The sequence below is a fragment of the Taudactylus pleione genome, unplaced genomic scaffold, assembly GCF_031769625.1.
Source record: "Taudactylus pleione unplaced genomic scaffold, aTauple2 ptg000555l, whole genome shotgun sequence".
Classification (NCBI taxonomy): Eukaryota; Metazoa; Chordata; class Amphibia; order Anura; family Myobatrachidae; genus Taudactylus; species Taudactylus pleione.
This window is the reverse complement of record NW_028284957.1, coordinates 132,969-277,147: the sequence shown is the minus strand read 5'-3', so window position 1 is coordinate 277,147 and position 144,179 is coordinate 132,969. Positions and strand designations below refer to the sequence as shown.

General features: G+C 48.4%; 2 protein-coding genes across 2 annotated transcripts; both read left to right on the top strand.

Moving 5' to 3' along the window:
• The first annotated feature begins 63,838 nt into the window (after window positions 1-63,838).
• On the top strand, window positions 63,839-74,565 carry LMO2 (LIM domain only 2). The gene is made up of 3 exons (XM_088452620.1): window positions 63,839-64,280; window positions 70,238-70,453; window positions 73,481-74,565. The coding sequence occupies exons 1-3, from the start codon at window positions 64,240-64,242 to the stop codon at window positions 73,698-73,700; spliced, it is 477 nt and encodes a 158-aa protein (XP_088308746.1). The 5' UTR covers window positions 63,839-64,239; the 3' UTR covers window positions 73,701-74,565.
• Window positions 74,566-86,314: 11,749 nt separating this feature from the next.
• FBXO3 (F-box protein 3) lies at window positions 86,315-122,123 on the top strand. The gene is made up of 11 exons (XM_088452615.1): window positions 86,315-86,455; window positions 93,346-93,435; window positions 95,448-95,611; window positions 99,027-99,141; window positions 99,277-99,481; window positions 100,898-100,943; window positions 101,090-101,174; window positions 106,448-106,570; window positions 107,649-107,764; window positions 109,850-110,040; window positions 120,419-122,123. The coding sequence occupies exons 1-11, from the start codon at window positions 86,364-86,366 to the stop codon at window positions 120,539-120,541; spliced, it is 1,350 nt and encodes a 449-aa protein (XP_088308741.1). The 5' UTR covers window positions 86,315-86,363; the 3' UTR covers window positions 120,542-122,123.
• The last annotated feature ends 22,056 nt before the right edge of the window (window positions 122,124-144,179 follow it).

Below are 144,179 nucleotides of genomic sequence, written 5' to 3'. Positions count from 1 at the left end.
GGCTAACGCTATCTTCAGATGGCGTTAGCTGCTGGTGCCAATATTGGGAATGCTTCGCATTCCCGATATTGATACATGTGGCAGCATCGCATCCCCCATAGAAACCTATGGGGGAGGCGGCTGCCAGCGGCAATGGAGGGATCGCAGCTGGTATCGGAGATACCTGCTGCGGTCCCTCCTTCATACATCCGGGGGATACTTAATATCTGAGGTAAACCCCCGAAAACAGGCGTTTTCGGGAGATTTATCTCAAATTCCCTTTGATAAATGGGCCCCATAGAGGGAAGGCAGGGAGCCAGAGCCGGCCCTAGGCATTATAAGCCTAAAGGGCATTCCAGGGCTCGGCAGCTGCGATTGGAGCACAGCTGCGACCGTGCAGCGAGCCTGGTCAGAATGAGCCTCTGCACCATAGCTCTATCACTGGATTTTTTGACGATATCAACGATTTTATGAAGCTTTGGAACATCTAAATTGGTCTCTATCAAGTACACTCAAGAAAATATTTGGTACGCACATAAGAGTTACTTGTCATATGTTGTTCACAATATTCACTTAATATACTACACTATCAGGGGCCTTTTCCTCTCTCCCACTATAAATAAATTATATATATATATATATATATATATATATATACACACACATACATACTATGCGGACCTGTGCGCTCCATACAGAGAAAGTAGGTTTATAGAATAGATACGAGAGAGCGTGTGTGTGTGTGTGTGTATGTATATATATATTTCGTACTTTATAACTTATTTTTTATTGTTAAAGAAATGTGCTAAACAAGTGCGGTATCTTTGGCATCCGCGTATAAACACTAATGCTGGGTACACACTAAACGATATGTTGTCCGATCTGGCGGTGCGGGGTGACATATTGGGCACATCGTGTAGTGTGTACCCGCTATGTCGCTGACAACGTGTGCTCCTGCGCACCGTCAGCATTATCATGAAGGTCCGACGGGGGATACGTTAGTGAGGGCCATGGTGCCGAATACAGTATGGCCATCGCTCTGTCGCTGCCGGTATCTGCATGTGTGTATTGCATTTGCCAATGCCGGCTCCCCCACCAGGTCCAGTCGCTGATGAGGTTGGGCACACTAGACATAGTCTGGTGTGTACCGGCCTTAAGATTGGTGGTGGGATTATCTGTTAGGGGGCACCTCTCAAAATTTTGCCTAGGGCACCAAATTGGCTAGAGCCGGCTCTGCAGGGAGCTGTCCAGCAGTCAGAATAGCACAGTAACAGCAGCAGCTCAGAGACGGAATCCTAACATCACTCCCCTCCTTCCAGAACTGTGCAGTTAATCTAGAGCAGTGGTTCTCAAACTCGGTCCTCAGGACCCCACACAGTTCACTTTTTGCAGGTCACCCAGCAGGTGCACAGGTGTATTCATTACTCACTGACACAGTTTAAAAGATCTACAGGTGCAGCTAATTATATAATTAGTAATTATGTGAGGAGACCTGCAAAACATGCACTGTTTGGGGTCCTGAGGACAGAGTTTGAGAACCTGTGATCTAGAGCAGTGGTGTCAAACTCCAGCCATCCAGCTGAAGTGGAACTACACATCCCAGCATGCACTGCCACAGTTTTGCTATTAGGGCATGCTAAACCCCTATTTTAATTTTGGACTGCGTTGCAGCCCCACCCCTGGAGGCAATAATTTTAAAGTCAAAACCAGCATGAGAGCAGGGGTGGATAAAGCAATTACAGAACTGAAAAGTGCTGATTTTCAGACATATGTATGTTGCAAATTATTAAGATTGAGGAGATAATGACTTTGGAAGCACCCGGATCAGGTAACTTCAGTCATCACATCACATGCAGAGAAGCTGATCTTGATGGCCTCTCAGTGAATGGTATACTCAGGAAATTGCTTTTATATATATATATATATATATATATATATATATATATATATATATATATATATATATATATAACCCCTTCTACAATGAGGGGAGCCTAAATTACTACACACTAGAAATCAGAAAAGGACCCTACAGAATGTGGATCCTTTAGTTCCATTTCACTGATTAACATGGATAGACATGATAGATTAAATATTAGCGGTCTGGTTAAACAGTAATTCTTACCCTAACTCATGGTGTATTAGCTATTGGTCGAAAATGCTAATATATCCTGGCTTCCGGCAAATCACTATGTAAACTAACAAGGAGTTATTTGTCACAATCTAGCATTTGTTCTCTCTTTTTCTGCAGTCTTTATGGTTGCATTCTGCATCCCCACCACCAGTGGCCGCCATGGAGACAATTTACCAACATTAGTAGCCGATTTGTTTCCCAGCTGTAGCTCAGGGATAATCATTACCTTTAAAATCTATTTTTTTTGCTTAGTTATACCCTTTTACACTAGAATCCTGGCTCTGAACCAGGATTTGGAACACAGTTCCATCCCAGGACAGAACCCATTCACATTGCGTCTCTGACCTGGGTTATTCCCGGATCGGACTGTTTACACTGAGCACGCGTGGAGACGATATTCTCCATCTTTCTCGGGTTCCAGGTACCTGCCAAGTTTAATGGGCTTTTGTTATAAATGCATTATTCCCTTCTAGCTATGTCATTGCATACCAGTCTGCTTTATGTATTCTTGTGTACAGCTGTGCTCCAAAATGACTGTCTTCAGAGACCTATTATCATTGCACATCAGTCTGCCTCCACCAAATATTCCTGCATACTTGCCTGTTTGACTTGTTGCATGTGTTACTTTTGCATGATATTCTGTGTTCTGCTTTTTGGACTTGTTACATGACCATGGCCTGTTTAAAAGGACTTCACTGGATTTGCAACCTGCACCTGTTCCTTGCTTATTACTAGCATTTGCTAATTTGAACCACAGACCAGTCTTCAGTAAAGCTGGCCACACATCTAAAGATTATCTGTCCAACCAGCCAACTAGTTGATTGGTTGGAATGAAAATCTGGTAACGTATGGGGGTAACTGATGATCAGCAATTTGCTCCTAAATGCCAAAAAACAGATGAAAATGGTCGTCAGACAAGTTTGTTAAATGTTTGATCTAAACAATTTGTTCAAAACAGTTTTTGTAAATTTTTTTGGCGTTTGGGAGCAAATTGCAGATTCATTTGCTTACCAGATTTTCATTCCAACCAATCAACTAGTTGGCTGGTTGGACAGATAATCTTGAGATGTGTGGCCAGTTTTAAGCCCAGACCCTAACTGGTATCCGAAAGCCTTTATGTTCTGCCACTTCCACGAGTCCTGTCCACCTAGTATTCTCATTCGTGTAAGCTTCTCATTTGTGTACTACTTTATAGAGATTGTGCCATATACCAAGACTAAAGCTAGGTAAACACTATAAGACACAGGTTCTCAGGACCCCAAACAGTGCATGTTTTCCAGGTCTCCTCACAGAATCACAAGTGAAATAATTAGCTCCACCTGTGGATCTTTTAAAATGTGTCAGTGAGTAATGAGTACACCTGTGCACCTGCCGGGTGACCTGGAAAACGTGTGTGGGATCCTGAGGACCGAGTTTGAGAACCACTGCTGTAAGATTATCTGTCCATTCTGGCTAGTTGGAACAAAAATCTGGTAATGTATGGGAGCATATGGAAATCGACCATTTGTTCCTAAACCGCTCTGCTATGCAGAATATCGGTGCCAGAGTGTCCTTCGACCTCCTGACCGCCCGTGGGACACTGCAGCCCGTGGGTGAGATATTGGTTCAGCCTCCATAAAGCAGGACTGTTTCCCTCTGAAATCGGGACTGTTGGCAGATATGGATAATTTTATAATGTGCACCAAGCTCTACTACAACGCTTGCCTACTCACCCAGAACGTGTGGGAGGTTCCCGAAAATCAGATGGCACCCCCTCTGCTGGTGTCCGCTCCCCCCCCCTGCTGGCATCCACTCCTCCATTGTATAAGTGGGCGGTTCGGGGAGCCAATGATGCGACTAACAATCTGGCCCCGCCCCCTGCAGCATAATACGGATAATCTCAGCATTGTGTAACCGGGAGGCAGCCAGATTGTCGGCAAGTCTGTTTACTACTCAAGTGCAAGCCGCTTACCTGTTTACAGCTTCATAGCATCAGAGACTTAGGGGGTCTGTGTACTGAGCCTTGGAGAGAGAAAATACCAACCAATCAGCTCCTGTCATTTTTCAAACACAGGGCCTGATTCAGCCGCTCGTTCGTTCCGAGCGATGTTCGCACATCTGTGCATGCGTATGGGTTTTAGTACGCATGCGCGAACCAGTCAGTGCGGTCAGAAATCGTGTGCTCGCAATATAGCGAATGCCTGCTAATTTGAGTGACAGGATGAGGCGTTTGTGGGTGGTAACAGGGGAAGGTGCTTGAAAACGGGGAGTGGAGATCAGAACGCAGGCGTGCCAAACGGTCAAAACGGGCGTTTTAAGGGTGTGCATAATTAACAAAGCAGCGTCATTGACCACGTCACATGGTTGTCTTTTAGCCTGAACTGCTCGCATTATTGCGGTAGGAAAATGCTACCACAAGAATAGCGAGCAGTTCAGACGCCGTTCGATGTACTCGATTAATCTAATAGCGGACATGACGTATGATGCGAGTGGCCAGGGGGCCTTTTTTTTCAAATAGCAACCGCAAGTTTTGTTCGCTCGTTCAGACATAGAGGCGTCAACAGACCGCAATGAGCGAGCGCTTAATTTAAATATCCGACCCCTTTTTCAGAACGACCGTCCGCAAATAGCGTTCGGCTCTGAATCAGGCCCACAGCCTGTAAAGTGATCTGATTGGTTGGTACTTTATCTCTCTCCACAGCTTAAGCTGGGTACACGCTAGGACAACGGGTCGGCCATCCTGCCGATTCGCTGTTCTGCCGACTGCGTCATGCCTGCTGTCACAACTTGGCTGGCATTTATTTGTGCCCGCCCAACTGTGATGTAAGTCACCGGCGGCCTATGCAGCAAGTGTACGCCCATACACACAGCACGATGTGTCGATATATATGCAGATATTTCGGCCATCAGCTGGGCTGCACAGCCGATGCGATATGTCTGTGAGTGATGTCATACACAGACATATCGCTGATACGCACTGGCCGGCACACACATGGAACGGCCGATATATCGGCCAGTGTGTACCCCGTATCAGTACATCTCCCCCTTACTATGTTATTGCGTTGCCTCTATATTCTGCATCTGAATGTCTCTCTTTGTTACCTTGTATGGTCTCCAGCAATCGAGTCCATACTTTGTTGCATATACCACAATAATTGTTAAATATGTAATGTTCACTCTGGCACCCTGCACCTGTCCCGTGCAGTTCCGCTTTCCTGCCAGTGGTGTCGCTCTCTGCCCTGGTGCTCCTAGCACACTCTGGTCTGTAGCTCAGCAGTTTGTTGCATTAGCTGAGTGTGCTAGAAGCACCAGAGTAGAGAGCGACACCCCAGGCTGGAAATATGAACTGCACAGGGTTGTGACAGGTGCAGGGTGCTAGAATGAACACTAATATTTACTCTTGATCTACGATATTTGCAATAAAACCACTTGCCTCACCTCATCTGTTGCCAATTGCTTAAATTATTGTGGTTACGCCAGAGGACCTGATACAGCATGGATCCCAACGGCAACAGCTTATGCAGATCGGTCGATGGTGCATACTGCATATGCATCGCAGCGCGCGAGGTGAGATAGCACGATCGCACAGAAAGAAAGCCATCGCAGATTGAGTGACGGGACGTCAGCTTTTGGGGGTGGTGACGGGGGAGTGGTCGGAGAAACGCAGGTGTGCTTGTCCGTTTGAACGCCGTTACCTGGGCGTGCATAAATGACCCACTGCAACGGCATTCGCAGCTTGTGTACTCACTGCGTGAGACGAGACAATTTCTGAGACAGGTCATAGCTGCTGTAATTCTGTGTGAGGGGCCGATGTTACTGATGTATACGCAGGACTGCGACGTCTTACAGATGTGCAAAAGCGGTAGTGGGCATCTCTACGCTGGCTTTGTGACTGCAAGCATTAGCATATTTTCACAGAAGAACTACGTGCGTAATCGCAGCTGCGATCGCAATAGTTATCCGTAATTAATCAGGCACAGAGTTAACGTTACATTGTATTTGGATGTAAGCTTTAGATTCCTGTTTGTCACTTAGAGATGTCTGCTGCCTAAGACAGACAATCAACCAGGGGTTAAAGTGGGCCAGAACGGGGCGGAACTGCATGCCGTCACTGACTGTACCAGTTCCGCCTCCTCCGAGCCACACCGCAGGGAGGCTCCATTTGCTGGGCGCCCGTTGAGATTTTGTTAACAGTGGGCTCCCAGCTCCCTCCCCACAGCGTTAGTGGCAGCTGGATGCTGGAGCTCACTCTTGAGCTCCGGCTTCCGGCTCCACTCCAACCATGGGCACTATGGGAGAGACGTCATGACGTCTCTCCTATAGTAACTTCAGAGGACTCGGAGCAGCCAGGCGGACCGGAGCCACGCAAAAGGGGGGCTTAAGGTAAGTATTGATTTTTTTTTTTTTGTAAGCGGAAGGGGCACTACTACTGGGGGCACTACTGCTACTGGGGGCACTACATAAGGGGCACTACCACTACTGTGGGCTCTGCATAAAGAGAACCACTACTGGAGGCACTGAATAAGGGGCCCTGCATAAGGGGCACCACTACTAGGGGCACTGCATAAGGTGTGCTAATACTGAGGGCACTGCATATGGGGCACTACCGCTCCTGGGGGCACTGCATAAGGGGCACTACCCCTACTGGGGGCACTACCACTACTGGGGGCACTGCAAAAGGGGCACTACCACTACTGGGGGCACTGCATAAGGGGCACTACCACTACTGGGGGCACTGCATAAGGGGTGCCACTACTGTGGGCACTGCATACTGGGCACTACTACTGGGGGCACGACTACAATGGGCATTGCATTTGTATAAGGGGCACTACTGCTGTGGGCATTGTATAAGGGGCACTACTACTGTGGGCATTGTGTATAAGGGGCACAAATGTGGGCATTGTGTAAAAGGGGCACTGCTGTGTGTCATACATGAATAAGGGATACTACTATGTGGTGTAATGTGAATCGGGTGAATCTAGATCAGTGTTGGCTAACCTTGACACTCCAGCTGTTGTGGAACTATATATCCCAGCATGCCACAGTTTTAACATGCCCTAATAGCAAAACTGTAGCAGTGCATGCTGGGTTATGTAGTTCCATAACAGCTGGAGTGTCAAGGTTAGCCAACACTGATCTAGATTGTGCTCCTGTGTGGTGTAAGTTGAATTGGGAATACTATTGTGTGACCATGCCCCTTTATTTTGAGACCATGCCCCTTTTTGCCACGCCCCTACGGCACGCACTGTCATTTATTAGATGGGGGATGGTGAGTTCCCCCACTTCTCTAGGACCACTTTAAGCACTGCCATCAACAATATTTTAATTGCCCAGATTCTGGAGTATTAGAAATGGGAAAATAGTTTTTGTGTAGAAAGAACCATATTTGCAGATAGAGAGACAAGCTACACCCAGAGATGAATGCTGCCACTGCCTCAGGGAGCTCAGGGAATGCTGCCTCTGCCTCAGGGAGCTTCTCTTTACTGACACATTTCCTTAATGCGATCATTTTTTGATCGTGATCGGCATATCTGTGGAATCCAACATGTCGGATTTCAGCGATCCTGCGAAGCCGGGTTGCAGGATCTCAGCATCATGGTGATCCATCGCTGATGTTTGGGGGCCTTTACACAGAGACTGTGGAATGTGTGGCGCACCTGTCGTCTGTATTTTAATTTGTAAAGGTGAATTCTTTTGTTTGTCCCCGGGTTAGACACGAGAACGATTCATGGATGTCGCAGATTTTACAAATGGAAACGAATCCAGCTGTGAATAGAACATTTTGTTTTTGCCTGATTTTTGCATTTTATAGATTGTCCCATAGGTAACATCGGGACTGATTCAGCCACGTCCGCAATTGCGATCGCAGCTGCGATTTTACACGGAAGGCACCTGCGAAAATATGCTAATGTTTGCCAAAGCTCAGCCAGGATAATGACGCCCACTGCTGCCTTCTCATATCCGTCCAATGTCGCTCTTCTGCATAAACATCGGTACCATCGACGCACATCACACATGTACGCAACATTTACAGCAAGCCTGACCAGCCGCAGACACCGCACGTCTCCCCGCACGCAGAGAGCTCTCAAACTGCGTATGCAATCACAGTGGCTAATTTATGCACGCCCATGAAACGGCGTTCAAACGGATATACAGGCCTGCATATGCCCCCCCCCCGTCACAAGTGTATAGTGGCCTATACACATGCGCGATGGTAAGCGATCACTCGATCTGCATATGTAATCACACTTACGTATGCTGCTGAATCATACTTGCCTACTCTCCCGAAAATGGCTGGGAGCGCTTCCCGTAAATCGTGCGTCGCTCCCGACCACTTGGAAGACTAGGCAAGTCTCCCGGAACTAGCTGCCGCTGGCCCGCACCCCCCGTGGCCGCCCACTTACTGAGCAAAAGTGGGCAGTCCAGGGAGGGTGATGACGCGATTTGCGCTGAATCGCGTCACCGTTGCCCTGCCTCCCGCTTTACAGTGCCTGTAATATCGGTTCTGTACAGCGAGGGCCGGGGCCACCACGACGCGATTGAGCCGCACCGCCCACCTGCTGTGATGAGAGAGCCGACCTGGCTCAGTAAGTATGTGCTGAATTTGGCCCATTGTCCAACTTGTTTCCTATTTCAGTACAACAGCAGGTGATGTGTGAGGAAGGGTTTTTTTTTTTTCCACTAGGTGGCGCTTTGCATCTTTCTTACGCTACTCATAGCTGCCAAGCAGTGACACATGCGATGGCGTTTGTGTAATAATAACATAAGCTAATTTTGGTGACAGCTTTTATATATGTTTCCAGGAACAATAAAGATCCCATCAACTAAGTTATTGTCTGGGGAGAACGTCCTTATCTTACCTCTCATCATTTACATAGGAGAAGTGAGACACTGAAACTGCCCTATGATGAGTTCAGACGTTATCAGACTATTCAGATATACGCATATTACTCCTATACAAGCAGCTATTAAAAGAAAAAGCAATAAAAAATAAAATTTCATGGTCGACTGTATTCTACTATCTGCAGTGGCGGAACTCCCGGAGACAATGGAGTCAATTGCCGCTGGGTTCCAGCCCTTAAGGGGGCACCTGGCTCCATTGTCCTCCGGGCCGTTCCGGTCACTGCCATGGAGATGGAGCGCCGCTGATCGGCGCTCCACCACCAGCGGCGTCAATTCGGGGGGTGCAGTGGCCCCCCTATTTGCCGGGCGCCCGCTGAGTGCGTTACCAGCGGGCGCCCGGCTCCTTCGTTCCCCCCTGCGGTGTGAGCTCCGCTTCCGGGTCCCGCAATGCACTATGGGAGTGACGTCATGACGTCACTCCCATAGTTCCGAGGAGCGGGCACCGGGGACTGAAGGCAGCAGGACTGGAGCGGGGTTTCAGGTAAGTATTGTTTTTATTTTTTGTATGCGTGTGCGCTCGCGGGGGGGGCTCACTACAGGGGGCATTATTGGTGGCTCACTACAGGGGGCATTACTGGGGGCTCACTACAGGGGGCATTACTGGGGGCTTACTACAGGGGGCATTACTGGCGACTCACTACAGGGGGCATTACTGGCGGCTCACTACAGGGGGCATTACTGGTGGCTCACTACAGGGGGCATTACTGGGGGCTCACTACAGGGGGCATTACTGGCGGCTCACTACAGGGGGCATTACTGGCGACTCACTACAGGGGGCATTACTGGCGGCTCACTACAGGGGGCATTACTGGTGGCTCACTACAGGGGGCATTATTGGGGGCTCACTACAGGGGGCATTATTGGGGGCTCACTACAGGGGGCATTATTGGGGGCTCACTACAGGGGGCATTATTGGTGGCTCACTACAGGCGGCATTATTGGTGGCTCACTACAGGGGGCATTACTGGGGGCTCTCTACAGGGGGTTTTCTACAGGGGGCTTTCTACACGGGGCATTACAGGGGCTTACTACAGGGGGCATTACTGGGGGCTTACTACTGGGGGCACTACAGGGAGTTTACTACTGGGGGTTTACTACAGGGGGCTTACTACTGGGAGCACTACAGGGGCCCTTAGTACTGGGGCACTGCAAAGGGGGACCACTACTGGAGGTACTGCATAGGGGGACCATTACTGGGGGGCACTACATAGGCGGCACTGCATAGGAGGACCTCTACAGAGGGCACTGCACAGGGGGACCACTACTGTGGGAACTGCATAGGGGGGCGGCAGCTGGGGCTGGCAATGGTGCTGGGGGGGGTGGTACATTTTAAGTTGGGGGGGCACCAACATTTATCTTGCCTCCGGGCACCTGGGATGAAGTTACGCCACTGACTATCCGCTATTCTAGTGGGTGCAGTTACAGTACCTCACAGCCTGGGCTGGGAACTATCCAGTAACAGATGGTATAACTATAAAATCAATCACAGGTGTCAGGTGATGTCATGTAAAATGCATGTGTAGGCGTGGTGATGGGCAGTATATGGGGCACGTGGGGTAATGTGAGGACACTTGTATGGCTGACACCTATGCACTATTCTGAGGAAGCCCCTTCATTATATCATAGTAGTCCGAATAATTAGAGCAGTGTTTCCCAACCTCGGTCCTCAAGGCACACTAACAGTCCAGGTTTTAATGATATCCATGCTTGAGCACAGATGGTTAAATCAAAATAACTGAGGTACTAATTAGGACACGTGCTCAAGTATGGCTATCCTTAAAACCTGGACTGTTTGTGTGCCTTGAGGAATGTGGTTGGGAACCCCTGAATTAGAATATGCAAACACCAGTTTCAGCCCTCCCCTTGCGTACTAGCATGCGCCGAAATGTGCAAACCCTGAGACGCCCGCTTTCAACGCTTGAGCACACTGCAACACCGCCGGTGGTACTGGACAATCCGTCATCAGGCCACCATCGACACTTGCGCAAGCCCTACGGCAAATGCAGTATCTCCATCTTACCATGGACTCTGTGGCTGTGCGTATGAGAATGCAGCAGCTTTCACTGACACCTTCCCCCCGACACTCCCATTACAGGCGTGCTGGGGGTTAGGAATAAGGGAGTAATACCAGAGACGCCACTGGTCGGGCGTCTGCACCGGAATTGCTGGGACCTGTAAGAAGACGCTGGAGCCGCTGCAGCCGGCGGGACCAGGTATGTGACCATGCTGCGTCGACATATTATCACGTCATCCGTAAAGTTGTTGGGAGCCAGGATGTTGGGCTGGGCTACACCCGAAATGAGAACTCCCGGAAGTTTGAGAGTGTCACATTTTCCTTGGCACCCCGTAGATGAAGACGGAATCGGTATTTAATAACGACAGCGGAACACTGATGGACCTAATTCCCGACTGGGCCTGGTAAGTACCCTAACCCTCACTTAGAGGTGCCTAACCCTAACCTCCCCCCTTAGTGCCTAACCCTAACCTCCCCTCGGTAGTGCCTAAACCTAACCCCCCCTCCCCGCAACCCTAACCCTAACACTCCCTAATGGTGCCTAACCCTAACACCCCCTATCCCTACCCTAACCCAAACCATCCCGTGGGGGTGCCTAACCCTAAGTCCCCCGGGGGTTCCTAAACCTCACCCCCCCCCCCCCGCGCAGATAGATGCTAGGGGCTCTATTTATTATCATTATTTTTACTACAATAAAGTGAAAAAGGGTGTTTTCACATTATTTTAGTATCACCTAAAGTTACTAAAGGGCAATTGGTGTAGAATTCGTAAAATTCTACTCCAAGCCCTAATTATCATTTGTTTTTAGTAATCAGATCACGTTTCCCATCATTGTAATGGGAAATGCGATCTGCCTGGTAGTTACTAAAAATAACCTGGAGGTGGCGTTATTCAGGGTCTCCCCTGGTTACCGGACTCCTGCTCTGCTCTAACAGGCAGAGGGCCTGATTCAGACCTGCTCGCGAGCGCTGAGCGCTCGCAAGCGGGTCGATGTTGGGCAAGTGCGCATTCGCACGACGGGGGCTGCTCCGTCCTGCGCATGCGCGAGACCCGGATAGCAACGGCCAAGCCGTCGCTCCGGGTCTCGCACCAGAGGGGGCGTGCTGTCGATGGTGAGTGACAGCACGCCCCCTTTGGTGGGCGTGCCGGGGGCGTGGCTGCCCAGACGGAGGCGTTCCCATGGGAACGCCTACCGTCTGGGGCCGGCCCCACTGACATCACTAGTGAAGTCAGTGGGAGTGCTTTTGGCTCTGATAGAGCCAAAGCACTCCAGGGCTTGCGGCAGACGAGACCCTACCGCAAGGGTCTCGTCGCAAGCCCGATGGTTGTGATGGTCTTGACCATCGCGACCATCATCATGGACGCTCGCATAAGCTGTGGGTGGTAAAAAAAAAAAAAACGCCCTGATTCAGAGTGGGCACTCGTTCAGAGCGTCCGGCTCTGAATCAGGGCCAGAGCCCGGAGCCGGCCCCAGTGATCAGCTGTGTGGTCTAAACAGACCACACACTGATCTCTGCTAAAAAAAAATAATAATTTACCTGAGTCCAGGGACTGGAGATCGGTGCTCCGGTGATGTCCTCCCTCCGGTCAGCTGGTCTTCCATCCTGCACTGGGACCCGGTCATCAGGAGTCCCAGTGCAGGATGGGATGTCAGCTGACCGGAGCCATGGGGGACATCACTGGAGCCCCGATCACTGCAGGTAAGTGCGATTAAGTGAGGGGGGGGGGTTGCCGGGGGGGGGGCTTAGCGACAGGTGCTGGACTTGGCGGTCGGCCGGCGCATGCTCGGGCACTTGTTACGATATTTTTTGTGAAAATACTGTGATAAGTGTGCGGAGGGGATTCGCAGGGACAGAGCTTTCTCGCAAGCTCTGTCCCTGCAAGGGATTTTTAGTAAATCCCTGTGATATTGGCTGAATTCGCAATGCGAATTCAGTTGGTAATATCACACTACAATCTGCATTCAAAATTGCAGATTGTAGTAAATAGAGCCCTAAGACACCCGGCTTATTACCTTCGTTCGGTATGCCGGGTGTCAGGATTTTGTAGTGGGGCTAATGATAGGCGTCGGGATTTCGACACCTATGTTTAGTCCCATGTTGGGATGTCAGTGTCGGGATATCGCAGGCAGGATAGCAGCCGAGCATTGCATTCGCACCATTGCTCGCCAGCACGTGGCTCTGCATGGAATCAGCCCCTTAAATTATTAAGTCCCAAGAAGTGGACTTCAAGTCACCAGCTGGAAAATCTCCAATATAGATTTGAGGAAAAGGTGATTAATGGGTGACTTCAATAACATGTAACATGAGGCCCTATAAACCTGCTCCCTGCCTGTGCCCCATCTGCTGTTGGAGGTATGAGCCATTATCGGTGCTCGTCCTCCCCTATCGCAGCATCCAAGTCCAGGCACAGTTTTGTTTGGCAAATACAGGAAGCAGTTTACATGACTACGTCGGGCTCTGGTTCCGCTGTCTCTCTGAAATGGTATTATTGTATAGGGATAATACTGATTGCAGCGCGTCCCAGAGGATGCACGAGCCTTTCATGACTGACTCATTTCCTGAGCCTGCACAACCTCACTCTGATACGGCCCTTGAGAGCCGACACACCCTGGCCATCCTTAGGGGAATCTGCGGTGAGAAAGAGAACCCAGGACTTCACCATAACATGGAAACATTGAGCAATCGTAGATTCTACAGGAGGGTGGACCAGGCAGGGAGATAATACACAACACACAGTGACCAACCCCCACCAAGAGTCACAATCCCCCCCCCCCCCCCATTACATAGAATATAGGCATAATATTCCAATTAAACTCACTAAATTAATGTATTCTTTCTGAAATTGATGCATGTCCCCAAAAAGGTACAACTTGTTTACTTTCTATAACTCCTCTCTACATAGCTCCCAACTGTCCTGCATTCAGCAGTCAGTCCCATTTTTCTGGAACTGTCCCAACGTGTGAGGGGGGGGGAGTACGCAACGCTGCCCGGCATACAGTAACAGAGCAGCAGGTAAGCAATGAGAGAATTGCATGGCATTTATTCACAATTTAGAGAGAGCCTGGGGGCATCTGAGAGAGTGGTGGGCACGCTGACGGGGTGCAATGAGGGTCCGCCCCCTTTCCCTAAGGCTCCGCTCAATGACCCGCATCCCCCAATGGTACAGTTGGGAGGTATTTCTCAGAGGAGTTGCAGCTGGCCCCCGAGGGGTGTGGGGGTGGGAAATGGGGAGGGGCTGGGTGCTTTTTATAATTTGGCCCCACTCCCATCACGAAGAAGAGGAAGCAGGGCCACTATTAGGTGATTGGCATCATTTTGTCCCTGCCCTCTCTATACGGATCCCTGACTCCCGATATTACGATCCCCATCCTGCCCGCTCATTAGTAAGTGGGCGGAATGTGGGCGATCCACCCACTCTTCCTGGGTCTCCAGACCTTCCGGGAGAGTAGGTAAGCATGAGCTAATAAACCTCCACAAACGTGTATCACAATTTCTGCAATTTAATTTAGAGCCCTCACAATAAAAATAAACTCTTTTCAAAGTTTTTGGTACAGCAGCCACTTTCCTATGTGTAGAGACCAGCTTGGCCAGCGACCTAACCGGCTATTCACACTGCCTAGCTAGTCATTCCACTGGGGGTGAGTCTTGGTGATCGCAGTATTTATTTATTAATTTACTTATATCGCACTAAAATACTCCCTTGTTATTTACCACTGGGAACAAAACCATAATAAAACAACACTAGGTAATAACAGATAGACAAAGAGGTAAGAGGGCCCTGCTCACACGCTTATACTCTTTATATAAGTAATGACAAAGAGGTAAGAATTCACCTGGCCTCAGTATGTGACATATTCAGTGGTGTAACCAGGGCAGGTCGTCCGGGGCTCGTGCCCTGGGCGCCGTCGGACCAGCGGCACGAGGAGGGGGTGCTGCCGGCCGCGGTCCATGTCCGGTAAAGTCAGTGTAGTGCGGACCACAGTGAGTGCGGTCAGCACTACACAGTAATACACAAACCGCCGCCGGCGCTGGATAATACACTCGTACTACCCGGCGGCAGTGTGTGTGTTTCAGCAGCCAATGAGAGTCAGACGGACTCTCATTGGCTGCTGCACCCACTGACGGAGCCGGGCCGGAGCTCACTCATGAGTGGGTGATGGGAAAGACGTCATGACGTCTCTCCCATAGTACCGAGCGGGAGGACGGAGGAGCAGACAGTGTCAGGAGCGGGGATTCAGGTAAGTGGTTTGTGTGTGTATGTTTGTTGTGTGTTATATATGTAAGGGGCACTACTGGCCAGGAGCACTGTATAGCAGAACTGTCACTACTGGGAGCACTGCATAGGGGGGACCACTACTTTGGACACTTTATAAGGGGCACTGCATAGGGGGGACCACTACTGGGGGTACTGTATCAGGGGCACTACTGGGGGCACTGTATAAGGGGGACTGCATAGGGGGGACCACTACTGGGGGTACTGTATCAGGGGCACTACTGGGGGCACTGCATAGGGGGGGCCACTACTGGGGGCACTGTATAAGGGGCACTGCATAGGTGGACCACTACTGGGAGCACTGCATAGCACTGTATAAGGGGCACTACTGGGGGCACTGTATAAGGGGCACCATTGGGGGCATTGCATAAGAGTGACCACTACTGGGGGCACTGTATAAGGGGCACTACTGGAAGCACTGTGTAAAGGGCAGCACTACTGGGGCACAACTACATGGGGTACTACTACTAGGAACATTGCATAAGGGGCACTACTACAGTGGGCATTGCAAGAGGGGCACTAATACTGGGGGCATTAAGGTGCATATGGAATGGAAATGTTCCCAGAGTAACGAGAAACGGCGGGGTGTCATGTTGACACGCCCCCATTTTTCAGTGCACGTGCAGATGGGAGGGGCTCCATTTTTTATCTTGCCCTGGGCTCCAAATACCCTAGTTATGCCACGGGACATACTGATAAACCTCGGGACATGCAGATGTAGAACATCAGAGATCTACAGTCTAGATAAAAAGTTCTAATTTTTTAAGCCCGCATACATTTTATGCAATCAAAAAAAGAGCAACTGACAGATTTGAGGATGTGACCTTAATTTAAAAATAAATAAAATAGATGCAGCTGGGCACAGGGGCGGTGTACCCAGCATGTGCCCAGCTGCATGTGTCAATTATGTCATTTCCCAGCAAAGTTGCACACTCTCCAGCATGACCTCATGCACCAGGTGAGGGCCGTAACTAGGTGTGTGCCAATGTGCAGATCGCAGGGCTCTGTGGGTGGCACTTTTGTTTCCCCATGGTCCTTGCTTCTGGCTAGCATGGTGCCTGGAACGGCGCCCTGCAGCCAGTAACGTTGCGGCAGTGCCACCTGTAGTGTCTTTTGAACGCTACAGGCAGTCACCCTGCCATGTATACAGCTGCACAGAGCATCTTCTAGATGTTCCATGTACTGCTGTGCTACCGGGTGCTGTCTGGCCCCAACCCCTGTGTGCGTCATGCTGTCATGCGCAAAGGGGGCAAGGCCGGCACGGGGCACATTAAAGCCCTGTTACTGAACTGTACCATGTACAATATGCTCTGCACCTTATTATCGCAGCCACTGGTGATGAACTGGTGTATTGATGAGAAGGGTCTTTATAACACAGGTGACTGCGATCATAATTGATGTATCAAGCAGTGAAAAGAGAGTAGAAGTTGCCCATAGCAGCCAATCAGCATTGAGGAAGCATTTATAAAATGATAGGCAGAAGCTGCTTGATACATACATCAACCCATAAGGGGCATATTTATGAATTAGCGGGTTCTAGATCCGATAATTATAATTTTTTTTTGCAGCTTTTCACGACAATAAATTATCTATCAATATGGGCGGACCGGTTTTACTCGGATTTACTCGGATATGTTCGGTTCTCATAAACGGCATCATATTGTCTACCCGGCTCTCGCGTGTTTTAGATAGCCAATAAGATACAGTAAATCCGAACTAATCCGAACTTACGATAAGAACCGAATAAAACCGAACCCGCACATCTCTAATTAATATACACCATCCCTGCGTTGTGTAAGAAGTGATGGGATCACCAATGCTATTCCTTCAACCGCCTTCTGGAACCGTGCGCACTACTGCGCATGCGTGGTCTGCTGATCGATACGGGATTGGCCTCTCTGTCTAATACAGAGAAAAATTATTAAAATACCAGCGATGTTCTCCAGGGTCGATATTGGTTTTGCGCATGAGCAGTTGGAGAGTTATGGAAAAGGCCCACTCTCCCGAGACTGCCAGGAACCTCCCGAAAATAGGGTGCCGCTCCCGGCACCCCACAAGACTAGGCAAGTCCCGCATTATAAAGCAGGGGTCGGGGACGCGATGACGCGATCGCACCGACACACCCCCGCTCCACCCACTGAAGCCGCCCGCACACTCCCTTCTGCACCGACCTGGCAGCCCCCTCCTGGAAGAGGCTGCCAGAATGTCGGTAAGTATGAGGAAAGGTCGTACCTGCGCAATAGACAAAAAAGTCACGAATCACAGTGGAGCAAGGGAATCCGGTGTCCGGCGGTTGGAATCCTGACAGCGGCTGCCCGACATGGGTGAAAATCCCGATTGTCCCTAGGGTAAGTATTCACTAACCTAATTGCCTCCCCTAACCCTAACCTTCCCCCCAGTGCCTAACCCTAATCCCTCCTCTAAGTGCCTAAACCTAACCCCCCCTTCCCCGCCGCCTAAACCTAAGTCCCCCGGGGGGTGGTGCCTAACCCTACGTCCCCCCCGGGGGTGCCTAACCCTCCCTCCCCCTAGCCTAACCCTAACCTCCCGGGGGATGCCTAACCCTAAAGTCCCCCCCGCGGGAGCCCTAAACCTAACTCTCCCCCCCCGCGACTGTCCGCGCTTGGCGCCCGGCATCACTTTGATCGGGATGCAGGGCACCAGTCTCCCGGCATCGATAAAATGACAGGCGTCTAGATTTAGACGCCTGTCATTTAACCCTCGCCGGGATAAAGCAGTCGGGAAGCCGGCTGTCGGGATTAGGTCCGCCGGCTTCCCGACTGCATACCGGAGCAAGAGAAGTGGAAGAACAGACATCGTGATTCTTGGATCAATCCTACTGATAGATCATGACTTCAGTATCTGATAATCACAATGTACCCGATAGGAAGATGGATCTGCATACAAGAGTACAAAAGCAGGGAAGAAACTCTTACTAGCGCTTAGTGCTGCAGGGAGAAAAACTATTTAGCAAGGATGGATTGCTGCAGACCCCCCCAAATACCTTTGTTTCTTAACAAACTTAGACCCTCATTCAGAGCCGCTCGTTAGCGGCAGTACGCTCTGAATGAGGGCCGGGCTCCATGAAAATGGAGCGTCCTCCTGGACGCTCGTATAGCTGTGGGTCACCACCCACAGGCTATACGAGCGTGCATTGTGATGGCCGCGATGGTCGTGACCATCGCGACCATCGAAATTGCGAGCCGGAGCCTGCGGTTGAGGTTTTCAACCGCAAGCTCCGGAGTGATTTTGGCTCTATCAGAGCCAAAATCACTCCCACTGACATCACTAGTGATGTCAGTGGGCCGGCTTTTGATGGGAGGCGTTCCCTTGGGAACGCCCCCGTCAGGGAGGCACGCCCCCGGCACGCCCACCAAAGGGGGCGTGCTGTCAATCAACATTGACAGCACGCCCACCAAAGGGGGCGTGCTGTCAATCAACATTGACAGCACGCCCCCTTTGATCGGACACAACGAGCGAAGGACTTTCCTTCGCTCGTCGCGTCTGGCGCATGCGCACGACGGAGCTCCCTCCGTCGTGCGCATGCTCAGTCCATAACATCGACCCACTTGCGAGCGGACAGCCGCTCGCGAGTGGGTCTGAATCAGGCCCTTAATTTTCTATTTAGGATGGATTGGATAGAAATGCTTTTGCTCAGGGATATGAGAGCGGAAAGATTATTTATAACTTGGGAGTCTTATGTACCATTAACAGTAAGACTACATATTCACCATAGTCTTAAAAATTAAATGCAGTATTTATCTAGACTTGCAGCGCAGGACCAGTCGATCTTATTGGATTAATTAATGGGGTAATGATGGGTCTATCACCTGGGGCTCCATGTCGATAATTTATCTTGGTTTATGGAATCACGACCATAATTACAATCATTTTATTGTCACTTATATTATGGTTGTATGTATTTATTTCACAATTCGCTGATAATGGTTTTAATGTATAGTTTACTGTAAGACTATACAATGTATTGTATTCAGGATCTATTGATATGTCTTGACAATGTTTCTTTGTAATGTACTGAAGATATTTCAGTGATTGTGAACTTTTGTTGAGAAATGTTTCACTGTACTTCAATAAAAATTGATTAAAAAAGCAAAAACAAAAGGTCAATCTGCAACTTCCCACCACGGCCCTAACTGTGCAGAGTTTGTATATTCTCCCTGTGCTTGCGTGGGTTTCCTCCGGGTGCTCCGGTTTCCTCCCTCACTCCAAAAATACAGTATACTGGTAGCCTAATTGGCTCTCAACACAAAATTAACCCTAGTGTGTATGAGTGTGATCATGTGATAGGGAATATAGATTGTAAGCTCTACTGGGGCAGGGACTGATGTGAATGGCCAAATATTCTCTGTAAAGCGCTGCGGAATATGTGTGCGCTATATAAATAACTGGTAATAATAAATAAATAAACATCAACGGCCATCCCTACAAAGGGGACTATCTGCCACAAGCCCATTTTGCCTCTCGACCTTGTGACCCTTATCCTGGGGGGAACAGTCTCCGCACTTGGACCAAGCAGGAAGCTGTAGAGATATTGAAGCTTGAAAAGAAACCAGAGACAGTTATCAAACAAACAAAAAAAATTAGGGACTGTCCGTGCAGGAAGAGGATGCTGGGTAATCTTTAGGGCTCTGCAAATTGTCCGTTTACGGGATTAGAATGTGGGAGAATTGGAGCCACTGAGCCAAGAAGTTAGGAGGGTGGTCAGCCCTCAGATGCAGCTTCCGGGATGCCCCTCTCTCTTTATTCTGAACACCGGATGGGATATTTTTCACTTCTTCTTTTTGTTACTGCAGTAAGGAGGGTCTCTCCAGTAACTATATAATTAACCCATTCACCTGCACAATCTGTAGAGGAGACCTTGACCAGGTTGGGTTGTAGCTATTGGGACAATCACGTATGCCGAGGGGTCTGTACAGTACAGCCGGCCTCTGCTGCCGGGTCTCAAGAAAAAAAAAAAAAATGTATCTTAAAAAACTAGTTGGCAACTTTACTCTGACTACTGGATGAACAAGGGATATTGGGGTCCTGCTGCAAAGTTTTGCAAGGCATCACATGGACAGGAATTTTGGCCATATTCCACTGACACTGCGCCTGATTCAGACCCGCTCGCGAGCGCTAGGCGCTCGCAAGCGGGTTGGTGGTGGCCCAGTGCACATGCGCACGACGGAGCCGGCTCCGTCGTGCGCATGCGCGAGACCCGGATAGCGACGGGCAAACCGTCGCTCCAGGTCTCGCTACAAAGGGGGCGTGCTGTCGATGTTGAGCGACAGCACGCCCCCTTTGGTGGGCGGGCCGGGGGAGTGGCTGCCCAAACGGAGGCGTTCCCATGTGAACGCCTCCGTTTGGGGGCGGCCCCACTGACATCACGAGTGATATCAGTGGGAGAGATTTCGGAGATTTGGGAGAGATTTCGGCACCCACAGCTATGCGAGCGGCCAGGAGGCTGCTCTAAAAAACAAGAAGGCCAGCCCTGATTCAGGGCCACTGTCTAATTATCATGACTTCCCCTACTTCTGAAAATACGTGGCAAATAAAAAATCACTTGTCAATGCAATTTAGCAAGAAAATATCACCCAGGTTTCTTAGCGACATTTAGCTGCCCTGGCGATATTGGCCCAGAATAAGCCTAGCCGAGTTGGTGCCTGTAACCGTTCAGTATACTGGGCAAAGCGATATAGAAGAACAATATTGCTGTGAAAAACACCCCAGTTCTCCAGCAATAGAGCTTTTAATTCTTTGAGGATATGTATATATGTTTAATGGGTGTATTTCACAAAAATTATGACGCAGCACAGGTGCGGCCATCAGGCCCATATGCGCAGAATAAAACTGCAGTAACTGTGTAGGGAAGAGAATGAAAACTGCCTTGGAGGGATCAGAAGATGCTTATCCCATAGGGTTAGGACAGACAATGCTATCTGAAGGTGACATTAGCTAAGCCAACCTGGTTTTACCTACCGGCTAAGGGGTCTATTTGCTAAGCTGTGTTAGGAGATAAAGTGAATGGTGATCAGGTACCAGCCAGTCAGCTCCTAACTGTCATCTCCCAGGCTGTGTTTGAAAAATGGCAGTTAGGAACTGATTGGCTGTTACTTTATCACAGTTCACTTTATCTCCTAACACAGCTTAGTAAATAGACCCCTATATATCACTAAAAACTCGCAGGTGACTGCAACCGTCCTGACTGATCCCAGCCTGCTGTACTGTGCTGCTTAAGGGCATGATTCTAAAGCTGGGTACACACTGGAGCGATGTCGGGCCGATATGCCGTTTCGTAAGGACATATCGCCTACATTGCACAATGTGTACACATGGTTGCGTGCTCCCGGGGCTGCTAGCGATGGTCGCCAGGTTTGATCTGCTGCACGTTAAACCTAGCGGTATCGCTAGTAGCCGGTGCATTGTTAATGAATGACGTAACCATGATCGTTACACCGTTCATTAAAGTTGTCGTGTGTGGACGATCACTGTTGACGGGCAATTGTCCAATGTCAGAATGAATGCCCATCACTCCAGTGTGTACCTAGTGTAAGGCCATACCTGCCAACTCTCCCTCATTGTCAGGGAGACTCCCTGAAATAGTAGCAATCTCCCCGACTCCCTGAAGAGTCTAACTATCTCCCTGATTGCACCCTACCCCCATTATGTAGTTGTTAAAAAAACAGAGATATAAACATTCAAATGGGATAATTAGTATAATTTTCCTGCATTGGTTATAATTATAACTAAGGCACAATGATCCCTATGGCTACATGCCTTTTCTGAAAAGTATAAGGGGTAAATTTACTAAAGTGAGAGTTTTTAGAAGTGAGTTTTAAAAGTGATGTTGCCCATAGCAACCAATCAGATTCTAGCTATTATCTTCTATAAGGTGCTAATTAAATGTTAAGTAGACTCTGATTGGTTGCTATGGGCAACATCACTTTTAAAACTCACTTCTAAAAACTCTCACTTTAGTAAATTTACAGCTTAGTGTGTTCTCATTAACAAATAAATCTTATTAACTGCTTTTGAGCTCGTTTACATTTGGATATAAGTAAATTTTATGACACTCAGATGTAGCAGTACACGCCCACGGTAACGCGCGCCCGTACGTGCTGCTTTCACAATCTCCATGAAATGCTTTTTCAAAAATAGGCAAGCACGCTTAGGGCATACATGTGTGGTACCCCAGAAACTGGAAGTACCACTTATGCTAGTATGCCCTAGTGTCTAAATATAATGTAATGTATATGCATGCGGCTCTGCACTGTTTGGCATTGGTGACAGTGGACATTGAGGACGGCTGCAGAGGCGGTCGTGCGGGCAGAACGGACACTTGACTGACAATGACAGTTGGCTGCTCGAGCTCACGGTCCCGGCAGAAATCATCCAGGACACGGATAGAGACTCACCGGCCATTGAACAGTGCTGAGGCGGCGTTTGGCTGCGCTGGGTAACTTAGTGGAACAACGATGGTCGGCTCTGAGTTGCCGGTAGCAGAGCTGGGAGAGGGTGCCCAGTGAGACCTGCTGCCTTCTGGACAACATTGATTGAAGTGTGGCAGTTTTAAGGACCTGTACGCGGGGCTACTGCGCAGTTCCGGAGGCGAGCTTGACAGGGAGAGAGGCTCGTCACCCTGCTGTTACCTGAAAGAAGGTTCAGAAAGCCGTGGCCAGTCGGGAGCTGGTAGAAAGCTGACAAACACCGAACTAAACCACAGAAAAAAGAAGATTCCTTCCAGCACACTGCAGCAATATTAGCAAAAATACTTGAATCCTACATGATAATAGAAATTCAGAGGTGTTGGTTGCATACATTTGCAAATATATGATTAAGCGCCGGGCCAGCGTCAAGGCTCCGCTATACCAGCGTCCCTAACATTAAGGGGTTCACGTCCGAGGCGCAGAGCAGCCCAAAAGAACCCAGCCAAGGACCATTCCCAGGGCATCACACGAAAAATGGAAGAAAGGTGATAGTGAAGTGTAAAGTATAGATGTGTCAAGATAATCAATAAGTGTTAATATAATAAGAAAGAATTAAAATTACATAAATAATAAACAAACAAATGGAAAGGTGATTAAAAAATATCTATGTGAATTAAGTGGTGATGCCCTGAAAAAGGCCCAGTCAGAGCCACTCCGGGGGCCCCACGCCCAAACGCTCACCCCAAAATAATTATTGCTACAAAATAGTAGCACCCACTCTAGGTCATATAATTACAATTAATGTACTGCATGATAACAGCACATGTATAAGCTGAGAGCTGACTCACCTAGGAGGTACCCCAAAAACCTCCACATGGCACTACACGGACCAGCACATCCTCCCAATGCTGGCTCCTTTCATGCCTCTCAGAACTACAAATAGAAAGTATGGTGGTCGCTCACATCAGCTTAATGATATTGCTCAGGTGCTTGTAAAGAACTAAGCCACAGTAAAAGTCACCGGCAGTGGAAATCAGACTTAAACTTATCGGACGTTACTAGTTAGTGAACAAATACTGAAAGGAGTAAGAGTAAGTGATCACCAACGTATACCAACCCTACCTTTCAGGTAACTAATTGTGCACCAACAATAAAGCGCTAGACTTTTATTGGGGGAACTTTACTTACCTGATTGTTATTATTGCAGTGTAATACTAAGTTAGAGTACAACGTTAATGGTTAAGGGCTCTATTTACTACAATCCGCATATTGAATGCAGATTGTAGTGTGATATTAACGACTGAATTCACATTGAGAATTCAGGCAATATCACAGGGATTTACTACAAATCCCTTGCAGGGACAGAGCTTGCGATAAAGCTCTGTCCCTGCGAATCCCCTTCGGAGCTTTATCACGGTATTTTCGCAAAAAATACCGTGACTAAGTGCCCGCGCATGCGCCGACCGGTCGCCGCTGCTAAACCCCCCCGGCACTAAGCCCCACCCCCCACGATCGCAGCCCCCCCCTCCCCTCCGTAAATTACACTTACCTGCATGATCCGGGCCTCCGGTGATGTTCTCCATGCCTCCGGTCAGGTGATCTCCCATACTGCACTGGGACCCGATCACCTGCAGTGCACTATGGGAGACCAGCTGACCGGAGGGGAGTCATCACCGGAGGCCCGACCACCGGTCCCTGGAGTCCGGTAAGTGAATTTTTTTTTTTACCATTTTTTTTTTCTTTTTTTTACAGTAATCAGCTTGAGGTCTGTTTAGACCACACAGCTGATTACTGGGACCAACTCCCGGCTCTGCTCTCCCCGTTAGAGCAGGGCAGGAGTCCGGTAACCAGGGGAGACCCTGGATAACACCACCTCCAGGTGGCGTTATTATCATAGGGCTTTCCCCGATATTTTTTCACATTTTAATTTTAGTAACTTTGGTCAGATCACATTTCTCATTACAGTTATGGAAAATGCGATCTGATTACTAAAAATAAGTGATACTTAGGGGTTGGAGCAGAATTTTACGAATTCTACTCCAATTGCCCTGTAATTACTATAGGTGATACTAAAATAATGTGAAAAGGGTGTGAAGACATCCTTTTTCACTTTATTTTAGTCAAAATAATGTTAATAAATAGAGCCCAAGGTCAGAACATATAGAATAACAATATTACATTGAGTAAATGTTATGTTTTTGTGATTGGAGGAATTGCCAAATATACCAACCTTTGGGATTCCTCAGGGATCCAGGTGCATTCAGTGATTCCACGAGCTGCTGAGTTCCTGTAAAATAAAAATACAAATGTTATTGTAATGTGATTTGATGTTATGTGTATTGTAAAATAAAAGTAAATGCAGATTTACAGTAAATGATCTTTGCAATGACCTTAAATAAACCAATCAACACAGCTTACCAAAGTGCAATGTGCTCACCTCCTCTCTGTAAAGAAGGAAGAATTAGAGATTACTACACCGATCATTAGCTTTACCCCATAAATTTGGGGTGTTACACTTGCCTACTTTTTCATTCTCCTCCCCGGGAGAAACCCGGGGAGGAGAAGCAGGTGGGCAGGTGGGTTGGGGCGAGGCCCAACGGTTGGCTCCATTAAGCCCCGCCCCTTCATGGGAAATTGTTGCCAATTTAAATAAGGGTGGGGCTAAATGACGGGATTCTTGAATTGCGTCATTATGCCCCGCCACCTACACGAGGACCCGCAATCGCCACGGAAATCCTTTCCATTCTGACCACTTCACTAGGAAATGAACAGAATGCGGGAGAAATGCCTACGCTACCCGAGGTGCGGGGGTTACCTGAAAAATCGGGAGCCTCCCGTCACTTCCGGGATAGTAGGTATGTATGGCTTAAGGCAGACGCTGCATCGCCCTTGTGTATGTTTTTTGCCCCTCACTGGTGTATCGCCATGCGTCTGAATGTGTGATGACTGCGATGATGCCTTTGGTCGCTGAAATAACACTTGGGGGCCCATTTATCATTGTATATTTGAGGTATAATCCTCGATAACACCCGTTTTCGGGCATTAACCCATACTTGCCTACCCTCCCGAGACCTGCGGGAGGCTCACGGTTTTTCGGGTAACACCCCAAACCCCCAGGAAAGTAAGCACTTCCTAGTGAAGTGGGCAGAATGGGTAGAATTTTCTCGCGGATTGGCGGGTTTTGTGAGTAGGGGGTGTGGCCTAATGATGTGATTCTATGAGAATCCCGTCATTTGGCCCCGCCCCTAGTCAAATATGGCAGATTTACAGCATTTAACCGCTAGGGGGCGGGCTTAATGACGCAGATCCTCTGGCTCGGCCACCTACCAGCATCTCCTCTCCTGGCAACTCCCAGAGGGGAAAATGTGAAGGTTGGCAAGTATGGGTTAACCACAAATACTTAGTATCCCCCGGATGTATGAAGGAGGGACCACAGCTCCGATACCTGCTGTGCTGGCAGCCGCTATGGGGGATGGGATGCTACCAAATTTACCAACATCTGAAGATGGCGTTAGCTGCTGTAGCCTATGAGTTACACCACTCATAATTAGCAGGTGTAGGTTTCTGCAGAACCCTCCTCGGCAATGGCTGCTCTCCGGGCACATCGCAGGAATGGCTCCTTTCGGAGCCCCTGTCTCTGCATGCCCAGATGATTCATTTTTGGCGCTATGTTCGCATATTGCATTGTGATCATGGGTGCTAATGTCCTGTCCCCAGATAGCATTTAAATAGGGGGCAGGGCTAAATGACATGATTCCCATAGGCAAGTATGGGCTGTACCTATGTACTTGGCCAACTCCTCTACCCCTCCCCTCAGCTTATAGAAACTTTGGGTCCCCCGCAATTGCCGCCATCTGTTTTGACAAACCCAGGGCTTTGGCCACACTTGCCGTCTCTCCCGGAATGGCCAGTAGGCTCCCTATAATTAAGTGAAAGTGAGTGGTCCGGGGGGCCTGGTGACATGATACGCCCTGAACTGCGTCATCGCAGCCCCGCCCACAACTTTACAATGCCGGTAATATTGCGGGGGTGGGGACTGAAATGACGCGATTGCGCCGCCAAGCCCCACACCGCCCACCATTGCCACCAACACGCCCCATACAGCGCCTGCCTAGATGCCCTCTCCCATGTGCAGCCAGACAGTCGTCAAGTATCGTGATTGCATTCTCTCACGGATCGTAGCTGCTAAGATAAACTAAAGCCTTCCAAAGCACAGCCGCGCACAGGGGCGCCCACTGCTGACTCCTCATATCCGTCTGACGACACGCAACAGCGTAAACATCGGTAACATCGATGCAGATTAGGCAGCCACCCGGTATATGCAGCTGAGGAGCTCGCAATTACTAATTTATGCACGCCAATGGAACGTTGATTAAACGGTCAGACACGCCTGCGTTTGCCTAACCACCCCCCCATTACCTCCCCCAAATGATAACCACATGACATTCCCTTTGTAATGAATCTCTGCGCGTGCGCAGTGCGACTTGCATGCATGCGCAATTTCAAACAATTGCTCAATCGGCGTACAAGTCGGCTTTGCATACATCTCTGAATCAGGCCCTCAGTGTGTACGCACAAAGGCGTGGCTGCGATGGAGATGCGCGGTATTAGAGAGGTCTAGGAAATTTCCTGGGCAGTGACTAAACAGATGCGCGCAGATCGTCCGCCTTATGGGCGTGTCATGGGTGTGTTGCTGAAGACTTTGCATCGTACTCTGAAGGAAAATCTGCACCTGCCCCAGGCCTTCGACCATCGATGGTTAACTACCAATGGCTGATGGTTCTGCCATCGATGGCAAAGTTACAATGATTCTCTGCCATCGACGGCAGACTAATACCCAATGGTTTTGTTTTTATTTTTCCCGTCGGCACAGAGCTTATCCCCAGTGGCCTGCTAAGTCCCACCTAAATTCTGATTGGCCCGCGGCCTGCCATGCCCCCCAGCAGTGGTGGCCATTGAAGGGTGCAGACCATCAATGGTTCTTCATAGATAGTTTAGTGCCAACGACAGTTATGACCGTAATCATTGATGGTGGCCATTGATGGACAGACCACCAATGGTCATCCCTAGTAATCTGTCATTTGCACATAGATGATTTATCATGAGGGAGAATTCTTACCTAAGCGTTTTCTTACATTCCTGTGCAGATGGGGGAGTACATTTGCAGAGCATTCTGGGGCTTAAACGCCTTATGGTGCCTATGGGCATACAGCAGGGTGCTTAGGGGTCTGCGCATGTGCAGAATGGGTCCTGCGAACTCACTCACAGTCCACCCTAGTCGCAGTAGGATTGACATGCTGTGGCATTTGGGGGCGGAGCGAGGGCGCGGGATGGCTACCATTCCTGGAAATAGAGCAGTGTCACTCTAATTTTTATGGGAGGGACGAAGCCAGGGTCTGTGACGGTGGACGCAGATTTCCTGGCTTCGCAAGCATACTTACCAGGCTGGCTAATGGAGCAACCAGCGCGACCAGTAGTCGCAATGGTGGTCCGAGTCAGCGTCTACGGATGCTGCACTGGAATTGCAGATGCAGCATACATACAGCCACCTCCTGCTGCATTTGCATTTTGTTGGATGGTATTGCAGAGCCGCTTGTGTGAGGCTGTACAATACCATCCATCTCTGAATCAGCCCTCAGTAGGGATCAGAGCCGTAACTAGACTTTTTGGTGCCCTGTGCCAGAAAGAGCATTGGCGCCCCCCTCATTTTTCAAAGGGACATAATGCACCCAAAAAAGGGCCATGGCTTCATGGGGAAGGGCCAGGGAAGAGATAGGAGAGGCCAGGAGATGCTGGGGATGAAATAAGAGGAAGCTACAAGCAAGAATGATAATAAACAGAAATCTGACAGGCCCAAACAGCGCCCCCTGACCTGTGGTGCCCTGTGCGATGGCACCGGCCGCACTACCCTAGCTATGGCCCTGGTAGGGATGGCCATCGTCCATCGATGATTCATAATCATTGATTGCTTATGGCTGATGTTGAATGCTTTTACCATTGATGAGGGACAACCAGATGGTCTCCCTCCATCGATGGCTAAGCATAACCAAATTTTGTACAAGGTGCCGACACAGAACATAGCTCCACCCCCGGCACCTGTGAAGTTCTGCCCCCAGGTTCTGATTGGCTCACGGGCCAGGCAGTCAAAGAACAGGGATGACCTTCGGTTGGTGAAACCATCGATGGTCATCCACTGCATAGTTGATAACCATCTATGGCGACCTGCTATGTCGCCATCAATGGAAACCACACCGATGGCCATCCCTAGCCCTAAAGCTGGGTACACACTAAACGATGTGTACCCAGCATGATATCGTTCGCGATCGGTCCCAGCATCGGCAAGTGCATACACACTTGCCAATGTCAGGAGCGACAGAATGACGGTGGGTGCCATGCTGCTTTCAGCAACATGGGCCCCGCTGACTATATCGCCTATTCGGACCTACATGCAAGTCTGACAGGCGATGTCACTGACGACGCACATGAGCGCGCATAGTCAGCGACACAGCCAGTTCACACTGGCCAATGTGGACGATATGTCGTCCGATCCGCTGGATCGGACAACATATCATCTAGTGTGTACCTGTTTTTAGTCTCTTCTAACCACTGCCATCCAGTCTCAGCACCACTCACTGCCCCTGCGATGTTTATTGTTAAATAGCAGCCATAGGACACTCTCTATCACTGCCATAAGCTGCAACAGAAGTATGTCCTATCGCTGCGTAATGATAAATACGCTCCGTAACTAATGACAATGTGAACTTTGTAATTTTCATTAGCGAGAGTCAGCTTATCCTGGGCACAATGTATTTTGCAGTTACATTGCCCATGAATCATACATTGGTATAGATAGTTCTACAAGGGCTTCTGTCTGGCCGCTGATTGTGCTATCTGTGCCCTAATCCCTTTCCCTGAACGTGTGAGTTGTGTGAGACTGCCAGGACTTTCTAATAGGATGTTGTAGCCCACAAAGAATTTTCAGTAAAAACAGGAAACTCGGCATCTAGTACTGTGGTGTCAACTCTTCACCAAGACCACATTTCAACATCGTATTTCTAATTTCCTGCCTGTCACTGTAAGGGGCACTTAGCTCTCCATTGCTATAACTGCCTAATGGGGGATATGTATACATGGTGGGACGTTATGTAACCTTTCTCTTCCTGAGGCAGCTTGGAGACAAACAAGGGGACGTGCCCCCAAATTACAGGAAAAGAACAGAAAACTGTTGTGTCTGCTCCCTGCCATTGCCGAGTGCCTCCTAGGCAGGTGGTGCTGGGAGGGATGTATTTTTTATTATTATTATGGAATACCTTTTACCCTGACAAGCAGAGCAGCGGGTATCTCACCCATTCATACCACCAAACTGTCCTGCGTTTAGGCAGCACAGTCCTGATTTCATGGTTCATGATCTTTGTCCTTTGAAAGGTATTTCTTGTTCACCCATCGGGTGCCAAGAACACCACCTTTGGTGTACACAGCAATGAATGGGTGTTTAGAAGGGTAGTGGAGTGGCTTTAGGGGCAGTGTAGCACTTCAGACAAATGACCCCCACCGTGACCAGGGCCGTAGAGAGCTGTGCCGGGCCTGGGTACTTTTGTGGCATGACCTAATGTAAGGAGGCGCAGTCACACCTCATGACAAAATAGGAAAAATAGTATTTGCTGCAGCACAATGCGACACCGAGCGCTCATAGTGGGGCGCCGTGTGCCCCTCAGCCAGGGCAAATCCCACCGCCCCTTCCGCACAGTCAGAGGAGGCTGCTGCTGATCAGTGGCAGCAGTCTCTCTGGACCCACCGCAGCCCAGCACACAGTAGCGTGTGCTGGGCTGGGGAGACCCAGGCTGCCGCCGCTGACAGGCATGGGGAGGTGGACCTGGGCCCCTCCATCAAGCCCAGGCCCGGGTATTTAGTATGCAGTCCTCACTCTCGGCGTCCCTGACCATGACATGTCTACGCTCCCTTCCACCATCCTTCCCGACTACCACCAGCACAATTAGGTAGTGTGCATTTAATGCTCTCTCCCTTGCTTAGCTACACCATGGGCAGTACTCCAGGGTAATTCAGTATTTTTGTTTTATAACCCGTCAGTCTGTGTAATTGTGCCACTTTGTACAAGTGCTGCTGTCACCATGACATACAGCAGGGTTTTTCCATACTCGGTCCTCAAGGTACCATAACAGTCCAGGGGGCAGATTTATTAAAGCTTCTAGAAATTAAAAGTTTCAGGCCGGGATGTACTAAAGGAAAAATGCGGTAAAACCCCTGTTTTCGGGGTTTTTACAGCATTTTCATATGTACTAAGCCCAGGCCACCGGATTTTCGTTGTAGATGGTAAAACCAGGTTTTTCTGGCGTTACCCTATAGAAGCCTATGGGCTTCTTACCGTATCCAGCTCCGTGCCGCCCCGCACTTCTCACTGCCGACCCCCCCTCACCTCAGCCTCCTGCATGTCGGCCCGTGCTCCTCCTGAGTGCCCCGCCTCCTTCTCCTCTTGTTCCGTGTGCAGGGAGGAGGAGCCCAGGACTTCCTGCAGAGGTCCCCAGCAGGAAGCTCCAGGGGCTAGGAGGGGGAGGAGACTCACGGAGACCACCTCACCCGGCGCCGGCAGCTTCGCAAAAGGCAGCTCTTACCGCAAGAGCTGTGCTTTGCGATACTAATCGCATATGTTAGTACATATGCGATTAGTATCGGTGTGATGACTGTGTGGATGTACACATAGTACATCCCGGCTTTGGTGTTGCAAATGGCAACCAATCAGATTCTGTCTGTTTTAGAAGCTTTAGTAAATCTACTCCCAGGTTTTAAGGCTAGCCATGCTTGGGCACAGATGGTATAATCAAACTTAGTGAGGTACTAATTAAGTCACCTTCACTTATCTCTGCAGGCGGGTGCATGTGTGAGCCAATTTTACGCTGTGGCTAATGGTTTCACGCCATTGTGACTCTGTTCCTGGATGTTCTAATGTACCTCTTACCTTCCAGCCTCGGCCTACTGTGCTGTAGATATAAATTTCCCGGGAGTGGAGGGGGTTGTACAGTGTGTTATAGAGACTCGTTCTGTCTTGGATGAGGCAATGTGACATTACTTCCACTGCCATGGATTAGGGAAGCCTGGGAATCTCTCTGTGGATCTACACTAATTGTCCTTGCTCAGATGACGACATCAGCTCATTAAAATGTAAACAAGAACGACTCGGCGGCAATGATAATTACAGCAGGCCTCTGTGTCTGCCTCTATTATTAGCCTGGAGGACCACTAATTGCTATAGAAGTAAGAATAGCAACACCCTCTGCATTCAGCTCTTCTGTGCTAGATTTACCTGAAAGAGAATCTTTAATAAGTCCTTTCAGTCTTAGGGGCCCATTTATCAAAGATCATTTGAGGTAAATTCCCCGGGGGTTTACCTCAAATACTTAGTATCCCCCGAATGTATGAAGGAGGGACCGCAGCAGGTATCGGAGATACCTGCTGCGATCCCTCCATTGCCGCCAGCAGCCGCCTCCCCCATAGGTTTCTATGGGGGATGCGATGCTGCCAAATGTATCAATATCGGGAATGCTTCGCATTCCCGATATTGACCCCAGCAGCTAACGCCATCTGCAGATAGCGTTAGCCGCTGTGTCCTATGGGCACTTACCGCATTTCAGCCGCGGAGGGATCTCCCAGATCCCTCCGCCGGCAATGGGCGCCGCTCATGTGCAGTCCTCGGGACTACGCATGCGCAGTAGCCCGGAATGCGCTCCGGCCACATCGCAGGGACGGGCTCTTTTCGGAGCCCGTCTCCCTGCATGTGCCGGGTCATACATTCGACCGGTATGATCGCATTGCAAAATGCGATCCTTAATAAATGGGCCCCTTATTCTTCAGTCGCTGAACCACGAAACGGGGGCATCTCTCGAGTCAACCCCCACCCACACCCCGGTCACCGCCCGCAATCAGTCCCCGATTGTCAATCACTTTGCAAATAAATCTTCTCTGCAACCTCCATCGCAAGACCATGGCGGCACAGGCAGAGCGTGACTCTGACGCATGCGCAATAGGAAGAACATCGGCCATTTGTGAATACATTGGTTTTGCATCCATCGCTGAATGAGACCCTACGTACGTTTTTTACTTGCATTTTAACATGCATTACGTGCACAGACCCCCCCAAGGCAGGGACTTACATGCCATCCAAAATACGTGAGATGCGTTTTTTTAGATCCGAGATCCAAACTTGGCGAGGAGACTCCGTTCTACTCTGAGCCCCAAAGTGATCAGAGCCGGGACACAGGGCCTCATTCAGACCCGCTCGCTAGGCTGCGTTCACATGTAGCTTGCCGATGTTTGCAATCTGCACATGCATATAAGACGCAGTGTGCGTACGCAAACTAGTCCATGCAATCGGGAAGCGTTCGAACCCTGCACATAGACACCTCGCTAGAATGAGTGACAGGACGAGCCGTTTGTGGGTGGTGACAGGGGTTGGTCGATGGAAACGGGGGAGTGGTGGTGCGAACGCAGGCGTGTCTGTGCGTCTTAACGTTGTTTCAGAGGTGTGCATAATTAAGACGCAGCGTCATAGTACACATCACCTGGCTGATTTACACACTGAAGCACTCGCAGTGCTTGCTCTTGGGTATGGTCAGCCACAAGTGCTGCGTATGGGTCCGATGTTACTCGATGTTATCGATTGTTGCATACACTTCCTGGAGATGACGTGTATCACGAAGGGAAAGTGGGCGTCTTAAGACAGGCTGGTGGGTGTCTAAATAGACACCGCAATCGCACGCCAAGACATAATGGACATGCTAATGCCTTGCCGTGTGATTGCAAATTTGCATACTGCAAACGCATCTAGCGAGCGGGTCTGAATCAGGCCTACAGTTCGAATCGGATGCCCAAAATTCGGGTGTGTTTCAGCAAAACCGAGCAGCTCACATCTGCAAATGGCACTATGGATGTAGCCTTATCAACAAGATTTGATAACGGCCACAGGGGCAATTGCATCATTTGCTCCTTTATAATAAACATAATAAAAGTGTTTTTATGAAAAATTAAAACTATGGGCCTGATTCAGACCCACTCGCAAGCGGCTGTCCGCTCGCAAGTGGGTCGATGTTGTGCACTGCGCATGCGCACGATGGCGTGAGCTCTGTCGTGCGCATGCGCCAGACGCGACGAGCGAAGGACTTTCCTTCGCTCGTTGTGTCTGATCAAAGGGGGCGTGCTGTCGATGTTGATTGACAGCACGCCCCCTTTGGTGGGCGTGCCGGGGGCGTGCCTCCCTGACGGGGGCGTTCCCAAGGGAACGCCTACCGTCAGAAGCCGGCCCACTGACATCACTAGTGATGTCAGTGGGAGTGATTTTGGCTCTGATAGAGCCAAAATCACTCCGGCCCTTGCGGTTGAAAAACTCAACCGCAGGCTCCGGCTCGCAGTGACGATGGTCGCGATGGTCAAGACCATCGCGGCCATCAAACTGCACGCTCGTATAGGCTGTGGGTGGTGACCCACAGCTATACGAGCGTCCAGGAGGACGCTCCATAATTATGGAGGGCGGCCCTCATTCAGGGCGCGCGCTCTGCTCAGAGCGTACGGCTCTGAATGAGGGCCTATATTATATCTCAAATCTAGTAAATGAACCCCCCCAAAAAAGCATCAAATTCATTAAAATAAAATGTTTTTGAAAGAATAAAATTCTATTTATTTATTTTATAGACATGTGGATAAAATATAAAAACATAAATTGAAAAAAACAAAAAAAAAGGTTTTAAAATACACTTTGTAGAGTAAAACTGCAGCTAAAAAAATAGAATGAAATAAAATAATTATCCTTCACTCATTAAATGCAACGCGTTTCACACACACCTCTGTCTGCTCCCTCAGGTAAGGTTAACCTACTTTCCACTGTTTAACACTGTACCCAGGGGCCTCTATGTGGACGGCTAAATTATTATGCAGCGAGCGCCAAAGCTTTACTTACCGCGCTACATACCTTTTTAATATGGGATACGAGAGGCTTTGCTTAATCCCTCACTGGGTCACAACACTATGCACATGTACCAATGTTAGTTGTGCATACACATATCCTAAAAAAGGAGTCGGGGAATCGCTTTCTCCTTTCTACTGGTACCATTAGACTGCTGGCATAAGGAAATTGTCACCATTTGGAAAGGGATTTTTTTTCGCTCACAGAGAAGCATGGCACACTTGCCAACATGTACTGGGAGGCCTCCTGAAGATCCGTTGTGGAGACAGGTCTTCAGGAGGGAGGGGGGGAGGTTGGTAAGGGGGCAGGAGCATGATGCTACGATTTGTATCGTCATGGCGCTGCCCCCAGTGATATAATGCCACGATTTGTGGCAATATGTCTTGGGGGCGTGGCCTCAATGATGCAATTAATAGAAAATCAAGCCATCATGTCCCTTGTCCCTCCCACATTTTGGAAGGAGTGGGAGGCATGTAGGATAGTTACCTTACCTGCTATGCTGAGAGCTGGGAGAACTCCCCCAAATTTGGGAGCCACTCAGAAATGGCGAGAGAATGGGCAACAATGCGCCATGATAAATAGCGGCAGTAATACATTATGTATATATAATGATGGTTACTGCCAGCAGCTGGCTAACAATGATAAATAGAGCCTTAAACACCTATTGTTTGCAAGATCATGAAATAAGCCTGAGAACTTGGCAACTGTACCTGCTACTCCAAGAATAAAAAAGTGCAACATTTTGGCTTTTTGAGCCTGATTCAGAGCCGCTCGTTCGCTCCGAGCGATGTTTGCCCAACTGCGCATGCGTACGGATCGTAATACGCATGCGCGAACCAGTCAGTGCGGCCGAAAATCGTTTGTTCGCTAAATAGCGAATGCCTGCTATTTTGAGTGACAGAATGAGGCGTATGTGGGTGGTAACAGAGGAAGGTGCTTGAAAACGGGGAGTGGAGATCTGAACGCAGGCGTGCTTAAAGGTCAAAACGGGCGTTTTATGGGTGTGCATAATTAATACAGCAGCGTCATTGACCACGTCACTGGGTTATTTTATAGCCAGAACTGCTCGCAAGATTGTGGTAGCAAAAACCAACCACAAGAATAGCGAGCAGTTCATACGCTGGTCGATGTACTCGATTAATCTAATAAATAGCGGACATGACGTAGGATGCGAGCGGCCAGGAGGCGTATTTTTTCAAAAAACGACCGCAAGTTTTGTTCGCTCGTTCAGACATAGAGGCGTGAACAGACCGAAAAGAGCGAACGGTTCATTTGAATAGCCACCCCTATTTTCTGGACGAACGACCGCAAATAGCGTCCGGCTCTGAATCAGGCCCTTTGTGCCTAAATAAACTTCCATTTAACTTAGCATCATAGTGGTTGACCTGACCTGCTGCAGGAATTTGTCCGCTTCCTGTGTACAGCTTACGGTATGGTTGCTTATGTCGCCGCACTGCCTTAATTATGCACGCCCCTATAACGGTGTTATAACACCTGCGTTCACCTGACCACATAAACAACGGCCAAGTGCGTGCGGTCTCTCCTGTGCGTTCCTTGCGGAATCTAGCCCCAAGTGCGAATAGACTGTGGAGCTACAGATAGGACTAAAAAATATTTGGAGCCTATGAAGGTTGGCATTTCTGACAGACTTCTAGGATAATATGTGTTCTCAGCGTGGTAATGGGAGATATCACAGGAAGCCATCTGCTGTGCGCTGTCCTAGCAAAGTGCGGTGCACAGCTGTGGATGACAGGAAGTTGGCCATTCAGGAGCTGGAAGTCTACACAGCATGGCAGAAATGAAAGGATGAGGAGGGAAAGACGTTACAGGCGCATAGTACCAAGGCATCCCACATTCTAACCCCCCTGCATCACTGCCACGTGTCCCCGATTTCCAGGACAGTTTCTAAAGCTGCCTCCCTTCAGTTCTTTGTCCCAGGAAATGGCCCTGTTTTTCTGTACTGACCAAACCTCTACATTCTCTGCATGTTCGGTCATTCTTACCATCAATTCTTATCCTCTATGGTTCATCAATCAACATTTGTGTAAGAAGAGTATTTGAAAGGACAAAAAATAATAATAATAATGTTTCACATACAGGCCTGTATTCAATTTGAGGACTGGACTTTTCGCCTCCTTCCCCTGTTTTCCAGGTGGAAAAGTATCGTGTGCGTGCCCGATTATCCCCGTATTCAATTCCTATGGATTGGAAAACGGGACCCGGCGAAACTTGAAGCGGCGAAAAAACCTGTCAATTTTCGGGAAATCATCCTTGGCCCCCCTAAAGATGTCCAGACATGAGTGATCACTATGGGTACCCCCGTTATTATCTGCTGAAGGGAAGTCAGGTTTTTAAATAGCTGCGGCAGGTGCATAAATGCACCTGTGAGGAACTGATACAGAATAGCATTTAGGATTTTTTTGTTTTGGGGGGGGGGGGGGGACTGTCAGCAATCCCGGACGGCAGTGTCTGCTTATGTCATTTTGTTTGCACTGTTGCCTATGCTGGCTGCCTCATGCCTGTGGCCATGAGTCTTCCTCTGCCTAGAGGAGGAGCTGGAGGGTCCGGAGGCACATTCCCCGGGCTGGGTGGATGATGTGGGGGGACAGAATTGGTATCCGCTGCCTGATTGAGACTCACTCCCAGCACACGCCCCACTTTCTCAAGCCACGCAGTGTCCCCGCCCTGAGGTTATTGATGCAGAAGGCTTAGCATGTCTCTCTGTATCTGTACAAACCAATCAGCATGAGGGAGCTTCTATAATGAGTCACTACTTATAAGTTATATTATAGTGATATCTGACATTTACTATCAGTGTCCCAATCACTAGTGACAAGAATAGATCCAAATAAAAATGACTAATCGCATATGTACTAACATATGCAATTAGTATCGCAAAGGACAGCTCTTGCGATAAGAGCTGCCCTCTGCGAAGCAGCAGACGCCGGGCAAGGGGGTCTCCGTGGGTCTCCGCCCCCTCTGAGCCCCTGGCGACTGAGAAGCGTCGGGAGCATGATGCAGTAAGAAGCCCATAGGCTTCTTTAGGGTAATGCCAGGTTTTTCTGGCGTTACCCTCCGCACCGAAAATAAGGCGGCCACGGCTTAGTACATATGAAAATGCAGTAAAAACCCCCAAAACTGGGTTTTTACAGCATTTTTCCTTTAGTACATCCCGCCCATACTATGCAATACATCCCGCACCCTATCATATGCATACCAATGGTTAATAACGCCAGTATGCATGAATACTTACCTCCTTTCAATGTAGGGGATGTAGTCAGAATCCTGAAGTTCACAATACTGGAGTTGGTATCAGAATGCTGACAACTTCTAACAGTAAGTATGAGGGTTAGGTTTAGGATGTGGCCGGGAGTGGAGGGTTAGCCTCTGGGAGGTCAGGGATAGGGTTAGGCTGCAAGGGTGGATGGTTAGGTATAGGCTGCGGGAGGGGTGGGTTATGATAAGGATTGGGGTAAGGCATGCTTGCCGACTTATAAATTCTCCTCCCCAGGAGAAGCCTGGGGAGCATAAGCAGGTGGGCGGAGTTGGGGGCGGGCAGGTCTCATCATTAAGCCCCGCCTCCTTGCGGGAATTCACCTTGCCTGTCGGATATTTAAAAAGGGGGTGGGGCTAAAGGACTTAATTCTCTTAGAATCGCGTCATTAGGCCCAGCCCCAATGCACGAACACGCCAATCCCCGGTAATAATCTCCCCATTCTGCCCACTTCACTAGGAAGTGGGCAGAATGCAGGAGAAGTGCCTACCCTTCCGGGGGTGCGGGGGGGCTACCCGAAAAATCGTGAGCCTCCCGCAACTTCCGGGAGGGTAGGCAAGTATGGGGTAAGGGTTGGTGTGAAAATACTTACTGAAATTCGCCAGCATTTTCACCGTGGGAATCCCACTGCCGTCATTCTGACTGTCGGGGTGCCGTACCCAATGTAGAGCTGTCCCAGTGAAGTTCTAACCTCTGGGTTTATGACCCGAGAGTCCTATTGCGCATGCGCAATTTTCTGGGGGCCGGAGAGGAATCCTTTGGATCCCTCTCCAGCAGTGGCGTAACTTCACCCAGGTGCCCAGAGGTAAGATAAATGTTAGTGCCCCCCCAAATTAAAATGTACCACCCCCCCAGCACCTATGCCAGCCCCAGCTGCCGCCCTCTATGCAGTTCCCCCAGTAGTGGTCCCCCTGTGCAGTGCCCTCTGTAGAGGTCCCCCTATGCAGTGCCGCCTATGTAGTGCCCCCCAGTAATGGTCCCCCTATGCAGTACCTCCAGTAGCGGTCCCCCTTTGCAGTGCCCCAGTACTAAGGGCCCCTGTAGTGCTCCCAGTAGTAAGCCCCCTGTAGAAAGCCCCCTGTCGAAAGCCCCCAGTAATGCCCCTGCAGTAAACCCCCAGTAATGCCCCCTGTATCAAGCCCCCTGTAATGCCCCCTGTAGAAAGCCCCCAGTAATGCCCCCTGTAGTAAGCCCCCGTAATGCCTCCTGTAGTAAGCCCCCTGTAATGCCCCGTGCAGTACGCCCCCGTAATGCCCCCTGTAGTAAGCCCACAGTAATGCCCCCTGTAGTGAGCCCCCAGTAATGCCCCCTGTAGTGAGCCCCCAGTAATGCCCCCTGTAGTGAGCCCCCCGTAATGCCCCCTGTAGTACGCCCCCGTAATGCCCCCTGTAGTAAGCCCCCAGTAATGCCCCCTGTAGTGAGCCCCCGTAATGCCCCCTGTAGTGAGCCCCCAGTAATGCCCCCTGTAGTGAGCCCCCCCCCCGCGAGTGCACACACATACAAAAAATAAAAAATAAAAAAAATACTTACCTGAAACCTCACTCCAGTCCTGCTGCCTTCCGTCCCCGGCGCCCGCTCCTCGGAACTATGGGAGTGACGTCATGACGTCACTCCCATAGTGCATTGCGGGACCCGGAAGCGGAGCTCACATTGAGCTCCGTTCCTCCGGCTACCGCAGGGGGGAATGAAGGAGCCGGGCGCCCGCTGGTAATACACTCAGCGGGCGCCCAGCAAATAGGGGGTGCGACTGCACCCCCTGTATTGACGCCGCTGGAGGTGGAACGCCGATCAGTGGCGCTCCATCTCCATGGCAGTGACCGGAACGGCCCGGGGGACAATGGAGCCAGGTGCCCCCTTAAGGGCTGGAGCCCGGCGGCAAATGACTCCATTGTCTCCGGGAGTTCCGCCACTGCTCTCCATGGCACTGCCATCTTCAAATGGGCAATGCCATCATGCAGAAGCTTCGGCAAGTTTAGCTTTCCAAAGCTTGATGCATACCGGCACATCACAACTCCATCCAATTCTATGGGGACTACAGCCTCCGATATCCGCTGTGGACCATTTTAAAACATATGGGGAACCATGTGTATTGCGGTAAGCCTCCGAAAACGGGCATTTTCTATGGTTTTACAACATTGTTTTGATTGATACATCCCTCCCATAATAGGCTTTTGTACATTAAATACTTAGGGGTATATTTATTAAAGCTTCTAAAACAGACCAGTGGTGATGTTGCCCATAGCAACCAATTAGATTTTGTCTATTATTTTGTAGAATGCAATAGAGAAATAATAGCTAGAATCTGATTGGTTGCTATGGGCAACATCACCACTTGTCTGTTTTAGAAGCTTTAGTAAATCTACCTACACTCAATAAAAATTAAGTTAAGAAAACACCATTAAATGCATAGTAAAGCTGCATACACACACAACGATTTAGTAAATGAACGATTTTAGTAAACGATTTTCGTTAATTTTTTCAAGGGAAAAATGAACGGAAATCGTTTACTAAAATCGTTCATTTACTAAATGTAATGAACGATTTTTTTGAGCTACAAACGATTTTTGCATATTCCCTTTACTGAAAATTGTTGAGTTGGTCAGTCTGACTGAACTACAAACTACGAACGTGAACGCGCATGAACGATAATCGTTCATCGTTTTAACTCAGAAAGTGAAGGATTTTTTTCAACGATGGAACGATAAGCTATATCGTTATCGATAATCGTTAAAAAAATCGTTGTGATAACATTGGTTCCTAGTGAGCGGATACGCTGCATTATCATAAATTTAACACATAAACTGCAGTTGACAGGAAGTTTTAATGCACAAACTAAACTTATGCGACAGCCAGGTGAGGAACGCACAGTCATCCATCTACTGCTCGCTGGTGGAACGGAATTAAGAGGAAACAGTAAGGAGAGAGCACGTTACTCATTACGCTGAAAGATGAGTCTCACTGGGGATGACATGTAAATGGTGCACACTGTAATGTCAGGGGTTATAGGGAGCTGAGGATCCAATTTAATGCAGTGTCACAGGTGACTAACCGGCAGGAAGCTCTCAGAAGGAAGCAGAGCCCACTTCCTGCCTTGTCTCCCTCCATCACTGTTCTCCCATGTAATGAAAGCCTGGACAATCACTTTCCCGTACAATGGCTTTCACTCGGAAAACAACTGAAATGCCGCTTACAGGGAGGCAAACATCTCAGCATTTCTCCACGTGGCACAGATTGTAAATGGTAACAAGAATTCATCGCGCGCACTTTGGGGTAAACGGCCTGATCTATGATTTTTAATGATCTGCGCATGTGCGGCAGCCGCACAGCGCATGTACAGATCAGGTCCTGAGACGTCGGTCGCAGTGCCCCAAAAGCCGCAGCATGGTTGACCTACTACTGGCGTTAGAGGCGTACTTGCCTACTTTTGAAAAAACATTTCAAAGAGTTTGTGAAAGCAACACGTATGAGCGCGGCGGTAAAGTGGGCGTGTACTGCTACATCTGAGAGGCGTGTCATAACCTGACTTACATCCGAATGTAAATGAGTCCCGAAGCGATTAAGTCGGGATGTACTAAGGTTGCGGTGACCATTCCGCCAGTCACCGCAACCGTACTAATTGCATATGTACTACTTGTGATAAGTGCTGGCCTTTGCGAAGCAGGCGACGCCGGGTGAGGGGGTCTCTGTGGGACCCCGCCCCCTCCGAGCCCTGGGAGCTTTCTGCTGGTCACCTGTACAGGAAGCCCCAGGCTCCTCCTCCTCCTCCCTGCACCTGGAAGAAGATTAGGAGGAGGCGGAGGACCCAGCAGGAGCACGAGACAGCAACCATGGAGAGCAGGTGAGTGGGGGCCAGCGCTGGGCGACTGCGGGGCGTCGAAGCATCGGGTGCGGGGTGCCGTAAGAAGCCCATAGGCTTCTATGGGGTAACGCCAGATTTTTCTGGCGTTACCGTCCACACCGAAAAAAGGGAGGGCGGGGCAAAGGAAAATATGGAAGTGCTGTAAAAACCCTGAAAACTGGGTTTTTACCGCATTTTTCCTTTAGTACATCCCGGCCTTAGTAACATCTACGTGTTGATGAAAACACACTGATGCTTTCAGAAAATGCCTATAGTCATAGGGATCATTGTTTATTATAAATGATACTAATGATATCATTTGAATAGATACTGTATATGATTGTTTCTGTTTTTTTTTTTTTTTTTAATATAACAGCTGAATTATACCCCTTTCAGACATACAGCAAAAACCCAGGTTTTTGGGTCGTGAATGTGCATCAACCCGATTTTTGCTATGTGTGAACAGAAATGATCCAGATTCGAAGTCCTGGGTCCATGACCCTGTTCTGTACCAGGGTTTTACCCAGGTGAAACCCGGGTATTCTCTAGTGTGAATGCATCCAACCCGGGTTTTTAGATCCGGGTTTTAATAAAACGTTCTCATTGGATGTTCTGTGCACCTACAGATGACATCAACTGCAGGCACCCGGACCACAGGGCTGGGGAGCAAACGAATGTAAGTGTGTATTATTTTATGTTTAACTTTTTTTATGTGAAAATGTTGTCTTTGTTGTATAGACAAAAACTTTATAAAGGCTATATCCATAATTTTCTTATATTGTTATGTAAAAATTTATTGGTTTTCAATAAAGAAAAAAACATTGGAAACAAACAAACTTTGTGACCTTTACTCTAAAAATGATAATTTTTATATTATGTCATTACTGTGAACAAAAAAGTATCCCTTTTAAATCCACACCAAATTCCAGGGCAGACCCGGATTCAGGAGCTCATTCAGGACCCGCTTGCAAGATGTGTATGCTCGCACTGCTTCGCATAAGGACGCCCTCTATGTCTTAGGGGCCCATTTATTAAGGATCGCATTTTGCAATGCGATCAGGGCATGCAGTATCGCCCATGATCGCATTGCAAAATGCGATCATACCGGCCGAAGGTATGACCCGGCACATGCAGGGAGACGGCTCAGAAAAGAGCCCCTCCCTGCGATGTGGCCGGAGCGCATTCCGGGCTACTGCGCATGCGCAGTCCTGAGGACTGCACATGAGTGGCGCCCATTGCCGGCGGAGGGATCTGGAAGATCCCTCCGCCGGCTAAAATGCGGTAAGTGCCCATAGGACACAGCGGCTAACGCTATCTTCAGATAGCGTTAGCTGCTGGGGCCAATATCGGGAATGCTTCGCATTCCCGTTATTGATACATTTGGCAGCATCGCATCCCCCATAGAAACCTATGGGGGAGGCGGTTGCCGGCGGCAATGGAGGGATCGCAGCAGGTATCGGAGATACCTGCTGCTGTCCCTCCTTCATACATTCGGGGGATACTTAGTATTTGAGGTAAACCCCCGAAAACAGGTGTTTTCGGGGAATTTACCTCAAATGCACGTTGATAAATGGGCCCCTTAGCGAGCTACGGCAATGAGCGCTCGCTAGTGTTTAAAGACGCCCCTTTCCCCTCGCAATACGCGTCATCTCCGGGAATTGTACGATTAATTGGTAACATCGAGAGCCATCGGAGCTGCTCCGGGCCCTTGAGGTTGTCTTTTCCGGCCGCAAGAACTGCGATCAATTGCTGGCTGAAATACATGCAGGTGACGTGTACAATGACGCTACTTTGCTAATTGTGCACGCCCTTTAAATGGCATTTTGACGGTCTCACACACCCAGAGCCGGCCCTAGCCAATTCAGTGCCCTAGGCAAAATTTTGGCTGATGCCCCCTAGCATGTATATATGTATATATATATATATGTAATAAAAGGCCGGCACCCCACCTTGCAGTTCCACCAGCCCCATTCTCCCAGACCTAGTGAGTGTCTCAGCCCCATTCCCTTAGACCCAGTGTATCTCTCAACCTCATTCTCTCCCCAGCCCCAGGGTGTGTCAGCACTATTCTCCCTTCCAGCATGTTTCCCAGCCCCAGTATGTCAGCCTCTTTCCCCCCACCCCCAGCATGTCAGCCTCTTTCTCCCCCCAAGCCCCAGAGTGTGTCTCAGCCTTGCCTTCTCCCTCCAGCCCCAGTGTGTCTCAGCCTTCCCCCCCAGCCCCAGTGCATGTCTCAACATCCCCCCAGCCCCAGTGTGTCTCAGCTTCCCCCCCCAGCCCCAGTGTGTCTCAGCCTTCTCCCCCCAGCCCCAGTGCGTGTCTCAGCCTCCCCCACCAGCCCCAGTGCTTGTCTCAGCCTTCCCAGCCCCAGTGTGTGTCTCAACCTTCCCCCCCACAGCCCCAGTGTGTGTCTCAACCTCCCCACCCCAGCCCCAGTGCGTGTCTCAACCTTCCCCCCCACAGCCCCAGTGTGTGTCTCAACCTCCCCACCCCAGCCCCAGTGCGTCGCAGCCTCCCCGCCCCAGAGCCGCCACTTACCTTGGCTGCTCCTCTCGATCCTCTCCTTCCAGCAGCCCCACCCCTTGTTATGACACAGCGCGCATGACGTCACGCGCGCCGTGTCATAACAAGGAGCCGGGCCGCGGCGGGGGGTGGCTGTTATGTTGGTGGAGCCGGAGCGGACGAAGTGGGTCCGCTCCGACTCCAACCATTTAAATAATGGGGACCGGGTCGGAATGAGCTTCTGTGCAGAAGCTCATTCTGACCGGTTAAAGTCATTTGACCGGCTGACAGGTGCGCTGCCAGGTCGGAGCAGAGCTCTGATCGCAGCAGCGGCAGAGCCTTGAATGCCCCAAGGCATTCAAGTCGCCCCTAGGCATAAGCTTATTATGCCTATGCCTAGGGCCGGCTCTAGACACGCCTGCGTTCACACATCCACTGCCCAGTTCACAAGCACCTTCCCCTGGTTCCACCCACAAACGGCACTATCTGTCACTCAAAGCAGCGACCTGATAGTGGCTTACGAGCAAAAAAAATCAGATTGCATAGACTGGCTTGTGCACGCGCACTGCGAATTATACACATGCGCAGATTGGTGAAAATCGCTCAGAGCGAGCGCAACTTAGCGACCGGGTCTGAATTAGGTCCTCAGTGTGAACGTATCCAACCCTGGAATTTCCCAGGTGGTGGTGGTGTAGTGTGAATTGGGGTCTCAGACTAAGGCTTGGGAATTTCCAGGGTTGTATGTCTGAAAGGGGTTTGGGGATAAGGTGCAATCAGAGAGATTACTAGACTCTTCAGGGAGTCAGGGAGATTGCTACTATTACAGGGAGTCTCACTGACTATCAGGGACAGTAGGCAAGTATGCGTTAGGGGCCAGCGTAGAAAGACGCAGTAGCTATGCTGTTCTGTAAACGTCGGGCCCAATGAGCATAAAGAAGATAACGATAGCGATTTGTACCCACCTACGGTAATGAGATGAGGCTAATAGAAAAGAATGTTGTCATCTAAACATGGAGCTCCGAATACTACAAAGACAGATAAAGTCATACTGATAAATAAATAAAATACATAAAATAGACAGCGATGGCATTCGCCTTCAGGTGATTTAAATCCCACATTCATTTGAGCAACTTTATACAAATGCCACTACTTCCGGGTGTATATCCAAGCGTGCCAAAGTGCAAAGGCTGCGACGCTCCCTGTTAGTGTCCGTAGACGCTGTATTACCGCTTAATGCATGTGCACCATCGACACCTCTATCAGTCCTATGGCATGTGCAGATTATTCGTCTGAGGATGGCCGCCTGGGGGAGCGGTTGAGCAACACGCCCGCGACACTTCCATAAGACGCAACATCTCTGTGCTTCTGTTTAGCCTCTCCCCCTCCCATTACCTCATAGTCGCTGCGCAGGTCCGCCCAATATATTTCAAAGACCGTGCTACCAAATCTGTACTGTGTCTCTGTATGAACACCATCGGGACGCAGGCGCAGTGCGACTCAGATGAATGCGCATACGAAAAACATTGCTTCACTGCATCCAACATCTATTTATGTATTATATACACTTTCATTATTGAAGCTGTTTCCTTTTCTTCCCGGTCCAGTATGGAGGAAATAGTTAATTTAAGAAGACATCCATCTGCCAAAAGCTACCAAGAAAGGAATCAACCTTTCTCCGAAGACATTTCAAAGGAACATATAACCGAGTAATACCGAACGGATCATCTTTAGTCTAAAGCATAAATTGAACATTTACTCATTCCAAGTGGCAATTGGAAATCAACTCTTTTGCACTGTGGGATACATGTTTGAAAATTAGGGAAAATTGTTCACCGTAATAGACAGTAATGTGCGTAGCCGGACATTGTGGTGTTGTCCGATTGCACGTTGCCCCGAAATGAATTTCCCCCACAAAGGTGTGCAGGAAAATTAGCGAAGAACCTCCTGCTTGGAAAATGAAACACATGGGATGACCTACCACTCTCTATGTTCACCATGTATTGGTAATTAAAGCTTTGGACATTAGTTTAGGTCACAGGTTCTCAAACTCGGTGCATGTTTTCCATGTCTCCACACTGAATCAAGTGAAATAATTAGCTCCACTTGTGGACCTTTTAAAATGTGTCAGTGAGTAATGATTACACATGTGCACCTGCTGGGTGACCTGCAAAACGTGAACTGTGTGGGGTCCTGAGGACTGAGTTTGAGAACCACTGGTTTAGGTGACCAAATCTAAAATTAAAATTTTTGGAGGGAATTGTGATATACACCAAAAAGGCAATTGCATGCTCTCACCTACAAGAAATAGCAATGGCGGCCAATCATCGGTGGCTAACCAATATCGATGGTTTGCAGTCAATGGTTTTGCCTTCGATGGTGGAGATCCAATGGTTTTCCACCATCAATCACTCATAGGAGGTGATGGTTTAAGTTCCTCGGCGTAGGGGGAACAAAATGCCACTGGCGTACAGCCATGCATCTGAATGTGAAAGGACTGAGACGCCCACATTGAGTGTCTTTAGATGTTCAAATAACGCTTGGTGCATCTTTAGATTGATACTTGCACCAGCCCCATGCTAGGTGTAGATTCTCCAACTGACTATGGCTTCCTATGTGAGCAAAGCAGAGTATTTATTTGTATGCAACCACTTTCAGCAAGACGCCCATGACACTTCCATAACAATCCCATAAAACGCAGAATCTCCGTGCGTCTGATTAGGCACCTCCCTGTCATCGCCCAGGAACGCCCCAGTACATTTTCCAAACATTTCTGAAAAGGTGCTTCTCAATCCCGACTCTGGACGCAGACGCAGTGCGACTTAGAGGCACGCGCCGTATATACAAAAAATGCTCAGCTGTGCCCAACATCAGCAATGCGTTTGACTCGTCTGTATATCAGGGAAGAGCTTTGTAGTGGCATTAGGCGCACACACGGCCGCCGCTGCCTCCACCCCAGCCCCATAGAGCGTTAACTTTTTTACTGGCTGATTGCAGCATGCTGGGGGAAGTTTTCATCATGTTTTTCAACACTCACATACAGTGCCAGCTAGTACACCAACTATTTCCATTTATTAATTAGAAATATCTGAAATGATAAAACTTTAGTTACTCTGGGTTTGATGATTTGTGGCTTTAAAATGACAGCAGAGCGCACAATAGAATAGGTAGACGGCTGAGACAGTCAGCGCCATTGGCTGCTGCTGCAGTGACATCACGGATCGGCGCACGTAAGCAGCTGCGTAGGCCCATGATGGCACCTCGGCCGAGGTTCCCTGCCTGGAAGCAGCCTCTGCGAGATCCACCAGGCCCATGGGTAACTTTTTTTAATACAATGAGAGCGGATAAGAGCACCGTCAGGGATGTTGTGATAAATAGTACACAGCCACATGTGCGTCTCCAGGTAAATGGACTGCGAGCTGTCCGCTGAGTGCTCTTTCCTCCGCCCCCTGCGCCTCTGACATCCAAACCTATGTGATAGCATGTTAGCACACACTGTTGTAGCATAAGTAAAAGTATGTGAATAAATAAATTGATATTCTTCAAATATAGGAATCTGCAAAATACTAAACAATGAGCAAAACAAAACAAAAACAATAAAAAAAATTGAGGCACCGTAAACCAGAGGTTCCCAAGTTCTGCCATTACAATCCATGTAGTAAGGCTATCCATGCTTGAGCACACGTGACTTAATTACCTCAGTCAAATTGATTTAACCATCTGGACTAAAGCATGGATATCCTTAAAACCTGGTCTGTAATGGCAGAGTTTGGTAACCCATACTGTAAACTATAGCAAACATTGCTGAGCGTGTGAATGGTATTGGTGAGCATGGTAAATAGTGTACGCTTTATAACCTTCGTCTTTGGTGCCAACATGACATGATCATCCATTAGAATCAAGGGTAATGCCGGGTACACACTAGATGATATGTCGCTGCAGCACGGCCCCCGGAATCGCTGCCGTCATTGGCAAGTGTGTATGCACTTGCCGATGCCGGGTCCTGTCGCTAACGAGGTCGGTACACATTAGACATCGTCTAGTATGTACCGGCCTAATAGTGTAGACCAGAGGTTCCAAAACCGCCATTACAGCCCACATGTTAAGGATATCCTAGTTTTAGCACAGGTGACTTAGGGCCTGATTCAGACCCGCTCGCGAGCGCGCATAACGCTCACAAGCAGGTCGATGGTGGGCCATTGCACTCGCTCTTGGACTTGCTACAAGGCGGGGCAGCTGTCGATGTTGATCGACAGCTCGCCCCGTTTTGTAGGCGGGGAGGGGGGATGGCTGCACAAACGGAGGCGTTCCCTAAGGAACGCCTGCCGTTTGTGGGCGGCCCTACTGACATCACTAGTGATGTCAGTAGTGGACTTCCTGCTCTATTAGAGCAGGAAGTCCACTCAGGCTTGCGAGACCTGAGACCCTACCACAGGGTCTCCTCGCAAGCCTGATGGTCACGGTAATCACAACCATCGCCAGGCCGCACGCACACAGCTATGTGAGCGGCCTGGAGGCCGGTCAAAAAAAAAAAGGGACGCCCTGATTCAGAGTGAGCGCATGCAAATAGTGTGCGCCTCTGAATCAGGGCCTTAATTAGCATCTCAGTCAATTTGGTTTTACCATCTGGGCTCAAGGATGGATAAAACCTGGACCATAATGGTGGAGTTTTGGAACTTCTGGTTCCAACCCAACTTGACTACCCAGCCTAACGTCACATTATGTAAACTTAGGGCAGCTCCCCTAATGTGATCTGTTGATTATCAGCATCAAAAACTTGTGCCCCCTCCCGATTAAAGACCATTTATGAGGTCCCTGGACAATATTATGTTACCCGTCATTGGCATTGTGAGACTGCATTGGTGCGAGGGGGAGGGCTGTCCGGTGTCCTCAGACACTCGCACCTGGTACAAATCTACTGTACAGGCAACTTTATTACTGCAGAGTGATATTTCCATATTGTATTGATTTGAGTTACTGCTCCCAATAATAGTGTTCTGCATATCAATGAGACTCACAAATCTGAGCACTTATAAAAATGTCTGCATAGCAGAACATCTAGAACATTCACTTGGTAAAGTTTGTGTTCTCCAGGTAACTGCTGAGATAGGAAATCTGTATTGATCCTGTGAGAGAACCTCTTGAAGCCTCTTATGCAAATATAATAGTCGCACTGGAGCTAATTACAAGGGAAAGATGTAATTAAACTTTGTGGGTTTCAGCGGAATATCACGGCACCATTAATGAGCCACTGAGATATCAGATATAGGTCTCCCAAATAACATGGAACATTCACAAGGAGATTTGTAGGGTTCCCAAACCCTGACTGAGGTCAAAATTTTTCACCATTTGAATTAAACCCTTTCTGATAAATTAAAATAATGATGTGATTTGCAAATTGTTATTAATTATTGTGTTAAAAAAGTGCATATTATATAAAACATGTTGTTTGTTTTATTCATTCTCATCCCCCAAATGCTATTGTGATATAAAAATGTGTTAATTAGTGTTTACTCTTTTCTGTTGCAAAACATTTATACGTATCGGCTTTCCTGCAGCACAAATGCAGAGTACAGCAACATTGTATCAACAAAGTGACAGCAGTAGTCGGGTTTGGTTGGGTTGCTGGGATGTCTTCTACACCCCCAGTAGTCACATTCTATTGCAGTGAAAGGAGAGTGGACCTCATTCAGAGGCGGTCGTTAGTTGCAAGCGGTCGCCCTGAATCAGGTGGGTGAAGTGGGTGTGGCCATGATGGCGAAATTCTCTGTGTAGAGGCACATAAAGCAGCAGCGGTCGGGGGCCCATGATATGCACTTGCCTTTTGGACCTCCCCTTGAAACGATGAGGATACTTTGTGAAAGCTCTTTTGTGATGTCACCACCCCACTTTGCACATTTGCACCCGGTTTTATGGGAAAGTGCATTGACCTGAGGGCCGCAATGGCGTATTCGGCGGGAGTGCAAAGAATCGTATCTGTTGGTGGGAAGAATTTGTGTCTGAGAATGGATTAAGGAGATGAGCGTGATTGCATTTTGTGAAATTTATTAAATGTGATAAAGGGATAGAGATGTCATATTCAGGTGCCCTAGCTGGGGCAGGTACAAAGTACCAACGGCCCGGCCTGTCTGAGGTCCCAGACGTGCCGGGTAGATATCGCCTTGCCCTAATATTTGCGCCATCTGTTCCCCTGTTTAAAGTGGCCAAAACTATTCAACTGCAGATCCAAATGTAACCGGCTGTGTTTATCACTAGAGCGATAAATGAGGAAGACCATCTTATTATCAATTCTGGTTTTTAGTTAAACTATATGGGGTATATTTACTAAGGTGCAGGTTTTTAGAATTGGAGATGTTGCCCATAGCAACCAATCAGATTCTACTTAACATTAATCTAGCACCTTCTAGAAGATAATAGCTAGAATCTGATTGGTTGCTATGGGCAACATCTCCAGTTCTAAAAACCCACACTTTAGTAAATATACACCTATGCACTTATATCTCATCTACACCCTTGTATCTCAAAGATCAGAGACCCCTCACAGCTGGCCACAATATGTCTTTGCACTTTTAGAGCCTTACTAAAAAAGTATAGTTGCAACGTGCTATGTTACAGTTTACAAATGCTACGGAAAATATAACTGTCACATTGTCTCAGTAATAACACAGGCTTGTGTCCACCCCTGTGACCTTGATACGTTTGCCCTTTGAGGTTTCAGTAGGACGTCAGACAGATAATGTTGGGCAGACGGGGCTCAGTCACTCTAGCTGATAACTCAGCACATCAGGGGTCTCTCTGTCTGGGACAGGGGCTCTGGTGTCTGGCAGCTATCTACAAGGCGTAAGATAGGGGCAGAACAGGTATTAGTGGGATTATCTACCTCTCATAAAAAAGGTGGTCAGCAGAACACAAAGACCTAGACAGATAGGAATAGTATTAACTTGCACTAATCTATATATGACTGAACTGTGGGCCTGATTCAGACCCGGTCGCTATCAGCGTACGCTCACTCGATGCGTATGCAAATATTTGAAATTGACGCCGCGGGGAGCGATCGCTCGCCAAGGCATAAGCACGCCCATCTTACCTGTACGAGCGTTCGCTTTGTGTATGCAGACTCCCCTTAGCGAATGCAGAGACGCCCACTGCCCCACGTCATCTCCTGGAAGTTTGTAAAAACATTGGTACATCGACCACTATCGGATGTGACCGCAGTGCTTGTGGTAGCTTTTTTCTACCGCAAGCATTGCGAGGAAAACAGAGTAAAAAAATGACTGGTGATGTGTACTGACGCTGCCTGTTAATTATGCACGCCTCTGAAATGGCGTTGAAACACTCGGGCACGCCTGCGTTCGCCCCTCCACTCCCCCGTTTTTACTGGACTGCCTCTGTCACCCCCCACAAATGGCCTCTCCTGTCACTCACTCTGCTGGGCTGGCTTTGCTGTGCGAGCGAGGGATCTGCGAACGCACTGTGTAGTATGCGCACGCGTACTGCGATGCATTCGCATGTGCAGATTAGCAACCATCGGCAACAGCGAGCGCACGGTGGATAGCGTCCGGGTCTCAATTAGGCCCTGTGTACATTGTAGTATTAAAGAAATGCAAATAATAATATTAATAATAACTATCTTCATTTAATATTGGCAAAATACTGTGAAATGCATTCTCATTAACATTAGCACAGACTAGAGCAATTTCCCCATCTACACTTGCGAAGTTTACACCCTGATCGCTGTTACGATGCAGAATTGCGCAGTTTAATGCAGAAAGAGATTATGGTTGTAAAGAGTAGTTTTATAGCTTCAGATTAGGCGTTTAGTTATCGATACAAATACATTATATTATTATAATATTCTTGTCATGTTATGTTATGTTTGGCTGCATTTCCAAGTTGAATATTAATGCATTTTATGGCGTTGTAATATTATTACACATCACATACTCTTTTTTTTTTTTTTCTTTTTCTTTTTTAACCGGGCTGCCTTCGTTTCACTTTAATTTTCCAGGGGTTTGCTATATGGGGGCAAGAGGCCCTGACTGGGACCCCTGTAGGTCACAAGCATAGATTTATTAGGTCTTATCTGAGAAAATCGTGCTGAACCATGAGTGTGGCAGTTGTCAGCACTCCACCCAGACCAGGTTATCAGTGAGTGTCAGACGCTGGATAAGCTGCCTCTCCCTGCATCAAAATGTTCCAGGGAAAACCGATAAGCACAGAGTATATCGTTATATGTTACTATCAATGTGCATGGCTCTGAGTGGGTCCTGTATGCAGAGAGAGGCAATTTCGATGGGTGTTTCTTGCAGGTACCTGGGGGGGGAGGCATGCCAGACACAGATGTGTCACAGTCAGCATCTGCATCTTGCACTAGCACAGACGGCCATGTTCAGGTGGACAATCTGCGTCTCCATGGGGTTGGTGCAATGTTTAGTAGTGCGACCATTGTGTCTGAGTGCATCTTACTACACACAGTGGCAGATTAGAGCAACAGCCAATAGGCATCTCTGTATGAATACAAAAGGTGTCAGGATTAACATTAAGACACAACCACGCTGCAGCAAAACACGCAGTTGCGGCTGCAATAGTGTGTGCATCTGAATCAACCTCAGTGTTTCCAATAGGCCATGGCTGCCAGGCTCTCTGTCTGACCCCTCACTCTTGTCCCTTACAGGGGCTGACTATATTGCTATTTCTGGGCCAGTTACTATACCTAACGTAATATCTCATGGAGCACATTTTATCATTCTGTGGAAGGCTGTCATTCTTTGAAAGGAAAAGATTTATGGACAGTTTAAGAAAATGTTATTGACAAGCAGCATTTTGATTGGCAAATTAATTATGTAAAAAATGAAAGTGGGAGCATGTATTATGTGCACTACAAGTAGTGCACCGAGGGCCTGATTCAGAGCCGCTCGCAAAAAGCGAGCACTCGCTCTGAATCAGGGTGGCCGCTTTGTTTTTAAAAACCCGGCCTCCTGGCCGCTCACTAAGCTGTGGGTGACACTCACCGCTTTAGCGAACGGCCAGGTGATGGTAGCGATCATCGCAACCATCGGGCTTGCGAGGAGACCCTTGTGGTAGGGTCTCATCTGCCGCAAGCCCCAGTGAGCTTCTGGCTCTAATGATGTCAGTAGGGCAGCCCACAAACGGCTGGCGTTCCTTCAGGAACGCCTCTGTTTGTCTAGCCACCCCCCCACCCCGCCTACAAAACGGGGCGAGCTGGTGATCAACATCGACAGCCGCCCCGTTTCTAGCGAGCCCTGGAGCAACAGAATTTCTATCTCACTCCGGGGCTTGTACACGCCGCGCGTGCGCAATGCCCCACCATCAACCCGCTTGCGAGCGGGTCTGAATCAGGCCCCTAGTCTGTAGCGCCTTTGGTATACATGTTATATGGCTACTGGTCACTCTATGTATTGGTTTTCACTTGCAGGTAGAAAAAAGTACTATTTATTTTTTTGCAGTCAGTATTTTATTAGGAACAAAGGCCCTGATTCAGAGCCGGACGCTCTGACAGAGCGCTCGCTCTGAATCAGGGCCGTCCTTCTCTTTTTTTAGAGCGGCCTCCTGGCCGCTCGCATAGCTGTGGGTGACCACACACAGCTATAGCGAGCGGGCAAAAAGATGGTCGCGATAGTCAAGACCGTCACGACCATCGGGCTTGCGTCGAGACCCTTGTTGTAAGGTCTCGTTTCCGCAAGCCCTGGAGTGCTTTTGGCTCTATCAGAGCCGAAGGCACTCCCAATGACATCACTTGTGATGTCAGTGGGGCTGGCCCCAGACGGTAGGCGTTCCCATAGGAACGCCTCCGTCTGGGCAGCCACGCCCCCAGCACGCCCACCAAAGGGGGCGTGCTGTCACTCACCATCGACAGCACGCCCCCTTTGGTACGAGACCCATAGCGACGGCTTGGCCGTCGCTATCCAGGTCTCGCGAATGCGCACGACGGATCCGGCTCCGTCGTGCGCATGCGCACTGGGCCAACATCGAGCCGCTTGCGAGCGCTCAGCGCTCGTGAGCGGGTCTAAATCATGCCCAAAGATACAGCTCTGAATGAAAAGGTATATATAGATATATCCCACAGAAGAAACTGTACATGAGTAGTCACAATTTATTTACTGAACAACAAGAAAAAATTGCTGATAGTGGGCATTAGGCGGCACAAATAGAAAAATAATAACTGTATAGCTGCATACACACAACGATTTAGTAAATTAACGATTTCAGTAAACAATTTTCGTAAATTTTTTCAAGGGAAAAATTAACGAAAATCGTTTACTAAAATCGTTCATTTACTAAATGTAATGAACGATTTTTTTGAACTACAAAGATTTTTGCATATTCCCTTACTGAAAATCGTTGAGTTGGTCAGTCTGACTGACCTACAAACTACAAATACAAACGTGAACGCGCATGCACGATAATCGTTCATCGTTTTAACTCAGAAAGTGAACGATTTTTTTCAACGATTGAACAACAAACAATATTGTTAACGATAATCGTTAAAAAAATCGTGTGTGTATGCACCTTATGAAATAGGTTGAAATATAACTTCATTAAAGAGGATGATGCAGAGCTGTAATTACACCTGCACTGCATAAAATTCAGATATTCGCCCGTATGAGTTTTAATCTATAGTAATAAGTACGTGTTGTCTTTTTTTTGTTCTACATGGGTGCAAAAACTACTGTACCGATTCTGAGGAGAACGGCATCATTTTGTAGCGGAAACTCCTAGAAATAATCTGCATTTCGTCTATATCTGTCAAGTTAAATCTGAGCAATAATAAAAACAAAATGTATCAATACAAGAGATAAATGCGGCCGGTAGGGGGTGGGGGGAGAGGTGCTTTTGGCCAGCGGTCACATGAATAGGAGAGGTTACATAGCAGTCTGTGCACAGGGCACACAGTGACATTGGTGTGAGTGGTGGGTGATTAGGATAGGTTACATAGCAGTCTGTGCACAGGGCACACAGTGACATTGGTGTGAGTGGTGGGTGAGTAGGATAGGTTACATAGCAGTCTGTGCACAGGGCACACAGTGACATTGGTGTGAGAGGTGAGTGAATAGGAGATGTTACATAGCAGTCTGTGCACAGGGCACACAGTGACATTGGTGTGAGTGGTGGGTGAATAGGATAGGCTACACAGCAGTCTGTGCACAGGGCACACAGTGACATTGGTGTGAGTGGTGGGTGATTAGGAGAGGTTACATAGCAGTCTGTGCACAGGGCACACAGTGACATTGGTGTGAGTGGTGGGTGAATAGGATAGGCTACACAGCAGTCTGTGCACAGGGCACACAGTGACATTGGTGTGAGTGGTGGGTGATTAGGAGAGGTTACATAGCAGTCTGTGCACAGGGCACACAGTGACATTGGTGTGAGTGGTGGGTGAATAGGAGAGGCTAAATAGCAGTCTGTGCACAGGACACACAGTGACATTGGTGTGAGTGGTGGGTGAATAGGAGAGGTTACATAGCAGTCTGTGCACAGGGCACACAGTGACATTGGTGTGAGAGGTGGGTGAATAGGAGAGGTTACATAGCAGTCTGTGCACAGCACACAGTGACATTGGTGTGAGAGGTGGGTGAATAGGAGAGGTTACATAGCAGTCTGTGCACAGGGCACACAGTGACATTGGTGTGAGAGGTGGGTGAATAGGAGAGGTTACATAGCAGTCTGTGCACAGGGCACACAGTGACATTGGTGTGAGTGGTGGGGGAATAGGAGAGGTTACATATCAGTCTGTGCACAGGGCACACAGTTACATTGGTGTGAGTGGTGGGGGAATAGGAGAGGTTACATAGCAGTCTGTGCACAGGGCACACAGTGACATTGGTGTGAGTGGTGGGTGAATAGGAGAGGTTACATAGCAGTCTGTGCACAGGGCACACAGTGACATTAGTGTGAGTGGTGGGTGAATAGGAGAGGTTACATAGCAGTCTGTGCACAGGGCACACAGTGACATTGGTGTGAGTGGTGGGTGAATAGGAGAGGTTACATAGCAGTCTGTGCACAGGGCACACAGTGACATTGGTGTGAGTGGTGGGTGAATAGGAGAGGTTACATAGCAGTCTGTGCACAGGGCACACAGTGACATTGGTGTGAGTGGTGGGTGAATAGGAGAGGTTACATAGCAGTCTGTGCACAGGGCACACAGTGACATTGGTGTGAGTGGTGGGTGAATAGGAGAGGTTACATAGCAGTCTGTGCACAGGGCAGGGCCGGATTAAGTCATGTGGGGGCCTCGGGGCAACTAAATTGTGGGGGCCCTTGTCCCCCTCCAATACAGCCACAGTGCCTCCTCCCCCTGATGACACTCTGACAGACCCTGTCTGTCTCTTCGGCACACTGCATCTCCCTCCCCAGCGCCTAGCCCCCACACTTACCTTATTTGTTTGTCGGCTGCTCACTGCAGCACAGCTCCTCGTATGCCTGCTCTTTCAATAGGTGCAGCGCTGCGTGACGTCATGACGTCACACACGCTTCACTGATTGAACAAAAGAAAAAAACTTTACTGCACCGGCCACTGGCACCGCCGGTTCAATAAAGTTACTAAGCGACGCGGATCCCCGGACTGTCCTGTCTGCGCCCTGCTGATCATACAGTAGCACAAGCAGCAGTCTACATGTGCCCCTAGTCCCCGCGTCACCAGCCGGGTATGTGTGTGGGGGCCCTCCTGTGTGTGGGGGCCCCTGGACGACCGCCCCTGTCGCCCCCCCCTTAATCCAGCCCTGGCACAGGGCACACAGTGACATTGGTGTGAGTGGTGGGTGAATAGGAGAGGTTACATAGCAGTCTGTGCACAGGGCACACAGTGACATTGGTGTGAGTGGTGGGTGAATAGGAGAGGTTACATAGCAGTCTGTGCACAGGGCACACAGTGACATTGATGTGAGTGGTGGGTGAATAGGAGAGGTTACATAGCAGTCTGTGCACAGGGCACATAGTGACATTGGTGTGAGAGGTGGGTGAATAGGAGAGGTTACATAGCAGTCTGTGCACAGGGCACACATTGACATTGGTGTGAGTGGTGGGTGAATAGGAGAGGTTACATAGCAGTCTGTGCACAGGGCACATAGTGACATTGGTGTGAGAGGTGGGTGAATAGAAGAGGTTACATAGCAGTCTGTGCACAGGGCACACATTGAAATTGGTGTGAGTGGTGGGTGAATAGGAGAGGTTACATAACAGTCTGTGCACAGGGCACACAGTGACATTGGTGTGAGTGGTGGGTGAATAGGAGAGGTTACATAGCAGTCTGTGCACAGGGCACACAGTGACATTGGTGTGAGTGGCAGATGAAGGCGCTGCTGCTGCCACCAGTCTGTATAGATCTGCTGGTCACGTGGGCCACTTCCGCGACAGGGCCTCTATGCAAAGCAATACAACTAGAACACCTCCAATAAAAAAAAAAAAAAAAAAAAAACATTTTAGCAGGAGCGTTTTAATCTTAGGCAATGCCGTGGGCAACAGATAGTAATCTCTATAGCAGGACTGTCTTTGTTAATGCACTCAGGGGCTAATTCAGACCCGGATGCTATTTGCGGCCGCTCGGTCTCAAAAAGGGGCCGTCTATGCAAAACATGCGCTCGCTCTTTGCGGTGTAAGGATGCCTCTATGTCTTAGTGGGCGAGGGCTTATTGCGCTCGCAAGTGTTTAAAGACGCCCCCTTGCCACTCGCAACAAACGTCATCTCCGGGAAATGTAGGATTAATCGGGACCATTGGGAGCCATCGGAGCTGCTTGCAGCACTTAAGGTAGACCTAGCCTCCCGCAAGCATTGCGAGGAGTTCATGAAAAAATCATCCAAGTCACATGTTTTATGACGCTACTTTGCTAATTATGCACACCCATTAAACTCCGTTCTAACGGTCGGGCACGCCTGCATTCGCACATCCACTCCCCCGTTCACAAGCACCTTCCCCTGTTACCTCCCACAAACGGCGCTATCTGTCACTCAAAGTAGCGGCCAGGCTGTGTGCTACGAGAGGACGATTTCACATCGCAGACGCTTGTTTGCGAACGCGCACTGCGACTTATACGAATGCGCAGTTGTGCGACCATTGCTCAGAGAGAGCGAGCGCAGCTTAGCGACCGGGTCTGAATCAGGCCCTCAGTACCCATAGGAAAATGCATGGGGAGTTCAGTTGCCCAGAATCCCCCCCTTCCTTTGGCCTGGCCAGCATCTCAAATCATGACCACAATAGCCGTAATATATGATACAACACTACTAGAGGTGCGGCCACAACATGCAGTTTAAAGGGCATAATGGGGCAGCTGCACATGTCCAGATCAGGCGGGCTGATTATAGTTTGTAATTACTCTTCATGGGCTGGCCACACTTGTTATAACTCAAGCACTTGGAAACCTTCCTTTTGAAATTCTGCGGTTGCCCCCTGGCACCATAGCCGCCATCATTATCAGGCCTTGCTTGCACCAGCCCTACACCTGGTGTATCTGATAACAGGCATCTATGCATGTGCACTACTCTGCCTCCAATTCCGTCTACACACCCTCACTACCTATAGCCTACATGTGCCCGCCAGCCATACCTCTCACCCGGGGCAGTCCCACTTTTCGGGCACTGTCTCACTGTTCCACCCACGGGCTGCAGTGTCCTGCAGGAGGGGGAAGGTTGGGGTAGAATTTGATCACTGCTGCTCTGCACATCAGAGCAGCGGGTGAACACTGAATAGATGCCATGCGCCTATGCGCATGTGTACGATACCTTAACATTGCGGGAAGGAGAGCCTGGGGCCAGGGCCGTCATCAGGGGGGGACTGCCAGGACTCCAGTCCAGGGCCCGGGGATAGAAGGGGCCTGGGTGTTAGCATTTTGCTCCGCTGCCCCCCGGGACCCCCCCTCTCTCCGGAAATGCCACCCCACCGGCGCTGTTTATGCATGCCTGGCAGAAGAAACCAGGTAAACATTACTGACCCAGTGCCTGATCCCACCCAGAGCCCTCCCCCCAGTACAGCCAGCCTTCCCTCACTGCCCCCCGAGTGCAACCAGCCTTCCCTGTGCCCCCCTAGTCCAGCCAGTTTTCCCTGTCATGCCCCCCCAGTCCAGCCAGCCTTTCCTGTGCCCCCTTCTAGTCCAGACTGCCTTCCCTGCCATGCCCCCACCCAGTCCAGCCAGCCAGCCTTCCCTGCATCCCCCTCAGCCCAGCCAGCCAGCCTTCCCTGCCCCCCCAGTCTAGCTGGTCTTCCCTGCCCTTTACCACCCTTCCCAGCCCTGTGCCCCACCTTGTCCAGCCTTCCCTACCCTGTGCCCCCTCTTAATGTCCAGCCTTCCCTGCCCTATGCCCCCCCACTCCCCCATGTCTAGCCATCCCTGTGCCCCTATAGGTCCTGCACTCTCTGTCCAGCATATCTCCGTCCTTCTGGCTTTTATTTGGGTCTGGCAATTTCAATGTTTTATATGTGGATCTGGGGCTTTTTCAATGTATTTTATCATAGTTCCGGCTTTTCTTTTATTTATATAAGGAGAGTGAGAGAATCGACGTTGCTTTCCCTATCTGTGTATACATGAATTTACAGCAGTCTTCTCTCCTATATTCCTGTATTTGTATAGTCTCATATATAATATGATAGATTTACATGTTATAATAACAACCAACGCCACAGCCCAAATGTTGAGAATTTTTCATTGACGACCCACCCCCGAAGTAGCTCCTCCCACATTAGCCCTGCCTATATTATCAGTACCGTGTGCCACAATTTCTGATGGTATCCCTGCATGGGGCTGCCCAGCTGCTCGGGTAACGCAGGTAACGGCTCCTAGAGTGCTGAAAACACTGGTTGTGCCATGAGACCGCCCCGAGCCCTCCTACCCTTTCCTGTGCACTTTAGGGCATGTCAATACAACTGTACGTGTAATTATGCTTGTTTCCAGTTGTATCTTTTATTCCAAGGTCCAGGCTGGTGTGAGTGTGTCTTAGTGCTACTTACCGTCGGGATCCCAACTGTCCGTATTTGAACTACATCCCTTTCCCGGCTACATAAGTGATACATTATAAAATACCAATTGCTGCTCCCGTCATAGAAACATTTTTAAACACCAATTAATAAAGAACTAATATTGCTCCTATAATATAATAACTAAATAATATTGCTCTCTTAATAAAATTAAACAATAATTTCCCCCTAATAGATTATTAAAGTAGAATTTACCCCATAAGAGAATTATCAATGTTACAGTATCTGCCTCCTTATTCAATAGCTAACGATAGCCCTCGTTATGGGGCTTATTCTTTGTCAGACAAGATGCTGATATTCACACAATTTGTCAATTTTTTGGCGACTGCAGATCATACTCCTTCCGGGAGGGAGCTGAATGTCTGTATACAGCAGGGGGTGTGGCTGGGTGATGATGACGTATTTGGGTGGGGCCAGGGGCGTGGCCGTGTCATTGTGGCCCCACCTCCTCTTCACAATGCCTTAATGGCATTGAGAAGCAGGGGGCGCAAATGGGATTCAGCATGAATCTCGTCACCGGCTAGTCCCTTGCGCAGGAAGGGGGGTTCCCAGGCTGATGCAGGGGGTTGCAGGGGGTGACGGCGGCCGGGAGATTTGCCTACTTTCCCGGGGGCCGGGAGTGCAACCCGATATTCAGGAGACTCCTGGCCATCCCGGGAGAGTAGGCATGTATGCTACAGATGCGTCTATATCGTTAATAAGTCACAGGGTGCAATCCCTCCAGCGGTGTGTACACACAGAGGGGCTGATCCGCTCAGACTGTGGAATGTATCGGGCGCTCCTGGCTAGTGACTGGGAGGTGGCTAAACAGATGCACAAAGATATTCCGTCTGATGGGCCAGTTGTGGGAGTATCGCAGGCGTGGTTGCAGACTCAGGCGCTTATTCGCATACATTAGAGGCCGTATTCTGACAGAGATCCTGCACCTAATATTGGGGCTGAGCAAGTCCTGATGGTGCTTCCGATGGCTGCGACTTTAAACGTATCCAGTGGACATCCTAGTCCTCGCGCATTCAGACGTACGCTTGTACACCAGGGGAAGGGCTTATACTGGCACCAGCATAAAGTCGCAACTCAGTCGCAGCATTGTGCCACTCAGAATCAGCCCGTAGATGTGTATTGTGATTTCCTTCCTTCTGATTGGCCAGATTGATGCAGCGCTGTAAAACAGACAGACATCAATAGCGGCTAAAACTGGGTACACACTGCGACAATGTTGTTATGATTTGGCCATGCACGATATGCGCGCTCCCACGGCTGCATGCAACGTCATGTGCTGCACATCAAACCTGCCGATATCGCTTGCGGTATATGACAGAATATTCCATCATTCAATACATTATTAATGTGTACCCAGGATACGATATATCGGGCCGTCAGCCACAATATCGTTCCAGTATACATCCTCTCTGTGTATACTCAGCTTTACAAAACCCCATAATTACCACTGACTAGTAAATGCAATAGTTTGGTGCTTAAATCTGACAGCAAAACCCCCAAAAAACCAGCGCTTACCATATTTACCCCCATGTATGTACTAAAAGGGAGTAATGTCATTTGCAGGAGTAACGTACAGGGACAAGGCGAGAGCCCTGTTTGGGAAGCCATTGCTCCTGAGTTTGCATTTTGACCACCAGTTATGTAACCTACGATGATAAGATCTATGCAAATACTGTACAGAAGTATTTGGTTGTACAATGGACAGATCAGGATGGTTTATAGACATCACAAGGCCTGTGTGTGTTTATTCCACCTGGTGATATGCAAATGCTAGACAAGGAGTAATCTGAGAGGCTTTCTTCTTCTGCAGAGCATTGCATAGACAAACACGTCATCATGTCACTGGAAATCTTGTATCTGTAGCTAAAGGGCTGTTGAACGCACGCCTGTTTGCGGAGCAAATGGTGTGTGTTTTTGGCTCTGCGTATGCTACGTAACCAAGCGTATGCAAATCCAGGCGAGAGTCGTACACAATTCAGTGGCATCTCCACTTGCTGGGCTGTAATGGGGCGTTGCCACATAGACAATGTTCACTGAGGGCTTGTCGACGTAATTGTGGAATGCGCAGAGTTGTCCAGAAGCTTCCAGAAGCGTCATTTCATCTGTTTTAAGATGTATCATGACCAGGTACAGACTGTTGCAAGTATGCCCTTGTGATGAGGACGGGTATCAAACTTAAGGGGTCTATTTACTAAGCAGTGCTAGGAGACAGAGTGAAAAGTGACAAGGTGCCAGCCAATCAGCTCCCAACTGCCATCTCACAGGCTTTGTTTGAAAAATGACAGTTGGGAGCTGATTGGCTGGTTCCTTATCACTTTTCACTCTGTCTCCTAACACTGCTTAGTAAATAGACCCCTAAGCGCACAGATAGAAAGACCTCCTCTACCGATATGCGCACAACATAACGTGCACACAATGCGGGAGCAATAACAACCAGATTGTGTTCAACTCCACGTCAGGTGTGCAATTCAAGCGGTGTGATCGCGTAGAACACAGGACGCTAATGACTGATTTTGCCCCCTAACCACTGGGCACATATGGGTACCACACGATAATCAGCTCTGCCAGGCTCCAAGGAAGGCCCAGGTCCGTATACATTGTATCTGCCCCCCCATCTGCTCTGTGTATAGGCACCTTACACAGGGGCACAAACACTGCGCAAATGTTTGCACACTGTAGGCATCTACATACGAGGACACGTTCATGTAACACCAAACAGTGGGCCTGATTCAGAGACGGACGCTTTTTTTTTTTTTTTGTTCGGCCTCCTGGCCGCTCGTATAGCTGTGGGTGACCACCCACAGCTATTGCGAGCAGCCAGGTTGATGGTCGCGATGGTCAAGACCATCGTGACCATCGGGCTTGCGACGAGACCCTTGTGGTAGGGTCTCGTGGCCGCAAGCCCCAGAGAGCCGGAAGCTCTCCCACTGACATCACTGGTGATGTCAGTGGGGCCGCCCCCAAACGGCAGGCGTTCCTTCGGGAACGCCTCCGTTTGGCCAGCCACCCCCCCTGCCCGGCTACGAAACGGGGCAAGCTGTCAATCACCATCGACAGCTCGCCCCCTTTGGTGCGAGACCCGGAGCGACGGAGTGCACGTCGCTAGCCGGGTCTCGCGCATGCGCACGATGGAGCCGACTCAGTCGTGCGCATGCCCAGTGGGCAAACATCGACCTGGTTGCGAGCGCTCAGTGCTTGCGATCGGGTCTGCATCAGGCCCTGAATGCACTGGAGTCAAACCGAAATTAATGTGTATGATAAACACCATGCAATCCACATTCTCATTGTCTAATCCCAATAGCACACTAGATAAAAAAAAATAAATATATGTAATGCTGCAATAAACCTATTTATTTACTAACCCCTAACCTGAGTAAAGAAGAATTAACCCCTGCCGCCCCCCTGGCAGGTCAATGACGATGTTAGAAATGCAAGGCTGTTCTAATCCCCCCCCCCCTTCCTCCCACACAGCCCCCTCAGGACCGCAGGGGGTTAATCAGCAAGACAGCTGCAATGTTAGTGTGTTGTAATCCTGGTGCCTTGGACACAGACAGAAGTGAGCAGCTGTGCCTTTAAGTACCATTTCCTTCTATTGTATTTGAATGGTGATCAGGAAAAAGGAAATGAAAGCAGAGGGGCTGTGCTTAGGGACTCATTCTGCATAGGGGACTCCGATCCTATATAAGTGACAGTGACACAGGCGTCCCTCTCAGACCTTCCTCCTTGCAACAGGACTCCCTCAGCTGCTGGGAATGCAGATGTGACTGGCACGGGGATGGAGAACAGGCATCAGGGAGCTCTCCTGCGTGACACCGGGAGTTGGGGGGCAAGCTCTGTCCTTGGGGGGCACCGGCGCACGGACTTGTGACTGTGTAATCCAGGACCGTGGTGTACGGACGGAGGGAGGAAGACAAGAGACCACGGAGGGGACAATAAGAGAAGGCGCACAGGACGAGGCAAATGTCATCAGTCATAGAGAGAAAGAGCCTGGATCCTGCAGAGTGAGCAACGCATGGGGAAGGGGGGGGGTCTCTCATTGTTACAGCACATGGGTGGGTGGGGAGATAGGAGAAGCTGCGAGATTAGGGGGGCAGCGCAGTGAAATGGTACAGGTGGCAGCCCTGGGTGCAGAGACCCTGGGGGCACACGGCAGAGCCTCCGAGGCTTGTGAGACATTGTCTAGTCGCTGCTATAGAATATTAGGGACAGTGGTATATTAAATGGGAGGGGGGTACAGATGGCGTGGGGGGGCGGCAGGCTGGGGGATTGGACACTTACAGAACATGTCAAAAGGGTTTGAGGCTTTGGCACACTAGCTGTGGGAAATTTACCATAGAAGAGAGATTCCTAAACGTGGTTCTCAAGGCACCCTAACAGTCCAGGTTTTAAGGATATCCATACAGGTGACTTAATTAGTAACTCAGTCAATTTGATTTAACCACCTGTGCCCAACCAGGAATATCGCTGAACACCTGAACTGTTGGCGTGCCTTGAGGAACGCATTTGGGATCCTCTGCCATAGAAGAATATATGACTATGAGAATGTATATGGTTAGGCTCACCATACTATCCCTTTAAACTGGGACACTCATGAATTTATTTATTATTATTTTTATTAACAGTTTGTTATATAGCGCAGCATATTCCGTTGTGCTTTACAATTGGAATTACACAGGTTCTGTGGCTGGCTGACTTCAAGCCTGGATTTCATCTGGTTTTAATCAGCCACAGAACCTGTGTAATTCATACGTGTCTCAGTTTCAAGGGATCGTATGGACGGTAAGCCTATATATATATATATATATATATATATATATATATATATATATGTGTGTGTATGACACAAATACTGTTTGTTCTCCGGTTCAGTGAAGCAGACATAGTCATTGTATTCATAATTACCTTTATGCCTTAACCCCAATATCACTCAGTGTAGAACATATCCAGCAGTAATAGGGTTGGTTATCAAATCAATACACTATAATAAGCGAATATTCTGGCTGTAGTTTCCCCTCTATAAGTAATCTACATTAGTGATCCTAATATCCTGCATGTGTGTCTACGCTGTGTTATCCATGAATGCTGTGTTACTTATATACATATACATTATATACTATGCATTACCTGTGAATTTACCAGGTAAAGCTCTGTACTGTGACACGAGGAATGTCACTATAGAACAGCGGTTCCCGAAACTCTGTCCTCAAACACCCTAACGGTCCAGGTTTTAAAGATATTCATGGTTGAGCACAGATGGTTTAATTAATAGATTGAGTTACTAATTAAATCACCTGTGCCCAAACATGGTTATCCTTAAAACCTGGACCGTTAGGGTGTCCTGAGGACCGAGTTTGGGAACCTCTGCTGTAGAAGATGAGCTGTTATTGGGTTTGTTAGTGGTGCGGTATTTTGTGATATATTATTATTATTACGCTGCCAATATTGCCTTTAGGTTTAGAACATTGTTACTACTGTGAATATTCTGTGTATAGTCACACAGTGCGCAATTGATAACAAGTGGAAGAATGGTTAAAATTATTTTCCAGGAGAAGGGAACGTTAAGTCACTTGTTATGACAATATATATGGCAAGTGCTGAAATAGCTTTGTTCCATGAGTTTAACATCCTGGTGGAATAATTATGGCATGGAGAGGATGAGTGCAAAATGAGGATCCATGTTAATCTATGCATGCTGGAAAGTAATACTCGCTATGGGGCCCATTTATCAACGATCGCTTTTGCAATGTGATCAGGGCATGCCAGTAACGCCCACGATCGGATTGCAAAAAGCGATCTCTTCGGCCGGATGTATCATCCGGGTCATGCAGGGACATGGGTTCTGAAAAGAGCACGTCCCTGAGATGTCTCCAGAGAGCTGCCGGCCAGTTCTGGGAGTGGTGCGCATACACAGTCCCGTGAACTGCACATGCTCATCCGCCATAGCCGGGGAGGGTTCCAGCGGATCCCTCTGCCGGCTAATTATGTGCGGTGTAGCCCATAGGCTACAGCGGCTAACGCCATGTTCAGATGGGGTTAGCTGTGGGGGCCAACATCTGGAATGCATGGCATTCTGGATATTGGTAAATTTGGCAATCACCATTTGCCAGCGGTAACGGAGGGATCACAGCAGGTATCGGAGATACCTCCTGCTGCGGTCCCTCCTTCATACACACGGGGATACTTAGTATTTGAGGTGTTTTCGGGGATTATAACTCAAATACACTTTGATAAATAGGCCTCTATGTCAGTGTTTACCAAGGCACCCTAACAGTCCAGGTTTTAAGAATATCCATGCTCAGGCAAAGATTATTATTTTTTTATTAATAAGATTTTATTGAAGCATCAAGTTTCACATACACAAACACTATAATGAACAACAGCGCAAATATTCAAAAGGAAAAAAATAATTACAAATAATAGTACAATAAGACATAGGATATATAGCATCATTAAGACAATGAAGTAAGGAACCAATCGGCTCCATCACATAGAAATTCACCACAGTAAAAAAGTAAATAATAAAATTGTAAAAACAGCAGAAAGTAGGTACCCCGCCGGCCCCCCCAAACCCCTCCCATGGTCCACAAATATTATGTAAAAAACAAATTGACAAAATGATTACAACAAAGGAGGTCCCACATTAAAGTTGTATTGGAGGATCATTAGCTGCAGGTACCAGGATGAATTCTGTATTCTATGATGCATTTGGGTCTGCATAGGGCTAGAAAGCATGGCTATATAACTTTCCACAATAGAGAGAATATTTCAGTTTTAAGGGCCTGATTCAGAGCCTCTCGTAAGCGGCCGCTCGTTCGTTCCGAGCGATGTTTGCACAACTGCGCATGCGTACGGATCGTAATACGCATGCGCGAACCAGTCAGTGCGGACGAAAATCGTTTGTTCGCTAAATAGCGAATGCCTGCTATTTTGAGTGACAGGATGAGGCGTTTGTGGGTGGTAACAGGGGAAGGTGCTTGAAAACGGGGAGTGGAGATCCGAACGCAGGCGTGCTTAAAGGTCAAAACGGGCGTTTTATGGGTGTGCATAATTAATACAGCAGCGTCATTGACCACGTCACTGGGTTATTTTATAGTCAGAACTGCTCGCAAGATTGCGGTAGGAAAAACCAACCACAAGAATAGCGAGCAGTTCATACGCTGGTCGATGTACTCGATTAATCTAATAAATAGCGGACATGACGTAGGATGCAAGCGGCCAGGGGGCGTAGTTTTCCAAAAAACGACCGCATGTTTGGTTCGGTCATTCAGACCTAGAGGCGTGAACAGACCGCAAAGAGCGAACGGTTCATTTGAATAGCCACCCCTTTTTTCTGAACGAGTGAGCGCAAATAGTGTCCGGCTCTGAATGAGGGCCTAAGTTCCTTGTCCAAGGTGACCTCAAACCCAATTCATTCTAAACAAGCAATGTAGCTTAGCTTTGAAAAGTGAAAGTGATGGTGTACCCAGGTCTGTAGGATAGTCTTACAAGCTTCGGAACTTTTTGCCAGTAGGAGGCGCCTACCACCCTCCGTAACATTGGTACAAGGGGCTGGAAGTATTCCAAACAAAGCCCACTCTGGTGTGAAAGGAATGTAGTTGAAATTAGCTATAAAATAGGTAGGAACCTGGAGCCAAGAGCCTTGAATCAGGGGACATGCCCAAAGGCATTGGTACAGGTCTGCTAGCTGAGTTCCACACTTGTAACAATTTGAGTTCGGCAAGTCCCCTATCAAGTATGCCCTATGTTCTGTAACACCAGAGATATCCATTGGTTGAAAGAATAAGCCATGCACACCTTTTGCTAGCAACAGTAACTACTGCTATCACCAGCCTGCCCTGGGAGGAGCTTATTTTATTTATTTTTTTACAATATAACAAAATAGTTAGTTGCAGCAGCTATTCACCTGCCACCCATTTGCCTTAAGGTGCCTACACACTTACCGATATTGTCCTCGATCTGGCCGATTCCGACGCATCGGAACGGCAGATCGTGTGAAATATGCCCAAATCGTTGAGTCACCACTCACGATCACGATGCGGGTCCCCGCTGGTCGCACATCGCATAGTCAGATCTGCCGCGCTGTAGGGCAGATCTGACAATCTGGAACACGATGCACTGAACAAAGTGAGGATGCACGACAGATGTTTGTCACATTGGACCAAATCGTGTGCAGGACTGCCGGGGAGAGTCACAAGGGAAATCGCTCACGATGTTGGATCGTGAGCGAATCGGTAAGCGTGTAGGCACCCTAGACCTTTGTACCCCATGCTACATATGAGTAGCATTAATTATTGCAGTGTTACATTATCTACGGATTGTAAGCTTGCAAGCAGATCCCTTTCCTCTGTGTCTGTCTGTTATTATTGCCCAGACTTGTTTTATTACGGTTTTATTCCCAATCCATATGAATATGTTTTTGTGCAGTATTGCCTATGGTCTGTTGTTTGTTGTTGTTTGTTTTGTAGTTTTAGAACTGGATGCACTTTCATTTTGTCCCAAAACTGATTAGAGATTCATCGCTGGGTCCTGCATTACAATGTGGGTTGGTAACACGCCTGTGGTCCCTGCTTAGGGTATAGTAAATACGTAAGCGCCTCACTGACCTCGAGGCGCACATTTTGTGATGCTCTCCCCAATGTGTGCTTTCATCATAGACCATACATGCCTACCTTACCGGAATTCGCGGGAGACTCACGATTTTTCGGGTAGCCTCCCGCACCCACGGAAGTGTAAGCTGATCTCCCGCATCCTGCCCACTTCCTAGGGAAGCGGGCAGTATGGGGAGATTTAATGGGGAATTTGCGGGTTCACAAGGAGGGGGCGGGGGTAAACAGCGATTTGCCTAAATTAGCCCTGCCCCCTCCTCGCAGCTCCGCAAATCGCAGACTTTTAATGGGAAAGGGGGCGGTCCCTAATTACATCATCAGCCTGGCCCAGCCCCCCGAACCGGCCTCTAGCAGCAGCTCTCGAGGCTGCTCCCGGGAAGGATGTCCATAAAGTAGGTAAGTATGTCATAGACTAAACATAGGGGGCTGGATGTACTAAAGGGAAAACGCGGGCAAAAATCTGAAAAGTAACGCTTCCTGAGTTTTGGCCGCACTTCCCCTGTGTACGATGCTTGAACCCGGTGGGCAACGCCATCTGTAGATAACATTGCCCAATAGAAGCCGATGGGCTTCTTTACGCATTGTGCGCAGAGAGGGATCCAATCGGAGCTCCCAGCATCCCCCGCGTGCGCGCGTCATACGATGCATGCGTAGATGGACACCCAGATCATACACTTGGAAGTCCAATCATCGCCAAGGACAGCTCTTTTTGTAAGAGCTGGGGCCATGGACTGTGTTTATCTTTTTTATCTGTTTTTATACTGAATATATACCTGTGATCCTGTATGTTGTTGGCCTATGAACAGCGCTACGAAACTCTTGTGGTGCCTTAGAATTTAAATGATAATAATAAAATGGTTCTGTGAGCGAGGACTCGGTAAAGAGAAGGGGCACATTAGTATATAGTAAAAGATAAGGACAGCTCGGAAAAAAACCACTTGCCTCCCAGTTACACCTAAGCAGCCACAAGTGGAGATTTCTACAACTCTTCCCGTAATAGCTCTAGAGCTATTGCCGATGTGTACCCGGACGGGCCGACATATCGTTACCACAGCTACACATTGAGCTATGCAATGAACGATAGAACGATCCTTCGTTCCGTCCTTCATTACCTGCAACGCCGCCGCATGCTATATTGTTCGGCTGGCCGTGCAGCACTCCACCGCATGCGCAGTTTGCTAGGGAACGCAAGATCTGTGCGCTGACGGACTTGCCTGCAACTTGGCAATCGGGCCCTAAGCGTGTGTACATAGGTCTGTGTTTGTCACGTGTGTAAAACGATGTGTCTGGAAAAGACAATAATCAAATTTAATAACACTGTGTCCTCTGTGACTCTATTTTGTTGCCAACAGTGAGCCAGTGGACGAAGTACTGCAGATCCCACCCTCACTTCTGACATGTGGGGGCTGCCAGCAAAGCATCGGTGACCGCTACTTTCTGAAGGCCATTGACCAGTACTGGCATGAGGACTGTCTGAGCTGCGACCTGTGTGGTTGCCGGTTGGGAGAGGTCGGAAGGAGACTTTACTACAAACTGGGGCGTAAGCTGTGCCGGAGGGACTACCTCAGGTAATGTACAAAGTGCCATGTAACATACTGTAGGTTATCCATTACTGTAAGTCCTCAAAATTCCAAATTCATTTAGTCATTAAAGTATACTGGAATTTGGGTTGTGCCATGCAACAAGAAACGTAGAAGAAGATAGACTAGATGACTTGACTAATGTAAGGGCCGACCCTTAAGAATTACTGACAAATTTTCAGGGGTACTAAGGGGGGTGTCGGCACTAATTACTTGTTTGAAGAGCCCGGTGGGGCCCTGGGCTAGCTCTGGAGTTGAAGAAATGCCCCACCCTTCACAGCTGCGCAGAACTGATATCCAACTCTTCTTTAAACGAGGGATGCACAGATGTTTAAAATGTCATTCTTTAAAATTTGGTCAGAATGCCGACGCCGGAAGTTAAGTATATGGAGTTAGGGGAGGGTTAGACACTAGGTGGAGGGTGAGACACAAGGGGGAGTGATAGGGTTAGACACTAGGGGGAGGGTCAGACACAAGGGGGGGGGCTAGGGTTAGGCACTAGGGGGAGGCTTAGACACTAGGGGGAGGGTTAGGGTTAGACACTAGGGGGAGGGTCAGACACAAGGGGGAGGGATAGGGTTAGGCACTAGGGGGAGGCTTAGACACTAGGGAGAGGGTTAGGGTTAGACACTAGGGGGAGGGTTAGGGTTAGGCACTAGGGGGAGGGTGATACACTAGGGGGAGGGTGATACACTAGGGGGAGGGTTAGGCACTAGGGGGAGGGGGAGACACTATGGGATGGTTATGGTTAGGCACTAGGGGGAGGGTTATGGTTAGACACTAGGGGGAGGGTTAGGGTTAGGCACTAGGGGAAGGGTTAGGGACTAGGGGGAGGGGGAGACATTAGGGGGAGGCTTAGGTACTAGGGGGAGGGTTCGGGTTAGACACTAGGGGGAGGGTGAGACACTACGGGGAGGGTTAGGATGAGACCCTAGGGCGAGGGTTAGAGTTAGGCTGCAAGGGGGGTTAGGTTTAGGCTGCAGGGAGGGGGGATAGGTTTAGGCATTTGGCATCGGGGGGGATGGTTAGGGTTTGGGTTAAGCTTACTTACCTGGGGACGTCGGCCAGGGCAGTTTCTAGGGTCTGAGGCTCCCAGTGCGAGCAGTCAAAATGCGCCCCCCCCCCCCTCGAAGCAGTAATATTGTGGAGTGGGCGTGGCGTCATCGTGAGGGGGTGTGGTATCACAGTAAGGGAGCGTGATCTAGAAAGACCACAGAATGACAGCCACCGTGACTACTGAGTACAAGGGTGTCTAACCTGTCAGAGGCAAAGCGCTGAAAAATATATGGAGCTAAATAAAAGATAGACAGCATGCGCGCGCCTCCGGCGCGCGCTCAAAAAATGGGGTGTGGCCTAGCTGTCACAAGCCCACGCCGCATTTCTGTGTGCATGCCTGTGGTGTGACATTTGCAGAAGTATGACCTTGCATCACACCCGGTTTTAGTCGCGTTGGGAGCGAGCCCAGCCAGATCCACATAAAATACACTGCAACAAACCACTTCCACATAAAATATATTGGAAAAGCCAGAGGCACATAAACTACGTTTTAAAACCACATCCACCTCAAATACATTATTAAATCCAGAACCACATAAAACACATTGAAAAAACATGATTCACATAATACACACTTCATTCCAGCCCCCTCCCTTACCATTCTCTCCCCTCCCTTACCATTCCAGCCCCCTCCCTTGCCATTCCATCCCGACAGGTCTTAGGCTTCCCCCCCACTGGCTCTCAGGCAAAAGTGCCCATTATGCAGTGCCCCCTGTAGTTGTCCCCATATGCAGTGTCCCCTGTATTTATGCCCCTTATGCAGTGCCCACAGTGGTAGTGTAACTTATGCAGAGCCCCCATTAGTAGTGCCCCCTGTAGTCATGCCCCCATCAGTAATGCCCCCAATAGTAATGGTTCCTGTTGTAGTGCCCCAGTAGTAGTGTCCCCAGTTGTATTGCCCCCAATAGTAATGCCCCCTGTAGTAGTGTCCCCTTTATAAATTCCCCAGTATTAATGCCCCTGTATTAGTGCCCCCAATAGTGATGCTCCCTTTGTAGTAGTGCCCCAAGTAGAAAAGCCCCAAGTAGTAGTGCCCCCAGTAGAAGTGCCCCTGGCCCCTGAGTAATGCCTCCTAAGCAATAACCCCAGTAGAAGTGCCCCCCGAGCAATGTCCCCAGTAGTAGTGCCCGGGTGCCCCCAGTAGTGGTGTCTCCCCCAGTAGAAGTGCACCCAGAGTAATGTCCCTAGTAGCTGTGCCCAGGTGCCCCCAGTAGTGGTGGCTCCCCCAGCAGAAGTGCCCCCAGTAGTAGTGCCTCCCCCCAAGTATTGTCCAGGCTGCCTGCACACACACAAAAAAAAAAAAAAACAGTAACACTTACCTTCAGCCCTGCTCTGGCCCCAGCTCTGGCGTCCGCTCCGCTCGGCTGCTCCTCTCTCTGCACTATGGGAAAGACGTCATGACGTCCTCCCATAGTGCACATTGTGGGAGCCGGAAGCAGGAGCCTCCGTCTCCGTCTCCGGCTGCTCTGCCGGGCGCCCGCTGGTAACTGAATCTCAGCGGGCGCCCGGCAGTTAACATGCTGTTTCTACAGCAGGGGTAGGAGGCAGCGCGCCCCGTGCGATTGCACGGGTCGCCTGCCCCTAGAAACGGCCCTGACGTCGGCATCCTAACCTGGTCGGGATGCCAATATCAGAGTTCTGACCGCCAAGATCCCGAGTGCTGGCATCCTGTACCCAACCCTTCTCATCAATGCATGAGTTCAACACTAGTAATTATAATCATACATTTTAAGGGGTCTCCAGGCGTAGAGTATTTTGTACCTGCTGGTAGGGGTCATGGAGGAGGGTTGGGAGATGGAGGAGTAGGTCATGGTCACATCCCATGCGTGACCCTCAACATGTGTCAGTCCTGTGCAACGCCAAGGGCGGCCCTGAGTAAGGTTATCAGTGTTTGATCGGTGACACGCATGTTTTATGAGCAGAATGAACATTACTTACTTTGTGGCTTCTCTTGTGCAGGCTCTTCGGCCAGGACGGTCTGTGTGCGTCGTGTGACAAGCGGATCCGAGCCTACGAGATGACCATGCGGGTGAAGGACAAAGTCTATCATCTGGAGTGCTTCAAGTGCGCAGCTTGTCAGAAGCACTTCTGCGTGGGTGACCGCTACCTGCTTATAAACTCGGACATTGTCTGTGAGCAGGACATCTACGAATGGACCAAACTTAATGGAATGATGTAGCCCTGGGAGGGTGTTCCTGGTCTCACTACGCCCACCAGGGACATAAACCTGTTTAGTGGCCCTAAAACTTCAAGTCATAGGATTAGACATCGTATACACTATGGCATTCACAACTGACAGCGCGTTATATAATTGCCGCCAGCTCAGGTGGCTGCCCAAACTGGTCTCAGCAATCCGATGCACTAATCGCTTCTCTCCCAGTCACCCATCTGCAGTACCACAAATATACTAATGACAATAGTTTGCGTGATCCGGATTCTGAACAATTGTGTCGTTACACGCAAAACAATCTGACAAAACTACAACCCAACAACCCGCAGGAAACTTTTGTGGATGAGTTTGGAAGCAGCGATGTCAAGCTGAACTGTAGTGTATAGCAATGAATGGATAAACTATATATAAATATATATATATAGTATATAATTTTGCCAAAGCTGGATAATCTATGCAATACTAGTAGATGTTTCTCCTTACTTTAAACTTTCTTTACTAGTGGAAGGTTAATTGACATGTAAATGTGACTGACGACCTTATTCCTATGGTGGAATGGTATTTAAGGATTAAAGGAGAACTATAAACAAACTTTATTTCTAAAAAAAAAAAAAAGGGGAAACATTTTTTGACTTAGAACATGATTGACAACTGCAATCAATGTAACTGAAAACCTTTATATAGTTTTGAGTATTTATTTAGTTCCGGTACTCCTCCTCCCTGTTAGTGGGTTGCTAACAGCGGAAACCCTTTAAGGGGCCCATCAAAATGGAACTCTGTGCTGATAGATGATGTAAAATGAATAGACAAAATCCAAAATATTGGAAATCGTTGATTCGCCAATTCCAACCCAAAAATGATCGCAATCGGCTAGTTGGGGATTTCTAACATGTTGGATTTTACTGATCGTCGGAGAAACTGAGACTCTCTAGCGATCGGCAAAACCCAACATGTTAGAAATGCCCAACTCACCAATTCTGATCATTTTTGGGTCGGAATCGTCGGCTTGAGGATATCCAACAGGTTGGATTTTGCAGATTATCGGGCACAATCATCGGCAAAACCGAGCACTGTGCCGATAGGTTCTTGATGTACAGTATGTACCCCATTAAGGGGGAGATGGATCAAACTTTCTAAAGAGTGGAGATGCGGACAAGTTGAGAAGTTACCCATAGCAACCAATCAGCTTTGAGGTAGCATTTATCATCTACATTCTATAAAATGATAGGTAGAAGCTGGTTGGTTGCTATGGGTAAGTTTTCCACCCGTTTGGAGGTTTGATACATCTCCCCCAAAACCCGTTCCTTGGCAACAGCATACCTCCCAACATGACCCTCTCCAGGAGGGACACAATGCTCTGGTCCTGGATTTCCCTGGTAATTTATGATTGGTGGAGGCTCCAGAGGCGGGGCTGCAGTACAGTCCAATATTCAAATAGGGGAGTCACACCAACTGCCAGTGAGTCCCAGCCAGTGATGTTGGGCAGTGTGTGAAATGACAGTTGGTGTGACTCCCCTATTTGAATTTTGAACTGCGCTGCAGCCCCGCCTCTTACCAGGGAAGTCCAGGACCAGAGCATTGTGACCCTCCTGGAGAGGGTCATGTTGGGAGGTATGCAACAGTAAGATCAGGAACATTTTACCTTAATGGAAGAGCCAGTTCTTGTTGCCAGTTCAAGCCTGCCTATAGGGCACAGAGCTGTGTTGAAGCGCTGCGTGCACTAACAGTGGCGGGCCAGCTCTTGATGCAGATGACAAGTGCGGGGGAACTCTTTCTAGTATATGTGGGCATCCGGATTGATTATAAGTGGTTGTCCAAAAACGGTCAACTTTTTTAATAATGGGAATGTTTTATGAATGCTGTAATTATTGTAAGTAGATGGGACTTAATTAAATAACGCTGCTACCATGCAGGTTATAAGAGAAATGAAATGTGTTCATAAAAACCTTTTTTTTAATGTGTGATTCAGCCGCGTATTATAAAAATCTTACTCCTCGGCTGGAACTAGGCCTGAATTGTGTGCCAATACAGGTTTTATTGGTTCAGAGATCTCCCCATCCTTGATAGTTACTGGGTCATAGTCATGACCAGGGCCGGCATGTAAAATGCTGGGCACTGGTATGAAGGAAGATTGGCCACGCCACATTGCAAAATTAAACAGTGGACGTGGCATAGCCATGTCATGTTGGAGGCGGGGTTTTGTGTCTTTGTTCCCGCCCCCTTCCCTGTTGGTTCCACTGATCCTGGCACACTAACTGGGCTTGACTAAAAATACGTGCTAGCCTCTCGGTTTAGGGGTGGCCATCGGAAGGGAGCCATTGAACTGCTGTGGCATGTAGCCATCGCCTGTTAATAATTTGGCGGACAGCTGAAGTTTGTGCAAGCACAAAAGAGCTATGCTGCGGATACTCCTTTGCGGAGGCTCTGGCATCCGCAGTGTTTTGCAGGTGCAAGATGTTTTTATTCAATTGGTTGCGAGATTTTGAAATTTTTTTTTTTAGCGTCTTCAGAGCAGATCTAAAATCCTTTTTTTTTTTTTCGTGGTCTAATTTTGGGAGTTCTTTTTTTTTTTTACATTTTTTGTATAAAATCCATATTTTAGGGAAATTTGTCGGCACTTGCTGGAACCCTTTGGACCCGTCCACCCCATTACTAATTAAGCAATTGTAAGTTTCTAATTAGCTTAATTAGTCCTTAATTACTCACCTTCCGCAGCGCTGTCATCCTCCTCCATTTCTTCTCCAGTGTCGCAAACAGCTTCCATCAGGGCCGTAACTAGGGTAGTGCGACCAGTGCCAAGGCACTGGGCACCGCAGGCCTGTCACTTTTCCTGTTTATTATCATTCTTACTTGTAGCTTCCTCTTCTTTTATCCCCAGCATCTCCTGGCCTCCCCTATCTCTTCCCTGGCTCTTCCCCATGAGGCCATGGCCCTCTCTCAGGTGCACTATATTATGTCCCTATTTATCCCCAGCATCTCCTGGCCTCCTCTATCTCTTCCCTGGCCCTTCCCCATGAGGCCATGGCCCTCTCTCAGGTGCACTATTTTATGTCCCTATTTATCCCCAGCATCTCCTGGCCTCCCCTATCTCTTCCCTGGCCCTTCCCCATGAGGCCATGGCCCTCTCTCAGGTGCACTATCTTATGTCCCTATTTATCCCCAGCATCTCCTGGACTCCTCTATCTCTTCCCTGGCCCTTCCCCATGCCTATTTAAAAAAATGAGGGGGGGGGGGGCGACAATGCTCCCTCTGGTACACAAAAAGTCTAGTTACGGCTCTGGCTTCCATGGACCGGACACAGGACAGGTACTACTAGCCCTCCATCCCTAACCTTTCACCCCACCGCCTCTAACCCTGCACCCGCTCCCTGCACACACTACCTACACTACACCTAACTCTGCACCTGCTCCCCGCAAACACTACACTGCCGCCCAATGGTGTAAATTCATCCCAGACGCCCGGAGGCAAGTCATAATCTGGTGCCCCTCCCCCCCATCACAGCTGCTGACACTGTAGTGTAGCATTTCACAAGCAGATACACCCGCAGTTGCACACAGAATATAGGCATGCCATGGGGGAGTGAGACACAGTTGTGGGTGAGGGTGGCGCCGGACGTGTTACTCTAACATAAGGAGCAGCTGAGGATCAGCAACACCAATGAGTACGGACAGGCTATAGATTAGGGATGGGGAACCTCAGGCCCAGGGGCCGTATAAGGCCCCCGGAATCATTTGGTCAGGTCCTCTGAGCTTTTTTTCTGCTAGCCTCATTTGGCTAGCAGGGTGCCAAGAATGGCACCCTGCAGCCAAAGTCTATGCAGCAGACCCGCTTGGAGCATCCTTAGGACGCTGCAGATGGTCACACTGCTGCCCTTACAGCTCCCCGTAGCATCCTCAGGATGCTCCAGGCATTGCTGTAATCACTGGTGATAGTGGCCCGCCCCTGTGTGACATCACACAGAGGGGGCGTGGCCTGCACCAGGCCCGCGAATAATGTTATATATATATATCAAAATGGCCCTCAGCAGAAAAAAAGGTTCCCTACCCCTGCTATAGACAGACGAAAGCAGCAGCTGATGGTCTGACATGGAGCTCTCCACTAGTGTATGGTGGCTTCTCAGGTGGCGGGAAGGGGTGCCATGTATTGGGCGGCTGTAACGGTACACTCCGGGTACATAGTTACAGCCCTAAAGGTGCATATCCACTACACGAGAGAGGAACGACTGTACGATTACAACATTGTTATCATGCAATCGTTCTTCATCCTGTGCAGTGGATAATGTGCCCACACTGAGCGATATGGCGTTCAGTGCAGGGACCCTCCCTCATCCAGAATGTCAACATCTATGTACTACTTAACATTTCACTAGCACCTTCTAGAAGATTATAGCTAGAATCTGATTGGTTGCTATGGGCAACGTCTCTTCTAAAACTCGCTTCTAAAAACTCTCACTTCAGTAAAATTACCCCTAATTATCTCTGCATATTTGAAAACTGCCCCACGTGTAGTGCAGCATGGTTTTACCAAGCTGCAACGTTACTCTCACTCCTGTCTTATTTTTTTCTGCACTCAACCAAGGAGTGTTGAAATCTGCCTCCCTAATGTCAGACCCTTATCACAGTACCTCCAGAACCTCAGCTCTTGGCACGTGTATATAGATAGCTAGTGACACAGGCTGTGACACGGCCAGGCCTGGTATTGCAGTTTGTGCTACCTCAAAATGAGCCATTTAATCTGATTAAAATTTATTTTGTCAGTATCAGTCATGTTGGTAAATGCGGTTGACAGGTGACCATTATCGATTTAGCTGGGCGGTAACTTTTCAAAGGCCAGGGCTGGATTAAGCCTTTGGACGACCTAGGCGCACTTAAGACACGGGGAGGGGGCGCCACTTATGTGTGGGGCTAAACTGGACCCTGATTCTGGGACTCAGCTGTGTGTGTGTGGTTTATGTCTGTGACTATTGGGTTTATGTTAAATAGAGCAATTTCCATATTCGCCCCAAAGCTGTGAGTGCGTGCGTGATGCTGGGTACACACTAGAGACGATGTGTACCCAGCAGGATGTCGTATGTGGTGGGGGCCATGCTGCATTTGGGTCCGATGGGCAATTTTGACAATGACGCGTGGGAGCGTGCATAGTCAGCGACATAGCAGGTACACACTGACCGATGTTGACGATATGTCATCCGATCCGCCGGATCGGACAACATATCGTCTAGTGCACAGCTTCTCAAACTCGGTCCTTGGGACCCGAAACAGTGCATGTTTTCCATGTCTCCTCACAGAATCGCAAGTGAAATAATTAGCACCACATGTGGATCTTTTAAAATGTGTCAGTGAGTAACGAATACACCTGTGCAGCTGCTGGGTGACCTGGAAAACATGACCTGTGTGGGGTCCTGAGGACCGAGAACCCTGGTCTAGTGTGCACCCAGCTTAAGAGAGAGAGGGAGAAAGAGATTCGACCCTACACAATTGTTTGCAGGACGTCTACAATTTTATAGCCAAGATCCTTTGTTCTCTTGTTAGCAAAGTTGACATCTTGCTAAACAATGGGGTTGCTATGGAAACCCTGGTCATGAAAGCTTTTATTGCACCTTTAATCAGGGTCGGACTGGCCCACAGGGGTAGAGGGGAAACCCCCAGGGGGCCCAACTATCTGAGTCCCCATCCCCTCCTCTAGGGATTGGGTTCCAGACTGTGCACTTGAATTATACATATTTCACATTATAGTGCACAGGACTATGGTGCATTTTCTACAATGCATTGCTGTTAATCTGGTACATTATCATGATAGATATATATATATATATACAGTCAGGTGCATAAATATTGGGACATTGACAGAATTTTCATATTTTGGCCTCTATTCACCACCACAATAGCTTTGAAATGAAACAAACAAGATGTGCTTTAACTGCAGACTTTCAGATTTAATTTGAGGGTAATTACATCCAAATCAGGTGAACGGTGTAGGAATTACAATAGTTTCTATTTGTGCCTCCCACTTTTTAAGGGGCCAAAAGTAATGGGACAAACTAAACAATCCTAAATCAAACTTTCACTTTTTAATACTTTGTTGCAAATCCTTTGCAGGCAATTACAGCCTGAAGTCTGGAACGCATAGACATCACCAGACGCTGGGTTTCATCCCTGGTGATGCTCTGCCAGGCCTCTACTGCAAATGTCTTCAGTTCGTGCTTGTTCTTGGGGCATTTTCCCTTCAGTTTTGTCTTCATCAAGTGAAATGCATGCTCAATCGGATTCAGGTCAGGGGACTGACTTGGCCATTGCATAACATTCCACTTTTTAGCCTTAAAAAGCTCTTTGGTTGCTTTTGCAGTATGCTTCGGGTCATTGTCCATCTGCACTGTGAAGCGCTGTCCAATGAGTTCTGAAGCATTTGACTGAATATGAGCATATAATATTGCCCGAAACACTTCAGAATTCATTCTGCTGCTTTTGTCAGCAGTCACATCATCAATAAATACAAGGGAACCAGTTCCATTGGCAGCCATACATGCCCACGCCATGACACTACCACCACCATGCTTCACTGATGAGGTGGTATGTTTTGGATCATGAGCAGTTCCTTTCCTTCTCCATACTCTTCTCTTCCCGTCACTCTGGTACAAGTTGATCTTTGTCTCATCTGTCCATAGGATGTTGTTGCAGAACTGTAATGGCTTTTTTAGATGTTGTTTGGCAAACTCTAATCTGGTCTTCCTGTTTTTGTGGCTCACCAATGGTTTACATCTTGTAGTGAACCCTCTATATTCACTCTTGTGAAGTCTTCTCTTGATTGTTGACTTTGACACATATACACCTACCTCCTGGAGAGTGTTCTTGATTTGGCCAACTGTTGTGAAGGGGTTTTCTTCACCAGGGAAATAATTCTTCTGTCATCCACCACAGTTGTTTTCCGTGGTCTTCCGGGTCTTTTGGTGTTGCTGAGCTCTCTGATGCGTTCTTTCTTTTTAAGAATGTTCCAAACAGTTGATTTGGCCACACCTAATGTTTTTGCTATCTCTCTGATGGGTTTGTTTTGATTTTTCAGCCTAATGATGGCTTGCTTCACTGATAGTGACAGCTCTTTGGATCTCATATTGAGAGTTGACAGCAACTGATTCCAAATGCAAATGTCACACCTAGAATCAACTCCAGACCTTGTACCTGCTTAATTGATAATAAAATAACAAGGGAATAGCCCACACCTGTCCATGAAATAGCTTTTGAGTTGATAGTCCCATTACTTTTGGCCCCTTAAAAAGTGGGAGGCACATATAGAAACCATTGTAATTCCTACACTGTTCACCTGATTTGGCTGTAATTACCCTCAAATTAAATCTGAAAGTCTGCAGTTAAAGCACATCTGGTTTGTTCCATTTCAAAGTCATTTGTGGTGGTGAATAAAGGCCAAAATATGAAAATTCTGTCAATGTCCCAATATTTATGCACCTGACTGTATATATATATATATATATATATATATTTATTTATATTTTTGTTTAAAGGATCCCAGCCATGTACCCTCTGGTTAGCCAAGCCTCTGTGAAGGCTAGCCACACCCCTTCTGGAGGCTGGCCACACCCCTAAGTATGGGCCCCTATCACTGCAAACCCCTGGTGGGCCCTCCATGCTCCAGTCCGACATCCAGATGTCCAGATCTATAAAAAAGTCTCTGATGGTAAAAATTAAACATAATTAATACAAAAATGCCAAAATACAAGGACAACAACACAAGTGAAAATGTATCATTTGCTAGTACTGAAAGGTTGCTTGCATGAAAATATCACAAAGTGTACAAAAGAGGATATAACAATTATACAATCAATTTAAAGTGTCTACCCTATTTCCTGAGCATTTTTTTTTATATAATTTGCGTTCACTTTGTTACAATCTCTGCCTCAGACCCTGTCAGTGCGCACCGGACAGGGGGCCCAAAGTGTACACATTAATGCAGGGGAGTATTAAGAGAGGAGGGGGTCATGTGCAGTCTCCGTCCGGGGCCCCCTCCTCTCTACCCGGCGGCCGGCAGCATACTGAGAGCAGCAGTAGACTCTGGGCACTAGGCTGAGTCTACTGTGCATGCGCAAGTCACTGGAAAAAATTGTGTGGCAGCCATTTTCCCTGTGATTTCCCTACTGCACATGTGAAAACGCCGGGAAAATGGCCACTGTGCCATTTTACCGGTGATTTCTACAGCGCTGCTACCGTTGACACAGGACTCCGGAGAGGTGAGTATTGAATAAATGGGCGCAGGGTGTGGGCCCCCGTGTGTACCGCTCACCCTGCACCCATTGTAGATGTAGATTAATGCCAGTGTACTGTACATGTATCATTTGTCATACTAGGAAGGAATTCTAATGATTTACATACTGTTTATAATAGTCTATTTTAGCTGAACAAGTGTCATTTCAGGTCACTGAACATTAATCAGCTGTTCCTGGAAAGCGAGAGCTCAAATGACTGCACACCTGCCCTTTCACCTGTCCATACTTATCACTGTGGTATCTGACTTCGACTGTGCCAAACACGTGTCAAATGGGCATTGCCATGCACTCCTAGGCTGACATCTAGTGGCCGGATCAAGGAAAAGCAATCATTGTACAGTTGGGTACATCTTTCATCGATAAGAGTATTCGGATTAGAACAGCTCACTTTAGCACCATATTTAACATCTGACCTTCGCATCCCTCTACCGCAAATTCCGAGGTATAAAGATGTCATTAGCTACGGGGGGAATACCGCAGGAGATATCTCAAAAACAGAGGTACCGCAGAACATATCTCTGATAAGTACTGCAGTCCCCCCTTCCTACCATCCAGGAATACATCATTTGTGCGAGTATCCTCTGAGGGATTTCCTGCAAAATAGGTATGACAAATACACCCCCACGCCACGGCAGTAGGAGCATGTACAAATCTACTATGGGTGCAGGGTGTGCACCTATACATTTACCATGTTTCTGGTGACCTGCACATGCGCAGTACAGACAGAAATCACTGGTATCATTAAGCAGGTGCCATGTTCTCGAAGACAACCGCAGTAGACTCTGATACAGTGCCAGAGATTACCTTTCAAATGAGTCAGGGGGGGCGGGAGCCCATATCATGGGGACTGTACAGGGCCCCCCTCCATTCTGTAACTACCCCTGAGGAGGAGGGTTTTAAAACTGGTGATTAAAGCCTCTGACGGCAGCAGCCACCTGATGGGATGCACTGAAGACATTTTTGGTGCCTACATCTTTTTTTAAAACTGATCTTGTGATTTTCTATTAACTTGTCTCATATTCAGACATTGCCACTGTTTTTTTCTACCCACCTAATGCCTGGTACATACTGGCTGACATATCGTGGGCTGTCGGCTGGTGTGTATCAGTGATATGTCTGTGAACGACGTCGTTCACAGACATATTGCGTCGGCTGTGCAGCACAGCCGATGCTCAGTATACCTGCAGACATATTGGTGCATCATGCTGTGTGTACATTTGCTGCAGAGGCCGCCAGTTACTGACACCACAACTGGGCGGACACATCGGGCCGACAATTTGTAAGTGTGTATGTTTAGACCGTTTTTACTGTCCGAAACAATGTTGTATTCGATTATAGGTTAATGTTAATGGTCCCAAGTTGAACTAACTGCAACCAGGGTGCAATCTCCGGAAAACTGAGCTGTGCACAGCTAGCTCTAAGCTCCCACATATGCAGAAGCTATAGGTCTCCCGGGAGCTGGCTGAGAGTACACAGCAGACCACTTATGTGTTATGGTGCATACACACAATCAGATTTTTCCTTCAGATATGAACGATAACGATTTAAAAATCGTTCAGTCGTTCATATCTGAAGGAAAATCGTTTATATCTGACATGCCTGAACGATGGACGATCAGCGATGCGCGTTCCCGTTTGTCAGATAACGATATCTGACATCTGATGTGTTTGCAGTCAGACTTGGACGATTCCATTCATTTTAATGCAGTCAAAAATCGTTCCATCGTTCAAAACTTTGGTAAAATCGTTCAAATCGTTCATCTGACAAATCTGACCGTGTGTATGCTCCATTAGTCTACTGGGTGCTCTACATTTATGACCATCCTTTGGGTTATTTAAAAATACCAGCACCCCAGTTACCTACCTGAATGTTATTGTCTGGCATGCAAACTAAAGATGTGCTGCCATCTATGAAAATAGTTTACCTCCATGATCAGTTGGTACTTTATCTCTCTCCAAGATTTAATAAATCTTCCCCATATTTTCATAGGCGGTCCTAGTGCAGCTTTACGTAACTATTTTGTTATGTAGCTGGGTTTTTCCCCAATAAAAAACAAATCAATTTGCATTTAATTTTGGAGCCTTTGACAATGTTTGCTTGCCAGAACATCTTATATTAAAAAAAAGGGCGTCCTTGTGAAGCGATGTCCCCATTAGGATGAAAGGCTTTGGCCCCCATTTATCAACAAAGGCAAATACCAGCAGAATTTTTTGTGTAGTATCACTGTGATACAAACGAAAAATCCACTGATATTCACCAATACTTACCTCTCCGGTGAGGTCCCACGAAGTCCTCATGCTGTGCGAGGTCCTCCACTGGCCTAACGCTGCCAGCAATGGGACTCTGGTGTAATGCGCATGCGCCACGGTCCGTCTGCGAATGTGCATGACACGGGGATCCGTCAATGCCTGGAAGGCTTCGCTGAGATGGCGGGAGTGATGCTGTGACAAACAGCGGTAATATTAAATTACCACTGTTTGTTAAATCCAGAAAGGGTGGCATAAAGGGATTACGCTTCATTGATAAATGGGGACCTAGATGCCTGCAGGTAGCTGCTATGCCAGTGCCTTAACTGGGCTTCTAGGTCAGGGGCGTTTTAAGAGAGGATGGGGCCCGTGTGCACTCCTTGTGCGGGCCCCCTCCTCTCTCCCTGGTGGCTGGCAGCCGGCTGGCCAGCCACCAGAGCATTAGTAGACTCCGGGCACTAGAGTGTGCCCGGAGTCTACTGCGCATGCGCAGAACACCGGAAAAATGGCCCCGGTGGCCATTTCTCCGGTGCTCTGAGCAGCAGTGACACCCGACGCGGGACAGGTAAGTTTAAAAAAAATATGGGTGCAGTGTGTGCGGTGCGGGGCCCGTGTGCCCCGCACACACTGCACCCATTATAGATACGCCACTGTTCTAGGTGCTCTGTGCCGGCCCATGAGGTCATGACATCATACAGAGTGGTCGGAGGCCGCCAGCACCAGGAAGTGTAGCACTGCCCAGGACGTCCTCAGGACTGTAACTAGGGTAGTGCCACCTGTGCCATGGCACAGGGCACCGCAGGGGAGGGGGCGCTGTTTGGGCCTGTCAAATTTCTGTTTATCATTCTCACTTGTAGCTTCCTCTTCTTTTATCCCCAGCATCTCCTGGCCTCCCCTATCTCTTCCCTGGCCCTTCCCCATGAGGTCATGGCCTTTTTTGGGGGTATTTCGTCTTATGTCCCTATTTTAAAAATAGGGGGGGGGCACCAATGCTCTTTCTGGCACAGGGCACCATAAAGTCTAGTTACGGCTCTGTCAGGACGCTCCATGTGGTGGCACTAGCAGGCGGCATGATGCATGCCATGCTCGGAGCATCCGCAGGAGTTTCCAGGTGGCACTGTCTCAGTGATACTGGCTGCAGGGTGCCACCTGTGTAACCATGTGAACCCGCCTGCTTGCGCTATGCAGCGGAACACAGCCGGCATCCCCACAGTCTCCAATGCACAAACACTCCGCAGGAAAGCCACATGACCTGTCAACCACATTGATGGATCTAAAAAAAAATTCACGTGTTATGTGCAACTTCTCCACTGTTTACAGTTTGATACATCTCCCCCCCATGTCCCTCAATGTATCCTCACACCCTATAGAGGTGTGCAACTTAATACATTGCATGGTCAGCACGGGCGTATCTATAATGGGTGCAGGGGGGCCCCGCACCGCACACCCTGCACCCATCATATTACTTACCTCTCCGGAGTCCCGCGTCGACGCGGGGGTCTGGTGCTGTAAGATGGCCGCCACGGCCATTTTTCCGTCGTTTACGCATGCGCAGAACAGGGAAAATGGCTGCCGCGTCCATTTTCCCAGTGACCTGCGCATACTCTATAGACTCCGGGCGCACTCTAGTGCCCAGAGTCTATAACTCCGGCGCTGGCTGCGCACAACTCAGTGCGCTGCCGGCCGCCGGAAAGAGGTGGTGGCCCGTGTTGGAGACTGCAGATGGGCCCCCTCCTCTCTAGAAACGCCCCTGATGGTCAGCTCTGTGTAACTTTTTTTATTGCTCTTTTTATCTCTGTGCAATGGTTTCATTAAGGATCGCAACTGTGTTTGCAATAGCGGTTATGCAGTACGCAACAATGAGCAGATTGCGTGCATGTTAGCACTCAATCTGACCCCTCCCCCTTATATATAACCACTCTGGGTAGTGACTCTTCCGAGTCTCTGATACAAAACAAAACTCCTGTGTCCACACACAGCCTCCTCCGGACCCCGCCCCCACAATTGCGTCGCCTCCAAGCACCGCCCTGACCAGCGGCTTGTAGATGAAGACTCCACAGAGGGGCGTGGTCATTTGGACGGGGAAGGGCGGGTCCTGGAGAAGGGAATGGGAAAAGAGGATTTGCGCGTGTATAGTTGATCACCTCCAAGATGGCGGCGGCCAGCGAGCTGGGATTTGCAGACCTCCCGTCTGACCCTCTCCTGCTGATCTTATCCCACCTGGACTTCCGGGACCTGCTCAGGTAAATACCTGTATATGGGAACATGAGGCTGTGCGGGCCCTGCTCGGTGTCACTGCTTGCTAGCCAGCTCAGTGATGCAGCCGTGGGGAGGTGTACAATACTGTGTGTGTGTCTGTCTTGTAAGTACCTCCCGGCTTCCCCTATCGTCCGTAACACTGAGGTGTGTACAGTATGTGTCTGTCCTGTCAGTACCTTCCCTATCACTGAGGTGTGTATGTGTCTGTCCTGTCAGTACCTCCCCTATCACTGAGGTGTGTATGTCCTGTCAGTACCTCCCCTATCATCCATAACACTGAGGTGTGTATGTCCTGTCAGTACCTCCCCTATCATCCATAACACTGAGGTGTGTATGTCCTGTCAGTACCTCCCCTATCATCCATAACACTGAGGTGTGTATGTGTCTGTCCTGTCAGTACCTCCCCTATCACTGAGGTGTGTATGTCCTGTCAGTACCTCCCCTATCATCCATAACACTGAGGTGTGTATGTCTGTCCTGTCAGTACCTCCCCTATCACTGAGGTGTGTATGTCTGTCCTGTCAGTACCTCCCCTATCACTGAGGTGTGTATGTCTGTCCTGTCAGTACCTCCCCCTATCATCCGTAACACTGAGGTGTGTGTATGTCTGTCCTGTCAGTACCTCCCCCCTATCACTGAGGTGTCTGTTTCTATCCCATCAGTACCACCCCCTAATATCCCTAACACTGAGGTGTGTCTGTTTCTGTAATATAATTCCAAACTCGTGTTGCTTTTTTAGAGGAAATTAGCATTTTGTTGTGTGCACCCCCTTGAGCAGGTGAAAAGGAAGCGAAAATATTTATTTTAGGGTAAAAATGTTGGGACAGAGGCCCTGATTCAGAGCCAGACGCTCTGGCAGAGCGCTCGCTCTGAATCAGGGCTGTCCCCCCTACCTTTTGGAGCGGCCTCCTGACCACCCACAGCTATAGCGAGCGGCCAAAATGGGCTTGCGACGAGACCCTGTGGTAGGGTCTCGCTGCCAAAAGCACTCCCACTGACATCACTAGTGATGTCAGTGGGGTCGGCCCCAGATGCCACAGCCCCATGGGGACGCCTCCGTCTGGGCAGCCACGCCCCCAATCACCATCGACAGCACGCCCCCTTTGGTGCGCGACCCATAATGACTGCTTGGCCGTCGTTATTCGGGTCTCGCGCATGCGCACGACGGAGCCGCCTCCGTTGTGCGCATGCGCACTTGGGCACCATTGACCCGCTTGCGAGCGCTCAGCGCTCGCGAGCGGGTCAGAATCAGGCCCAGAGTGCAGAACCTCTGCTACACCCCTCCTAATTAATAATCACGCACTAGTAGGGGTTTAGTTAGAATAATTTGCCCAATAAAGACATGTCAGTTTTCAGGTGAATTTCTCTCAAAAACTCAAGGTGTAAATGATGGGGGACAGGTATGCAGAGGTGTAAATGATGGGGGACAGGTATGCGGAGGTGTAAATGATGGGGGACAGGTATGCAGAGGTGTAAATGATGGAGGACAGGTATGCGGAGTTGTAAATGATGGGGGACAGGTATGCGGAGGTGTAAATGATGGGGGACAGGTATGCGGAGGTGTAAATGATGGGGGACAGGTATGCGGAGGTGTAAATGATGGGGGACAGGTATGCGGAGGTGTAAATGATGGGGGACAGGTATGCGGAGTTGTAAATGATGGGGGACAGGTATGCGGAGGTGTAAATGATGGGGGACAGGTATGCGGAGGTGTAAATGATGGGGGACAGGTATGCGGAGGTGTAAATGATGGGGGACAGGTATGCGGAGGTGTAAATGATGGGGGACAGGTATGCGGAGGTGTAAATGATGGGGGACAGGTATGCGGAGGTGTAAATGATGGGGGACAGGTATGCGGAGGTGTAAATGATGGGGGACAGGTATGCGGAGGTGTAAATGATGGGGGACAGGTATGCGGAGGTGTAAATGATGGGGGACAGGTATGCGGAGGTGTAAATGATGGGGGACAGGTATGCGGAGGTGTAAATGATGGGGGACAGGTACGCGGAGGTGTAAATGATGGGGGACAGGTACGCGGAGGTGTAAATGATGGGGGACAGGTACGCGGAGGTGTAAGTGATGGGGGGACAGGTACGTGGAGGTGTAAATGATGTGGGGACAGGTATGTGGAGGTGTAAATGATGGGGGACAGGTATGTGGAGGTGTAAGTGATGGGGGACAGGTATGTGGAGGTGTAAGTGATGGGGGACAGGTATTGTATTAAGTGGTTTTTGAACTTGGCAGACTTTTTACAAACTTGTTTAAAGACACTGCAGAATCGCTGTACAAGCATTTCCCTGTATCCCAAAATGCCTATTATTTAACCATCATTAAAATCCTCCAGTACGTAACGGCCACTAACAGCCTTCTGTATGGTCCTGATATTTCAGTTTCCAATCTTTGGGAGTCCAGGATGGTTTCCCCACTTTGTCATGCTCTTGTCCCTGTTCGCTGCTTGTACTAAATTTGCGCACGCTCACTTTGGGAGCACGCATTAGTGCAAAGTGTGCGCACCTAATTATATTGACCCCTATGATGCAGACATAACATGATTGCTGACGCAACTAACTACAAGAGGAAAAAAAATCATGAAAAGATCATTGTAATTACTATGATATGAGAATCAATATTTCCTTGTAATGGGGAAAAGCCTGTGTGTGAGGTAACATGTTTACATGTGGATGAGACGTGTGGTGCGGGGAGATAAAACATGCAGATGGTTATCCGAGAGAGTCCCTCCCGGGTTTTGTATCTCGCTGGGACAGAGCTTCCTGTCTTCCCTTTTACTGGCCCCCGTTGCATTTATTACATTGAATTCTCGCCTGTGTCTGTCGGTTACTGGAGGGCATTGGGTAAATGCACTCCGCCATAGACCTCATTACCCTGGCGACACTTGTAGCTGCATTGTGCAATGATTGCTAAAATCAGTATGATATAACCGTGCTGCAGCGTCGTACACGTTCTGCAGGTGGCACCACCCCAGCTCTTATTTATATCAAAAGTAAGCAAACCAGGGCTCTCTGGTTGCTGAGGGAACTACATGCCCCAGCATGCTAAGTCAAAAGCTGGAGAGCATCTTGTTACCTACCACTGGTTTATAGCATTACTGGTACATGAATGTATAATTTAGAGGCATATTTATTCATGGCATTGGCTTTTGATTATAAATATGCCCAATATTTGGTTAGATCGGAAACCACAGGGGCACATTCAATTGGGGGCGAGAATAGCAAAAATCCCACACCTGCGAGGTTTTTCCTGCAGCTGCGGGATTTATGCTATTCACTTAGGTGCGAGGATTTTCCTGCAGGTGCGGGATTTATGCTATTCACTTAGGTGCGAGGTTTTCCTGCAGGTGTGGGATATATGCTATTCACTTAGGTGCGAGGTTTTCCTGCAGGTGCGGGATTTATGCTATTCACTTAGGTGCGAGGTTTTCCTGCAGGTGCGGGATTTATGCTATTCACTTAGGTGCGAGGTTTTCCTGCAGGTGCGGGATTTATGCTATTCACTTAGGTGCGAGGTTTTCCTGCAGGTGCGGGATTTATGCTATTCACTTAGGTGCGAGGTTTTCCTGCAGGTGCTGGATTTATGCTATTCACTTAGGTGTGAGGATTTTCCTGCAGGTGCGGGATTTATGCTATTCACTTAGGTGCGAGGTTTTTCCTGCAGGTGTGGGATTTATGCTATTCACTTAGGGGCGAGGTTTTTCCTGCAGGTGCGGGGTTTATGCTATTCACTTAGGTGCGAGGATTTCCTGCAGGTGCGGGGTTTATGCTATTCACTTAGGTGCGAGGATTTCCTGCAGGTGCGGGGTTTATGCTATTCACTTAGGTGCGAGGATTTTCCTGCAGCTGCGGGATTTATGCTATTCACTTAGGTGCGAGGATTTTCCTGCAGGTGCTGGATTTATGCTATTCACTTAGGTGTGAGGATTTTCCTGCAGGTGCTGGATTTATGCTATTCACTTAGGTGCGAGGATTTTCCTGCAGGTGCTGGATTTATGCTATTCACTTAGGTGCGAGGATTTTCCTGCAGGTGCTGGATTTATGCTATTCACTTAGGTGCGAGGATTTTCCTGCAGGTGCCGGATTTATGCTATTCACTTAGGTGCGACGATTTTCCTGCAGGGGCTGGATTTATGCTATTCACTTAGGTGCGAGGTTTTCCTGCAGGTGCCGGATTTATGCTATTCACTTAGGTGCGAGGTTTTCCTGCAGGTGCCGGATTTATGCTATTCACTTAGGTGCGAGGTTTTCCTGCAGGTGCGGGATTTATGCTATTCACTTAGGTGCGAGGTTTTCCTGCAGGTGCGGGATTTATGCTATTCACTTAGGTGCGAGGTTTTCCTGCAGGTGCGGGATTAACCCTAACCTCCCCCCGTTGGGGGAGCCTAAACCTAGCCCTCCCGGGGGGGTGCCTCACCTCCCCCCGGGGGTGCCTAACCCAACCCCCCCCCCTTCCCGTAGCCTACACGTAACCCTCCCGGTGGGGTGCCTAACCCTAAGTCCCCCCGGGAGCCCTAAAACCTTACCCTCTCCTTCCCTCCCCGCGGCTGTCCACGCCTGGCACCCGCCTTACCTTCGTTCGCTATGCCGGGTGTCAGGATCTAGGTGTAGGTCTAATGACAGGCGTCGGGATTTCGACGCCTGTCATTAGTGCCTTGCTGGAATTAGACAGTCGGGAAGCCACAAGTCGGGATTTCGTCCGTCGGCTTCCCCCCTGACTAGGTCAGCTTGCTCATCATTCTGGTGATCTCATTATGTACAGGTTGTTCTTTCCCTATTTCCTTCCAAACTGAGGACATACCTGACAGGAGGGGAGATGTAGAGAACAAAAAGGTGCTCTGACCCATCAAACACAGGAGTCACAGGGGCGTGCTTGTGAGTCACTGGGGTGTGGTCTCGCTGGGTGCCCCTCTAAGCATGCTGGATGAGCAAAGCACTGGGAGGTAGAGCTACTCAGCCAAGCCTTTAAATGGCCAGACCAGCCCAACAGGCCATCGCCCCCTTCTGGCATTTGTCAGAATTGCCAGATGACCAGTGCGGCCATGATGTGGTTGATTAGATCTAAAGTTGTGGTGAGAAAACATTGTTCCCTCCCTGGTGAGAATTGGCGTATCCAAATGCAATTCTAAATTGCAGTGTAAAAATAAAGCTGTCCAGCATTTGTGGGCTACATGCAAAAGCAGCCAGTATTTACCCTGCATGCAAAAAAAAAAATGAAATAAATGTATTTGCACCCCTTGCATTGCAACATGGTTTCTTCCAGATGCAAACATTACTTTTTTTTTTTTTTTTTTGCTTTGCTCTTAATTGAGAATCCCCATAATCTTCCTGAAGTGCCTATGGCATGAGACAGAATTAGGCATAGTGCACCCATTATAAAGACATAGAGCCATATTCAATTAGAGGCGAAGCTTTCGGCTGTCCGAATTTTCGCTTCATTCGCCTGTTTCAGAGGCAAATTTATTCCGTGCTCGTCCCCGCTTTTCGCCTAATTCAATTGCAAAACAGGCGAAAACGGAAATAGGCGAATGCGAAACAGGCAAAAAGTACTGAAAGAATTGGGGAAATCAGTCTGTACCCCAGAAAAAGATACATTAACATAGGGAATCACTATAGATGTATACTAATGGCCCTAATATAACTATTTTGGGTACTTAAGTTGTGTAAATTGCTTGCTATTAGTGTCTAGGTAAAAGTGCTGAAGTATGTCATAAAGCTGTATATTTTGGTGAAAATAAGTAGTCCTTTCAAATTTGGGGTGCTTGAAAATGGGTGCCAGTATGTTTTTATGTCTCTAAAGTGAACTTTTAAAAAACTTGAAAAATCCACCTGCTGCATACACCTGCAATCCCAAAAACACCTGACCCATACTTGGGGACCCCCAAGAAGTCTATTTCGCTACTTTTAATGCTTGTCCCCCAACTTTTTAAAGTTTCACCCCAAAAATGACATGTCTTTTTTGGGGTGTTCTTAGGTTTTTTTTTTTTTCAGATTTGCCCTTTGGGAGGCTGTCCCAAGGGGTCTGAGTTGTTTCCCCACGTTTGCACCCCAAAATAAAGATACTGTATTTCTTTTCACCTGCTATTGATTGGAGAATTGTTTCCACTTAGGCGAAATTGTCCTGGAATTAAATTTGGCGATTTTTTTTTTTTAGGCTAATTTTTCGCAAAAAAAACAGGCGAAAATGGGTTTTCTCCTATAATTAAATTCCCCTCATAGTATTTTCTTATCTAGCAGAAGTTTTCCTAATCTCCGTTAACCAATGAGATATATTAGTCTAAAGGAACCGTTCTTGGTCAACACTTCATCTACATGTATTGGCAGGCTGATAGGAAAACCGTCTGTTTCATTATTATTTTTTCTTTTACTATTCAAGGCGGCAGAACCGTAGAGCTAGCGTTAGTCCCTTGCTTAGTGCTCAGACGGCCTTCTATTCATTATTACCAATGCAGAATGAGTGATGTCTTCAAGTAATCTCCAGGATGAATGGAAGGTCACCAGATCTGTGGGGGGTCCCGAGTAGCTCTGGGTCTGCGGGGGGCCCCGAGTAGCTCTGGGTCTGCGGGGGGGCCCCGAGTAGCTCTGGGTCTGCGGGGGGGCCCCGAGTAGCTCTGGGTCTGCGGGGGGGCCCCGAGTAGCTCTGGGTCTGCGGGGGGGCCCCGAGTAGCTCTGGGTCTGCGGGGGGGGCCCCGAGTGGCTCTGGGTCTGCGGGGGGGCCCCGAGTGGCTCTGCGTCTGCGGGGGGGCCCCGAGTGGCTCTGCGTCTGCGGGGGGTCCTAGCCTTTGAGTACCTCGCTATTGTAGCAATGACATGGGCTCTGTGTTCTTCTGGTCTTCATTAATCTGCTCTCCCCTTTCTTGTTTCAGCTGCAGCCTTGTGAACCGAAGACTCCATCAGCTCTCCAGCCATGACCCTCTGTGGCGGCGGCCGTGCCGGAAGTATTGGCTGGTGTTGGAGTGAGTGAAATGAATGTGCTTATGTTTGTTTTACATGTGGTTCCGCATCGGGTATGAAGGGTCATTTTGGAAAATAACGTTTGGCCACGTGCAAAGTCTTATAGTAAAATATGGGTCACTTATTTGTAAATAGCCCAAATATCTCTGGGACAACCCTTCCGTTCGCTCTTCTCATTTATAATAATTCTCTTTCCAAGGTTAAACCCATAAATCTCCCATGCATAGTGTTACATTCATGTTTTTATTTATACGTTAGCCTGTCATTTTCATTCACCGGATCGGTTACAACATTTGAGGCAATGGCCCCGACTACTAGAGACGACATAAACGGAACTCCATTCACTTTACCTAGGCCTGTAAGCAATATCTATATAATAACCTGCTAAGGTCTGTCCCGTCTCCAGCATGCATGCTCAGTAGTAGCTGGGAAATGTGCCCCAACGGCTCTGACTGATAGGAAGATGAGACAGGCCCGAGATTAGCAGGAGAGGACGAGGCCCTGGGCTGCTGGGAACATAGTAATTATACAGGCAGGATGGGGTGGGTTATGGAGCGGGACAAAGGAGCAGAGAGGGGAGTAGGGTGTGCCAACTGCAGACAGAGCAAAGGTGGGCCGGGACAGAACTGAATGCAGAGCAGAGGGGGGCGACGCACCGGATAATGAGGGGTGGGCCGGAGCGGTGTGCTGGTCCCTTTTCTAGTGTAAATATATTTACGACACAAGCATTCTGATTGTTTGAGGTTTTTATCAGCCGGTCTGTAATGTTCGATCAGATATGAGCTGATCTACCCGAGGGAGGTTTTGTCTTTCATACCCCTTTCAGACATACGACCCAGAAAAACTTCCTGCTCAGACCGGGGAATTTATCCTGTGCAAATTCCCGGGTATTTGGTCGAGACCCCCCTTTCACACTACATCGTCTACCCTGGGAAACTCTCGGGTAGCACCATTCAGACATAAGCCGTGTTTGTCAGTTTCTAATATTACCTGCCCTTCCTAGCCTATCCCCTCTCCGGCTGCCGCTGATGATGTCATCATCATGCAGCAGCCAGCCGACCAATCACTGCAGCTATTTTATTTATTTTATTATTATTAAATTATTTATTTAATTACGTATCTGCCCCGGTGGTCCAGCGGGAGTGCGGGTGGCCCGCTGTGGCAGAGGCCTGCCGGCGGTCTCCAACGCCTGCGGGCGTCCGGCTGGGGTTCTCTGTGCCTGAGGACCCGGCCAAGGTCACTGACTCGGTGTTCAGCGCCACAGCTACTTTCGCGGGGCGTGGTGAGTAGCAACGCTGAGTGTTCTATAGGACGCTCTGCGCTGCCAACTCAATGTAAATGTGCAGCCCGGGAGTAAATTCCTGGGTAGCACCATTCAGACATGAGCAGGGTAATTTCCCGGGACTTAACCCCTGGGAAGTTCCCTGGTCAATTGGAGGGTCGGCTACCCGGGAACATGTTCCCGGGTAGGTACCTTTCAGACATACACGAGATCCCGGGAATTTGTCCGAAGCAGGCCAATTTTCCGGGAATCTCAGTATGTCTGAAAGGGGTATCTGTGACCTGTTATCTGACGGATGATTGCTGGTTTTTGGCATTGCCAGTTAGAGGAAACTGGTTATGTACAGAGGAGAGCTTCAGGTTTCCCCCTCACCATGCTTTGCGTCATTACCAGAATCCATATATATAATTACCTATTTGGTGCGTCGGTGACTGAAGACTGGTCTCTCTCTGTACTTCTGAATGCAGGTGCACCTGTCACATAGAGGAGTTTGCAGCCATTTTGTGGGATGAACCGATATTCCACGCAGTCCTGTGCATCTGTTTACTAGTGACATCACTGAGGCGCCCAAATATTTTTACTTTGACCCACAAAATAGCTGCCAGCGTGTAGGCGATAGGCTGCCTCACATACCTGATTTTAGCCTGCCGCTAAGGGAGACCGTAAATTGTTACCATTGAATGTACCGGGGAATAAGTGACTTATTTAAAATGACAAATGTTCTGCTTAAAGCGACAAGAAGGCGCAGAAGAGCCGCAGCTGGAAGGCGACTTTCATGGAATACTACCTGGATATGGGGCGGTATATACATCAGTATGCCAAGCTGAAGGCGGCCTGGGATGCCCTGAAGGCGTATCTGGGTGAACACTGCCCCAGGATGATCAGCTCCCTCAAAGGTATCTCTACCAGCTCTGTGCCCCTGAGTATTTATTTTTTAAACCAGTAGCCAGTTACCAGCGCTCCCATTATTTTTATACCCCTGAGTATGATCCTGAAACGTACTACATAGAATATGACGGCAGATAAGAACCGCTTGTCCCACCTAGCCTGCCCCTTGACATAGATATCTACAGATGTGTCCTCCTACATCTGTCCTCAATACGCCACGCAGCGCAACATGCCGGGCGTGAGTGAGCTGCCGGGTCCCGTGTAACTGCTAGGGTCGGTGTCGTTTTTTTTTTTTTTTTTTGCCGAAAATTTGTCTTGGGCGCAAAGCAACGCACCAGGAGCCTGAGCTGATTAATGTGATACGTGACACAAGTCTATCTGTTTGCGACTGAGGTCCGTATTCAATTTGAGGCGAACAGCCGTTTTCGCGTGTTTTTGGCTGAAACTTTTCTCCGATGACGTCATTTCGCCAGGCGGAAACGTATCGCCGTATTCAATTTGAGAGACTTTCCGTCTAGGCGGAAAATCAGTGCAATGTAGTAGGCGGAAAAGTTTTGCCTATCAATAGCAGGCGGAAAAAAGTGCAGAGTTGGGGTTTTGGGGTGTAACGTTGCGGGAACCCCCCTGCAGCCTTCAGACAGTCCCCCAAAGGGAAACTCTGTCAATTTAAAAAAAAAACCAAACAAACACTTAAGAACACCTAAAAAAAAATCACTTTGAATTTGGGGGTGAAAAAAAAGAATATTGGGGGACAAAGTTAAAAACTAGTTAACTTGACTCTGGGGGGGTCCCCAAGTATGCCCCAGGTGTTTCCTTACAGGGGCTTGCGGCAGGTGGATTTTCCCCAATTTTCTTATACTTAACTTTAGCAACTTCTAAATATGCTGCCCCCCATTTTCAAGTACCCCAAATTTGCTGGGATAAGTTACTTTCTGCAAACAAAACTCCTGAATACTATTCTGCACCACTTATACAAAAACGCTATTTAGCAGCTATTCAGCCCGTTTAAAAACACCAAATACCTTCAGCAAGCCAAATCGGGGGTAACCATAGCTAACCCCCATGTCAGAGCATCTATTGGGGGGTGTCAGGCCGATTTCCCCAAATCTGACAGTACTTTCAGCTTGTTTAAGTTTCGGCGGGTCCCGTTTTCGCGTACTTTCAAATTGAATACGGGGATACGCGGGCACGCGCGCGATACTTTTCCGCCTACAAAACACGCAATGTAGGCGAAAAGTCTGGGAGGCGGAAAAGTATCGCGGGTCCGCTCAAATTGAAAATGGCTCGGAGACTGTAAACGGAACTTGGCATGGAAAAAAGCTGCCACCGTTGCATTTAGCTCTTTGCATGCTGATTCCGAGAGACAGTCGCACACATATCACATTAATCAGCACAGTCTAGTCACATTGCTTTGCTACTTACAGATGTGTCCTCATAGATAAGTTTCCGCCTGGCGGAAAAGTTGCAATCGGCGATAATTTTTTACGGATTCTGAATTTTCGTGGCTAATTGAATACGGGCCTAAGTCGCGATGCAACTAGGAAGTACCGGCAGACTGTGCTGATTCATTGGGATTGTATATCTATTTGCTACTCAGTCTATATATGAAGCACAACGGAACTTGGAATGAAGATAGCTAAGGACGCTGCAGTATAGTACTTTGTATAGAGATTCAGGGACTCAGTGGCACACAGATATACAGGTGACGCATGTCAAATTAAGCAGTACAGTCTCCTGGTGTGGTATGCAATCTGGAAGCCGACTGCCTAAATACCGGCAGCCGGCTTCCCAACTGTCATATCCCGGCAAGGGTGAAATGCATTTCCCCGACGCCGGGAGACCGGCGCCCAACATCCCGATCGTAGTGATGCCGGGCGCCGCGAGCGGACAGCCGCGGGGGGGGGGGGGGAGGGTTAGGTTTAGGCACCCCCGGGGGGGACTTAGGGTTAGGTACCCCCCCCCGGGGGGCTTAGGTTTAGGCAGCAGGGAAGGGGGGTGGTTAGGGTTAGGCACTTAGAAGGGGGATTAGGGTTAGGCACTTGGGGGGGAAGTTAGGGTTAGGCACCCCTAAGGAGGGTTAGGGGGGTTAGGTTAGTAGATACTCACCTTTCCACGATCTGGATTTCCAGCGCTGTCGGGCTTCCCCAGCTTCGAACTCTGCTCATGTCGGGCTGCAGCTGACTGGAATCGAACCGCCGGACATGCGGCCGGCGGTATTTCATACCCATTCCCCTGGTGTGTCCTAGTCCCATCGCATTTTGACTTAGACGCAATTTCAGTAAAAAAAGATGTAAAGGAATCCTTGGCGCTGGCAGAGCCTCACTGGACCTGGTGCGCCGAAAGGGGCTTTTTGACACAACTGCAGCAAAGATGTGTATGGACACATCTCTAGGCTGATAGAAATTAGATAGATAGGTATTCCTCTGGTCTCAAGCAATATCACAAGGAAATTCTCATTTAATCTGGACTATGAGTTGTGTATTTATTACAGTATAAATAGCATATATTAAAGAATGTTTGCGTGACATGAGCAGGCAATTATGTCTATAAACTAATGCTGTATTCTGTAATAGTTGTGCAGGTCAATCTATGACTACCTACATCCCCTATAAATAGGCTACTCATTATTATCCCTTATTTATATGGTGCCACAAGAGTTCCACAGCACCTAACAAAGTACATAAACAATTGAGCAGAACTAGAGAACAGTGACTGACAGTACAAGACAATGCAGGAGAAGTACATGAAATATAAACATTGCTGATACAGCGATCATATCACTCAAATAAGTACTACGATGGCAGAAGTCAAGGGTTAGATAAGGGAAGGAAAAGTACATGGGGAAAAGGGCCCTGCTCGTGAGAGCTTGCATTCTAAAGGGTAGGAGTAGACAGACAGGGGTGTCACAGATGGGGTAGACCGTAAGCATGGGACAGAATGTTAGGATGAGCGATGGAAAGCTTTGATTAATAAGTGGATCTTGAAAGCTCACTTGAAGTTTGGCAGAGTGGAGAGTCTGGCAGGGAATGGTAGAGAATTCCATAGGTAGGGAGCAGCACGTGCAAAATTTTGGAGGCAATAGTGGGAAGAAGTAATCAGTTGGCAGGAGAGGTGGCATTCATTAGTGGAGCGAAGAGGGCAGACCATGTGACGGGAGATAAGGTCAGAGATGTAACTGGGGGAGAGAAATGGATGAGGGCTTTATAAGGGAGTGTGAGAAGCTTGCATTGGGTTCTGAAAGGGAATGGGAGCCAGTGTAGGGCTTGTTGGAGAGGGGAGACAGATGTAGCATGTTTGGAGAGGAAGATGCATGTGCCATTACAATTCACGCACATGTAGAGATCCGTAGGGTAGAGAGAACAGTTTGATGAATTGGCTAACTTGGTGCCTTCAATCTTCAAATCTCTTGTGATCTTTCTGCAGCTGGAGTTCGGGAAGAAGATCTTAATGACGTCGAGCAAAGAATAGGGTGCAAAATTCCCGATGATTATCGCTGTTCCTTGCGGATTCACAATGGCCAGAAGCTGGTGGTGCCCGGGTGAGACAAAGGGTGGAGGTGGTGGTGGCTATTTCCTACTGAAGGTCCATCTGTTACAGTAGTTTTCTATGTGCCAAGATACTGTGTGGACCTCTGGCTCCTCTCATGCCATTGTGTTCTATGTTGGTATCCCAGGCTGATGGGCAGCATGGCTTTGTCAAACCATTACCGGTCCGAGGACTTGCTGGACATAGACACTGCAGCGGGTGGGTTCCAGCGACGGATGGGTCTCAAACAATGCCTGCCAATCACCTTCTGCATCCACACCGGGCTCAGTCAGTACCTGGCTTTGGCAGATGCTGAAGGGAGGCATCGCAATGACATATTCTACCAGTGTCCGGTAAGGCTTGGTCGCCTGAAGTGAATGGTTGGTGCTCATGCCCACAGTTGCCATTAAGGCACGAATACAGGTTGTGTGTGATGATATTGTCTAGGAGCCTGGGAAATACATAGATGAGTCTCACAGGGTCTGTATTATCCTCAGAACTGATGGACTTTCCTTCAGGTTCATCATTAAAACTTTAAATGGTTTTGTACCCTCCCAACTCCCTTTTTATCATTAGCTGGCAGTCTTGGAGCCACACAAACCTCTCCAGACCTAACGAAGGCTTGTGGTCACACAGGACCTTGACCTCTGTCAAGCAGATCAATCAATTACAGTTAATTTGTAAAGCCTGAAGGTTCCCAATGATACCAAATAGCATTGTTGAGTATTGGCAAAATTGTTTTGAATAATTGTGCCGAGGGAAGAGCAGGGGGCCCTTAGTGATCTATACATAATTTCACCCGTCACATACATTGTACCCTCACACAGCAAGTTAAGTTTCCAAGCAGTAGTCCCTGAGCAACGGGTACAGGTGACGGGCATAGGTAGAGCCAATCCAAAACTGAAATCGTAGTTTTCTGTAGAGAAGACAATGTCGTTTATAAGCACTTCGCAGGTCTCCTGTACGCTGGGTCCCGCAATGTTCCTAAGTGCCCTAGCGGAAGATCTCTCACCTGTTGTAGGTGAGCTTTTTATCCTACGTCTAAGGATGTTATCATCGCTCCTCCCCATTAGCTTTACATTCAGATGACGCATTATAATCAGTCGGAAGAAACATTTATTTCTCCGATCACATCGGACCAATCAGAGCGCAAGTAAAAAATTATTTGACTTCATCTCACATAATTCCACCCAAAGCAAACTTTCTTTTGGAGCTGTCATTTAAGATTGATAAGATGCTTAAATATATATAATCCACTGATAAATGAATGGTGTAAGGGGAAGAGTCTCTCCAGATAAACATGTCCCCCGATCCTGTACACGTGGGGGTAAATGTGCTAAGCCGAGCTGCAGCTTCTCAGTGTTTTTAAGCAGGACATTTTTAAACGTCTATTTTATTCAAAGCGAAGCGTGGCGTGTTTACTAGATTTACCCTTTAATCTCGCTGACCCCCAGCCTGCTTAGTAACAGCTATTAAAGGTCCTGTCATTCAGATCTTGTCTCATTATTGCTGCATTGTGCTAATATTTTATATCAGATTATAGTAAAACCTAGCGATATATATTTGACCCTTTAGCACAATATAGTTCACTAATGAAACTGTACAGCTGAAGGGTAACGTGGGATTATAGATCCAAACCCTGACCATGGAGGCTGGTAGCAGGGAGATGAGCTGTGTGATGTGTCTGTGACTGTATGTGAGGGTGGGGACTGTAAAATGCTCTCGTATTGGTGTCTTAGAATTATTTAGGCCTGTGATTTGTGTTTTAGGACCAGACGGCACATAACCCGGCTGCCCTGGACATGTTTATCACAGGTAGGGCATATGACAAGTGTTAGTAACTAGTGCACGTTGTATCTGTGACCGATGACCTGGGGAGGCTGCAGCAGTCTGAGAGTCTCTGTTCTCTGCAGTCATTATCCGTGTCATACTCACTCTCTCATCTGTTCTCTCAACATCAGGTTCCTCTTATTCCCAGTGGTTCACCACATATGTGGAGCATGTTGTCTCAGGTGACTATCCCATCATCAGGGACCAGATCTTCAGGTAGCGTGGACTCGACACATCTCTACATTAGTTACTTGTAGGGCAGCAAACAGGGTTTATATGATATAAATATATATCTTTATTTATTTAACAAAACCCAGAACTGATCAGCTTCATTTTTTTTTATGTTTTAATTTAACTTTGTTTATCCTTTAATGTTGTTTATACTGCACTGTTGTAAAATTGTTCACTAAACCCACAATTCAAGTGTGTGGAAATCCGTCTGATGCTATGGAATAGTTGGAAGGTCTCCCCGAGTTACCACTATACACTCCGAGTCGCATGCAGCGGCTTCTGTTGGTGGTCGCCCATGTGCGAGTTTGAGCAAATGCCCGTACACCCTCTTTCCTTGATGTACATCCGTTCGAACAAATGTGGTGCCCACTTTTAGGGCCTGTGCATGCTGTAATGCCTGTGACTGATCGCAGCCACTTGCATTTAACACGCCCCCGAAACACTCCCATAACAAGCCCACCGAACGGAACGTTTTGTCTACCACTAGCCAACCCCCAATCGCCGACTGAGTACGCCCAGCATTTTTCCGACTCATTTCTGATGCTGCCTGTCTCGGTCGCATGGAGTACGCCTTCGTGCTTACTCCATGTGACGCATGCAGCGTAGAGGACTTCAGAAATTTTTGCGCAGTTGCAAAAAAATCGCTCAAGTACGTGAACATGGCCTTCGTGAGTAGGGGCACTGAGTGTATCGCAGTTACTCCGGCATCAGTGTTGGGTAGCATGAGGCAATGGAAGAAGGTTCCATATACATCTGTGGGAAGAAAAGTGATGTGCATTATATAAAACGTAAATAAGCCACCAATGGATATTTATATGAAACCTCATACCATGACCTGATGGACGTTATGTTTACAACTGCTGATCTTCAGTTACCAGTGAAGGCAGGATAGTGACCTGTTTCTATGCTGTAGCACATGTGCATATATATTACATCAAAAGAATCCACACACGTTATCAAAAAGATCATTTGGACTACCGTTTTCTGGACTGCTTTTTAAGTACTTGAGTAGATTTACTTCAGAGGAGGAGCGCTCAAGTGTATACATAGTTCTTTATATACTTTTTTGTACATTTTTCTTCTGCACTTATAGAAAGTACTATACTTTGATTTGTATGTACGCTTGCTGGGTAGCTGAAGCCGGCCTCTTGGCTTGCTGGGTAGCTGAAGCCGGCCTCTTGGCTTGCTGGGTAGCTGAAGCCGGCCTCTTGGCTTGCTGTGTAGCTGAAGCCCGGCCTCTTGGCTTGCTGTGTAGCTGAAGCCCGGCCTCTTGGCTTGCTGTGTAGCTGAAGCCCGGCCTCTTGGCTTGCTGGGTAGCTGAAGCCCGGCCTCCTGGCTTGCTGGGTAGCTGAAGCCGGCCTCTTGGCTTGCTGGGTAGCTGAAGCCGGCCTCTTGGCTTGCTGGGTAGCTGAAGCCGGCCTCTTGGCTTGCTGGGTAGCTGAAGCCGGCCTCCTGGCTTGCTGGGTAGCTGAAGCCGGCCTCCTGGCTTGCTGGGTAGCTGAAGCCGGCCTCCTGGCTTGCTGGGTAGCTGAAGCCGGCCTCCTGGCTTGCTGGGTAGCTGAAGCCGGCCTCCTGGCTTGCTGGGTAGCTGAAGCCCGGCCTCTTGGCTTGCTGGGTAGCTGAAGCCGGCCTCTTGGCTTGCTGGGTAGCTGAAGCCGGCCTCTTGGCTTGCTGGGTAGCTGAAGCCGGCCTCTTGGCTTGCTGGGTAGCTGAAGCCGGCCTCTTGGCTTGCTGGGTAGCTGAAGCCGGCCTCTTGGCTTGCTGGGTAGCTGAAGCCGGCCTCCTGGCTTGCTGGGTAGCTGAAGCCGGCTTGCTGGGTAGCTGAAGCCGGCCTCCTGGCTTGCTCGGTAGCTGAAGCCGGCCTCCTGGCTTGCTGGGTAGCTGAAGCCGGCCTCCTGGCTTGCTGGGTAGCTGAAGCTGGCCGGGTAATTGGGCCAATATTCCAGCAAGTTTGTCCCACATGACAGATAATTTGGCGAATGTGGGCGGAAGAAGAACGCTGTTGGCCTATGCGTACTGCTATACACCAACAGTACTAACACACTGGTGATGCCAGAAGAGATTTGGCTGCTCGACCCATCTGCCGTACCTCTACCAAATGGGACACTGGTTCTTACTCTTAAGTTTTGGGCTAATGGCTAGTATTGGTCCATGTGGGGCCAGGAACATTAAGGACTTCTCAGTAGATATCTTTACGCTCCATAACAGGAAGTTCAGTGTGCGTAGAGGAGAAATCTTCCCCGTGAGCAGATCAATTTCTCTAATGTCCCTTTCTCCGTTTCCATATTCAGGGCTCTATGCTATATTCACAATATGCTGCCACTTTTTATGTATTGCTTCCTGTTATTATGGAAACAAAATGGATTTCTTTGGGAATTCTGGGCCTGATTCAACATTGCACACAAGTACACAGCTGGTCGCAGATTCCCGATCATCCGGAATCTGCGTAGTCACATGCAGACCCTTGAATGCCTTTGCCTGCTTGGCAGGCAGAGGCATTTAAGGGGCGGTGCGAGGTCGGCCCGGCGTTCCTGGAAATGGGGACGTGTCCAGGCTTACTCAGCTGGCTGGCAGCCCGGCGCTGTCCATCATCGCGCCCATCGACCACCGATGGTCACGATGGTGATTCCAGCCTGCAACCTCCATCGCAGTACTGGGATCACAATTGCAGCAGAGGATGTCATACACCTCCTGCTGCATTTGCAGAATTGCAAAGCTGCCTGCGTGCATACATCATATATCTATAGCCCGCGTGCATACATCATATATCTGTAGCCCGCGTGCATACATCATATATCTGTAGCCCGCGTGCATACATCATATATCTGTAGCCCGCGTGCATTCATCATATATCTGTAGCCTGCGTGTATACATCATATATCTATAGCCAGCGTGCATACATCATATATCTATAGCCTGCGTGTATATATCATATATCTATAGCCTGCGTGCAGCTTTGCAATTGCTGAATTGCCCCCTCTGACCGCTGATGAACACAAATGCCAAAGGGAAAACCTCTCTGAAGCGCTTTCTTAATTGCAAATAGAAAAATACTAGATCATTTACACCATTTGCTAACATACATGTCGCTAAACTGCATGCCCCTTCTCCTAAAGGCTGCCTGCCCTGAGGTGTAAAGACATTACCCTGGTACCCCCCCTTCCCGTGCTGTGGGTACCATGGTAATGTGCGATATTGGGAACCCTAGAGTGGCAACTTCGACACACTTGGGAAATCCTGTATAATGGTAAGGGTTCATAAATCCATATTTCATTATACTAAAATGTAACTAAAATACTCAGAATTATAAAATCAACTTTTATATAGGAAAAAAAAAAACTAAACCAATGTTAAACCACTTACTGATTTAAAAAAGTTTTATTCTTTAGATTATTCAAGATCTTCTTGTGGTCCAAATGGAAATGTTTTCTTTGTAAAGTAGATAATTTTTTTTTTTAATCTGCTCCACTTGAAGGCCCCTTACAGAATGAGAGCAGATTCAATGGGCCATTCGGATCAATTGCCACTCAGCCAATCACAATTGGTTTGTTATGTGTGCAATGATGTGATTGGCTGTCCGCAAAGGATACTCCTGCAAATTCCCTGCTTTAGTCCAGCATCCATATCTACTGATATGCAGAAAACACATGTTTTGCAGCACCAATCATGTCTGTGGTCCATTCATTTCTATAGTCCATACATTTCTATAGTCCATTCATTTCTATATACCATTCATTTCTATAGTCCATTCATTTATATAGTCCATTCATTTCATTGAGCATTCTGCACACATTGCACAATCACGTTAACATGAATAGGAAAAATATAGCACAACGCTTGTTAACATACAGTGCATATATAAACAAAATGTGATCCCATTGAGGTCAATAGACTTTTTGAACTGCAGTGCTAATCTTTAGCATATATTCAACAACATCCACAAAACACAACTGACACACACACAGCAATTGGCATGGCCACATGGAATAGAATGAGTTTCAGCATTTAAATTCCATTGGGTAGAAGAGTTTAGGGGGCCTATCTTGTCTATAGTGTGCTGGAAAACATGCAGGTTACCCTCGTTTCAAGTGATGGTTTCATCAGACCACAGAATCCTCCAAGATAGACCTTTGGCCTCAGTGTTAAGCGTTATGCTTGCCACAAGCTTTACACTCTCCCTACCGCTCAGCACAATGGTGGAACATAATGGTATAACGGAATTAGCCATAGACTGGATTATATGTCAAAGTAGAGTATGGAATAAAGGACGATCTGCTGCTGTCTGTAAGTGGCCCAGGACTTGGGAGAATATTTATACTCCAGCAGAACAATGGGCCTGATTCAGAGCTGAACGCTCTGACCAGAGCGCTCGCTCTGAATCAGGGCCCTCCTACCTTTTTTTGGAGCGTCCTCATGGACGCTCGCATAGCTGTGGGTCCATGATGATGGTCGCGATGGTCTTGACCATCGGGCTTGCGACGGAGACCCTGCGGTAGGGTCTCGCTGCCGCAAGCCCTGGAGTGATTTTGGCTCTATCAGAGCCAAAATCACTCCCACTGACATCACTAGTGATGTCAGTGGGGCCGGCTTGAGACGGTAACGCCTCCGTCTGGCAGGCACGCCCCCGGCACGCCCACCAAAGGGGGCGTGCTGTCAATCAACATCGACAGCACGCCCCCTTTGGTGCGACACCCGGAGCGATGGTGAGCCCGTCGCTCGCCGGGTCTCGCGCATGCGCACGACGGAGCTCCCTCCGTTGTGCGCATGCGCAGTGGGGAACATCGACCCGCTTGCGAGCGGGTCTGAATGACCCCCAATGTCCCAACGCATGCAGCAATAATACACATTGATGGGTCTTATGTACAGCCATGGAGTGACCAAGACAAAACCCAAACCTCAGTCCTATTATGAAAGTTGGGTGAATTTAATTGTCATTTTTAGATTTGTAAGTTAGTGCATGTTTGTTTAATTCACAGTATTTGCTATGTCTCCTGTGTACCACTATAGGTAGTATAGTGTATTGATTGATTTTTTTAGCCATTTTGTGAACTGAACTATTCATGAGAATGCAGCCTATGAACCTGCCATGAGGCACTGAGCCATGAGGCACTAATTGTTAGTGAATGTGTAGACTGAACATTGATTCATTCCACTGTGTGTAGGTGACAGGTCCACCTAAAGCTGGGGGGGTGGGGGGGAACCACATTGTACAATATACTTGTGTAAGGAACCTGATTGACACCCAGCTTCTTTACTAGGTATGAGCATGACAAAGACTGTGTGGCGACTACTGATGATATCACTGTGTCCGTCTCCACCTCCTTCCTCCCCGAGCTGAGCTCCATCCACCCTCCACATTACTTCTTCACTTACAGAATTAAGTGAGTATGACGTACACTGTGATGTCGCTAGTTCCCATAGGGTACATCACTATTGATATTGGTCCTGCTATGCTATACCTTGTGGGCGTTTCTATCAATATCTATGCTGTACCTCATGGGCGGGTCTATAAATCTATGCTGTACCTCCTGGGCGGTTCTATGAATCTCTGTGCCTCCTGGGCTGTTCTATGGCTCTCTATGCTATACCTCTTGGGCGGTTCTATGAATCTCTGTACCTCCTGGGCAGTTCTATGGCTCTCTATGCTATACCTCTTGGGTGGTTCTATGAATCTCTGTACCTCCTGGGCGGTTCTATGAATCTCTGTGCCTCCTGGGCAGTTCTATGGCTCTCTATGCTGTATCTCCTGGGCGGTTCTATGAATCTCTGTGCCTCCTGGGCAGTTCTATGGCTCTCTATGCTGTATCTCCTGGGCGGTTCTATGAATCTCTGTACCTCCTGGGCTGTTCTATGGCTCTCTATGCTGTATGTCCTGGGCGGTTCTATGAATCTCTGTACCTCCTGGGCTGTTCTATGGCTCTCTATGCTGTATACCTCCTGGGCGGTTCTATGAATCTCTGTACCTCCTGGGCAGTTCTATGGCTCTCTGTGCTATACCTCCTGGGCGGTTCTATGAATCTATGTACCTCCTGGGCAGTTCTATGGCTCTCTATGCTATACCTCCTGGGCGGTTCTATGAATCTCTGTACCTCCTGGGCGGTTCTATGGCTCTCTATGCTATACCTCCTGGGCGGTTCTATGAATCTATGTACCTCCTGGGCAGTTCTATGGCTCTCTATGCTGTATCTCCTGGGTGGATTTATGGTTCTCTCTGCTGCATATTTCAGAAGTGACAGTATCCAGTTTTAACTGAACTTGAGCTTCCTCTTCCAAAAGGACTCTAATGTGGCAACTACTACTATTTAATCCGGGTGAAATGAACGTGTTGCAGAACACTGTAATTACCTCACTCGTAAAGGTTGCAAAATGGTGTTTAAAAAAAAAAAAAAAATAGTGTATAACACAATTGTTCTGCTTATTACTTCACCCAGCACTTTCATTTGTACCCCTAATTGCTAGGATGGAGATGGCTAAAAACGCCTTACCGGAAAATGCGTGCCAGCTGGAGAGCCGCTATTGGAAAATAACCAACGCCAAAGGAAATGTGGAGGTGGTACAAGGTCCGGGAGTTGTAGGTAAGAGTCACTGGGTGTACTCTGTATGACCACTTGCTACTAGAGCGTCTGTACTCCACATTGGGGCTTTATAATGGAACAGTTGTAGGTTTGTCTTGTTTTACACAAGTTTTAGTGTTCTAAAAAGCTGAAGTTCCCATGGCAGCATTTTGTAGTTGGTTCTACTGACTTTATCTTCATAACACCCCCTTTATACCGCCCCCTTTGCTTGCAAGCAGGAATTATAATGTGTCATATTGCATTTCGCCATCTTTCGAACACACGGCCCAGGGGCCCGTGGACCCTTGCAGGTGGCACGGCCCAGGGACCCGTGGACCCTTGCAGGTGGCACTGCCCAGGGGCCTGTGGACCCTTGCAGGCGGCATGGCACAGGGCCTACGGACCATCGCAGACAGCGCGGCCCAGGGGTCTGCGGAGCTGTGCAGGCTTTCTGAGTTGCATTTAGCATGGGCAGTGCCCAAACATGGGCTGTTCCTGCTGCTCAACATCACTGCCAAGTGATAGAACAAGTGTCCAGTTTTCTATATTGGTCACATACATTGGGGGTGACATTGGATGAGATCGGCACATTTGGCCCTTCATCCCTAGTGACTGGGCTGGCAGCAGGCATCTTTTGACTGCACTTATTAACGTACCCCAATAATCTAATCAATATCATTTGTTCTATTACACTGTACAACAAATTAATACTTTTAATTTGTTTTCTTTCTAAAAATAGTCATACATTACTAATTTGAGGTCAAGAAAAACTAAAATGATTTCAGAATGTTTTTACTAGCTCTATTTTTTGAGCTACACTACTTGCACTATACTGTATGTACATTAGTAATATAGTCATAGTGAAAAGCTATTTTAAAATAATCTGATATTTTCTTGATTGAATTAAAACAACTGTTATTTATTTTCTATCAATCACAAATAAGAACACAAAACGAAACAAACATACAGCATAGGAAACAAACATACAGCACAGGAAACAAATATACAGCATAGGAAAGTACTATGTAATATAGTGGCCTATACATGGGGGTGCTTTCTCTTTGCTTGTCGCTTGTACTCCTCCTCTGGGGCATCTCTTGTCACTGTCCAACAGTAGTGATCACCTACCCTGATATCTTTGTTCCATTGCTGAGATGTCTTGGTGGAATCGCTCCCTATGCTTGTCACTCAGTGCACCACAGTTATCTTGTGGGGGTAATCCCGTGAATCGCATATATATGAATAGGGGAGGGGACAAATAACTGATTCATGTAATTGGGTCATTAGGCCCCGCCCCCTCTGCACAGAACGCAGATTGCTGGTAAGATTCTCTCCATTCTGCCCACGTCACTAGGAATACCCCTACATCGTCATAAATGGGCTATATCTCGGAACTCAGAGCTAACTCAGAGTTTTAAATGTCATATTCATTCTTTGCATGCTGACATCAATTAGAAGTAACTATTTTCACATCGGAAACATTTTCATTGTTGTGCAGTGATATTATTGTGCTTCAATTTTGGGACATACTGTGATGATGATCCCGTGTTTGGTTTTACGCTCTTCTCTCTATGCTGACCTAATACCATACATCTGAATGATTCCACTGCACATCTAATAATGTGGGGGTCTATTTACTAAGCCTTGGATGGCGATAAAGTGAATGAAGATAAAGTACCAGCCAGTCAGCTCCTAACTGTCATGTCACAGGCTGGGTTTATAAAATGGCAGTTAGGAGCTGGTTGGTTGGCACTTTATCTCCAACCAAGGCTTTGTAAATAGACCCCATGGTTTTGATTGTTTCACTGTAACAAACTGTCAGACTCATGTATGTATGTATGTATGTATGTATGTATGTATGTCATTTTCACAATCACCTGTATCTGGGGAGCCTTGCTATATTGTCTATTTATCCCTACACACTGGCTATCTTTTGCCACCTAAGCAGTATATTTACTAAAGTGAATATAATATCTAGAATCTGATTGGTTGCTACCGGCAACAGCTCCATTTCTAAAAACTCTCTCACTTTAGTAATATACCCCTCAAACTTGGATGATTCTGTGTCGGCACAGCGTCCCACTCAGGGCTCTCTTTATGTTGTAGGAGATTTCCCGGAGCTGAGAGCAGGCCGCACATATGAGTATACAAGCTGCACCACCTTCTCCACAACGTCTGGGTACATGGAGGGGCATTACACTTTCCATCGGCTGGACAAGAACGGTCACGTCTTCGATGTCACCATCCCTCGTTTTCATATGAAATGTCCAACGTTTCAAGTATCCACCATCACCACAGTAAGTAACATGATGAATTTGCCGCCCGTTGAATGAGATTACTGCCTTCTCTCTATCAGTCCCTTGGACAACACAGACTTACTGGGTTAGGAGCCATCCGTTTAAAACTTTATACCCTCTTTTTCTACTTCAGGGTCCATAGGGTATCCACAGGATACCTTGGGTATAGGTGTGACGTCAGTCGCAGGGCACCAAAGAGTTAAGCTTTCAGCCTCCCAGGATGCACTAGGTCCCCCTCCTATACTCCGCCCCCGGGCCAAGGCACCTCAGTTTAGTTTGGTGCCCGGCCGGAGTCGGGTGCACCTGTTGGAGTGGGGGCTAGAAGAGCCCCTGAAGCTTATTCTTCATGCAGCTGTGGCTGCACAACTGGATGTACAGCATGGACAGTCAGTCCTGACGTCCATGCTGTCTTCCCTACACCCCGCCGGTACCAGAACGCCGGTACTGATCCGGGGATGCTGGTGGGCGTCTGGGGTCACAGCTAGCGGTGACCCCAGATGCTCCGGACCATGGCCGGATTCAAGGGGGACAGAGGTAAGCAGCGGGGTCCCGCGGTGGGTCCCCGCTGATCACATGGTCCTAAGTCCCCAGGCAGGGGGCTCCCTGGGGACTGGCTGCAGCGTGGAGCCAGGCGACCAACCTGCGCTTCCACTACCCCCGGGGACAGCGGACCGCAGCAGAGCGGTAGCGCTGCGGCGTCCCAGGGGTTAAATGCATGCCAGGGGAGCGCGCCTTCCCTGTCTCACAGCCGGCGCCTCCCCCGCTGCACACAGCCCTCTCTGCATGCTGCCGACTGATCCTGTGGCAGCGCTCCTCCCCCAGGCCAGCCTCCTCTCTGCTCCTCGGCGGCCATCTTCTCCAGAACGCATGGTGAACGCTGCTGGAAGCGCTGGAAGGAAGCATCGTGGTCTGGGTCCCCCCGCATACCTCTCCTCCGCTGTGGCTCAGGTCTGTGTATGCAGCGCTGTGTCCTACCAGGCCCTGTGTCTGTGTAGTTGAGTGATCAGCGCTGTTAGTGCAGGAATTGTTATTTCTCTGCATTGTATGTGACTGTGCTAGCGCTGCTGCCTGTAATCTTTTCTTCATCTAAACTGTCAGCTTTATTACTGTCCCTGTTCTTTCTGCTAAAGCCCTTGCGGTGCGGTGCTGCAGGGTGGTCTCTCGCCTATTTAATACTTAATTGGTGAGAGAGGTCACATACGTGGTGCCATCATGTCTGAAAGTGATTTTCCACTCCGGCTACAGTGTACCACGTGCAAAGTACCGTTAGCGGAGGGAGAGGGTAGCGCGGAGGGCCTTTGCCGGCAGTGTTTGTCCATGGCGCGGCCTATTACGGTTACAGCACCGGTACAGGAGCCGCCCTGGGCTTGTTTCGCTCAGGCGTTAACAGCTTTAGTGGGCCAGTTAGCTCCGCAGCCCGCGTTTACTCCGATGGGTTTGTCCCAGCAGTCTGTGGTGTCGTCACCCATGCAGGGGTTCCCACGACAATTGGTGGTACCCCACAGTCTCCCTATTTCCCCGCTCCCGGGTTCTCAGGAGCCAGCGTGGGTTAACTCCCTGACGAGTTCTGTACAGCACTTGTCGGATGTGTTGCAAGGGGAGTCTGTGATGCGGTCTCATAAAAGGCCGGTGGCGTCTCTGTCTGCTCCTTATGAGGATGACGAAGGGACGTCTGATGATGGGGAGATTCTAGATCCTTACGATCAGGAACCTCTCCATACTAAGGACGCTGATGCTAAGTCCAAAGTATATATTCCTGGACTTATTCGGGCGGTCCGCACAGCCTTGGTGATTGAGGACGAAGTTCCCCCAGCGGCTAAATCTAAGTATGCCTTTTTCAAAGATGTGAAGGGCGATGCCACAGTCTTTCCTCTTTCGGGTCAGTTGGTGGACCATTTAGAGGAGGCGTGGAAACAACCTGGCAAAAGATACCAGCCGCAGAGACGCCTGGCGGTGGCTTATCCGTTCGCGGATAATTATTTTGCGAAGTGGGAATCCCCTCCACAGGTGGATTCTCACGTGACCCGTCTTGTCCGTAGTGCCACATTGCCGATGCCATCCATGTCCTCCCTTAAGGATGCTACGGACCGCAAGGTAGAAATCTGCCTGAAGTCCGCTTATTCCCTTGCAGGGGGGGCAGCACGGCCGGCTATGGCCATTTGCTGGGTTGCCAGAGCGATGGAGCGCTGGGCGGATTCATTAGAGGCTTCTTTTGAATCCGACTGTCCGGCCGATCAGGCGGAGTTGATTGGCAATCTCCGTGATTCGGCCACCTACATCAACGAGGCGGCTCTAGACATTAGTACTCTGGTGTCTAGAATTTCTTCAGCAGCGGTAGCTGCTCGTCGCACCTTGTGGCTGCGATCCAGGAAGGCGGACGCAGATTCCAAGAAAGGTCTGGAAGCGTTACCGTTTACCGGAGAAGTTCTCTTCGGTCCGGATCTGGATAAGATTGTGGCCACGCTGGCGGCAGCCAAATCTGCCTGTCTCCCGTCGGCCGCTGCTCCTTCTGGTTCGGGACCATCGTCCTTTCGGTCATCTAGGGCCCAGGGCAGGCCCAAACCACAGTCGTTTCCTCGACAGGCTGGCCCTAAGAAATCGGTCAAGCCCCGGAAGCAGGCATGGAGTACCAGACGTCCGGCCCCCAAGCCAGATGACAAGCCTGCGGCCTGACGGTCCGGGCCTCCCTTTGGGGGATCCCAGGGTGGGAGGCCGCCTGCTACAGTTCGCCCAGTGTTGGTCGACCACTACGACAGACACTTGGGTTCTGGAGGTGGTTTCTCACGGATACGCCCTCTCCTTCCGGCACAGACCCCCGGCTCGCTTCTTCACCACGGGTCTCCCATCGGACCGGAACAAGGCTACGGAGCTGCGGAAGGTATTGCACACTATGCTCCAGGCTGGAGTTATAGTGGCGGTTCCATTCTCCCAGAGGGGCCAGGGTTTCTATTCAAATCTATTTTTGGTACAGAAACCCAATGGGTCATATCGTCCGATTCTCAACCTCAAAGCACTCAACAAGTCTTTGCGGGTCCAGAAGTTTCGGATGGAGACCCTACGGTCCATCATTCTGGCGCTGGAACCTGGGGACTACTTGGTGTCATTGGACATACAGGACGCTTACCTGCATGTCCCTATTCTTTGGCACCATCAACAGTTCCTCAGGTTCACAATCAGCAGCGACCACTTCCAGTTTCGGGCGTTACCTTTTGGCCTGGCAACAGCGCCACGTGTTTTCACCAAGGTGATGGCGGTCATGGCGGCTTCTCTGCGGCTGCAGGGAGTCCGCATGTTGCCGTATTTGGACGACCTGTTATTGGTGGCAGGATCTCCAGAGCTCCTGTTACGCCACTTGGACCTGACCATTGCACTGCTGCAACGGCACGGCTGGCTAATCAACTGGCAGAAGTCCACTCTAATCCCGTCTCGGAGGATTCTGCATCTTGGAGCCTTATTGGACTCGGGACAGCAAAGGATCTTCGTGACGGAGGACAAGATCTCTGCTTTACAGTCAAGGGTGCGCAGTTGTCTGCACAGCCGCCGGGTGTCCTTACACTCGGCGATGAGGTTACTGGGCTCCATGGTGTCGGTGTTCGACATGGTGGAATACGCCCAGTTTCACTCCAGACCTCTGCAGCACCTGATCCTGTCCAAGTGGAACGGGCTGACTCAGTCTCTGAAGTCCCAGACGATTGTGCTCACCCAGGAGGTTCGCCTGTCCCTTACGTGGTGGTTACAGACGACCCACCTCAACAAGGGACGTCCGTTCTGGGTTCCAAATTGGGTCCTGTTGACAACGGACGCCAGTCTTCGGGGCTGGGGAGCAGTTTCGGGTCCACACTTGTTCCAGGGCAGGTGGACGCCGACAGAAGCGGAGCTTCCAATAAATATCTTGGAACTCCGTGCGGTCTTCAATGCTCTCCAGCAGGCACAGCGGTTTCTCCAGGGTCACCCGGTGCAGGTCCAGTCGGACAACGCTACCACCGTGGCCTACATAAACAGGCAAGGAGGAACTCGCAGTCGGGCGGCTCTCGTAGAGGTCTCTCGGATCCTGGTTTGGGCGGAGCGCAATCTTCCGGCCATATCAGCGGTCTTCATCCCGGGAGTGCTCAATTGGGAGGCGGACTTTCTAAGTCGCCAGGACGTTCATCCGGGGGAATGGTCCCTGCACCCGGACGTTTTTCAACTACTGGTGGACAGGTGGGGTCTTCCAGAAATCGACCTCATGGCGTCCCGGCACAACAACAAGTTGCCGGTGTACGGGTCTCGCACAAGAGACGAAGGGGCGTCTCTGGTGGATGCTCTGTCCGTCCGGTGGACGTTCCGGTTCGCATACCTGTTCCCTCCGGTCTCCCTTCTTCCACGGGTAATCCGGAAATTCAAACAGGAAGGAGGGACGCTCCTGTTGATAGCTCCCGCGTGGCCCAGACGGCACTGGTTCTCAGACCTTCAGGGTCTGTCCGTGGACATTCCTCTGCGGTTGCCGCTACGACCGGACCTTCTGTCTCAGGGTCCTTGCCTTCACCCGGACCTGACTCGGCTGTCTTTGACGGCGTGGCTGTTGAGACGGCCATGCTGAGGTCCCGGGGGTTTTCCAGCTCTGTGGTGCGTACCATGTTGCGAGCTCGGAAACCGTCTTCCGCGAGGATATACCATCGCGTGTGGCATACGTTCTTCCAGTGGTGTCGACCGAGAGGTTATGCACCGCGGGAGTTTCGTCTGTCTCGGATTCTCGCCTTCCTGCAAGCGGGACTAGATCATGGGCTTCGCCTTGCTTCTTTGAAGGTACAGGTTTCGGCCCTATCTGTCTGGTTTCACCGTAGGATTGCTACAATCCCGGATGTGCGCACCTTTATGCAGGGCGTTCTCCGCATTCAGCCGCCCTTTGTTCCACCTGTGGCGCCTTGGGATTTGGCTGTGGTCCTGAGGGCTCTCCAAGGACCGCCGTTTGAACCACTGGGCTCAGTGGATCTTAAATGGCTAACAGCTAAGACTGTTTTCCTTCTGGCCATTGCTTCGGCCAGACGTGTTTCTGAGTTAGGGGCTCTTTCTTGTAGACCCCCTTTCTTGGTTTTTTATGGGAACAGGGCAGTGCTCCGCACTCGGCCCGAGTTTCTTCCCAAAGTTGTTTCCCAGTTTCATATTAACGAGGAAATAGTTGTTCCGGCCTTTAACTCACCGGGTCTTTCCGTGGGTGAGGCCTCTTTGGATGTTGTGCGGGCCTTAAGGACTTATGTTGACCGCACTTCTTCGTTTAGGAAGTCGGACGCTTTGTTTGTCCTCTTTGGCTTCCGTAAAAAGGGTTGGCCTGCTTCAAAGCAAACTTTGGCAGCCTGGATCCGTATGGCTATTTCTGAAGCTTATCTTCATGAAGGCCTACCGGTCCCTCCTTCTCTGAAGGCTCATTCCACTAGGTCTGTGGGTCCTTCGTGGGCAGCTCGTCGTGGTGCCTCGGCAGTTCAGATCTGCAAGGCTGCTACGTGGTCTTCTGTCCATACCTTCGTGAGGTATTACAGGTTTGACACCTTCGCCTCTCAGGATGCTTCCTTCGGGCGGCGGATTCTCCTTTCTGCACAGGAGCGTCCCCACCCTTAAAGGATACTGCTTTGGGACATCCCCAAGGTATCCTGTGGATACCCTATGGACCCTGAAGTAGAAAATATGAGATATGGTAAGAACTTACCCTTGTTATCTCTATTTCTACGAAGTCCATAGGGTTCCACAGGACTCCCGCCCTGTCGCACCTGTGCTGCAGATGGGCTTTGCTCTGGTCACCGGTTTTCCGTCTCCCTCTGGTGAGAATGTGATTCTTGTATGTGTCCAGATCTTTGTTCTCTCTCTTCCTTCTCCTCCTCCGGCCTATGGCTTGGTAACTAACTGAGGTGCCTTGGCCCGGGGGCGGGGTATAGGAGGGGGACCTAATGCATCCTGGGAGGCTGAAAGCTTAACTCTTTGGTGCCCTGCGACTGACGTCACACCTATACCCAAGGTATCCTGTGGAACCCTATGGACTTCGTAGAAATAGAGATAACAAGGGTAAGTTCTTACCATATCTCATATTATTTAACCCCCCGCTGGGCAAGGCATCCCTTATTCTAGCCTAATGCAAAGGAGGGTCTAGGCCAGGGTTCATGAATATTGAGTATTTATGCTGGAAGGGCCAGATTTTGGAATGGGCCACAAGTGCCAAGACAGAAGTCAAAAAAGCTTCTAGAAGGTCAGGCTTGGGGATTCATGCAGGTCGTCTGTAAGTTGCAAGGTACCCATGGGTCTGTAAAGATCATCCTTCAAAGCTGCTTATAGACCATGTCCAGGTAACTACATGGTCGTCCATATATTAACTTAAAATACTTGAGATACAGTATTTAAGGGTAGCATAAAAAGGACACTTTTAAATGGCGTCCAATCTCCACATCCATGGTTTGCAGATAAACACCTACAGACCGAAGCATTTTGAGCGTGAAGTCCTGACGCTGATGCAGCCAGTTCCAAGCGACCATTTTACACTATTACTATTAAGAAAGTTTATTACTAATCACTCTTCTAAAGCACACAATACAAAATCCAGGTGGATTCAGTATGAAAATTCATTCACGTTTTGTAAATTTATCTAAACTTTTTTTTTTTTTCTTTTCCAATATATTTACAAGTAATTGTTAGTAATCGGTCCGTAACCTCAAACGCTGTATGATTAACGCACCTTCCGGCTTCATACAGTGACTAAACACAGACGCCCTTGCTGGAACTTCATGGTTCCTCCATCTTCTGCTCTTATGGGTCCATGTCTCTTAGGGATGAGCGAGAGATGGTGGTGGTTATCCAAAGTCTCCCATTGTAGAGGTGACGTTCGCCTTCAGGGAAATGTATAGGATAGAGAAGGCAAGCAGTGAGGCCGTACTAAATGTTGAGGTCTGCTAACAGGCTTGCTTGCTCCATCACAGAACCTATAGCAGAAATATTTTATATAGATCCCCCTAATGATTTTATTTGATAAAAAGAAATGAAGTCTAGTAAGTCTTTTATTCTAATCTGCTTCCTTATTCATGGCGTATAGCACTTGTGTGATAGCTATGTGTATATAACTGTTCTCTGCCGTAAGAACAATTGCCTGGAGCTGTTTATTCTGGCGGCTGTAACTGTGCCCAGCTGTGCCTTGTTGTGATGATAACCTTCAGCCTGAACAGCCTGCGTTCTTAACGGCTCTGTGTACTTACCGTACATAGAATCCTTGTGCTCTGATATTGGTTCCGCTCCGACCCCTCGAGCCATGCAAAGTACCTGCCAAAGGCAAATTTCGAGAAAAATGTGGGAACATGGTTTCTCCGTACTTGCAGATGTGTAGTGCCAAGTGCTAGATCTTCATCTGACCCAGCAGATGAAGACCCAGAGGTCCGCAGGAGGGTCCCATCGCTGACCCAGGTTGCAGAAAAATAGCAACGATTTGAAAATCCTTTTTTGGATGAGATGTTGGTGACATGAGTTACAGGGCCGGATTTACCATTAGGCTTACCTAGGCGTCCGCCTAGGGCCCGAAGAGTCCCAAGGGACCCGCAACAACCGCGATGGGGCCCCATGAAATCCGGCACTGGAGAGAACCTGCTGCACTGGTTGAACTGCTGCTACAGTAGACACACAGGCAATATATCAGCAGCAGCAGCATGGCTCCATTACCTGCTCCTCACCTCAATCAGCTCCTCCCCCGTGATGTGTGCACTGCAGTCACAGCAAATGCAGCCAGGCTCCTCCATTCCCCTTCCCCTGCAATGTAGCCAGCCCCCCTACCAACACCGTGTGCTGCTTATCTAACAAGCGCTGCTGTAGCCAGCAGCCAACCCCCCCCCCCCCAGTCACAGCGATAGCAGCAGCCGCCCCCACCCCCCACAGAGCAGCCCACCACAGTATAACAAGCTCCGTCCCCAGCAGCATGTGCATCTAGGCAGCCCCGTCCAACCAAACTCCCCCGCAGCTATGGCCAGTGCCCCCCCCCCCCCCCCCCCCTCTGTAGTCACAGTGGTAACAGCTGCAAAACCACCCTGACAAGACCCCCCCCCCCCGGCAGTGTAGCCAGCAGCATGTGCAAATCTAGGCAGCCCCCCTCCCAGTCACAGTGCAGCCCTAAGTGTCTCTGGGGCAAGATACACAAATCATATTGCTGTGTGCATATATTATATATACTGTATACACACACACACACACACATATATATATATATATTTTTATTAAGATGTGTGTATATAATATATTGTGTGTGCTTGCTCCGGCGAAACCTATTGTAATATATGCACAGGATTGTTTAAGGTAGGGGGGCCCCAAACCGATATCTTGCCTAGGGCCCTGTGAGTTCTAAATCCGGCTCTGCATGAATACAACAAGGAAACTGAGAATCCGACCATTTGGCCTATGCAGCCCATTGCTCACTTCTAGAAGGCTGTACAGATGTGTAGTGACGAGTGCTAGATCTCACCCATAAGGTTGTAGAATAGTAACATAGTCTTCATTCTAGCACCCTGCAGCTGTCACAACTTGTGCAGCTCCTCCTATCCTGCCTGGGGTGTCGCTCTCTGCTCTGGTGCTTCTAGCACACTCAGCTGATGCAACAAACTTCTGATATACAGGCCAGAGTGTGCTAGAAGCACCAGAGCAGAGAGCGACACCCCAGACAGGATAGGAGGAACTGCTCGGGTTGTGACAGGTGCAGGGTACTGGAATGAAGACTAGTAACTATTTGTAAATGCTCTGTTAGATGGGATGTTGGTGAGGGACACAGCGGAGATCGCTGTTCATACCGTTGCATACTAAAACGTTCAGCGATGGGCCATCCTGCAGACCTTCGGGCCTTCATCTGCTGCCCCCAGCTCATTCCGGCCTTATTGCCAGATTTGTTTGCTGTAGCTTGTAACACGTATTGCCTGCTGATAGGTTATTACAGAGACGTCTCTCTTTTTTTGATTCAACGTATCGCTTTAACATAAGACTAAGAGTAATGCTGCCCATCCACTAGCAGATTAAACCTAGCGATTCAGCGATAACGATCGTCGTTATCGCTCAATCGCTTGGAAATCACCCGCAAATTGGCCAGTTTAAAGTAAAAAACGACCAGCGATGAGCGTGTACGCTGGTGGTTTTCGGCATCGAGTGTCGTCATGTTTTGCCCGTCAATTCGTCGCCGCTTTTGACAGCCCTGTAACCTTCAAAAAATTACATTACTCTAATGCTGCCCATCCACTATAGATTTGTCCCTGAAAGATCAAAAGATCTTCACAAATCGTTCATCGATTCCCGATGATCATTATCGTTCATGTGCATGAACGATTTAACAACGATTGCTCAAAACGATCATCCACCAATGATTTTCAAGGCAGTTGTTAATAAAAGTGGGCTGAAATATTTATTTTAAATCTTTGTTTAAAACCGTGACCGATGCATGAACGATTGCACGATAACGATGCCTGATTACGATGAATTGACGGGCAAAACATGACGACACTCGATGCCGAAAACCACCAGCGTGCACGCTCATCGCTGGTCATTTTTTACTTTAAACTGGCCAATTTGCGGGTGATTTCCAAGCGATTGAGCGATAACGACGATCGTTATCGCTGAATCTCTAGGTTTAATCTGCTAGTGGATGGGCAGCATTACTCTTAGTCTTATGTTAAAGCGATACGTTGAATCAAAAAAAGAGAGACGTCTCTGTAATAACCTATCAGCAGGCAATACGTGTTACAAGCTACAGCAAACAAATCTGGCAATAAGGCCGGAATGAGCTGGGGGCAGCAGATGAAGGCCCGGAGGTCCGCAGGATGGCCCATCGCTGAACTAGATAAGCAATGCACATCAGGTGGATGTATAATACATTATATGTGTTCCACATTATAAATGTATCTTGTATCTGATGTGTGTTAGTTACAACCAGATAAAACTGGAACGTGATTCCGACATTCTCTGATGAGCTATAACCATCCCCTAAGGCTTAAGAGCTTTCTACCTGCAGCGCAATTGTTAAACCAGGTCTCTACCTTTTTTAAGATCTATGCCCAATGTAACTTTTTACTAAATGCATTTTATTTTTTTCCTGGTTACCGTCTGTTCATTTTACCTCGATCATTGTATAACCGGTCAGCGTTTATATTTGTGCCCAGCGCTACTGATCTCTTTTCACTGCATTTACTTTTATCCAGGGAGGAGCTACACATTGCTTCGCTGCCACACGGCATTAAACCACGTTACGAGACGTGGCTCAAAAGCACATAACGTGGATAAAACCATAAAACTGGTTGAAAATCCCTTGTTGATCTGTGTTTGAGTTACCCCAGGCAGGACATGAAATGGGAATAAGGTCACTAAATTGGTCACCTAAATTGTTCTCTCTGTGCAGGAAGAGAGTTGCAACGATTGCTTTCTGCATGACGACGACTCTACAGACACGGATGACTATGAGGAGAGGAGGAGAGTCCTGGATATGCCCAACCCTGCTGTCCGCTGTCCCCGCTACACCTGAGGGGCCCATTCCTTATCTGGCAGCTTCCGAAGACCAGACGAGCTCTCTTATGCTGCGTGCAGGATATGTTTTGGGTGTAGGGGGGGAGTGGTGTTTTTGTTGCTTTTTGCTTCACAGCATTTGGGAAGTGGACAGTTTTTTATTTAATTTTTTTTGTTTATATACATGGCGTTTTTCTATGCTGTGATCTAACTGCTTTGCATATGAGCTCATCACTTTATATATGGCAACCTGTAATTAGGATAAATCTGTATAAAGAGAGGGGTGGTCTGCGGGGGGAGGGAGATCCCATGTATTTGTTTTAACTATATACTACAAGCAAAAGGGATTGGTATTTGGGAATATTCACATGAAAGAGATTAACTTTCTGGACATTTTGTACCCTGGAGAATTTCCTTGTCAAGCAAATCACTCGTGTGTAAAACGCGTGGCTCTAACATCACTCGTGTGTAAAACGCGTGGCTCTAACATCACTCGTGTGTAAAATGCGTGGCTCTAACATTTACTGTCAGATGAAAAAAAAAAGTTTCTAATCCACACGTAAAGAGGATATGATGTAATTTTGCAAATAAAATTTTTTTTGAACTGTCAGTCACATGCCTCAAACACCCGCCAGACTAATCATATGATCAATATCTAATGTGCTGACTTTGCTGCCAACGCTCTGTATAAGAACAGGGTCCAGAATGGGTTTCATGTGACACATTCATATTTGGTTTTTTTTTTTGGGGGGGGGCGAGTTTAAACAATACCCTAAAGCTATTCACCTACACAGAGAGACATTTTGCTGACTAAGCCAATGTTTATAGGAAACCTTGTCATTAAGAACTGGTGACATTGGTGAAGATGCAGCCTATCCGGATGCTGAAAACCTTACTCCTCCGTGATGTCACCGGAACCATTATCTCTGTACATGCAGACTATCGATTTGCTAGCAACCAGACACAATAGGAAACGGGGGGGAGACATCACCGTGGTAACAAGAGGCCAGACTGCAATGTGAGAGCCCCTTTTACAGAATCTGTCTGGTCCCATCAGTGGTAAATGTCCTGATCCTATATCAGGTCAGATCCACGAAACTTTTATACAAATCAGACCTTTTGCTTTTTTTTTTTTTTGCGTTTTGAATTCTCTTTTCTTACATAATTTATATAGTATAAATTTTATGACCATATTGATAGTTTTCTTAAACCCACATCGCTGCTTATTTCTATTTAAGGATAGAACTGCCGCTTGGAGTTTAATATGATGCTGTCTCATATGTTTGTTTGTTTTTTTTATATAATTTCTTTTCCTTTTTTTTTTTTTTTTTTTAATACTTTGAACTGAAATTCAATGGATTAAATATTGTTTGTGCTCACTCCGTTTATTTTTACTTTATCAATATCAGAGTTTTTCCGGATGTGAAGTACAATATTTAGATTTGATTTGCTTTTGGGGTATCTATAAATCAGGGCTACCTAAATAATGGACAGGGAGCGAAAAGTAGGCCACCATTTTGTTTAAAATTGCATAACCCTGATGCCCCTTTATTTACAAAACAATTGTGTTCTTCCAACTAATAAACGAACGACTTATAATATTTTAGCATTTTTATTTATGTACATGATTGCTAATAGTTTTAATAAAAATGCTTACGAGATGTTCACCTAAGTACTTTTTATTTTATTTTTATTTTCTTAAATATTACTCCCAAGTTCATTCCGTCTTATCTGGTCACGCTCTTCCTGAAGCCTGTATTCCCGGAGAGTAGATCTAGGAAACAAAAACTGTTCTGGGTTTTTTAAGTTAATCTATATATGTTTTGGGGGAGATCCAACGAAGAGTGAGGTTGGATTAACTGGTGCTGATTCTGCGTCCACTTTGCCATACGGCCACGCCATCCCACCTCCTTATGCTAATGCGGCAATCTGCCTGCATATGCAGAAAATCTTAGTGACTTAAGGCGAAGCCTATCCCGCCCACCATCCTTCCAGCTGTGGCAGCCATCTTTAATATCCAGACTTGCACCAGTCCCATGCTGGGGCAAAAGATCCGTCATAAACAGTCCTCCCATCTCCGTCTGTAAATGCTATATCATTTGCATGTAGGGAAAATACTGGCCACACACGTACTGGGCAGCATTATGTTTACATTGCAATTTACAGTTCAACAGTTCAGCTGTGACACAACCTTCCCTTCCCTCCCAACTATAAATCTGTTTTTACCTGTGATTTTTCAACCTTTTTCAACTCACAGCACACCAATCACGATATCAAAATTGCCAAGGCAACCTGTCCCATCAGTCCCCCACTGGAAAAAGAACACCCCGTGGAAAAAAAAACAATCATAGGTCCCCACAGGAAAAGAACACAAACATAGGTCGTCACAGGAAAAGAACATCAAAAAAACACATAAAACCAAGGTGCTTTCAAACTCCCATAAAACCAGATGACGAGGATATAATTTCAATTGCTGCAGCTCATCCAAACCTACTGCGGAGGTTCCAGGTACTAATTCAGAAAGGAAAAAGATCAGATGGAAACCATGTCAATTGAGTAGATCTTTATTTTTTCGTAGGTCCCCACGGGAAGAACACCACAATCGTAGGTCCCCATGGGAAGAACACCACAATCGTAGGTCCCCATGGGAAAAACACCACAATCGTAGGTCCCCATGGGAAAAACACAATCGTAGGTCCCCCACAGGGAAAAACACCACAATCGTAGGTCCCCCACAGGGAAAAACACCACAATCGTAGGTCCCCCACAGGGAAAAACACCACAATCGTGGGACCCCCACAGGGAAAAACACCACAATCGTAGGTCCCCATGGGAAAAACACCACAATCGTGGGACCCCCACAGGGAAAAACACCACAATCGTAGGTCCCCATGGGAAAAACACCACAATCGTGGGACCCCCACAGGGAAAAACACCACAATCGTAGGTCCCCCACAGGGAAAAACACCACAATCGTAGGTCCCCCACAGGGAAAAACACCACAATCGTGGGACCCCCACAAAGAAAAACACCACAATCCTGGGACCCCCACAGGGAAAAACACCACAATCGTAGGTCCCCCACAGGGAAAAACACCACAATCGTGGGACCCCCACAAGGAAAAACACCACAATCGTGGGACCCCCACAGGGAAAAACACCTCAATCGTGGGACCCCCACAAATACCACAATCCTGGGACCCCCACAGGGAAAAAACACCACAATCGTGGGACCCCCACAGGGAAAAACACCACAATCCTGGGACCCCCACAGGGGAAAAAAAATAAAACCCCTCTCCTACCCCCAATACTCTATTCATACACATGCCAAGGTGTAAAACGATCTTTCCAGTTACATTTACTCCCATAATGTTATAACAGGTAAATGGTCTAACATGAGCCGCTGGCCTGAACTTTAAATGGGATCTACCAGTGCCTGGAACGCTGAGGAGCTGCGGCACACATCTTCCACATCATTCCATTGCAGATGGCGTCAGAGGACATAACTGAGCGGGGCGAGAAGCGAGGATATTTCTTGGTGGTCTGATCCCAAACCTGGCACGAGGAAGCAGCTGTGCGATAGGATCTCCCAGGTCAGGTGACCTGGGAGCCTTCAGTAATGCACTGAAATATCATGTTTACAGCGGATGACTCTATGTCTGACCAAGATTTAATACCAGGGATAGCGTAAAAATAAATACATTCAATGAATAAATGACCGTGCTGGTTTAAGGTTATATCATGTGATTAGTATCTGCTTTTAGTCGTTAGCAAGGAGGCTTCATTTAAATATAACAATTGTATTATTTAACTATTGTAACATCAACTGTAAACATAGAAACACTGTCTGCGGAAATTGCAGTGTATGAGAGAGGGGCCTGATTCACAGGTATACACAGGCGCGGACGCTTCTATTGGCGGTCGCACATCTGCGACTTGTCGCTACACAGCCCTTCCCTGGTGTACATCCGTGCGTATGGATGTGCAAGGACCTAGATGCCTACTGTCAGCGTCAGGGGCGTTTCTAGAGAGGAGTGGGCCCGTGCGCAGTCTCTGACACGGGCCCCCTCCTCTCCGCCCGGCAGTGCACTGAGCTGTGCACGGCCAGCGCCGGAGTTAGACTCTGGGCACTAGAGTGTGCCCAGAGTCTATAGAGTATGCACAGATCACCGGGAAAATGGCCACTGCGGCCATTTTCCAGTCATTTTACAGCGCCGACGTGGGACTCCGGAGAGGTAAGTAATATTATGGATGCAGGGTGTGCGGTGCGGGGCCCCCCCCTGGACCCATGTTCCCCGCACTCCCTGCACCCATTATAGATGCGCCCCTGGTCAGCATCCGTACACGCGCTAATACCGCCTGATGTAATTTTAGCCGCCGCCATCGGTCGCACCGCCGAAGCTTGCACCAGCCCTTTGGCAGGGGCAGAATTTCCATCAGGGTATGGCCTCCTAAGTGAGCGACTGAGTGTCTGAGTTTGCAAACACTTCAGTGACACCTCCCATAACACCTCCCATGCGTCGGTTTAGCCACCGCCCAGGAACGCCCAGCGCATTTCTAAGACTACTCTGACACTGTTCCTCTAAATCGCAAAAAAAAAATTAATGTGCTTAATTTTTTTAAGTATTTTAAACTCTTGTTATATAGCACAATCAGTCGGAATGGGTATGTTTTGTCAACATTAATCATGTCGACACAGATGAAATGTTGATGCAATGGTGTCTTCTGGGTCTAACCGTCATCTGATCCAGCTGTTGGTGAGTAGTGTTCTACCCCTGTCCCTACTCCTAATCCTCCCCTCCAGCAGCCTAATCCTAACCCTCCCCGGCAGCCTAACCCTAATGCCCACATTCTGCAGATGTTGGCATTTCAACAAGGAGACTCGTTCAGAGTTGTAGGCAGACCCTATGGTTTGTGTACGACTCCAGTGATGGGTGGACTGTGCATGCGTCGGAGCCACAGTTCGCATGTGGTGCGCTGCAGCTCTGGTGGTCGCAGTGTCTGCGAAGCCGCAGTGGGGGCACGATGGCGCATGCCGAGGCCAGCGTCTGTCTCTTTCAACGCAGATTTCATGGCCGCTGTACCGTGAAATCCCCTCCATCCTGAGCAACCTGTGGGTTACACAGTTAGCTGATGTTCACGCAGAGGGATACGGCAGTAGGCATCTATTTAGAGACGAGACACCACCTGCGGCATTAGCATATTTTAACATCGCTGATGCGTCCAAAGACGTTGCAGCGATGCTAATAGCCTAAAACTCTTAATCTGGCTCAATGTCGTCATCATAACTGTCCACATTGTGGTATTGACTTTATGGTTGTCAACATTTTGAATGTCACCATGGTGACTGCATCCCCAATCAGTCAGTGCTTCTAAGCCAGAATAGGTTACAATGGAACCGAATGTATGACCGCCGGACCTCAGCCCGGCGGATTAAATCCCGACGCCAGGAGGCCGGCAGATGAAGATCCCGACTAAGGTAAGTAACTACCCTAACCCTCCCCTCTCTCCCTGTAACCCTCCCTTAGGGGTGCCTAACCTCCCCCCCTAACCTCCCCCCAGGGGTGCCTAAACCTAACTCCCCCCTCCCCGCACCCTAAACCTAACCCCCCCTCCCCGCACCCTAAACCTAACCCTCCTGGGGGGTGCCTAAACCTAAGCGCACCCTAAACCTAACCCTCCTGGGGGGTGCCTAACCCTAACCTGCCCCCAGGGTTGCCTGTCCCTAACCCCCCCCCCCTTCCCCTAGCCTAACCCTCCCGGGGGGTGCCTAACCCTAAGTCCCCCCAGGAAACCCTAAACCCCCCGGCGGCTCTCCGCTCCTGAAGCCCGGCTTATCTACGATCGGTATGCCGGGCGTCAGGATTTAGGCATGGGGCTCATGATAGACGTCGGTATGTAGACGCTTATCATTAGTCCCATGCTGGGATTTCAGTGTTTGGAAGCCAGCGGTTGGCATTTCGACCGTCTGCTTCCTAACGACATCCCGTGGCAATATACACTGTTATGGTGCATACACACGATCAGATTTTTCCTTCAGATATGAACGATAACGATTTAAAAATCGTTCAGTCGTTCATATCTGAAGGAAAATCGTTCATATCTGACATGCCTGAACGATGGACGATCAACGATGCGCGTTCCCGTTTGTCAGATAACGATATCTGACATCTGATGAGTTTGCAGTCAGACTTGGACGATTCCATTCATTTTAATGCAGTCAAAAATCGTTCAATCGTTCAATCGTTCAAATCGTTCAAAACTTTGGTAAAATCGTTCAAATCGTTCAAATCGTTCAATCGTTCAGTCGTTCATCTGACAAATCTGACAAGTCTGACAAATCTGACCGTGTGTATGCTCCATTACACCTGGGTTCCCATTTTAACATTTTTCCTGTTTTTATTTTTTTTTGCACTTGCCTGATTTATCGCTAATTCCTGTATAGAGGATTTATATTGAATGCTGATTTTAAATCATTCTCCTCGTCTGTATTCTGCTGCCCCCTGATGGACACAATGCCCGTTATAAAGTTGTGTTAACATTTATCTCCGAAGATTTCAGCCGCACTGGATCCCCTCCCTGATCAGGAGGCCGTGCACATGTTACCGCTGATCTGTACAGACTTCCTTCATCTTCAGGAGCAGATGAAGTTGTAGCTAAGCAGTGTTTGGTCATATTGTGCACCATACACTATTTGGCCATAATATTATTTATGTCTGTGAGGTCTAAAGTGTTGAAAATTACACAGGCAACATTTTCACAACACTTAAGCCAAGAGTGCACTACAAAAATGTGTTATGTACACATAGATCTTTCCAACGCCGTGGCCAGCGTTGCAGGACCTAAAGGTAAACTTTTATCGGGTCAACATTACACCTAAGGTCCTGGGACATGTACGTAGATTGGGCCTGTACAAGTGCACTGCTGGGCGCAGGACCCCTTCTGTGAGTGTTTGACAGGCAGAGGCATTTAAGGGGTGGTGTGGGGGGTGGCCGGCGTTCTCGGAAACGGGGGTGTGATGGCCCTGTTCTCCGGGAGTGGCAAGGCCAGGGACTGCGTCGACCGACGCAGCTTCCTGGCCTCGTAAGCAGGCCAGCCTGATTAAGCTGAGGCTAACTCAGCTGGCTGGCGGTCCGGCGCCATCCACCATCGCGTCCACTGATGGTTACGGCCTGACGCCGGCACTTATGTTTTTTTGTTTTTTTCGGGACCTGTCCCGAAAAAGAATCCACGATAATTGCCGTTTTTTTCACCTGGAAAAAAAAAGACGAAAACACATAGGTGCGGCGATAAGCTCGCGGACCTATTTGTTTTCGGGAGAACTATCCTATAATTTCAACCTAAATAATAGGATAGGGTGAAAAAAAAACCATTGGGGATAATCAATGAAAAATCCCATTATTCTGATCGCGGGGATCAATTAGCGCCCGAACAATGTTCAGGGTTAATTGGATACCGCCCATAATTGCAAAGCTACTTGCGTGCAGTCTTGCATTTGCAATCCTTGCTAAATCACCCCCATTGTGCGCACTTTGCACAGAGAGAACCGCACTTGAGGGCTTAGGTTTACATCAACTGACATTATTACCATTTCCTCAAAGGTCAGGTGGTCTGTGAGGCAATCATGAAAATTATGAGCGTGTTTTCTGGTTTTCCTAGGTTGTGCCATGATTCCTAAGTCTGAACCAGTCAGACTTCTACTAGATCAGTGGTGTCAGACTCGGGCCTTCCAACTGCTGTCGGACTACGTATCCCAGCATGCCCTGCCACAGTTTTAGCATACCATAATAGCAAAACTCTGGCAATGCATGCTGGGATGTTTAGTTCCAATGCAGCTGAAGGGCCCGAGTTTGACACCACTGTACTAGACATTTGAGAACAGGGAAATGCCGGAGGTCGAGCTATTTGCTCTGTACAACTAACATTGTTTAGTGCACGTTTCATTTTTGGCCTATGCCTCACATATGCTAGATGCAATATGGATTTACTGATGAATCTGTATAATTTCAAGTGATTCAGGACATCGGGTTAATGACACCTTTTGTTGAATCCAAAAACTTCTGCCTATCACAAAAATAACGAGGGGCACATATTCACCAGGGGTGAGTGATAGAATGTATCTTTGTGATATTGAAGACCAGGTTCAGGTGTCTTGACAAGTCTGGTGGGGTGCTCCTCTATGGCCCTGTAACGGTGGCAGATACTGTATTGTGACCATTTGCTCTATGCTGCATTACATAAAATAGGCCTAGTAGTACAGTACAGTACAGTAAGTTGGGATCAATTGCAGTATACAGCAAGGAGCCATGGGTCCAATTTCCATAGTATCATGTGGAAAATACAGAGGATCGAACGCAGGTCAGGGACTCAAACAGGTGTAAGTGAGGACCAAAAATAAACAAATTAGAGCACTGGTCAATCTGGTGGCACTATATAAAAAAAACTTCGTTGTACCGCAGCTCTCTTGGAGTAATTGCTCACCTCCTATACATAATAGACTAAAAATGACCTTAGAAGCACTAATTCCTCAAAGGTATGGAAGCCCTATTCAACTAGTATAAAATTAAATAATTCATCCTATAGTTTTTGCGTGATGCCGGAACAGACGAATAACATTTTTTGTCTCCATAGTTCATACATAATACCAAGCAGTACATTTCTCCCCAAAACATTCTATGCACAGAAGCAACCATTACAACTTTATTATGAGTATAGAAGATGACCTTCGAAGAACTAATTCCTAAAAAAAGAAAAAAAAACAGAAGTGCTGTTCAACTATTATAAAATGAATTTAATATTTATTTACCTATTACTAATTGACCAAATAGACAACAGTGGTTAATATAATAAATTAAACATATGTCAAATTGCAAATATGTTAATTATGGATTGATATACTGTTATATTAAACCACATGTGTTTTTTTTTTTTCTTGCTTTAGATTATATTTGCAACTTGACATGTTTTATTTATTATATTAACCAATGTGGTCTATTTGGATTAATTAGTAATAGGTAAATAAATATTAAATTAAATTTATACTAGTTGAACAGGCACTTCTGTTTTTTTTTTAGGAATTAGTTCTCCTAAGGCAGGGGTGGGGAACCTTTTTTCTGCCGAGGGCCAGTTTGATATATATAACATTATTCGCGGGCCTGGTGCAGACCATGCCCCCTAGCCGTATGATGTCACAAGGGGCGGGGCCACAATCACCGGTGATTACAGCGATGCTCAGGATGCCCCGGAGAGCTATAAGGGCAGCGGTGTGACAGTCTGAAGCATTATATGGACGCTCCAGGTGGCACTGCTGAATAGATTCTGGCTGCAGGTTGCCATTCTAGGCACCCTGCTAGCCTGATGAGGTTAGCAGAGAAAAGCTCCAAGGGCCAGACCAAATGACTCCGAGGGCCTTATACGGCCCCCGGGCCTGAGGTTCCCCATCCTTGCTCTAAGGTCATCTTCTATACTTATAATAAAGTTGTAATGGTTGTGTCTGTACACAGAATGTTTTGGGGAGAAATGTACTGCTTGGTATTATGTATGAACTATGGAGACGAAAAATGTTGTTTGTCTGTTCCGGCATCACGCAAAAACTACGGGATGAATTTGGATTGCGTTTTCGATATTGTATAGCTTAGTCACCTAGAAAGAAACTGAGGTATGTATCTTAGTGTAATATCAGAAAGAGGAGCAATAAAGGAAAAAACAGGCACTCAACACTCGCTGCGTGCAATGTGCAGGCTCCTCAAGCCAAAAATGACGAAGTATATTAATATAATTTTTTGGGGACAAATATACTTCTAGGGACTGTTTTTGAACTATGGAGACAAAAAAATGTTTTCACTTGAATGTGCACAGGCTCCTCAAGTCCAAAATACCACCGCAGAGCCCGACGCCTCCTGCATTTGCATTTTATATATATACGGTATTGCACAGCAGCTTCCTTGTGGCTGTGCAATATGGAACACAATTAAAAATTGTGTGTGTGTGTTGAATAATGGGCGTGGTCACATTCCACAAGGGGTGTGGCCACTGAAAAATGGGGCATGTCAACATGACACACCCCTTTCTTGTCACTCTGGGAACATTCCTTTCCATTACATATGCACCTTAGTGCCCCGAGTAGTAATGCCCCTCTTGCAATGTCCCCAGTAGCAGTGCCCCATGTAGTAGTGCCCTTTATATAGTGCCTCCAATAATGCACCCTTATACTGTGCCCCCAGTAGTACCCCTTATACAGTTCCCCCAGTATTGGTCCCCCTTATGAAGTACAACATGGTTTTACCAGAAACTGAACCTCACCTGCTAAACTTCATTTGCTAGCAGAAGTGGCTGAGTGCCGCAGGATTTTTGCACCTGCTGCTTAGTTACACAAGGCACACTAACAGTCCAGGTTTTAAGGATAGCCATAGTTGAGCACAGGTGACTTAATTAGTACCTTAGTTATTTTGCTTTAACCATCTGTGCTTAAGCATGGATATCACTAAAACCAGGACTGTTAGTGTGCCTTGAGGACAGAGGTTGGGAATCACTGCCGTAGGGTTAACCATACAGTAGGAAATCATTCATTGTCTGGGACTGAGAAACATTCCTTTCTGTGTACAGATTTGAAACACCAGCAGCAGATTTCAGTTTGATCTGAGTGTACTGAATTGACTAAAAGCGGAAACCTTATCTTCCAACATACTACTGTAATAAGATTATCATGCAGTATTACCTCACACTATTGTCATCGGCGATGCCTGGGGTTTCTCTCTCTCTCTCTCTTCAGCGCTCCCCCCTCTTTTTCTCCTCTCTCTGCCTCTCTTACTCCATCTCTCTCTCTTTCTCCTCATCTGCCTCATACCTCCCAACCGCCACCCACTTTTAGGGTACTGTCCCACCCACGGGCCACTGCATCCTGCAGTGGGAGAGGGGAGATTGGGGGGCCCCCCCCACTCCTCTACTTAGCAGCATATATTAAGTAGAGCGAGGGACTGTGGGGTCATGCCCTTCTGCTTGTCAAAAACGGGGGACGTGGCTTGTGGGTATGGCATTTGCCAACGGGGCTATGCCCTTTGTTGCGAGGCCATAACCCTTGAGCCCAAATGTCCCGGGTTCATATTCTACAAACATGGGAGGTATGATCTATTCTCCTATCAGCACTTGATTGTATTATGTAGATTATGCTTAGCATTAACTTTAAAAAAAAAAAAAAAAACTTTACTACTGTACTTTATGGGACGTTACCACTTTATTTCCCTCAATACAGTGGTTTTTTTTCGTTTTTTTTCTTTTTGTATGTAGTTTGAAATACTTTCTTCTATACTGTTATATATATTTGGTGGTTTATTATGTTGTAATGTAGTTATTGGGTGATTATCAGGAGTGTCTGTGTGATGAGTAACTATAGGATATATCAGATGTGTTTGGAAACTGTGGATGTGTGTTATGCTAGAACTCTCTAAAAGTGACATCAATGACACTGGTAGGAGGGGTCAGAGTTCAGACCAACTGTCATTACATTCCAGCATGATGACATAATTTTTTATCACTCTTCAGCTTTATTCTATACATTGATAGTGTATCATCTTGTTAACCTTTTGTCATAGAAATTGGCAGTTGTGGGAATGGACTTGACAATTCAATCGGTCAGTCTTAGGGAATCCGAACAAGGGTCAGAACTGCAGTGATAATAAGTGTTGCAACTGCTGAGGGATCCCCAGCTAAGGGTACCCTACCTCTACTCCAAATGCTCCAGTCAACAGCAGTGGGATTGCAGACACTTTTGCACCTCATCCAACGTACTGAAGCTTTCTCTGCTGATCCTATGTGGTTGCCGTTATAGTAACAAATGAGTTGCTATGACAGCAGTAGTCACTGACTGTTCAATAGAGGGAGCTTCAGGAGGTGTAAAATAGTTGTTTTCATCCTCATGGGACCCCTTACAAAATATAGCTTCCCCAAAACCTAGTTACGCCCCTGGGATAGGCTTGTCTATTTTTTGTTAGCTAATTAAATCTCAAAGCTCTTTCTAGAGAACAATCAGAGCTGGAACATCGATTAGGCAACCGGGGGGCCCATTCACTTAGTGCCAGTGTGCTGCTGAACATCCCGCAAATAGGTATATCGTTCTATTATGGTAACGTCACTAGTTTTCCTGTGCACCTCAATAGGGTGCGAGATAAACTAGCCATGCTGCTGAGCACCATGTGCCATTCCGGAATGCCACACCCGCTTATTCAATTGCCTCCAAAGGCAACAGTACACATTTGTTAGACAAATGTAAGACACTAGAGGCAACATGTATACATTGGGCCTGATTCTGAGATAAACGCAAACCTGATGCTTTGCGTTCATCTCTCATGGTTACTGATCTGCGCGTGCACAGAGTTTGTATTCCGCATAATGCAGATCTTGTACTGCGAAATTGCTCGCAGTTCCCCCTATGCTGCAAAATGACTGATATGCCGAGGTCGTTTGGGGGCGGCGACAGGGACCATTTTACAAAACAGGGGCGGCGACCCTGATATGTAGGCATGCCAAGGAGGGGACAAATTAGCCCTGGCTGAGGGGTCCCGGCTGCCATTCTGAGTGAGTCAGGCCCACTGACAGCACAATAGCAGCTTCTTTCACTGTCTTCTAAAAGGTCTATAAAATATTTAATGCTCCACAGGCTCCAGCAGCTCTTACTCACACCTTAAACGAGATTATCTAAGTGATGCCAAACTCCCCAAACCATCGTGAGAAACAATGGAGAAAACTGACGCACCCTTCTATGCAGAGGAGTGGTAGGAAGCTCTGAAATCTACACATACAGCCAAGGCCAAAGGTTTTGAGGATGACACAAGTATTGGTTTTCACAGAGTCTGCTTCTTCAGTTTTTATGATGGCAATTGGCATATACTCCAGAATGTCATGTAGAGTGATCAGATGAATTGCAAAGTCCCTCTTTGCCATGACAATTAACTTACCGTATATACTCGAGTATAAGTCGTCCCGAATATAAGCCGAGGTACCTAATTTTACCACAAAAAACTGGGAAAACTTATTGACTCGAGTATAAGCCTAGGGTGGGAAATGCAGCAGCTACTGGTAGTAATCCCTCCCCTGGTACTGCCCCCAGTAGTAATATTCTCCCTCTGGTAGTGCCCCCAGTAGTAATACCCCACCTGGTAGTGCCCCCAGTAGTGATACCCCCCCTGGTAGTGCCCCCAGTAGCAATATCCCCCCCTGGTAGTGCCCCCAGTATTAATACCCCCTGGTACTGCCCCCAGTAATAATATTCCCCCTCTGGTAGTGCCTCCAGTAGTAATACCCCCCTGGTAGTGCCCCCAGTAGTAATACCCCCCTGGTAGTGCCCCAGTAGCAATATCCCCCCCTTAGTAGTGCCCCCAGTATTAATACCCCCCCTGCTAGTGCCCCCAGTAGTAATCCCCCCCCTGGTACTGCCCCCAGTAGTAGCCCCCCCAGTAGAGAGAGATGTAATAAAAAAAAAACACTTACCTGAAACCTCGCTCCTGGTCCCGACGCTGCTACTGGCTCCTCCGGCCGCTTTGCATTATGGGAGAGACGCCATCATGACGACGTCTCTCCCATTACCCACTGCGGGAGCCGGAAGATGGCTCCCGCAGTGGGAGCAGCAGCAGCCGATGAGAGTCTGACAGTGTGTAGTGCTGACCGAACTCCATCCGGTCAGCGCTACACACGTGGTGCAGTCTGTGTCACAGAGACACAGTCTGCACCGCGGCCCGCATGGCACGCTACTCAGCTGCGTACCATGCGGGCATCACTCGAGTATAAGCCGAGGGGGTGCTTTTTCAGCACAAAAAATGTGCTGAAAAACTCGGCTTATACTCGAGTATATACGGTAATCCCAAAAAAACAACATTTCCACTGCATTTCAGCCCTGCCACAAAAGGACCAGCTGACATCGTGTCAGTGATTCTCCCGTTAACACAGGTGAATGTTGACGAGGACAAGGCTGGAGATCACTCTGTCATGCTGATTGAGTTAGAATAACAGACTGGAAGCTTTATTTTTATTTAAACATTTTATTGAAACATCTGAAGAATTCACAAGGTTTTTAGTGACAAAATAAATATGAATATATTCGAAACAGATATAACCTCATATATACTATCAAAAAAAGGTGAATTTTGATGTTATTTTATTTTTATTTTTTTAACTTGTTCCCTACATAATACAATACAATATTACAGGCAAGGATATTGCTGCTAGTAAGATTACACATAAATCAACCATTTATTGGATCATCAAGAACTTCAAGGAGAGAGGTTCAATAGTTGTGAAGAAAGCATCAGGGCGCCCAAGAACGTCCAGCAAGCGCCAGTGCCGTCTCCTAAAGTTGATTTAGCTGCTGGATCAGGGCACCACCAGTGCAGAGCTTGCTCAGGAATGGCAGCAGGCAGGTGTGAGTGGATCTTCACGCACAGTGAGTCAAAGACTTTTGGAGGATGGCCTGGTGTCAAGTAGGGCAGCAAAGAAGCCACTTATCTCCATTCATGTGTAGGGTTGCTTCTCAGCCAAGGGAGTGGACAACTTCTCCCAACCATCCAAGAACAGTTTGGTGATGAACCATGCCTTTTCCAGCATGATGGGGCACCTTGCCATAAGGCAAAAGTGATAACTAAGTGGCTTGGGGAACAAAACATCGAAGTTTTGGTTCCATGGCCAGGAAACTCCCCAGACCTTATTCTCATTGAGAATTTGTGGTCAATCCTCAGGAGGCGGGTGACCAAACAAAAACATACAAATTCTGACAAACTCCAAGCATTGATTAGGAAAGAATGGGCGGCCATCAGTCAGTATGTGGCCCAGAAGTTGATTGACAGCATGCCAGGGTGAATTGCAAAGGTCTTGAAAAAGAAGGGTCAACACTGCAAATATTGACTCTTTACATAAACTTAATGTAATTGTCAGTAAAAGCCTTTGACACGTATGAAATGCTGGTAATATTACTTCAGTATACCACAGTAACATCTGACAAAAAGGTCTAACAACACTGAAGCAGCAAACTTTGTGAAAACCAATACTTGTGTCATTCTCAAAACTTTTGGCCATGGCTGTATATACCTTAGCTCTGGCTACTGCCCAATTTTATTTCTAATATAATATATACATGTACAGAGGATTGGTGCTAAATCATCTACAGCCTGTGCTGGGGAACTTTCCCCTGTTCATTACAATCCAGCTTCCCTCCCTGTTCTTCCAGCTTTCCAACCTGTTCATTAAATCCAGCTTCCCTCCCTGTTCTTCCAGCTTCCCTCCCTGTTCTTCCAGCTTTCCAACCTGTTCATTACAATCCAGCTTCCCTCCCTGTTCTTCCAGCTTTCCCCCCTGTTCATTACAATCCAGCTCCCCCCCTGTTCTTCCAGCTTTCCCCCCTGTTCATTACAATCCAGCTTTCCCCCCTGTTCTCTAGGGAAGTAGTGGGAATCCTGATGCACACAATATACCGGCTGTGGGATCGTGACTGTTAAAATGCCAACAACTTCAAAAGGGAAGGGGGTTAGGGTGCCGAAGGGGTCGGTTAGGGTTAGACTGCATGTGTAGGGGGGGAGGGGGTTAGGTTTAGGCTCTGGGAGGGATGGGGCTAGCCTTAGAATACTTAGCGAAAATCGCCAGTGTATTCACCGTTGGGATTCCGCTGCTGGCATGCCAAACGCCGGGATGCCGTACCCAATACCCAACCCGTTCCCTACAATCCAGCTTTTTCCCATGTTCTTTATAATTCAACTTTCTGCCCAGGACTGAATTGAAGGAACTTTGTTAGTTGGAGGTTGTGGGTGGTGTGTGCCAGCTTATACTTGTAGCTGACTTTCCACTGTCTCTACCAGTGATGTGGGCTGAAGTCAATGGCTGGGGAAGCACACATGGATATGGGTCTGAGAGCTGGGAGCCTGTCTCATCCCCTGCTCACTGTAACTCTCCTCTCATTACACTAAGCTTCAGTGTCCATTGATTATGCTACCTGCATCACTGTGTCTTCTCTTGCTGCTACTGACTGAGCTCCGATCTCTAAACACTGCAGTGCACTTCCTGGTTACATGACACATCCAAGGTGGTCCATCTGTGTTCAAGGCAGGCCCCCCATACTCAGAGGCATGTTTCTATTAGCTCTCTTTCTGTGCAGCTTACTGCCCATGGTGTGGCCCCGCCCCCAGCTCTGCAAGCAGTGTCTGACTATACAGAAGTGAGGCTGGGCTGTTGCTGCCTCATCTCTCATCTCCCTGCAGTCCAAGGGAGCTCCACAAAGCTGGTGAGTATTAACCATAAAAATGATTACAATAAACAAAGAAGATGTTTATAAGTTATAAATATCTTCTTTGTATTATTCGAATCATTTTTATATCAAACCTCAGGAGTATAACAGGGGAGGCCCTGCACGTCCCTGATCTCTACAGTGTACAGTATTTCATCTACAGGGAAAAATCCATAAATTGTCTATAGCTCACATAGGGCCTAATGCAGGGGTGCGCGATATTGCAGCCGTGGTGGATACTTTTGCGGCAGTGAGGCTGCAGCTTTATGCTAATGCCGTATCTGATAGAAATCGTACAAAGACGCCCGCCAGCCGCAGAGCTAATCCACCACTATGCGTATTAAGAGGCGCCATCTGACGCATCGGTCGCACCTTCCAACATGTCAGAATCTCCATTTGAACATTGTCCGTCTGCGTCAGTGTGACTGCATCCAATGACCACGACACACCCGCGTCTGGCTTGTCACCACCCAGGAACACTCGGGACACTGCGGCCACCTCTGAATCAGGCCCACTGTGCGGTAGAGGAGGACCCAGGCAGACAGATAACAAAGAACATAGGGAGCAGGGTGCGGTTTAATACAGGTGGGGGCTCGTGTGCGGACCCTATCCCCCCTCACTGGCGCATGCGCCGAGTAGTCCCTGGCACTGGTATATTTACTAAGAATCGTGTCAGGCTGAGATGAAATACGCTGAGCATCACTGTGTTCTGCAGAAGCACTGCACGGATCAGTGTAATCTGTGCAGGGCCACTGTGCTATATGTGTAATAAAGTGTTACAAAAATCTTAAAAAAAGTTGTGGGTCTCCTGCCCCCATCAAAAGCAAAACCAACCCTGGACCTCTCAACCCGTTTCGTTACAGGATAATTGGAAAAAACAATGTAGGGGTCCCCCTATTTTCCTTTAACCAGTACCAGGCTGAACCAGTTGGGGTAGTAATACCACAGCAGGGAGACACACAGCGTGGGCTCTCCTTGCCCAAGCATTCACCAGCCCCAAACTGGTCAGCCCGGGCAATCCTCGGAAAGTAGGGACCCTAAAAATAAAATGGGGTCCCCCCTCCCTGCATGCCTGGTGGTGGTGGGTGTAATAGGTTAAATATATATTACTAATATTGTTCTTCACAGTGGGACTACAGGTCCCAGCAAGTTTGCTTTGCAACACTTGTTGAACCACAAATGCCAGCAGGCCGCTGTTACCTGGTACAGGACACGGACACCAAAGGTTTTAACACTTTATTACACATTCACTCAGTAAACCTGTAACACTATATACTTACCTACTCCCTGGCGCTGGTCAGTCTTCTTGTCCAGGAGGCATAACGAATCTCAGATCCAGCGGACGCTGAAGCAGCTGTACATTGCTGTATCTACACCACTTCACCCGAGACTGGCAGGTGACCCACGAGGTTTGACGAACACCTGCTCACAAAAGCTACCAACAACGCATTTTCAAAATGAATACTGAGGGGCTTATGTCATAGGGTGCAATCTGCAGCCACTGCGGGAACTCTTGCCAGTCTTCCCGTATTTTTAAGGCGGCAATAATTTTAAAGGCAAAACCAAGCTGGTTTTGCCTTTTAAATGATTGCCGCTTTTTTTTTTTTTTTTTCAGAATGTAGGCGAAAACCCACCCAAAAAACACAGGGAGAACATACAAACGACACACAGATAGGGCCTTGGTGGGTATCGAACCCAAGGCTTTGATTTAGATTAAACAGAGGGCCTGGTTCAGAGCCGGACGCTCTGACCAGAGCGCTCGCTCTGAATCAGGGCTGGCCTACCTAAAATTGGAGCGGCCTCCTGGCCGCTCGCATAGCTGTGGGTGACCACCCACAGCTTATGCGAGCGGCCAAAAAGATGGTTGCGATGGTCAAGACCATCACGACCATCGGGCTTGCGACGAGACCCTTGTGGTCTATCAGAGCCAAAAACACTCCCACTGACATCACTAGTGATGTCAGTGGGGCCGGACCCAGACGGTAGGCATTCCCATGGGAACGCCTCCGTCTGGGCAGCCACGCCCCCGGCACGCCCACCAAAGGGGGCATGCTGTCAATCACCATCGACAGCACGCCCCCTTTGGTGCGAGACCCCGAGCGACGGCTTCCCCGTCGCTCGCCGGGTCTCGCGCATGCGCACGACGGAGGTGCCTCCGTCGTGCGCATGTGCATTTGGGCAACATCGACCCACTTGCGAGCTTACAGCGCTCGCAAGCGGGTCTGAATGAGACCCACAGAACAAACATAAACTAATCTTCTTAATCCAGCATTGAACATTTCTATCTGGAGTCTGATTACAACTATCTAAGTGGGTTGCTTACAATGGGCCTGATTCTGAATTGCACACAAAACTGCACGCAGCAGCGTCTCTTGGCGCTGGACTGTCTACGACTTTTCCATTTCTGATAGTGTCTGACCCGATCTCAGCTGCACCTTAGAGCGTACACTGGGCCTGATTCAGACCCGGACGCTATCCGCCGTGCGCTCGCTATTGCCGATGGTTGCTAATCTGCGCATGCGTATGCATCGCAGTGCGCATGCGCAAACTACACAGTGCGTTCGCAGATCCCTCGCTCGCACAGCAAAGCCAGCCCAGCAGAGTGAGTGACAGGAGAGGCCGTTTGTGGATGGTGACAGGGGCAGTCCAGTAAAAATGGGGGAGTGGAAGTGCGAATGCAGGCGTGCCCGAGTGTTTCAACGCCGTTTTAGAGGCGTGCATAATTAACAGGCAGCGTCATAGTACACGTCACCAGCCATTTTTTTTACTCTGTTTTCCGCGCAATGTTTTCACAAACTTCCAGGAGATGACGTGGGGCAGTGGGCGTCTCTGCATTCGCTAAGGGGAGTCTGCATACACAAAGCGAACTCTCGTACAGGTAAGATGGGAGTGCTTATGCCTTGGCGAGCGATCGCTCCCCGCTGCGTCACTTTCAAATATTTGCATACGCATCGAGCGAGCGTACGCTCATAACGACCAGGTCTGAATCAGGCCGCACTGTGTGCCCCATGCTCAGGCCACAAGTCTTCTTTGCAAGGGCAAATGTCATGCACTTATTGTAAAGCAACCAGTGTTAGTAGAGCAACATAATCTGAGCCATTGTGTGTACTGTGAAACTTCATTTACATTCATTGTTTTCCCAAGCCTCTGAATGGACTGACTGAACTTTCACCCCCTGTGGACTGTCATGCTATTTATTTCCAGGTATATCTTTGTGCAGCATCAGTGATATCATTTCCTGCAGAACTAACCCCCACCCCTCTGGTCAGTAACGCTGTGACTCATCTCTAGTCACTGCAGCAAATAACTATTTGTGTAAGAGGGGACAGAGGGCCTGATTCAGAGCCGCTCGCTCTGACAGAGCGCTTGCTCTGAATCAGGGCCGGGCTTTTTTTTTTTTTGGAGCGGCCACTTGGCCGCTCGCATAGCTGTGGGTTACCACCCACCACCCACAGCTAATGCGAGCGGCCAGGATGATGGTCGCGATGGTCAAGACCATCGCGACCATTGGGCTTGCGACGAGATCCTTGTGGTAGGGTCTCATGGCCGCAAGCCCCAGAGAGCTTTCGGCTCTTACAGAGCCGAAAGCTCTCCCACCGTCATCACTTGTGATGTCAGTGGGGCCGCCACCCAAACGGCAGGCGTTGGCATGGGAACACCTCCGTTTGGGCAGCCACTCCCCCGGCCCGCCCAACAAAGGGAGCGTGCTGTCACTCAACATCGACAGCACGCCCCCTTTGGTGCGAGACCCGGAGCGACGGATTGCCCGTCGCTAGCCAGGTCTCGCGCATGTGCACGACGGAGCCGGCTCCGTCGTGTGCATGCACTGTGGGCCTGCAATGACCCGGTTGCGAGCGCTCAGCGCTTGCGACCGGGTCTGAATCAGGTCCAGAGTCAGGCAGTGCTGCTATTACTGTAGGGACTTGACTGTGGGCCTGATTATGAATTGTACGCTAATGCATGCTTACCTACTCTCCCAGAATGGTCGGAAGGCTCCGGAAAATCGGGTGGCACTCCCGGCCGCCCGCAAGAGAGGGCAAGCCTCTTGGACTGGCTGCCTTCCCTCCCCCCTACACTTCACCCTGCACTTCTTACCTGGTAAAAGAGGGCGGACCTGGGGGGCATGGCGCGATATGCACTGAATTATGTCATCATAGCCCCGCCCTCTGCTTTATAATGCCAATAATCTCGGCATTGTATAGCAGAAGCGGGGCCATAATGACGCAAACGCACCCCTGCACCGCCCACCTATGCCGCCGCCACGCCCCCTGCTGCGCGAACCTGGCTGCCCTCTCCCGGAGGGGGCAGCCAGAAAGATGGCAACTATGCTGCTGCGTCTGTGTACAAATGTCACAGACGCCGAGGAATGTATTGAGACGCCCACCAGCGGCTTTGTATATCCCAGCATCAGCGTACAAATGCCCCATGGTCATACAGAATGGGGTCGTATACTGAGACGCCTGAGCCACTTTCACTGCTTACGGAATCGCAGACGCAGGCAGTGACACGCCCCCTAGAATGGTCGTGACACGCCTGCTTTCTTTGCCGCCACTCCCCGTAACCTCTCACAGATGCTCAGGAACTGTCAATCACATTGCGAGCGGCTACAGTAATGCGCCGTGCGACTCGGATGCAGATTGCTGATTATCGCTCAACTGTGAAGTCACGGACATAGCGTACATCTCTGTGAATGAGGCCTCATAGAAAGAAGAGAGTCGGTATAAACTGGAAACTGGGGCTACACGTTTATAACTTAGCAGAGCAGCGTTTCTGAATAGAGATATTTATTTAGTATCAGTTGCTTACACAGCACCAGCATACGTGTTCCATTGCACTGTACAATTGGGAAATCCCGACATCGGATGCTCGATAAGCCGAAATCCCAACAGGACAAGGTAAGTAGGCTAAACCTGGATCTGGATTGGTTTTGCCAAAACCACCCTTCCGTGTTTTGGGTTTTGGATCTGTATTTTTTTTTTTAAAAAGCATAAAAACAGCTAAAATCACAGAATTTGTGGGGTTTTCTGCTCCTATGCTATTATTAACCTCAATGACCTTAATTTCCACTCATTTCCAGTCTATTCTGAACACCTCACAATAGTGTTTTTATGTCCAAAAGGTTGCACCGAGGCAGCTGGATGACTATGCTAAGAGATACGAGTGGGCGGCACAAACACGTGACCCATCTAGGCGTGACACTGCAGTGGCAGACAGGATGGCAGTTTGAAAAACTAGGCTCCAAACAGAACATAATGCAAAGAAAAAAAAGAGATGCAAGATGGAATTGTCCTTGGGCCCTCCCGCCAACCCTTATGTTGTATAAACAGGACATGCACACTTTAACAAAGCCATCATTTCAGCGCCAGGGTCTGCCACACGACTGTGGCTGAAATTATTGTTTCGTTTGGGCCCCCACAAAACAAGCTGGCAATTAATCTGTCCCTGCACAAACTGGCTCTACGCAGGCAAGATGTCGTCCTCATCCTCCTCATCCACCGATTCCTCACCCTCTTCAGTGTTGTGTACATCCTCATCCTCACAGAGTATTAACTCGTCCCCGCTGGAATCCACCACCACAGGTTCCTCTGTACGTTCTGGAGGCTGGTCTCCCTGGAAGAGTTGATAATTCATTTTATGAACATCATCTTCTCCACATTTTGTGGAAGCAACCTCCTACGCCTTTCGCTGACAAGGTTCCCGGCTGCACTAAACACTCTTTCGGAGTGCACACTGGAGGGGGGGCAACTCAGGTAAAATAAAGCCAGTTTGTACAGGGGCCTCCAAATTGCCTCTTTTTCCTGCCAGTACATGTACGGACTGTCTGACATGCCTACTTGGATGCTGTTACCGATGTAATCCATTAACAGACAGACGCACGCTTGTCGCTGCTGCTTTGAGGATGCAGGTGCGGCTACAGCCCACACAATTCACAAAGACAGAAAAAAAAAGAAGAATTTTTTTATTGTTTGTGGAGCGCACTTTGAGGGTTACACCACCCTTTAACAGACAGACGCACGCTTGTCGCTGCTGCTTTGAGGATGCAGGTGGAATCTAGATGGGATTTGGAACCGGGGACACACTACCTCCATCAATTGTCTAAATCCCACTGCACTAATGGCGGATACCGGACGCACGTCTAACACCAACATAGCAGTCAAGGCCTCAGTTATACGTTTTGCTTCAGGATGACTGCTGTCGTACTTCATCCTCCTCGCTAGGGACTGTTGGAGGGTCAATTGTTTAGTAAAAGTAGTGGTGTTCCTACTTCCTCTCTGGGATGATGAACAACTCCCAGCAGCAGCAATAGCACTAGGAGGAAGTGGTTCTTGATCTTTCCCTATTTTATTTTTATCGGAGAAAGTTTGGTCCTCCATTTATGTTATATTGATATATACGTGCGGCTAAGGCGCACACAAACACAGAAAATATTTTTTTATTTTTGCTGGAGAGTAGTGCACTTTGTGGGTTACACCACCCTTTAAGAAATGAGCCAGCCGGCCCTTTACTTATGGGACACAGGCGCACGTTTGGCGCTGCTCCTTTGTTGATGCACGTGCAGCCACAGTGCACACAAGTCACAAACACAGAAAATATTTTTTTATTTTGTTTGGAGTGTACTTTGGGGATTACAGCACCCTTTAACGGTCAAGCCAGCCGGCCCTTTACTTATGGGACACAGGCGCACGCTTGGCGCTGCTCCTTTGTTGATGCACGTGCAGCCACAGTGCACACAATTCACAAACAGAAAAAATATTTATTTTTTTTGCACTTGGGGGGAGCACCCCTGACAGACAGAGCACCCCCTGGACAACACTACAGCACCCCTTTAGGACTGGGACACTGCACAGGACTTTGGAGTGGATACAGCCCCTATGGACAACTGACTGCACAACACAGTCCAGCCAGCCCCTATGGACTTTGAAGTAGTGGACACAGCCCCTATGGACAACAGCAGCACAGCGCAGCACAACTCTACACTGCACTACACTACACTACACAGCCCAGCCAGCCCTAACTCCCACCCTCCCTCTTCACTGTCCACAGCCGAGTGAGAAAATGGCGCCGACGCGGGTACCTTATATAGGATCCAAAACCCGCGAGACCCGGAAGGCGGGATGATGACGTTTTGCCTCGATTTCAGATCCGAGTCAGGCGGGAAAAGTCGAGCCTGACTCGGATCTGCCTCGGATAGGGTGGGCTCGGATTTCAGAAATCCGAACCCGCTCACCCCTAGTTCATACTGAATATTAGATTGATCATGAAGTTATGATCCATCCGATGTTCAATGTGACTTCCGTAATAATACTAATCCACACGATGTGTGAGCTGCCCCAGATAGTGTCTGACTGTAGTTTGGGCTGATAGACCACAAAAGCTTAGAAATACCTCAGGTC

Bases quoted from the DNA above. Each gene is read 5' to 3' on its own strand.
- LMO2 (XM_088452620.1), top strand. From the start codon at position 64,240: ATGTCATCAGTCATAGAGAGAAAGAGCCTGGATCCTGCAGA. The intron at 64,281-70,237 runs GTGAGCAACGCA...TGTTGCCAACAG, and splicing joins AAGAGCCTGGATCCTGCAGA to TGAGCCAGTGGACGAAGTAC. The intron at 70,454-73,480 runs GTAATGTACAAA...TCTCTTGTGCAG, and splicing joins TGCCGGAGGGACTACCTCAG to GCTCTTCGGCCAGGACGGTC.
- FBXO3 (XM_088452615.1), top strand. From the start codon at position 86,364: ATGGCGGCGGCCAGCGAGCTGGGATTTGCAGACCTCCCGTCTGACCCT. The intron at 95,612-99,026 runs GTATCTCTACCA...ATCTTTCTGCAG, and splicing joins GATGATCAGCTCCCTCAAAG to CTGGAGTTCGGGAAGAAGAT. The intron at 99,482-100,897 runs GTAAGGCTTGGT...TTTGTGTTTTAG, and splicing joins ACATATTCTACCAGTGTCCG to GACCAGACGGCACATAACCC.